This window comes from Fringilla coelebs (assembly GCF_963513975.1).
Source record: "Fringilla coelebs genome assembly, chromosome: 6".
NCBI classification, from domain to species: domain Eukaryota; kingdom Metazoa; phylum Chordata; class Aves; order Passeriformes; family Fringillidae; genus Fringilla; species Fringilla coelebs.
In genome coordinates this window covers 15040105-15184283 of record NC_140034.1, presented here as the reverse complement: position 1 = coordinate 15184283, position 144179 = coordinate 15040105, and the positions used below count along the sequence as shown (strand labels likewise).

At 40.0% G+C, this 144179-nt stretch overlaps 1 protein-coding gene across 1 annotated transcript; it reads right to left on the bottom strand.

Annotated features, from left to right (window-relative positions):
• Nucleotides 1-80206: 80206 nt before the first annotated feature.
• On the bottom strand, nucleotides 80207-142402 carry DICER1 (dicer 1, ribonuclease III). The gene is made up of 29 exons (XM_084208430.1): nucleotides 142324-142402; nucleotides 125923-125988; nucleotides 124910-125010; nucleotides 117276-117468; nucleotides 116216-116378; nucleotides 115680-115810; nucleotides 114639-114773; nucleotides 113718-113878; nucleotides 112308-112476; nucleotides 109742-110214; nucleotides 105910-106042; nucleotides 104809-105051; nucleotides 104556-104710; nucleotides 103116-103248; nucleotides 102590-102665; nucleotides 101339-101478; nucleotides 98735-98914; nucleotides 97688-97901; nucleotides 97452-97605; nucleotides 96476-96658; nucleotides 96059-96164; nucleotides 95786-95961; nucleotides 94725-95508; nucleotides 93174-93329; nucleotides 89122-90004; nucleotides 86819-87087; nucleotides 84097-84259; nucleotides 83926-84001; nucleotides 80207-83628 (listed from the first exon to the last, which is right to left on the bottom strand). Exons 4-29 carry the CDS (start codon nucleotides 117417-117419, stop codon nucleotides 83463-83465), a joined length of 5766 nt encoding a protein of 1921 aa, XP_084064556.1. The 5' UTR covers nucleotides 117420-117468; nucleotides 124910-125010; nucleotides 125923-125988; nucleotides 142324-142402; the 3' UTR covers nucleotides 80207-83462.
• Nucleotides 142403-144179: the final 1777 nt, after the last annotated feature.

Sequence of the window (144179 nt, the reverse complement as noted above, 5' to 3'; positions counted from 1 at the left end):
GTTTCCTTTGCAAACTCTGCAAAGGAAAACGGATACGGGAATGTCACCATGCTGTGGGAGGCCTTCTAACACTGGAAACTGAAAACCAAGATTAGAAGGTTAGGTTTGGATTTTTTTTCCTAAAATATATGCTGTAGCTCAGCTAGCGTTGTTACTGGTCTTGGAAAGGCAGTCAAGCAGTCACAGCACATTATCACAGTGGTCTCCTTTGGCTAGGGAAATCTCTGAAGACAAGCAAAACACAAACAATGTGCCAGAGGCTTATTTTGTTTAAAACCCAACAATTTCAATACACATATCCCATAATTAATTTGACTTATAGCTTAGAGCACCTCCTTGTCCTGCTGTCAGTCTACCCTAGGGCCAGGGGCAGACACACTGGCGTGCCCAGCATCCCATTCCAGTCCAGCACACCTTCCCATCTTGACAGAAGAGCTTCCAGCATCAAAGCCTCAGACTGGGGCCATTTAATTGAGCCAACAATTTTATATTGTTCTGAATTCTATGACTGTTGTTTAACCTGCAGACTGAGAAATTCACCATAAGAGTCAGAGCAAGATTTAGATTTGCTGTCTGTGAAAAGCTGGTATCCTAAGGAGGCAGAGAAGTCTTTCCAGGTTGTTGGTGTTAATGAGCCTGACATACAACTAAGCACTACTGGCTCTATCCAGCAGAGGGAAGCAGCAAAAAGAGAGCTATATTGGTTGGTTTATCATTTTGACAATCACATAATAGAATAAATAGTTACTGCCTAAAGAAACATATTCATAAAACATAGCTGCAGATGAAGTCCCATCAGGCAGATTTGTTCACTTCTATCCAGTGACTAAGATCATGTAAATTTCATTAGACAGAGATATTTCCTCTGAACCTGTGGAACATTTTAATATAACCTCACATCACTGCAAGGAACAAATAATCCCTGAAGATGATACTAAACCTACACTTTTTGCCTGCCCCTGTAAAATTGAATGAAAAAGTAACAGTACCACCATTGTGATTCACACATAATTGAGTGTGCCAACTAATAATCTTTAATATCCACTGCTGACAGGATGGAATTAACTGCATTTTTCCCTGTCCAACTTTCATTTTTTTCCTCGTGGTGTAAGCTAGTATCTAATCCCATCCTTATATCATTTTGGCTATATTAACTCAATTGAGGAGAAAGTACTTAGCCTAAAGCACGTTAGGGTGAGACCTTGAAATAACAATGTTTACACAAGCTAAAGATGTCTTTTATTGGAGCTCTCCACTGATGCATGCCAACAAAAGCTTTTCATGCACGAAAGAGTCAATACTGAATTATGGCTAAGCCATGTAATAATTATCCTCATTAGACGTAACCAGAGCATGGATAGGATGAATTCAGTTATAAACTCTGCTAATACTCAGGAAGCATATTCTATATGTAATTTAATAATCTTGGAAATAAATACACAAGTCTTTCTGTCTTTTAGCACAAGATCTATTTAATGCACAGAGGCAATTCACTTCACAGTGAGAAGGCCAATTTTTTCATTATTGATTTTTTACTTAATCTGGGGGAAGTTTTTGAATATGGTATTTAGGTGAGTGTAGCAGGGCTTCCTGAGAGCAAGGGAGCTGGGACACACTGGCCACCACCCCTCGGGTGTATCACCTGGTGGGAAGATGGGCATGGCTGGGAACTTCTATCCTGAGCAGGGAGTGCAGACCCAGATCTGCATTGTTGGCATTGTCTCTGCCTTCTACTGAGGCATGTGGGAGATTCCCCATGGAATGATGCCTTGGGTGCACTGAAGTTTCATCTTTTCTGTCCCCAGCTCATAATTCCCCGTTCTTCTTGACTTACCCCTGAAAATTTTTGGAGATCCTTTGACTGCTTTTATTAAGGCGGTTTCAGCACAAATTTCTAACATTCAGATTCTGGCTAGAGGCTGCCAAACCACTTCTCGGTCAATTTCTGCCCACGCTCTTGACTACACAGGGGTAAGGGACTACTCCTCCCATCCCAGTCCCAGACCAGTTGCTCTCCCTTGCTTCCCCCAGCTCTACCATTCCCTGTCAGCATGTTTTTCAATTGACACTCATATTGAGGGAAGATGATGGTAGAGTGCCTTTTTATTTACCTGTACTACAATAACTCAACAAGGCGAGCAGAAACAGGACAGAGGGATGGTGATTCTCTGTCCTGTTTTTGCTTTCAGCACCCTCATATTGGTAACCACCTCATTGTGTTACTCACCCTGTGAAACCCCCTGATTACACTTTGGGAAGTGTGGCTGCTCTTTTCCCTGAGACTTTCCTCCCCCAGGACTGGAAACCTGGCTTGGCTGCCTGAACAGAGCATCAAACCCAAGGACAGGCTGGAGTCCCAGAATCAACTGGGGCTCTGACTCTTCCTGAACAATTTTCTTGCAACGTCTCTGACTTTGCTGTTTCTTCTGTTACGGGGGATAAGATTACTTTCCTATCACTGAATTAACCAGCTGTGTCTGAAAGCATGAAAACATCACGTTTTCCTCTTCAACATTTAAACCTGATGCCATTCTGTGAACCAAACTATCCAGAAAATTAGCTTTTGGAGGCTGAGAAACTTTGACAGGAGGCTCCTTCAGTGCTGCTTTGATGAGTCCTCAGGAGAGTCCAGCAGACCAAGGGGGGAGAGCAGCAAATTATGTCAGCTCTCATGCAAACCTCACCTCATCTGTCCCAGCACTGTGAGTGCTGAACACAGCAACAGGCATGCCAGTGAGAGGTCCATGGCAAAGGATACTGGGTGGGGAGACTTTCTGTACATAGTTATTTCTAAATAAAGGGGCCAAAAAAAGGCAGCAGCCTGTGTAGCTCACGAGGAGCTACAGAATTCATCTGATGGATGGCACAGTCCATGGGTGAGAACCTGCTGTTTTTGTAAGTCAGGCTCCCACATTTGAGGCAGTGGCAAAAATCCCATAATCCCAAAATGATGAAATTCTGCTCCTTTCTAGTGATGCAACACCGACATAACTATCAAAGCTGGTGACAGTATACCAATGTGTCATAAATACAACTCTAAGGTTACCTTTACCAAGGTAAAGGAAAGCAGACAGGATGTGAAACAGATTAGGTTAACTGATTTATTTTTCCAGAGATTATTTACTTTCTTTTGGAGAATTGCAGAATTATTCAAAGAAGACTGATTTTTTTAACTATTGACATGGCTTACAGTGATAAAGTAATCACCATTTCTCAGAATATTAGGAAAAAGGTCTACGGTCCGTGGAAAAGTCATATTCAAAACAACTGGTGTAAGAATGTGTTTGTGCAGAATGAACATTTTTAAGCAATGAGGCCAGAACACTAAATTAAATATCCCATATTTTAAGTTTTCATTGCAAAATATTTTGCAGTTACATTCAAAGTTATTAACCTCCATGCTATTAAATTAAGCTGCTGCCAACATTATTATTCAAGTAAAATTACTTTGATTGCTATCAGCTATAATCAAATATAGGAAAAGCTTGGAATGCTGATATGTTCCACAGTAGTATGTTCTGAAACAGTCATTAGAAAAGAAAGCTCTGACATGATATATCTATTTAAAATTATGTTTCACAGTAGCAGATAAATTGCATAATGAATTCTTGGGTTTCTGCAGCCTATGTGTTTAAGCTCAAGTTATTATTTTATTTCCATTTGTCTTTTTGAACCGTTTAATGTTGTAAGTAAGCCTCAGCTCAATATACTGAATTATTTACGAGCCCATGGAGTGCGGACGCCTGACACAGCAGTTCTGGAGAAATCCCTCCCTGCCCTTGGCAGGACATGCAGGCCAAAGCAGAGAGGGCAGGGCTGCAGCACCCGGACCAGCCCAGTCCATCCGAGTCCTGCCCGGGCACAGGTGAGTCTGCTCCAGCCCAGGGCTGGGTGCATTCCTGCCAGGAGGAGCCAGTGGAAGGCAGGGGGTGCAGAGCAGAGCAGAGCAGAGCAGAGCTGCACAGCCTGAAGGGAAGAATCCGTGTGTGAGCAGAGCCCTGGGGGCTGCTCAGTCACCACGCAGTCAGGCTTAGACTAAAAGCACACACAGACCTCGGGCTGAGCCTGAGGTTTGTCCCACTTGTGGCTTACATAGAAACCGAGAGAACACGGGCTGAGACCATAAACACAGCTGGATACCAAGGGCTGCTCCTTCCCTGGCAGGAGCACCACAGCACGGTTTTCCCCTAGCCCCAGGACTTTTGCCTCCCCTCCTCACAGGGACACTTCCCCCAGGATCCCTGAGGGAAGAGAGCAAGGGCCAGGACAAGCTGAGCGAGGGCAGCAGCCGCTGGGGATGTTCCAGGGCATTCCGCACTCACCCTGCAAGGGAAAGCACAGGGCTGGGTCACTTCCCAGCTCTGCAAAGCCACACTACTGAAGCAGCAGGGGAGACCAAAAAAAAGCCTTCATAAAACAAATCCTGCAGGATTTCCTCACAGTAATCCTCGACCCGGAGTGAGGTACCTGCATGGCTTCAGTCACCTGCTGTTTTGAGGGGCGTAACTGCTGGAAGAACAGAAGGGCAGACTTAGTTATTTCCCCCACATATTCTGGAGAAACAAAGGGTTGCCTCCACATACCTTGTCTCAGTTGAAAGTGGAAGATAAAATTCTCCCCATGGCTCATGCTTTGTCTTTGAATTTCAGAAAGAAGCAGAATTAACTGCTTCTTGCACATGGATTACACTACAGACAGCTTTTTGCCCCTGCAAATCTTACTGTGAAACCACTGCAGTGACAGCTGGGATTTTCAGAGGGGTTGCATGAGACAGTGCTTCTAAATGCCTTGGAAAATCTCAGTCTAAACATAAATGGCAATGAATTAATTTGGTGTGGAAAAAAAAGTCCTCTACAAGATATGCTTGTGCCAATTATGCTCTATAATCTCACCTCCGGAGGTAAAATAGCTTTTCTTTCCCAGACTGTACTCAATGTATGCCATAAAAATTTCATCAGATAGTGGAAATTCAATGTACTATGAGACAACATATATGCCAGAGGGAGCCAGATTAAGTCTCAGAATAATTCAACAATAGGTGTTAGAAATAGAACTAGAATTAAAAACTGCAGGTATTTCTAATAGTTATTGCTGTTTTTTCAGTGTAACCAAGAATGTTGAAAGAACAAGTGTTATTTTATATGTGTTAAGGGAAGTGACAGATAAAATGTTACTTCTAAATTAATTTTATCAGTTGACCCTATTCAAAATTATAAAGAGTTGAAACACGAAGTTGCATTTTAAGGATCCAGCAGGTCTTGGACACAAGGAGCAGCAGGAGCAGCTGGAGCCTCCTTGCCAGCGGTGCTGTGGGAGGGGTGGACTCCTGCCCCAGGCACCCCGGGCATCCTGGCAGCCCCTGACAGCAGGGTGAACGAGCTGCAGCCACACACAGCCCTGCTCACCCAGCTGGACCCAGCTGATCATCCCACAGCGCCCCACAGCCAGCCCTGCTGCTGGAAAGAACGGGCAGAGATGGGGAAGCGGTATTGGCAGTATCTTCTGTGCACTACTTCCTATTAAAAGATTTTCTTAGCATTTTGAAAAGGCAGCTTATATCTGATCTCATCACATGAAGGACAAAACATGCCACTTTCAGTTATGTCACTGCATGCCAGGTAGGAAAGCACAGACATTAACAGAGCCACAGCCAAGCATCGAGTGCATCTGCATTCTTTGTCTGCAGCCCAGGCTTTTCCTGCCTCGAAGTGACAGGATCAGGGAAGAATTTTCTGTGACTAATTAGGTTTTAACTTGCCAGAGAGAGCATGGACATTGGCAGTCTATGGTATAATAGTGAAGCAAAGTTTGAACTAGATTGAACTTAATTTCCTTTTCACTGAAAGGAAAGAAAGATTAATGAAATATCCCCAAATCCATCCTGTTAGCTTTTATTAAATCAGCAAATGAAATTTAACCTCCAATTCTGTTATAAAATCTTTTCCTGTAGATTAAGTTTCTGCAAACATAAATGAAATAGACATACTCTACCCTGCAACATTTTAGATATGAAAATTACATTACTTCAATCAACATCAATGTTACTTTAGGCAAATGCCGTATTAAGAAACAATTATTTCTTGTGTTTCTTTTCACAATGTTACCTGGATTTTACGAAATGCCAGAACTTTGCTAGCCCTTTCTGAAAACCACTTGCTGATATTCCAACATGTCCTTGTTCTTTCGGCCGATAGGGCAGAGTTAACTCTTCAGGAATACAGTGCTCTCTTTTATCAATGTTATACTTTTTGTCTGAGGGACTCTAAGCCATGCTCCTCTTCCATCTCCTTTATTGCTTCTGGGCTCTAGTCATTGCATCAACACTCTGCCTTACCACTCTTCTCCTGAACATCTCCCTGGAGCTGAGAGATGACATCAGGAAAACCCAGAAAACCCAGCACCCTTCACCTCAGCAGATGGTGACAGCACTCAGTATTCTTTTTGGAGAGTCAGTGAAGTGTGGTCTCTAAACTTGCTTCTGATGATAACCTTGAAGGACCAGAGGAGGTGACATTGGTCTGAAGCATCCATAACTGCATGGCAAGGTCTATACCTTGACGTTATTTACCTGCAAATGTTAAAACAAATGAGTTGGGAAGTGGGGCTCTGCTATTTCTCACTGGTGAGCAAGGCGGAGCTGTAAAAATGAGTGTGATGAGCGTGTGCTGATGGGGACTGCCCCTGTCCTGCTGCCTGCACACCTCATCTGCTGGGGGGTCAGGCGAGAGGCTCTGAGGGCTCTGGTGTGCTGCTGCAGAGGGCAGAGCCGTGCAGAGCCTTGCCTCTGAGAATGGGGTCCTGTCCTACCCCCAGGTGAGTGTTCCCACCATGCCAAACGAGCCCAGCCAGCTCCAAGGCCTTGGAAAGCACAGGGCTCTGCAGGGGGAGAAGTGTTGCTGCCATGGAAGTTAAAACATTAACACTGTTTACGTCAAACCACCAGCGCTTGGTACTGCACAAGACAATGTGAAACTCTATAAAATATTTGCAATGATTGCCAAGAAAGCAGAGGCTGCCAATACTCCAGAGCACATCCTCTGGAACTGATTACTTCTAATCCTTTAGAAAATGTATAAATAAAATGATGCCAAGAGGGATGGACAAGCCAGGGCACCTACTCATGTTTCTAACGTACTGCTTTCCCTCCACCCCTTTCCCTTCTGTGTACAAAATGCTCTCCTTTTTTAGTAACCTAAGTTGACAATCATCAAAAGAAATCAAACCGTATGTAAACGAACATTCTGAAGCATGTCACAGTATGTCAGAAACTATAGAAATCTACTAGAAGTCTGCAAAACTAGTATTTAAATCTTTTAGTAATGCTTTAGTAGAATGATTATTTAACTTACTAGCAAGAATGCATTTAACAGGAACACCAGAGGCGTTTACCCTTAGTATTAGCTGCTCAATCACACAGCCTAATCCCAGAGGCCTAATCTGCGTGTTAGTGGGAACACAGCAATTATCTACATTCATTAGAAATTAGAAAGGGGGAAGGTGGAGAGAAAATCTCAATGGGTAGATAATTAGTTTCACATACTCTCATTGTTTGCACGCAGCCAAATCCATATTGCCATTGAAGTCAAAGGAGCTTTTACTAGCCCGTCCTGCCTTTTCTTGCTGTCCAGACCACCAGCTATGATCATCAGAACTGCTTGTCTTAGGCAAGGAGACACAAGCTTGTTCTAGCCTTAAATATATTAGAATGGTCTTTCTTTCTCATAAGTGTCTAGTAAGCTAGAGTAAGTACATTTCAATAGCCTGCTTGTTGGTAGCTGCAGCTGGTGCCTGCTTTGGGTTCTTTATTTTGTGCTTAACACAATACTGCTTTAGAACAGATGGATTTAGCAAGGCTTGCTAAGATACTAAAAAAGAGTAGGGTGTTCCTAAAGCAGCTGGACACAAATTGAGTAAACATATAATGGAAGACCGGTTCTTTCATTCTCAATTCCCTAATAAAGATGTAATGATTTATCATATAGCTGGAGAACTGACATTCCTCTCAGTCAAAAGGTAGTGTTACGCCTCACTATGAGTCATTTATGGCTGATCCCAGGCAGGGGGAGAGAACAGGCTACTCTTGCAGCCTGATTTCTGCAAGCTCATTATAATTACAGCTGTCCTCAAGCTGAAGAATTCAGACACATTTCATGTCCTCAAAGTTTTACTGTAGCTCTTTGTAGCAGCAGATCAGTGTTCATTCTCAGTCAGTGCAGCAATAAGATGTTCTGTGGCATTCTGTACACTTATAATCCTATTTTACTAATGACAGAAATTGATGAAATCAGTTTTATTGAGGGTCTTTGGACTTTTCCAGTCACTCCAAGTGACCAAGAAACTGTGCAAGCTCCATCTACAAATACCTATTCTAAGTTCAGGTCAGAGATTGCTATTTAGAGATGTTCTGTCTTCATTAATTCACCACAGATATAAATCTTAGGTGATTTCTAGTATGAAAAGCATGGCAAATGCTTGCAATTATCTTTGCTTTGAGAACATACATTGAAATAAATCTTACTTGTAGGTTAATTGACAAAATCTGTATATAAGCAGCAAAAATGCTGCTTGAGCACAACTGATCCTGAGTCTGAGCCCTAAAATAGGTAAAATTACCTCCTTATGAGATTCACCTTCTCTGCTCAGTGAACTTTGAAGGCCTCTACTACACAAGGCAAAGGACAAGTGCTGTGATGAGAGGAGGTTAGAACCAAGCAGGTGTGATGGATCTAAACAAAACCATGTTCACAAAGTGTTTAATGCTGGCTGCATTGTGACTGCAGAAATGGAGGTATCTGCAGAGACCTGGAAGTGTCTCTGAAGTCATCAAGTGACTTTTGAGGAAAGGGCTCCAACTTCTCAGTCCATCTGCAAAGGGCTCTCAATTGTGGCAAAGACCATTTACTTCAATTTTACTGTAAGAGAAAGAAGGGAGAGATGGAGGAAACAAAAGGTTGAGGAATGTTGCTGTGCTGCACAGAAGCTGAAGGATCACTTCCCTGGGTACTGCACTGCCCAGCAGGGCCCTCTGCTGTGTGAAACCTTGGTAGACATCTCATCTCTTGTGCTTGGTGACAAAAAAATGTAAAATAGGAAGGAACAGAACAAACTCTAAACTTGAGTTCATTTTCAGAAGGAGATCAGGGAGATTTTCTAAAAATGCATGTAGGATCACAAGATAATTTGGTTTGGAAGAGACCTCAGGAAGTCATCTAATCCAGTCTCCTAGTAACATCCCTACACAGACATGTATCTCCTTTCACAGAGAGAAACTCCCTGTAATAGGGAGGCAAACCATTAAAAGAACACCCAAGAATTACCTTTTCCTGGCATGACGTTTCTACAATTAAAATAGACAGTAAGAGGCCATTCTGTGATGACAAAGAGGCGCAAAAAAATCAAAGTCGAGGACTGAAACAAAAATTTATTGGGGTGAATGGTTTGTAACTGAGCAATTAATTAATGAAGAAAAATCTGACTGATGTAATTTCAGAAGACTTTTAGTAGTAAGCTACTGGAAACAAAGCCACCAAGTAGGAAGACAAACTCCTTCCAAGGAGCTCAAAAGCAGATACCATCTGCATGGCAGAAAACAGAAATTGAATATGCTTCCTGGAAAAAATGTGAAGAGCTCAGTGAGAGCTCCTTTCCAAAATGTGTGTTGTTCTTCCTCACTTTCTGGGTGGTGGCGGTTCTGCTTTCTCATGTATCAACTCAGCCTCAGACAGAAACTCATTATTATGTAAAATACAACATGCAAACTCAGAATCTAAAACCCTATAATCTTAAAATCCAGCATATGGAAAATGTAAATGGGCGGTGCGGTGTGAGAAACTGTTTTCATCTACTTCTGCCAGCAGTTGATGCCCAGAAGAAAAAAAAGAAAGCTTTGTTTATGTGCCACCAAAACAATTTCAATAGAGCCATTATGTGTCCCAAGCCAGGCCACCGATTGTTTTATTCAGCAGCCTTTCAAATCACAACTTCAACAGTGTGAGGAAATGAATTGAAATAATATTTTTAAAATAGTTTTGTTCTCTCTATGGACATGGACACAAACCCACAGGCACCCGTCTTGGTCTACTGCCACCTTGTAGCAAAAGCTTTTTCACTGAGTGAGGTGGGGGTGAGGTGGGAGTGAGTCCTGGTTCCTTCTCCTGGTGTCTCCTGGTTCCATCTCCTGGCAGTGCCTCAGCCTTAGGCAAAGGCAACAAGAGAGGGGATGAGAATTTCCTAAAACCACGAATCTGAGCAGGGCATGGGGGTCACCAGTGAAAGACTTTGGTCACAGCTGAGATGGCCAGGGAGAGCTCCTGGGGCAGTGCAGGTGGTCCTGCTACGTGGGACCCAGAGCCACGGGGCACAGAATGACAGCAGCATGCAGTGGGATTTGGAGGAGCCTGTGCAACCAGGGACTGGCACCTCAGGTAGAAGGAAGGAATTTTGCAGGACAACTGGAGAGAAGAACTTGGTGGAGATATCAAAGGGCCTCAGAGTTAAGGTAAGAGAGCCCTCTCTTTATGAGGAACCTCTATCTGCCTTAAACAGTAACATTATGAGACAGCTATTGTTTCAAGAGGCTTTAAAATGCAGCTGCTCAACATATCTAACAAATTCTGCTGTAAGCATACAAAGTAGTATACTTCAGCCAATATCCTCCCACTAAGAGCCTGGAGTCTAGCAGTAAAGGCACTGGTGCAAAAACCAGCTAAAAATATCTATAAAATTACAAATGCGGGAGCCTCCAGGCTTCCACTGTTACAAGACACACAGCATTACAGGACACAGACCAGGATTACAAGTATCATTGCTGTAGATATGACAACATTTGATAATCAATCTCATTTCGTGTTTAAAGATCTCTCATAGGTTTTTAATTAAACTTTAGAGGATCCAAATGATAGGTTTTGCTGTTGAACAGTATATGCTTACCATGAGATTAATTCTGGTTGATTGATGTGCACTCAAGCCAGCTCAGAAATATGCTGCTTACAAGGCATGCAAAATCTGCTTGTACTGTAGCATACCTCAGCCACAATTAGCTGTCATGAATTTCTTTTCATGGAAGGGCTACCTTCTTTATTAATCTTTACTTTACGGTGCCAGGTGAACTGGTTTGGCAATTATTATATTTCACTCAAACCTTTGTCCATATTTAGATTTTAACAAATTTTGAAATTAGCCTAAGAAAATGAGACTTGGCCAGTCATACTGTTTCTGTGTTTATTTGTCTGTTTGCATGTCCCTGCCTTGAAGATTTTGATCCCCTTTGCACTTGACAGAGGTTAGAGATCTCTAAAACACTACTTTTCTGTGTTTCGTGTAAGCAGGCAACCTGAAGAATACAAACTCTAGTATTTTGCTTGGTGCAAAAAAAGTTGCCTTATTAGATACCAGAAAATCTACCTATGAAAGATAATTTAAACATCCTCAGTAACAAGAGATATTTCATAGGAATATAGGGTATTTCAGGCAGGCAGTGCCCCCAGAAGGGGTTTTTTACAATACCCCAGGCAAAGTCATGAAGGCAGAACGCATTGCCCAGGGCTGTGCCCAGACAAGTCTGGAGAACCTCCGAGGATGAAGGCTCCACAGACCCTCTGTGTCTGTGCCCAGCTTGCTGGCCACCATCCCTACAGGACCTTTCCCACAGAGCTGCTCTGCCAGGCAGTGCCAGCCTGGATCTCTGCCTTATCTCTGCCTTTGACTGAAATGCCAGGAACCTCATGAAACACGAGCCACTGGCCACCCTGCTGCTGGTGTCAGAGCCTGGCCATGCGGGATGGTCCAGCTGTGCTCTGCTGCAGCTGGAGCCTGGTGGCTTCCCAGCACACCCAGACCAAGGCAGGACATCTGCTCCCAGACAGAATGCTAACGAGCCTGGCTCTCATCTCTGTGGTCAGAGCCACAGCATGGGACCATTTTAATGTCTCCTTACTTTAAACATATTTTGAAGGCAAAATTTTGCCTTCACTGCTTGGCAGAGGCTGGGAAATGGACTGACACAGGCTCAGCTCTTGCCAGCCTGCGTTTGCAGGACGGGACACACACTAAGATGATTTTCACCATGAGCAGCATGTATTGCCCAGAGATGCAGGCCAGGAGAGGAAAGAAACAGGTTCCAGATTCAGAGTAAACCACAGGAAAATATCCTTTGTAAACGTGCAGGCACTTACTTCAGTGCCAAAAGTTAACCCAAGTTCAGGCAGCAAGCAGATAAAAGAGAAAAATTCACAGTGACCTTATGAGAAAATTTCTGTCTCATGAGATCCCTGATCCAAATATCACTGGTAGATGAGATTTTGTTCTCCAAATATTTTTGCCTTGTTTGTGTACATGTTATCCCTCCTAGACATCTGAGGTTGGCTGGCACACAGATGGGATACTAAGCAGGGTAGATGCCTGTGATTGGCCTGACAGTGTGATTGTGCCCAAACTGAACCAACACACAGCAATCACTCAGACAGGGCACCTTGAATTGCCCCTGCCACTGAGGAGCCTTTTCATGTCCCCCCATGCCACCCACCTTCTCTCCATCTCCCAGGAGCTATGGCCATGCAGGCAGCCTCCCAGACCTTGTCCCACGATCAAACAGCCCAGCACAAGATCCAACCCCAATCCATGTAGCTGGGGTTAAGCTTCATTCCCATTTAGGCAGTAGTTTAGGCCATAAAGTCCCAGAAGCTACACAGTTTCAATGGAACCAGAAGCCTGGGTGTTCAGTGGGCTAGTTCTCACTCTCTCAATGATTTCTATAAATACATGCAGCAATGACTTGCTGAAAAACCAGACTATTTGACATTGTTTTGAAGTTCAAGCTGTCTTCGAGGCCCTTACCTTCAATTCACATGTTGTAAGCCTTTTGAGTCTGGTATTAATAATAAATATTATTCCATGCATCCTTATTTTTTGCTTAATTTAATTACAGAAAATGTAATAGCCTTATGAAAACAATAGATGAGTTTTCAAACCTAATTAACATGATACAAGTGCACAGGTCACTAAAACAGTTGTTTTATCTGGAAGCCTTCCATGCAAACAGATAAAAACAAAACTACATTTAATTCAGCAACTTCACTGTAAAGTTAAATCAAAGATGACTGCTTCTTGCCTAGGGGTGCAGCCTTCCTGGTAATAAATGCCTTCCTCTTGTTATTATTTTAGAAAAAGAGAAAGAGATATGAGAACCCTATCACAGAGTTTAAAGTAAGTCCAAGTCAGCCATGACCAAGGCTTAGCTGTTAGAGCAGCCCTCTATCACCAAGGAGAAAATCAACCCAGATGTATCATATTATTTTATTATTCTAACAGCAAATTTTATGTTTAAGGTAAACCCATCCATTTCTCCCCCTCCTCCACCTTGGTATAACTTCTATGCCACTCCTCAACCCCCCAGTCTGATTCTACAATTTACTTGGGTCTATAAGTTAGCAAGAGCTGTGCATCCAATGAGAAAATAAAATATAACCCTAAGATTTTACTCTCATTTTACATTTTCTTGAATATTGTTTTGCCCTGAAGAAAAAACCCCAAATTTTGACAACGGCTGAAGATCCATTTGTAATTCAGGACTGGAGACCTGCATTCAACAAGTAGTTTATTGCTCCCAGTCAAAGAGAATTGATTCCCTCATTTCTTGGAAAAGGGAAAAAAATTGCTCTGGTATCCAGGATGTCACATATCTGCCTACCCACAGGCATTTTTGTCTGTCCATCTGCCAAGGAGAAGCAGTTGCCCACTGGCAAGCAGACAGTGCAGTTTGACAGACATCAAGGCTGATTCATCCCAGGACTAAAGCAGGCCAGTATTTTGTCTGTGGCACTGGAAGGTGCCTTGCACAGTGATCCTGCTCCTGCACAGATGATAAATCCACATCTGGATTCATGCCCATGCTGCCCACCCTGTCCTGGGAGAGCTGAGGGGGACACCCTGAGCCCCAGAGGGGATTCTCTGGGGTTTCCAAGTGTTGTGTCAGAACAGAGGGCCAAGAGCAAGGCTGGAGGAGAAACTGAGCAAAGCCAACAGCAGGAGCCTTGCCTTCCCCTGGTGCGGTTTGGCCGACCCGGCTTGATGATCATGGGAATGTGCAGCTCCACCCTCTCCTCCAGGAGCTTCAGAAGAGGTCAGAGGGGTATGTGAAGATGTAAAATCCCACATATGTCCATATTCTCCATGTCTCCATAGCCCTCATATTCCAGCAACTTTCTCTGTGCAACAGTCCTTCAGCAGATTTTTAGAAACAGGCTCACAGCTTTGTGAGCATAAAGCCAGTGCCACAACACAAAGGCTGTATCCCTCCTTAAACTAAAAGCATCACATTTTTATTTACAGAGGGGTTTCAAATTTTATCCTTTTTTTCTGCTTTGTTCAAACTCTTAAAACATTGAAACATGCTACCCATCAAAACCATTACCTCTGAAATCATCTCATTTTAAAAAACCCTGTTTATTTCTGTACCTCAAAGTCAGGACCTTCATTATTTTTAAAATTCTATGAAACATCTACACCTAATTAATAATTAAATGACCTTGTGATAAGACTCAATAGGCACAAGAACAGGTTCTGGATGAGTACAGAATTGCACAGTGAAACCAAGTACTTTGGGTTTCCCCAGGGAAAGGCTGGTCATGTGGCCAGCAGCTGTGACAAAGCAGGATCCCTATATGATGTGAAATATAGTAATAATTACCTTTTCCTGTGCTCCCCAATAAAATAACAAATAAATTAAAACTTAGAAGAAACATAAAGTTAGTGTTTATTTGCAAAGATTTAAAAAAAGTGAAGATTCAGGAAAAAGAAAAGAATTTGAAGAATGAATGAAAAAAAAATACTTCAAATAGACAAAAAAGCTTTTGTACGATCATTCTTCCCCAGATGCGCAGAGCAGCCTGCAGTTTAGAATTACTAGGAACAATTAAAATGAAACAATAACAAATGTGCAGTCCAAAGGCTAGTCAATCCCCTTTCCTCCCCTCCTCCATTGCTCTCAGCCTGCAGCCAACCCAAAGACCACAAAGAGGCTTGTGCCCTGCAGGCAGGTAAAGTTTTGAAGCATGGGAGAGAAGCCACCCCAGGTTCACACCAAAATTCATCTCAGTGCAGGTTTCCCAAAACAAGCCCAGCAGGGGTTTTGTGGTCAGCATCAACACTGCTAAAGGCAGGTATTGCTTTCATTTGCCCTCCCCAGATGCACCCTTCTTGAGCCTAGAGAAAAAGACAAAAAGCAGCAACCTATCCCTGTCACACACAGGAGAAAGGGTAGACCCATTGAATAATTAGAAGCAATTAGGAGTAGTTATCAGCACCAGGAGACTCCTCTGGAACAAGGAAAGAAAGATGTGACAAGAGCCACCAGCTGGAAGAGGAGACAGAACAAGTGATGACAGGACCTAAAATGGTTTGCAGTTGCTTCTGGGCTGCTGCAGCTACTCTTTGTTATATTTAAAGAGCCAATGGCCAGAACAGCCTTTTGGAAAAATATTTCTCCAGGGTGCTCCTGTGCTAGAGAGGCTGCTGCTCATCAGGGAAAGGAGGCCTTGGGAATCCATTTTAAACGAAAGCCCTGCTGCTATGGAATGATATATCCACCAATGAGCCCCAGCAGATTTATCTTGTCAATTCTTTTTCCTCTAAGCAGCACAGTTTGAAGAAACAGCTCCTAAATTTTGGGTACACAGAGCTACAGGGATTGTCCTGTCATACATCACCAGCAGCATTTTCCCAGCCCCATCCTGTGCCAGTCCTGAGGTGTTTGTAACTTTCCCTCTGTACAACTGTTTGTACTTTTCTGTGGTACTCTCTGGCAAGATCTTGATTTCCACTGAGCATCCCAGAGCCACATGGCAGCTCTGGAAGCACACAGCTTTTATCTCTGGAGTCTCTCAATCAGCTCCCACTGGGGTCAGTAGGGCAGGTGCTATCATATGGACACAGAGCAGGACCTCACAGTCTTGCATGGGGCAGTTTGCTCCTTCATCAGGACAAAAAATGTGTGAGATGAAAGCACGTGTTCCTCTGCCTATGTCACAGCCTCATTTCTACTGGGCATGTGTGAAACTGAAATATCAACACAACAGGGCCACAGCTTTTCTTCTCTTGTACCACTTCAGTTAGAGTATGTCCCAAGGCAGCTTGGGTTTGGCAGTTTCCTCTTCTCTCCACTCATTTTTCTATTTCTTCTCCTAATCAAAATCTCTGAGGCTGGAACAGCAGGAAGGAGTGAGAACTGTGGCAGTTTCAAATCTCAGCTAGTGATGAGGAGGAAAAGTGTAGGGTGAATGCTGTTTGCTCTAATCCATGCCTGCCCAACACCCATAAAAGTTCAAGAATTCAAGCTGTGACCTGTTCTGCTGAGATTTTAAGCTGGGGTGGCATGCTGAAGCGGCATGAAGGGCTTGAATTTGACAGCAAAGAAACTTTAGGAGCATTTCTTATGAAGGTTGTGCTCAAGATGGCAGAAACCTCATTCTTTTGGCCGCCTTCCCAAGAGGAACTGGCTAAATTAAGGCCCCTTTCAGTTGTGGATATAACCCTGAACCAAAACCACAGGGATCTGATTCAAAATCTGTCTGCCTGAAATTGAGGCAGCTGTAATTCAAAGCTGGAATTCCAAGACTTTCAAAAGGAAGGTTTGGGCTTGCAAAGGAAAACCTAAATTTGTCAAACCCAAACAAACACACCTCAGCAGTGAGCTCTGAGCCCATCCTCTGCCTGCATTCCTCAGGCCCCTCTGAAAACACAGACCAGTCCTGTTATCCAAGTGCTTGCTTGCATGGAGACAAGAAGGTTGGAAAGAATTGACTGTGGGTGTCATTTTCCTTTCCAGAGACCAGCAGTGCCCAGGCAGCGGTGACAGGTGGAGGATGCACTGCAGAGCAGCAGGGATGCCCCTCAGCTTGCTCAGGCACTGGCAGTGAGCATCCTCTGCTCAGAGAGCTTCATGGGGAGCTCAGCTGCTGAAATTCTCCCTGAAGCCCACAGGCTGTACCACAGACAAGGAGTATTCTCACTCTCCTGAACTCTATCAATTAACAGTGAGTTTGACCTGGAGTTCTCAGTCTTGTTCATCAAGCATAGCTGGACAGAAGAGAAGAAAAATTAAAAAAACCCAAAAAACCACCAAAAAACCCCTTGCTGCAGCTTTGTTAAAAATGTACTTTGGAAGCAGTTTAGGAAAGGGCATGTGGCTGCCCTTACAGCCCCCTAGGGATGCTGCACTTGTGGGAAGTGCAATGATGTTGGATGAAGTCTGCATAGCTCTAAATCTGCTGCAAACACCCTGCTGGGTCACAGCCAGGTGAGATCCAGGGCTGAGGTACAGAGCTGGAGGCCACATCTCTATATCCGTGCAGGAGGGCATGAAGTCCTCTTTTTTTAATCTCAAACTGATGGCCCTGACATGGAATGCACTGCACCCTTTTTTCCTTAAACCAAAGTACTTGCACTCCAGAAGGCTGAAAATATATCTCAGTTGTAAGTCTTCAGTTTGCCCTGTGGGGACCATTACTAACTGCAGTTAGGGACAGACCTGCCCCAAACCTGCTGTGTGTATTTCAAACACACCCCAGGCTCTCTTTCCAGAGCTGCAGATGCAAGCAGGGTGAGAATATGGGTTCAGCCTCTATTTCAACTTGGACTCGTTCCCCGTATTTCCACTTGAATCTATTTCTAATTTTAACTACATCCATTATAACATTTAGGGTTTGCTTTGCCTTTTTTAAAACAGTGAGGCTCTCAGCTCCACAGACAGCCTTTGACACGTCTGAGTGAATGTGAAAGCACACCAAGGTATTTATGTCTCTGCAGACAAGGGTGAAAAGGCCAAATGCAGCTGCTGAAACTCTCACCCGATGTGAGGGGAGTGGTGATTCGGTGACAAAGTGACTTTAACACAGGACCTGCAGTCCAACAGCCTGTTGCAATTCTCTTTAGCCTGTCATTCTGCCAAAGTCTGATCACAGAAGAGCACCCAGGTCAGCAGCAGCTCCTCAAAAAAATCACAGAAACTGAGTGGCCAACATGCAGCATCATTAAATAAAGAAGTGTTTCCAATAAAGAAGCATAAGGGAACATCCCTTCTGGGGATTGTATTATGATAGTTCCCCCTCCCCAAATTCCCTAGGGCTGCAAGACTGCACCAATAATGATTGTCTGACTATGAAACCTGTGTCTTGAGTTCAGTCTAATTAGAAATCTGAGGCAGGAAATTATTTTAAATGTTTTCTTTTTTAAATGCAAGTACGTGCACTAAACATATCCAACACACACAGGAAACTACAAAGAACTTTATATTCTTCCTATTGTCCTGTGAAAAGTGTTACAGAGACTTTGCTAGGATACTTCCCAGCAATTTATAAAACAAATGAAAATATTTGTAAAAAGAAACCCCAGTCCTGAATAAGAAATATGATCCATTATTATAGAGCTCAGCAAATGCAGTACATATATACAGTAAATATAAGGTGAATTTACCCATGTACTGTCCAATAACCATTCAATATGGTCTGATTGATCTCCTAACTTTTTTCATATCTCTAATCTTCTAGGACCATGTCTTTAGGGCAGGGGCCACCTCTGCTCTGAATTTTTTCAGCACCTTGCAGTTCCTGTTCAATCCTAAGCACTGCAGTATTGCTATTGCACAATTTTGAACTACAATATTATTATTGAGTAATATAAACACAGATACTTATTTAGTCTGAAGAACATATATTAGTACCATCTGGCCTGAAAAACTGTGACTCTACTACAACTAAAATACATTTATTTGGTCAAATGTAAAAGCACTGATGCCAGCAAAATTCTGAAACTGGCTTCAATTTCCTTTCCTTTTACTTTTACAACACTGACCTCTCCCTTCAGCCACCAGCTTCAAGTTCTGGCCCAAAACTTAACCTGCTTTTCCTCTCTAGTTCCCGGGGCTTCACCTGTCACACAAGATAGTAAATGTTGTGTCAGAAAACAAGCTTTCTTTCCCAGTTTAAAATACACAAGACAAACTGAGAAACATCCTTGGCTGAGGTCTCGAGCACTTCCACACTTTGGATATTCAGTCTTGTGTCTTCAGATGTGATTTCTTGACACCAGGTGGTAACTGTGGGTACTTGCATACATACAGACTGTGTGCTACTTCCCTTAAAGGCTGCAGCATTTTTTCTAGGTGTTCTGGGCACCTCTGTTTGTATGTGACATGCTACACACTCAGCCTAAGTCAAGGCATTACCTGTCATACACACCAAGCTAGGACATCTAGAACTTACAATTCGTCTTAGAAAAAAAAAGGTATAGATTAGATTTTTATAAGGAAATTATAGGAACAGAGTCGGCAGCTTTAATGGGATCTTCATATCTGTCACACCTATTGAGGAATGAGTCATAAATGTCACATTTCCTTGTTTTGCTAGAGGACATTATGAGGCCATGGGAAGTGATCCAGGACTTGTCTGCATGAAGCAGAGGATTAAATCATATCTCAGTTAAAAGTTTTACTCTAAATACGTGGTGTGAAAAGCGCTGAGAACAAATAGTGGTCCAGAAGTTTTGCTGATGGTGATCCAGAAGTTTTGCAAAGAATCTGGGCTAAAGTCCACCTCATGAAAAGAGCAACCACACCTTAAGCTGGAGCTGTAGCGTCTGCAGGGACTGGAGCCACCTTGTGCTCAACACCACAGAGCTGAGGGCTGGCAGCTTCTGCAGTTAGATAATCAGGAATAGTGGGAAGCTGAGCCATGGGAGTGCATTCAGCACCACATCCATACATCAGAAATGACCATGTGGTCAACAGGACCGTGACATGGTACGCCTTCATTTGTGGAATGTATGTGTGCATCTGAACCAGGAGTTCCTGAGCCACTCCAAGAGGCTGTATATGCACTGAAGCTTCGGGTTTTTCTGTTCCAGAGAGGAGAACTGTCTTGGGTACAAAAATCTCATTCCTAGGGTAGGAAAAAACCACCTTTTTTAAAGGGAGTTTCACCTTGAAGATCCTGAAACAAAAGGATTGCCATTCCTGAAGAGGAATTAGAGAGCTTCCACAGCAGCTTTGACACCACTCACTGCATCTGCACCTACTGCTAAAACAGGAGGTTGGAGGAGATGAGAAACCAACTGAATCTGAATTAAAATGAGCATTATAAAAAGTTCCCAAACTGATTCTTGGAGTTAGGATGTGATCTTATTTACATGGTTTTTAACAAGGATAAGCTCCAGAGGCTGCCTAGAGGATAACAATGTTACAGGATCTAAACTGCTGTAATTGGGACCAAATCTGAATTCCTGAAATTACTCCAGCTTCATACCAGAGAAACTAAGCAAATAATCTAGGCCTCCCTATCCCCATCTCCTAGGGAGATGGGAAGGTAATGCTGTGCCTGAAAAATCCAGTGTATTGAATAATCCAGGAGGTGGTCAATTAACTACATTTACACCTTTGTTTCTTAATTTATCGCTTCTATTCTCACAGTCTGTTTGTATTCTGACCCCTTCTGTCTCTGAAATTATAGATAAATATTAACACTTTTTTAAACAACAGGAATATTCTATCTAAAAAGCTGGAAAAATTGTAATTTCTTAACCTGTGGGAAGCATTTTTGCCGTAATGTCGAAATACTTCAAAACGTATCAGTTCCAAATGGCTTCACTTGTACTGTCAGTTTTTCCTGTTGGACACATGAAGTCTTGGGGAACACATGAGCAGTTGTGGTACTGTAGTATATCCTAGCCTAAAGGAAATATTTTTGGACTGAAATTTAATGTGTTGTTTAAGGTCTACCAAAGACAGCAATGGTCAGTCCATTGAGGATTTACATTGGGAAGGCAGGGAAAGGAAGGCATTGGCACAGAGCCAACGTGGCCATGTGGCATTTCTGCACATCAGCAGGTACCCACTGCTGATGCCTGGGGGTTTGCTTGGCCTCAGGGCCTCTCAAGGCTGCTGTGGATGGATGCTGTGTGCAGGCAGGTGGGTGGTGAAGGGAGGTGCCAAACCTGGGCTGTGGGGTGCAGAGCCACAGAGCTTCCCCGCTGCTGCCTGGCCAGAATTCCCTAGACCACTCATCTGCTGCAGAGCTTCCCTTCAGAAGATGAATAATTACAAATCATGGGAAGGTTTCCTCATAAAGGAAAGGAAATAAATCCATCAACCTCTATTCTGTCTGGTTTAGAAGAGTCTCATGGCACTTGTTAAAGTTTGTGGCTGAAATGGGACTGTAGGTAGGTTTTGATTTAATCTTGGCTCTGCTGAAGTAGATGGCAAAAAACTCACTGAACTTGAGGAGGGGAAAGATTAATACATTAAACCCCTTGTCCCTTAGCAGTTCTGCTTTGCAGAAGACAAATATCAGCACTTGCCTGACTCACAGGCAAGCAAATTCCTGTTGACTGCAGTTCATTTTCTAGAGTGGGTATAAGGACTTGCTGCTCTGCCATGTGCCTCCAAGCTCCTCCTTAAAATCTACCATGAACTCTGCTGTGCCAAGCTTTTGAAGGCCTTAGAGCAGAAAGTGAAAAAGAAATAATTCACACTGGTCCTAACTTCCCATTAGAACAGTTTTCCTCCTCTGTATCCCTGTGAAGGCAGCCTAGGTATCCCAGCAGGCATCTCAAAGCTCCTGTACTGGTAAAACCAACCTTTGCAGCCTCCCTTGCTTCGTCCCCACTTTACAGGGCAAATATACTTGTGCCAGTCATGTTTTTCATCAGCAATGGGGGAGTAGCCAACACTGTCTGCTCCCCATTTTGTGCTCTATGACCACAGATGCCAAGTCACTCAATTTCTCTTTTCACAGTAATAGACTCCTTTTTGAAGAATATTAGAAGTACCTGCTGGATAAGCTGTTTTGTAAGCAGGTCATCGAATTCTGTAATATTCCATGCATCAGTTGGTATCTTTAACCCAAGGATTTTCAGACTTTGGCACCACAAGCACTAACTTATTTTTTCAGACTTTCTTTCATGATATTTGGAAAAGTCTTTTTATAAGACTTGCCTTGAATGTATTGTCTTAATTCTCTATTTGGGTAAAGTCCCAGTGGATAGTATTTTCCAGTACCTACTAAAGCATACAGAAGGGGCCAAAATGACTTTTAATTCAATAAGCTCAAAAAACCCTGCATAGATTGTACTGAAGAACAAAATTCTATAAACTGAGTCTTTATTTTCTTTGTATTCAGAAAAAGAAATATTTTTTTTCAATATTAAAAAGTCCTGGGTTGATCAAATTGTTGCGTATTTCTTTCTGGATAAGTGGTAGTGAGTAGAGATCTCTGACAGTTCTATATTAAATGCAGGTGGCTCTGTGAATGCTATTCCTGTCTGATACACTACATTAACCATAACCTGCAATTTCTTCCAAAAGAACTGGAATCAATTAAATTGTTTAATAAAACCTTACTTACCTGGATAAACTCATTTCTAGTTTGCATTAGGTTCCCCTAATGCATCTTACTAGATTAGTATTTGTAACATAAAAAGTTAGAAGTGTTTACTTAGAAAACCAAACACCGAGTATAATCCTGATAATTGCCCAAGATTTTCCTTTTTAAGATGGACTTTTCTTTCATACCTTTTCTTGCTATATTCTGAATTGATCAATTAATTTATCACAAATTGATAACTTCCCACTTCACAGCTAAATTCAAGGCTCAAACACAAATCTTTCTGCAAAATTTACATTTCAATGCACCTCCATCAAGTCCGCCTATAAACATGGATTTGGGCATTAAAGACATCAAGAGATTTGGGCATGGACGTACCTGGATGGAATTTTTCTTGTTGCTGTTGTTCAGTTTAAAGCAAACCCACACAGTGGGAAATAAAATGCATCATCACAGATCTATACCTTATCAAGACCACCTCTTATTGAAAGCAAGGATTTTAACACAGAAGTAATGCAAAGCAGCCACATTTTATCAGGAGTACAAACAAAAATATTATTTCACTTGGTGCATGCTGAATAAAATAAAGTTTAAAATTTTGCTATTCCAAAATTTATTTTAAATGCCAGAATAATGACTGGGAGAAGATAGCCGCTTTATTTTGTTTTCATGGTTAAAGCAAGCCATAAAATTCTTTGTAACTGAGTGTTGTTGAAGCAAAAATTGTAGCCCCATGATTCCAAGTGTAGCATCATTTATATCTATAAGCAGATTAAATTTTAAAAGTTCTCTCAATACCACTGACCAGAGGAACAATGTCATTGTTAGAAAACACACGCACCGGTTACCTTATAATCAAATTTTCACTGCCCTTTCTGACAGGTTTTTAAGTTACTTAAGGGATCTATTTATATGTGGAAGCATCAACATCATGCAGTAAATCCAACCACAACTCAGTCACATATTTTATTAAGTTTAAGTTCAGTGAAAGTGCAGAGTAAACTAGGGCCCTATGTCTCTCAGTTACATCTGATTTGCGGTTGCTATAAAAAGGCCCACATGCCGCTCTTTCAGATGTGTTTTGGATTGAAAATAGGATTAATGTGCTAAAGTGTGATTAGAATGGTTAAACACGATTAATTGGAACAGACTTGTATTGCCAAGGGAGCTCCGCTGTTACTGGCCAGCCTCCAGTTTACCAAGTGAACAAAGCAGGCCAACTGTCCAAGTTTTTCCATGTCTTTGCTTATGTGCCTTTTCCTTTGCATTTTCTCATAGCCAGCTTGTCTCAGAGCAGATTAAATACAGCTGAGAATGTTGGTCTAGGTCTGCAGAGAGGATCCTCGGGGAATAAGCAGGAACCTCAGGCCCAGACTTGGCTTTTCCAGTGCTGGTTGAAAACTGCCATGCACCTAGGGCAAGGGTCCAGGTGGATCGACTAGGGAGTGGGAGTAATTTGGGGTTTTTAAAATGATCTATTAAACCCCTGAACTTTAATCAAGCTGCTACCATACTGACAGCTGTGATTTACTCACACATGGCTGCGAGGGGTAAAAGGGGCAAGGACTGCTGAGCTCAGGCACTTGTCCCCAGCTTCAGAGCACATGCGTGGGCCACACGTGCATGTCCCCCCCCAAATTAGCAGGCTGGTGTGCCTTTGTCATGGGCACATTCATATATATCTGTGCCATAGAAAATCTATTTCACTTTTTTAGTAGATACTTGGCTGGACGTTCAGAAAATGCTGCCCCTCTCCACTTACTGCCCTCCCCTCCCCCCTTGCCTTTTCCAAGCACAGATTAAGGATTTAAAGCTTAGGTAATCAAAGCTTTAAACTGATCCTGCCTGGAGAAGTCAAAATGGTTTAGTATATTGTTCTAAAAACAGAAATACCTCAGTGGTTTATTGCATGAAGATATTAAACTTTGCACAAATTAAACTCAGGAGTGCAGACATTTTGAGCTAAATTCCTGGCTATAAGCAACTAAAACCTTCACAGCAATTAAAACCATGTTTGATTTTTTTTTAATAACTCCAGGCACAATTCAAATCACAAAGGGATTGCCTTCCTCAATAACGAAATCATTGTACAGCCTGTGGAGTAATGGCATTCTATCTGGGAATGGGCTTGGAAAACACAGATGCATTCACGAGCTCCGAGACAGCGTGCACGTATGTGTACAACTGTCTTTTAATATTTAGTATCCTTCTTTAAAAACTATCTAACCACTAGGAACAGGAGAGTAACCATATATTTATCCTCTGGGATTTGAGATCCTGAAGCAATTATTAGAGAAAAGAAATGGAAGATAAATTCAGGGATATTTCTTGCTGCACTCTAGTTCATTTACGTGACTGTACATAAATTTCCATCTCTCTGAACAATGCAAACAGAGAGGCAAACAGCATGTGCTATCTTTGCTCATAATTTACAAACTTGCCTTGGAGTCAGTTCACTGTCACTTCCCCCTTGGGGGCTCAACAACAACCTCTTCCCTTGCTTCCTTCTGGCTTTCCCTTCTCTGCCTTCCTAGCTCCCATTCTCTCTGCCTCATACACAATACTCCATTGCATTGGGTGGATGGCACTGCTTAGGTGCAGAATAGATGTCCTTCCATTTTTTATTTGAAAGCGTGGTAGCACATAAAATCAGACCTTAGTTTCTGTTCGAAGGCACCTCAAAGATTATGCTATGGGGTCTTTACCAAGTTTATCAAGGCCCCATCCAGCCTGGCCTTGAACACTGCCAGGGATGGAGCATCCACAGCTTCTCTGGCCACCCTCTTCCAGTGCCTCACCACCCACATAGTGAGGAATTCCTAATAGCTAATCTAAACCTAGCCTCTTCCAAGGTACATCACAGTATGCCAGGAAAAAGGGAGACTCTTGACAAGCCTCTTCACAAGCTTTTTATCTTCCCTTCACGGAAACATGGCAACTCCCTCTGGTGCTGGGCAGTACACACTGGTGGCAGCAAATCCCTGGCAGAGGTTTGATTTTAAGCTGCTGTAAGCTGGAGTCCTAAGGTTTTCTTGCATAATTAGATGATCAGCACTTTTAAAAATTAACTGCTGCTGCAGAAGAGCTAATTACTGTTAACAACAGCAATTGTAGAAGTCTGACCCATTATAAGCTTGGTAGCTATCCAGGTGGTCCTGCTAGCCTGTCATCTCAATGCTGCAATGAGTGACCCATCCCAATAAAGATACTCTCAGTTTCCTTTTGTAGATTCTTGGGAGTTATTAAAGCCTTCCTGGCAGTCTGGGATTACACCTTTCACTGAGCAGAGTTCAAGGTGTGCCTCTGCAGCTTATCAAGCGTGCTGCACACACAGGTACTCTCCCACCTGCCCTCCCTCTTTGAACATGAATCTGGCCAAACTTGTCAGCCCCAAACCCAGAGCACAGAGCTGAGCATCCACCAGGAGAAGAACACGTCCAGTATCAAAGGCCAATCCACCCTGTCAAGAATGCCAGTTGAAAGGAAGATTCCAAAGCCCTTTGGACTGCGTGGACAGTCCTTTGGGGTAGTCCAGTTTGTCACTGAAGCAATGAAGTCATCATCCAGGCTCTTTGGAAACCTCTCATAAGGGCTTGCTTCAATCGAAACACAGTTCTCAATGCTGCTCTCTTTTGTGGCTGCAGAAGCTGTTTCTCCCTCCAGTACATGGATGTGGGTGAGATGTGGCTCAGCAAGAATAAGAGCAGCCTGTGGTTCACGAGTTCTGCCAATTCAAGTGGTGGCAAATAAAGGCTTCTACTCCATACCTGGCCAAGCTATCTACCCAAGTTATGGTACCCATGAAAAGATGGGAATATCAAACAGCCTTCCTGTTCGTTCAGAAGCCTGAATGTTCACATCCTAGTATACAAACAAAAATATCAACATCTATTTCAGTTATATTACTGTGCTGGTCTGGGAACTGTCTCAGAACTCCCATCAGGTGTGGCTGCTCTGGCTGACAAAGGCACCGTTCCACTGACTCCCTCAGCCACCACACCTGACATGACAGTGTGTGAGCACTGAGAGGGCATGGAGTCTTTCAGGACTTCCCTGGGAGTGAAGACTCAGCATAGGTGATGTCACATAGAGAACCTCTGGTGATCTGAGTTATACAGCTGTGTGGAAGCCCCATCTTGGTTAAGAGCAAATGTTTCAGTAACATCTCCCAGACAGCTATTGTACTTTCAGCTCATCAGAACACAAAATGAAAGGTCAGTGTTTATATCTTTGATGTGGTACAAACTGGAAAAACCCATTACGTTTTAAACTACTGTGGCACCAAGCAGAAAAGGTTTTAGGAAGAGAAATTCCACTGTCAGATGGGTCTTATAGTTCCTCACCACAGAATGTTTGGAGGTGACGAAGTCAACAGATCATAACAGTATCTGCAGCAGTTCCAAAGGTCCAGGCAGACCCATGTCCTGTCTTTAGCACCAACTAGTTACATTTTTCATAACCAAAACATTTGCAAAGACACTTTTTAATTGGAACTGGATTTTTGCATTCCTTGTGTAGGACACTAAGAAAGCACAAGGTACAACCTGCCCTCTGTGTTTTGGAAGCTGCTGGCGCTAAGAAGCAGAAAGCTGCTGCTGTGGGTCCCAGGGTGCCCAGTGTGAGCCATGTGATCATCCACACATTCTGTGTCTTAATCATGCATTTGGAGACCTTGTCTTAGGGGAGGTTTCCATTTTTGCTTTTTTGTCAGATATGATCAGTGTTTAGTGCATGTGCAGACACATGTGACACCGCCTCCATATTTGTGTAGCAAACCATAACTCTCTGAGAGAAGGCTGTTCATTTGTGTACTTAGGGATTCTGTAAGCCTTGCTTTAGTTATCCAGCCTCATCTATCTATCATCTCCTCACCAAACATGAGACGTGTCAGCAGAGAACCTGAAGCTGAACTGGAAGTGTTCCTACAAGAGAATGGAGCAGAGACATGCAGATGGATGGGACAGAGATACAGGAATGTAGGTGGAAGGAGAACTGGGACCCAGCCTATTTATAGCACCAAGTTCAGGCAATTCAGAAGTTACAGCCTGAATAGGACACCTGGGTCTTTGCATGGCCATTGATTTTTTGGTGACCTATGGAAGTCACTTAGCTTTTTTTAGCCTTATATCCATAAAGCTGGGATTACCAGTGTGACCTTGCACAGCACAGTGACAATAATTGCCCAGAAGATATAAATGAATGATGGTAGCAGCTATTGTGCAAGTAGAATGGATATATCACGTTTCTTTTCCTACTAACACTTCCCAAAATAATACATTGACATTTATAATTCACTTTCTTGAGTTTTTCTCTTGCATAATGTGTAGCATTATAAAATCTTTACAGGCTGAGTACCATTACATGCATATTTACAGACGGTGAAGAAAAGAGAGCTGGAACAAAATCATGAAGGACTGGATGCAATAAGGAGCTGAATGCTCCAACACTGTTCAAGGAAAGCAAAAGCCCTGGTCACACTGAAACCAGTGAGTCCTTCTTTTGACTTCAATAACATGCTGAAGTGTTTTGTCAGAAGGGGGCCAAGAGCCCTCAGCACCTAACAGGGCACTGCACTCCCTGTGTTCCTGAAGTCTTGCAGTAAGCAGCAGCAAAGTGATCATATTGTGGGAATATCTCCTCTGGCTTCTTGAATAGGACAATTGAGAAATTAAAGCTAAGAATGAGAGTCTGTCCCGGGTTTTACACAAAGCTCTGTGCACTCCAGAGAAGAATTTGGAGAGCTTAGCTACTGCTGGCTCAATACATATTCAGAGCAAAATTCTTTTCTGCATGCACTTGGTTTGCATGAATGCCAGGCTTGTGTATGCAAGGGAGGTCTATGCACAACTGAAAAGAGGAGCCAAAGTAAAAATTATCCCTAATTTCATACAGCTCAGCAAGGGGGAAAGAGCAGCTCTACACAGACAGGTGTATATGTCTTTCTTTAGATTCAAAATCTGCTATAGGACACTGGGGTCTGGGTATGGTCTCTGTGGTTAACTGTAGTGAGCCCTTTCAACTTGAGAGTGATCCTTGTCCCTTTCAACAACACAGAAGGAATAGGTTGCCCACTCTATCTGTTAAAACAGAGGGAGGAAAATAATCAGTCATCAGTTATTTGATTTTTCTGTGTAGTCCTGCTAAATGCTCCCACTTTTGGCTAAACCATACCCTTTGGGGGAGTAAAGGACTATCATGACCCATGTGGAAAACATGCAGAGCAGGAGAGCAACATTTGGAGACAAGGAGAGCTGACCCTGGGACCAGCAGTCCCAGACAGCCCCACTCAGGCATCCTCTCCTCCAGGGCTCCCCAGAGCAGTCAGGTCCTTGAACAGGGCCTGAGTGTGACATGCAGGCATTCAGCAGCTTTTCATACATCTTTATCTCTTCTGTTGTAAGATTCAGTGCACTACACAGATTTATGGGAATTCTTTCCATGTTCACAACTTATAAGTATTAATAACCCGTCCAAGTTGGAAAATAATACACCATTCCTAACTCTATTAAGTACAGAAAATCTGGCTTCAGTTAAAATAAGATCCCCTTTAGCAATGCCCAATATCCAATAAATATTATATATAAAAAAAGCCAGGCTGCATCTTATCTGACGTAGGGTAACAGCAATGTTTCTGCCTGAGGCACTGCAAACTTCAGGCTTAAGAAGTCAAAATGACAGGGTACAGATGATCATTTGAAAGTTATAAATTTTAACCTAAAGAGTTACCTTTAAGTCTTTTATTTTTTATCTAATAATGACTACAGACAGGCAAATTCAGCAGGCACACAAATCTACAAAGAGATATTAAAGTTGTAGATAAATTTCAAAAACTGTTTTGTTAATACTTGGGGCACTGCACTGACCTGCAAGGGAAAATGGCACTAACATTTCTGTCACTGCTATATAAAAGGGGCTCTGAGTTTTCCAAACAAGAAGTTCCATCCAGTTAGTGATGGTTTGAAAACTACTTGCCTTCCAAGTTAAGTCTAAATTCTTTGTTCATTACTCTGACAAAACTCCTGTTGCTGTTAGTAAAGGTCTTTCATTCAGTTGAGTTTTCTACTTTCAGGTTAAGGTTTTCTGAGATCCTTAAATGACAGATTTACACATTTTCAGTAGATATTTGGTACTTGAATACCCAGGTCTGGACCTTACTGGTACATAAAAACTACATTAGTGTGTTACAGTATCTCAGTATCTTTTGGGGTTAAATATGCCAAGAGATGTCCTCAGAGTTATTCAGCGAGTCTTTAAGCTGGAAATGCTTCAGACTAGCACAGCCCAACTAGAGCTACGACTTTCACCCTGCTTTAAACTAGCAGAAGTGACTTGCAGAAAAGTCACTGCCTTAGCAGAGAATGCCTTAGCAGAAGTCACTTGCAGTCACTGCCAAATCTGTGCTATTGAAGGCTGTTGGAGAATGCAAATTCCTCTAAATATTTACTAAGAACAGCCTGTCTCTGGCCTCAGAAGTTCAATTAACCTGATAGTTAATTAAAAGTTAAAATCAAATATTGTCTCAGGTACTCCTCAGGTGCCCTTCACCGAATCCTGCGACTGTTGCCACATTTCAGCCTTTCCTCTTACCTTTGCTCAGGGAACCTGCAGTGCCAGCCCCAAGGACCCTGCTGGGGCAGTGGTCCAGGAGCTGTGTCACAGGCCAGGTACAGAATCCATCAGTAGCTATGATTACAATTTGCTCCATTTCTGGCATCCTCAAGAATTCACAGCATTCATTTGTTCATTCGTTCATTCATTCATTCATTCATTCATTCATTCAACCACTTTCTTGCTTTACTTTGTGTATTAGTCTTTAGGCTAGATGCCATTTTGAAAAGTTAGGACCAAAATGACCCAAAATTTGCTTTTATTTGAGAGTGTAGATGAAACTTTTTAAAAAAGGAAGCAAGCTAGTGATGCTATTCATGGCAGCTCACGGACCCTTCTGCACCTATGGATGTTGAATTCAGAGCATTATTTGATTACATTTTTGTTACTCACATTGCAGCACTGGCTGTCTCAGTACTGCTTATTTTAAAGAGATTTTTTTCTGATCAGAGAAAGTCAGAAGACTATCTATTCAGCAAACTTATCATCTTTGTCTGAGGGAGCAGTCTAGCAAGCTTAGGATGGCTGAAAATTAAAGTCAATTGAGAAATGGAAAGGTTTCACATGCATACCAGAAAGGAAACTCATTTTCAGAATGAGATCTGGACAGTTATCTCACTGTGAACATGACCTCATGAATCTGGCAGCTCCCACCCTTCAGCGGACTTTGAACTCTTTGGTGGATCAGTGGCCTAATCTTTGACTTTCTTTTCTTTGTAAGAATGAGGGGGAACCCTCAATAAATTCGCAGGATTTTGCAAGAAATTGTCTAATCACTCATTCATCAGACTTCTAAAGAGCTTAAAATTGCTGGGGTTTTTTCTCCAGTTAATGTCTGTTCTTTACCTATTTTGTTTCTGATTCTTTTTCTCTTGGCAATTTTTTGTTTGTTTTGATTTTGTTTTGGGGCTTTTTTAAAATTTTGGTTTGGTTTTTGTTCCTTTTTTTTGGTCTCTTTCCTGTGAATTGAGTGAAGAATTTTTAGGGTCCCTGTGAATTCAAAAAGAATGGCACTTTGACCCCAGAGACCCCATCTTGGCCAGATTTCACTGCAGCTGAAGCCCCCAGGGCCAACATTTTTAGTTGAATGATGTCCCTTTGAAGGATCAGTCCTGTCACTGGCTTCAGCAGTGACAGATCAGCACAAGCTACAGCAGGGAAGTTGTCCCCAGAGGCACTGCCCACATTGCTGCCCCAGTGGTGCTGGGCTTTCAGATTAATGAGGAGCAAGTGCAGGACACCCTGGCAGGGCTTCAGGCACACCTCAGCTTTCCCATAGGAAATCTGGCAAAGGGAAAAGCCTCATGGAGCTATCTTTCCACCTTTGCACCACATAAGCAGCAGCCTAGAAAAACTGGTATCTTCCCATATGACAAGCAGCAGCATTCCAGTGAGCACCCTAAAATTTTGGTGGGTATTTCCTCTCACAGGTGTGCCACTTGGGAAAAGAAGAAAAGCCTCTTGCAGCAGCTTTTGGGTGATGTTGGGACACAACTGCCCCTCCTGCACGCCCCACAGCCAGCTCTGCTGCACCACGGGGGTCACTGTCACATTTCAGGGCTGCTGGGCAGCAAGGACAGAGCTCCTGACACCCCAGCCACCAAGGGTCATCATTCTAACCAAGGGGGCAGGAGATCTGAGGGGAACATGTTTCCACTGTAAATTGGATGTTCAAGAGTGTCTTGGGAAAGAGCCTGACATCAAGTTACAGGCAGGGCCAGGGCAAGGGGGGGTTAAATGCAGCCTGTTTTCCTCTTAGTGTTTGAGGACAGAAACAAAGGGCTAAATGGGAGTCTGTCAGGGTGGAGAAAGCTCTTCTTTTTATTTCCCATAATGGCTTTCATCTGTGAAAGAGGTTTGGCCAAATTCATTACTTTCTGAGCAGCAGCAGTCATAGTTAAGGAAAAGATATTGTGAAAACTGTAAAAATTGAAAAATACATTTTTTCATTAAATTACATTTTTTCATTCTGAACTAATAGCTTGTTTGGGTCTCAATAAAATTGACATAAATCTGTAAAAGACATGAAAAACTGTAAGAACAGGAGTTTGCTTTGATCAATAAATCTTCTGACATTTGTATTTCATATCCCAGACCGTTCCAGCAGGTTTTGAAAGTCATTAAAGGCTCCTTTCACAAAAAGGGTTTGGATTGTCATTTCCTTCAAGCAGATTCCTTTCACAACCAAATGAATTTTTAAAAAGGTCTTTAATTGTGACAGTTATTGTTGTTGTGGAGGCTGGATGTGTTTTCTGTTAAAAATGGCAGGAAAGCATGTTATAGTTTTCAGTTTGGACGCAGGGTCTGAGCTACTCTGTTTGTATCTGCAGAGTATCTTAGGAGTAGGTCAGAGCTGGGTCAGCCCAGTGACTGCCTGGAGCCAAGGCTGGTGTGGGGCTGGCAGCAGAGAGATGTTCTGGCACAACCCACGCCTCAAGCTCCATGCTTGGCACAGGGAAATCCCAGCTCCAGCCCCAGGCTGACCACAAGGCCCAGGGTCCCTTCTGCAGGAGCTCAAACAGCACCTGCTCCCAGAAATGTCCCTTCTGTAAACAACATGAGTTAAAGGTGGCTCCCTTCATCCTTGCCCAGTCCTGGTTTTCCCCTGGGGAGGAAAGCAGTAGCTTTCACATTAATTTTGGGACTCAGACTAGTAGTACTTAACTCACATACTAGTTCCATTGAAGTGAGCTGAAATTGTTCACTTGTGCAGAGATCAAATCTCTTGAGAAGTTGCAGAAAAAATAAAGTCTCGCTCTTAATAAATACTGGAAACATCCAGACTCCTTAAGCGCAGCCATTTTTAGTAATTAATTTGCTATAGATGTAGCTAGCTGATTTAAAGAGTCAGATTTATTCTGATTGAAGCATTTACTTCTATGTCAGCAGAAGGAAAATTTACTGCCTCAGGAAAACATAAATGTCAAATGTGTGCTTGAATATACGGAGTACGGCAGATAGAAAGAAGACGATGTTTTCACAGGTCATGTGCTTAAAGGTCAGCAGGGTTAAAGAGTACTTTTTGTGTTGTTTTAAAGCTGCCATACATGAAGAAGGAGCTGTGCAGCTGAAGGGAAAATGGCAAGAAGGAATGTGCTCTAATGTCCACGGGAAGAGCACCAGGCACGTGCACACAAACAATAGCTGAATTGGCCTCCAGACTCATAAAGGAGACTTTATATAAAATTGTTCTGGTGCCAGAACTACTGCTTTTTTGTCCCAATGCACATTGGCACTTCTGCTTTTTCTGACTACAGTAACCATAGGTACTCTAGACTTGCAATGTCTAACATCACTATACTTGTGAGGAAAATAGCTACATCTCAATCAACTCTTATCCAGGGAGAATTCCTGTCCCCAGAAGACGAAGCCAGCAATATTCCACCTGCACAAGTGCAGTGGGGATATGGGAGAGAAAATACTGAAATAAGTTGAAACCAACCTCTTGCAGCCAGAAATTCCTGTTGGAGCCATGGGGGCAGTCCTGGAGCCCAGCTGTAGGTGCTGAGTGCCACCCTGGACCCCGAGGGTGCCCAGGACACCAGCACAAGACCAGCAGCAGGGACAGAGGGCTCCTGCAAGAGACTCGTGTCCTTATGGAGTGGTGTCTGGAAGCCACCTGTATTTAGGCACCTGAATGTCTCCCTAAATAACTCTAAGAATGGGAATTTTTAAAGCAGAGATTAGTACAGAGCCTAGGAAATTCAGGCAATTATAGACAAAAACATTAACGGGGCAGTGAATTCCTGGATTTTGTCTGTTCTGGAGACCAGATCTCACTTTCCCACCACAAGTGCTGCCAGGGACTGAAATCCAGCTCTGTGTTCTCTGTGACTTCAGGTCTTATCCTGCCTAGGCTGCTGCTGCTGGCTGTGGTCAGTTCTGAGGCCTCTCACCCAGCACCCCAAAGAGGTGCTTCAGGATGGGGCCATCAGCCTGTATTTACATTGCCTGGTAATGCCATCAAACGTTCTGCTTCCAGTCATTAGCAATCCATCCCTCCTGCCTTTCCTCTCCCTGAGGAAGTGCTCACAGAACCTGTCTCATGGATTTCTGCTTTTTCATTATTGTTGTAGTCTCCCCAGTTTGTCTTGCCCTTCCATGAAACAACAAACCACAGATATGGTTTCAGCCTAACAGCCTGTTTGCAAGAAACTAACCATCCAGGAGCAGGAGCACATCCTTCCCACATGCTTCAAAAACTCACTTAACATGATTCATTGCTTTATTCTTTGCTTGAAGCATGTTTCACTTACATTAATAATATTTTACCTTTCACTTATAAACTCAAACACAAAAGTGGCTGCCGTTCTCCAAATAATCATTTACATTAAATATTACAAGACTATCACTTTCCAAAGGTCAAATTCTCTTCTTTCCCTTAATTAGGATTCAAGATTTTCAACAATAAGCTGTTGAAGCAGCTCTTTTGTGTTCATTAATTCACATCTCTGCTTTTTCACTTTGCAGAGGGGAAAAAGGAAATGGCTTTAAGTGGGATAAGTATGCTTTTTTCTAAACAAAATAAGAAAAGGAAGTTCCAAATATGGAGGAAACAGAAGTGACCTGATTCAGTAAGAATTTACACACAGAGTCCTTGGTTTTTGAAGAGTTTATCAGTCAGTCCTTCACACTGAAGTGGTATCAGCATCTGATGTGCTGTGTCTCATGTGCCTGAATATGTCAGTCAGAGTTTCTTTTTAATACATTTCCAGTCAAGAAATGGCACACCTAAAATGGCAAAAGCAGTATCTTGACTTCTACGCACTTTTTAATGTTCTGGCAAGAGCAGATTTCATTTTGTGACTGATTAAAATAAAGTGTAATTTTTCATTATGGAACTATACCCTAACTTTTTAGATAATACCTGAAAGGAAGTAAATCTGGAGTGAAAAAGGTGTGTTAAATCAGCCAACCTGACTGAGAGGACAAAGATAAACAGATTGAGCAGTGTGATTTCCTGTAACATGAGTTTGCTACATCTAAATATAAAAAAAAAAAAAAATCTCATGTAACAGGAATCATACCTTTTGTGTCCCACAAGAACCTTTCCAAGGGGCCGGAGAAAAACCTTATAAATGTGCTCTTGCAAAAATTGTCTGTTTAAAAATTAAAACTCAATAATGGGGAAAAGAACAAACAGTCCCCACAAAATTCAATATCTTACCATTAATACATTTTCTTTATGAAATTCCTATTTTTCTGATTTCATGTGTATATATGTCTCTAGAATCACCTCGAAGCTGCCTGTGCTACAAATAAAAGGAGCTTTCGTGCTTTGGTTACGTAGCTGGACTGCAGGTTCTGGCTGAGAGGGGTGGGTGCAGCTTCCCAGGCTGTGCTGGGGGGCTGAGGGCCCTCTCAAGGTGCAGAAGGCTGCTCAGGCAGTGTCCTGGCATTTTGGCTCCCCACTGCCACTTCCAGCCCCACATTCCGAGGTTTCCAGTCCTGCTGAAGAGATGACTCAGCTGCCTGTGGAGCTCTATCAAATCCATGTCATTTTACAGCCTAATGTAAACCAGCTCTGTCTTCAATTTCCTTCGTATACCAGCCAAAAATGGTGCCAGTTATGATTCAAGTGAGAGTTCTGAGTCACTGTCTCATTAATTTCTAGATACAGGTTTTAGGTGCTTTAAGACTTTCCTCAAAATCCAATTCCCCCAGATTCCCAGTCACTTTAATGTGCCTCCTTTGAAGTCCTTCCAGTTTTTCTAGATATTTTTGGTAGTAGGGTGCCCAGCACTGAACGTAATTTTGCTTCCCTATATATTTTCTAAATCCTAGCTCTTAAAGCATTAGGGGTTTATGTGTGTGCATATATTGCATTATATATTATAGTATATAATATAATATATAATGTGAAGAATTTGCCTTCATATCAGTGATACCAATTTTATTGGGAGAGAAATATTAGCAGGATTTGGAGTCACCAGCTGTTTTTTCTTTAGGGTTATTTCTTTTTTTATTGGTGTCCCAGTGAATGACTAAAATGTAAACCAAGTTAAGACTTAACAAAACACCAGGATGATTCATACAAGCATAAAATTATACTGGTCCAAATTTTACTGAACTCTCTCCAGAATGCTTTGAGTTTACTGGACAGATTTCAGGTTGCCATCACAAAAGTGCAAAATCAGACTGAACATTCTCAGATATCAAAGCTGCCAGTGCCATTTCTCCAATCGAGAAAAATGCCAGGCTTGGACAGGGAAGAAACAACAGCAATGGTCACAGTAACCTCAGTTTGCAAATCTGAGCAAATCTTTACTCCAGGTCAGTGGTATTAATGATGGACCCTCACCTGATTTCAGTGGGAATTAGCCCTTATATTCCCAGACAAGTGTTTGTATGTGCAGATATCCTCCAAACTGTGCTGGCTAACATGCATTGACTCAGCAGATGTGAGTGCCTCTGTAGGAAAGCTGTGCCAACACATGTGAGACAGGCGGTGGGAAGGCTTAAGCAAAGCTATTTCAGAGAGCTGAAGAAACACAGAAAAGTTTTACACGAGATATGAACTTCAATTCTGAATACCACAGACTCCTTGATGATTCTGGGCAACCTGCTCAGTCTGTCCCTGGATTCTCCATCGAAATGGAATTCTTCCTCACATTTTCCTAAGAGGAGAGCCATAGGACCCCCCAGTGACTGGTTACCTACTGTGACTTTCTTGACTGTTGTAGTTAGAGTAATTGATCTCGGTGTCTTTGTTTCTGTGATAATTTGTCAGCTTACCTTTTTTCCTTGTTTGGACACAAAACTTTCCAGGAAGTGGATGGCTTTTCTACCGAGTGAGACAACAGCAAAGACCCCTCACTTGTAGCTCACTTCCAACTAGAAGACGGAGGATCCCCAACACCACGAAGAAAACATCAGTGAAAGCATTTTGAGCGTGGAAAGGTGCCTGGAAAGCAGGCACTGGCCCTGAGCTCCCTTCACAGGCAGTCAGAACAGGCCTCCTGTCCTCACACCAAGTGAGCACGCTGCTGCTGGCCTGGAGCTGGCATCAGCTGTGCTTTGGGGGTACCAGGCAGTGAATGGTGAATCAAAACCATTCACACAGCACAGACCTGCAGAAGTTTGTGCTGCCCAACATACCCAGAGTAAGAACAGCTTGCTATAAACTTGTTATATGAACCTGGAAAAGGACTTAAGAAACTTAACAATGTGTTTTAAGATAGTAGGATTTCATTTTCCAATTAGCTGGAAAAAAATTCTCTGCTGTCCCACACCTTGTGAAATAGCCTGCCTTAAAAGCTCACGCTAATTTTGCACTGGTGTAAATAACAGCAGAGAGTAATAAAAATAAAAAATAATAATAACAACAAAAAAAAATCACTCTTTTCCAGGCTGAAACAGACAAAACTCCATCCTTCCATTAAACAGCCATGACTGTTAGAATGCATTCAAATAACCTCCCCAGCCCAGTAAAGGGCTGCATGGAGCAAGTACTGCTGCTCAGACTGAAAGTCTTTGTCTCTACTAGAGATAACAGATGCTGCTGATAACACCCAGAAGATCAATCGGTGCTGAGCTAGCTGTATTTTTTGAATACAGGATTTGAAGGTTTTAAGCAATTACATCTTAAAAATCCAACTTTCCTTTGTAAGCTACACAGTTACATACTATTGCAACCCACTCTGAAACTATTAAGCTGAAGGCAAGAAATAGGAAAACATGAGGACTTTTGAATAGTGAGAATTTGCACAGGGAATCAAAGAGGTTTCAAGTTCACTTAGTGCAGATGTTTCAATAATTGAGACACACTAGAAAAATGCATTAATGCACAAATCAGTCTTTCCTACAGTTATCTGAACCATAAAAAAATGTCCATGGCCAGGATATAATTCCCTATTAAATCCTATAGGATACTTTAAAAAAATAACATAGGGTCTTTTTTCCTATTAAACTCTTCAGGACTTTTTCAGTAGGGGAGTCCACAGGGAGCACAAACAAACCTAAAATCTGTTGACCAATTCACCCCATAACCCCTTTTCATACACTTGCCCACAGATACTAAGGATCTGAATTTTAATGAGGCCAGCTAAGTGCAGCTGGTGACCTGAAAGATTTATTACTCCCATTTAAACCAGTAAGACTTCCTTTGGAACAGGCTCGAGCTCCCTTTACTGTACGTGCCCAGCCATCCATCCAGCCCAAGCACAGACTCCTGCTTGCAAAGGCAGGAACTTGCACCTACAGATTTGCTGCTGATGCAAAACACACAGCAGCCTGACAGAGGGAGAACATAGAGCCCCACAGGCTTTTGACTTCTCAAAACTCTAATGGTTGAAGCACTCAAAGGAAAGAAAATGTCTAGGGCAGATCTGAGGCACCCTGACAAAAACTTTTTTCTGATCTTTCTAAGCATGACGTAATCATCTACTTTTAGTGTCCAACACACATAAATAGAACTGGCATGTTCTTCTCATGCTACTAAAATGCAGCTTCCTAAATTCAGCAGGGACCAGCTGTAGGCTGCTGTAACATCCTTCAGGAAAGTTGTCTTTGATGGAAGTCTAAACCCCCAGGAGTGACTCCTACCTGCAGGTTGCACATCTGTTTGCTCCCCTCAGGCACACAGCCTCCTGCCGTTATGCTAAATTTAAACAAAGATCTCCCAACCTCAGATCCAGAGGTCAATTAAGATTATCAGGTGCTGGTTCCCAAACATACCTGCTTGTCCCGGAACGCTTCCCTAAAAGAACAGCAAACACTAGTTTTTTTTTCCTTTCCATCCAGACTTGCCTTGATTGCCGTGATGGACTAAAATAATTACACAAACAAGAAGGAAATTGTGTATCTCTTTATCTCAGCCCAGCAGGAGGCAGATGGATAAGTATGAATAACAAATTACCTTGCAGTGGTTTCCACTAATCAGCCTCAGGGCCGGGCTGGTTTAGCGTGGAACCATTCTTAGCCTTTTTTGACAGTGCTGGTTCAGGCGTTGGGCAGAGGACTCTACCCCCTAATTAAGAACCTGAAACAAATTGAAAACAGCTGTGAATAATTAGACAATTTAAGTGCTGTTAAGAAGGAATAATTTTTGTAGCCATCGTAATAAATCTTATGCTGTCTGAACCCATACATTTTATGCGAATTTTTTTCTGCTGGTGGGTTAGTGCATTACTCATAAAAGAAACAGTATCCCTTTTGTTTTGATTGGGCCTGCTTAATAACAAAAGAGCATATCACTATAAGTGGAAGTGTGATGACAAAGAGAATAGCCTTTACTTTCCTTAATTTTCAATCGTTGTGGTTCAGATCCTGTGTCAGATTCCTGGCATATGAGTTCGGGGAAAAAAAAAGAATTCTGGATTTGCACTGCAAATAATACCTGAACCCAAGATACTTGACATTTTTTAGATTTCCCTGGAAAAATACTTGTCAGAAAAATACTTAAAAATTCAGCAACTGGCCTATCAGTTTTATGCAGCAGATAAGGTCTCAAAGTATTAGCTAAGACTAGGGAAAACTATTTTTCTCTGAAATTTTCCACCTTCTTTTTCAATCTTTTGACTTGTCTGTAATTCGGTTAAGGTGTTTCACAAAAAGTAATTTACATCATGCACTGCCAAACTATTCAGGGCCTGATTCAGCAACCCATAACTGGCTTAATTATAAATTAGTGCTTATTTTATATAAATAAATTTATATTTAATTTTATGTTGTGTATAGCTTTTCTGAAGGCAATCTGCTCACTCACTTAATGGCAACACAATTCTTAAGTCTTTGTAGGATCCAGGCTTTGCTTGAATAATGGAATTACTTGTAAACAGGATATGGGAGGAACTTGATTATTTAGAAGCACGCTTTGGCTTTATTGCTATCTTAGAACAGCATACATTCCTCTGTCATTTTGGTGGACTTACATAATGCAATTCCAATCTGAACACAGATTCTGAGCACCCAGTTTTCTGAGGATTCATGAGGTGCTGTTTTGTTTTTCTTACATTTTCAGAGAAAAGAAAACAGAGCTCACTGTGCCAGCCATGTGTTCACAGTTTTCCAAACCAGCCAGCAGAAATGACGCGGCGAGGAAATTCCTGGCGCAAGTACTCGGTTCTGCTCTCTGATGGCCCAGACTTCAGTGCAAAGAAAGGAAAAGGGCATTGTGCAAAGCCTCAGAAAATGAACCTTATGAAGGTGGTGGGAGTGGGAGTAAGAGCTGAGATCCATCTTCTCCCCAGCTCACAGGGTGGCAGGCAGCTCTGCCCTTGCTGCACACCTTCCTGCACCAGGTCCCAGGACAGCGATGCAGCCCAGCCTCTGCCTGCATGTGAGATCTGTGGCAATGGCTCTGTACCTGAAGCTCTCCCCATCCTTGACACTATTTATCCAAGACCCTGGGGGCATTTCTTCAACTCTGAATTACCATTTTTATGGCTTATGCCCAAAGTAGTATGACTTCATCAGGATGTTGCTGTGGGATGACTCCTTACTGAGATTTCCATGACCCTACTTCTGTCCTTACATTAGCATTTGGATATTCTGCATGTGGAAACAGTGGCCCCACAGGGTTTGAGTGTGTTTGAGGAGCTGAAATTTAAATGTCAGATGTTGTATCATCTGTCTATATTTCTGAACTATTAATCTGCATTTTAAAATCTGCATTTTTGGAAGTTGTTTTGAAAAATCCAGGATGCCACCAAAAGCAGGGCAACTGTGCTGAACCAGGCCAAATATTTCCATCACTGAAGTTATTTACAACTTTCAAATTCCTTTAGGGGAAAAAAAAAAAAAAAGAGAAATAATGATTTAAATTCCAATAATACTTTAAAAACAGCAGCACTATAAATACACTAACCTTAATTTTCCACCCTTCATTTTTAATTCACCTACTTGCAAGTGCATGTATTAATTTTTTTCAAGAACAAAGGTTGAATGTCTTCCCCAGAAAAGAGATTCAGTACTGATGAGGATGGGATTAATAGATTAAATATCAGCAGAGACACGCCTACCTATTCATAGGTGCTTCTCCTCTTTCCTCCCTGACTGCTGCTCTCTTTGGAGACCTAGTGACTAACAAAGATCCCCAGTGGTTTCCTAATTTTGGCCTAGGATGCAGCAGGAGTTTACAGTAGCCAAAAGAAGAATTTGATGTTTCAACAACACAGCTTTTGGCAATGCTGAGTTCAGGAAGCATTTGGGCCATGCTCTCAGGCACATGGTGGGATTCTTGGGATGTCCTGTCCAGGACCAGGAGTTGGACTTGATGATCCTGACAGGTCCCTTCCAACTTGTCATATTCTATGATTCTGTGATAATCAGTTTAGGCAGGAGTCATCAGTCACATCCGTGCTTGGGGCTTGCTGTTAACCCCAGGGATGACTTCTGGATGGGTCAGTGCAAGTCTTTGGGGGCAAACAGCCAGATACAGAGGGAAACAGATGCAAATTAAAACCAGCTCCTTTGGTTCCTGTTGGGCCTTGATGGAGTTGTGGTAGGGCAGGAGTGGTTTTGGTCACCAAAGGAAATGCCTGTGTCTCTCCCACCAGCAGCACCTCTTGCCCTCAGCTTCTCATTCCATAAAATGCAGCTAATAGTTCCTTACCCTGTACATGGCTGCAAGCTTAATCGACTGAGGTTTATAAGGTGCTTTAGGAGCCTTGACTGCAAGTTGCTGCAGACTTGCTAACTACATTATTTCAAAATAAAATAAACACATTTTATACAATCAAAAGGAAAAGGGGAAAAAAAAAATTCACCACCCCCTTCTCCCCTCCAAGTCAGCTTCTCCGAATTTCTCCAGCATAAGTTACACTGCACTCCTTGCTCACGGTTTCACAAATAGACATAGCTGGTTGGCCAAGAGATTTTTTTACCCTGGTGTTTATAATTCCAATTGGTGTAAAATTTCCTGATGGTTAACACATCCCATTACAGACACTTTTGAATGAATGACTCATTCCCAAATAATTGACTAGCTTTGTAATTTGGGAAGTAAAAATCACATTTATGAGTCCCTGGGGGGAAGGCCTATAATGTTGTGCATAAAAAGTAGATAAATCATAAAACCTGATTTTTTTTTCATTTGTAAAAGCTTCCATTAGCCTTTGTGTGCACATTAAAGCAATGCCCTCTAAATATGTGCAGCTGCTTTAAATCACTGGTGCACTTTAAAATCAAGTCTTTTTATATCGTGATGTTAAAATTACATGTTGGTTACTGTAATTCTGTCTTGTTTTTTGTGGGACATCCTTGGATCAGATCTGCTTCTGGGAAAACCTCTCCCTTTGCACTAAGTTTTGTAATCCCTGTAAGGAGAAGCCTAAGCCTTTTGCAGCCAGTGGACATGGTGTTTATCAGGTAAACAAGGAAGACAAACAGAAAGGACCAGTCAGTGCCAGTGCAAATAGGGCCCCATCCTCACTTAGCAGATGCATGAATTTTAGGCTGAGGTTTCAAATAAATGCGCTCTGTGATTCTAATGGGATTTGACAAGGGTATTTGATGGCTGCAAGGCAGATCTATTATTATCTACAGAATATCTAGTTACAAATGTAACCCCCCAAAGGTGGTACCGAAACTACACAAAATTTAAACTCCTGAAAGAAATGGCCATGCCACTTGCCTTGCCTCTGCAGTCTGAAAGTCCCATGCACCTTTATGCTAGCAAGGCCTTTTCCCACATTCTCAGAGTACTGTAAATTAGTTTAGTATGCTTGAAAGAACCTGTAATTGTAACTGCTCTTGTTGACACATCAGCTTGATGCCACACAGAGCACGACTGGGACCATATCCTTTGGTTTTGCAGCTACAGTGCATTTCAAGTGCTTGACAGGTCCAGCGCTAAGATGTTCTGAATTAGATTTGAATTACAACCGCTAAATGCCCTTGTCAAAGCTTGTTATGCCTGAAACTAGCCATATACATTTAGCTGACTATTCCTATGGAAGATATACTGCTTAAACAAAGACATACTCCAAAGTTTCATACAGAATTGTCAAAATATAATTGAGTTAAAAAAACAACTAAAGCATAAGAAGAGCAATCTTTACTGCCTTTTCCCCTCTTTTCCTTCTTTGAAATAAATCCAAAGGACAATTTAGTGGAATCTCGGTAAAAAATAAAAAGAGTATTTGCAGTTTCCGCAGAGACATTGAAATTTATATAAACAGCAGATTCATCCATACATTGATCCTAGTGTCAGGAAAGGCCAGAGCAGAACTTTAGGATCTTACCCTGCAAAAAGCATTTCACATCACGTTGCTGGCATTGGAGACTTTCTGGGGCTTCAGGAAGAAAATGAACTAAAGTTAGCAGATCGATGAGAATCAGGATCAAGCCTTGAATTCTGGAGGACTCCAAATTCATGCTTCATCAAATAAGGGAAGCACAGTATTTATACATCCGGACATGTGTGTGGAAGCATATACCTCAATGCCCATATGCAGTATGTAATGCACGTGTGCAATGTTTATACAATTTAATAGAAACTTCCTTCTAGCTTGCTGATGCATTTGGGATCACATCCTGGTTCTACAAGACCATAATCATACCTTCCCAGGCTAGAAAATAGCCACCAAAGAGCACAAAGCTGATTTTGACAGTGTTTGGAAGTCAGCTGGGGCCACGGAGATGTCAGTAGCTCACAGGGGGTTGCTGCTGTTACCCTGGGCTGCTCCAGGGGCTGTGTGCTGCTGGAGTCCCTGCTGGGGCTGACCCGGCTGCAGGAGACTGCCCTGGCTGGGAGCCCTGCAGTGGGCAAAGACATGGACTAAAGCTGAAGGCTGAGAGAAAAGAGGGAGGGCTTCCTGCAGCCTGGCTGACTGTCTCAAACCCTTTCTGAGCACAGGGAGCAGGGCACATTTGCCCAACCTAAACCACAAAGGCTCAGGCAGCACAGAAGAGGAGGAGTAGGCTATTGCAGCTGCTGAAGACAAGAGAACCACGTGCTTGCATGTGTATGTGAGTTAACATCATCAGCTCCTCTTCCAAATTCTCCTGCATGAATGAAACAAAACATCTTGGGAAAATATCTGTTGCTTCATCATAGATTTCCTTGTCGAATTTGAAAATCACTTCTGGAAGTTTTCTAGACTGGAGGGCAGGTCCGCTGTGGTGTGCTCCCAGGTTTGCCTTTGCTGACCTGGCTGCAGACACAGCCCCTGGTGCCCTCACTTGCTGCTTCTCCCTTCCTTGCAATGGGGTCTGTGAGCACACAGCCTTGCAGAAGGGCTTTGCTGGCATTCCCCAGCAGGGAGCCAGCACAGGCAGAGGCATGTGTTCTGAAGGATCCCACGCCCTTCCAGCCACAGTGGATGCAGATGCAGACTCAACACCAGTCCTTTTTGTCCACAATAAGGATAAGGGTCCTTGCTGTGTGTGCCTTGGCCTGCAGGTTGTAGCTCCCCTGGGGAAGAGGCTGTCCATCCCTGGGAAGGGAAGGAAACCCCCAGCACAACGGAGTGCCATTTCACCCAGGGCCTCTAGAAGGTACTGTAAGACAAACAGAGAATAATCCTGCTTCTTGGATAAGGGCTAGACAAAGACCAGGACACTGCTCAGGGCTGTGTTCCCATCTCTGGTGGAGCAGTGGTGCAAACAGATTGGGAACACACAACCAAGATTCCTCCCATCTGAAGCTGCCCTAAGCATTACCTCAAAAGATGAATTCTCCAGCAGCAGCAGCAGCAGCTACACAAAGGTTTCTAACCCCATTCCAAGAGCAAAATGTGGCTTGAACTGGTCAAAACCTGCTGACAGCCTTAAGCAGCATGAGAAACCTGTTTCATGATGGCAGTTGGTTATTTTAAAACTGAGCTGAAAGATTAATGGTGAGATTTTCAAAAAATGTAGGCTCTCAATGACAGGAACTGACAATTTGCTCATGCAATTTCCCATCGCTGTGTGTGCAGTAGGGAGGAACGGGTGGGCAAAATGACACACAGCCATTCTGTGCCTACACTTTTTCTGGAAATCCTAGCCCTGAAAAGGCAATAAGCAAATAAGAAAAGCATTTACATGAAAGGCAGAAAGACTAAGGCTGAGAAATACATTGATATTCTTTGTTAATTTTTTTATTCAATTAAAAGGCACATGCTGATTATTTTTAGCAGTGTCCCCCTGATACAATTCAGATGTAAATCACATTTCTGTAGTCAGCTGCTGCTGTTTAAGCAGAAATATTTTGACACTATAATTATAGGGTTGAAACTATGCTTTACATTAGTGTATAAAACACTCATTAAATTAAAATTCCTCCATGAAATCATGAAAATAAACAGTCTGTCTGAACTAGCATCAACAAATTCACAGGATGCTTCTGCGTTTTCTCAGGGCTGGCCTTCAAGTGACTGTGTTACAAGGCCCTTATTTAACCGTGAAGTGTTAAAGGTTCACATTCTTTTGAAGGTCCCATTCTGCTTATTTTTAAAATTATTGCTTTAATTGTTTTTACAACTTGTAAGATTTTAAAGCTATTAAGCCTCAAAGTTGTGGGAAAAATTAAAATTGTGATTATTACAACTTGCATAAGTCTGTGAGATGCCTGTGGCACTGCATTTTTTTCCAAGGTGGATTAAATAAAAGGCGTCCGTGGCACCACATGTGGCATGTCACATTGGTCTATTATGGCTGAGAAGCAGGATGCATAATGTATACACAGCACCCTGAGGGATGGAAGAGAAGCCAAAAACTTGGGATGGTAATGTGTTAGGGGATCCTCCTTGTCCTCTCATTTGCTCCCCACCATCTCCTTGCCTTTCATTTCCCTCCCATCCATCATGAACCTGATAGTCCTGAAGACAGCAGGTCCAATTGTCTGTGCCTCGAAGCAGGCAGAAGTTTCTGACAGGAGGTGCCAGGACAGGAGCATCCCAGTGAGGTTCATGCACACTGCAGGAATGGGAATGAGGGAAACAGTGCCTTAGCCCTGCCCTTCCAACATGGGGATTCATCTGCTAGGTCTGTTTTCATGTGCTCTGCTCTCCAAGGATAAGAAGTCAAAAAGAGAGGTCACTGACCATGGGAAGAGACGGTCTCCTCTGGCCTGATGGTCTCACTAGAGGGACCCACTGATGGGCAATTGCATCAGTCCAGGTTCCTCCACCACCCACCACGGGCAAAGCTTCCTGGGTGGGACCACGGTCAAGACCCCCGAGCCTCACAGGCGTTCCCTGAGGATGCTGGAAAGCCTGCATATGCTGACACACTAATCCCCATAAGCCCTGAGTGGGTTTTGTTTGTTTTCTCTTCATCTGCACAGTGTCACTGGGCTCCTCAGCACAGTGAGCGAGCTGTGGCTGTGCTGGGCTCGGGAGTGAAGGCACGGGATCCTCAAGATGCAGATGATGTAATCACAGCGGTCTGAGACATTTTTGCTACATCTATATTCCACCGAAATCCACAATTATGGTTGACTTTTCTTTGATTGAAGATATTCCAGAAAGATGGACTGCAATGGTAATTGCACCATTTTATCTTAAGATATGAATCTGAGACTGATCCCTCTGGTCGTTGGAAATTACAGTCAACATGTTATTTTCTCCATTTGTGCATGAAACGTATATGCAACAGTGGTTGCTGCAATGTATATTTAGCCTTAACTTGTCAGAGCCATCAGCTTGAAAATATTCAAACCCTTCAACCATTTTATTAGTAATCAGGATTATGCACAAGAAAGTCTGCTTCAGAGTGTAAGTTTTAGTACACATTGTAATTCAATAGTAAAGATTTTTTTTAATGTTATAGTTGTTTTCTTTCAGCTGCTGCATGGATGATTGTTTTTTCTGTCCAGTATTACTAGCATTATGGTTAGCCCTCCTCTACCGCAGGATGACGTTTTCCAAACTGGATAGGAATAACCTTCTTTTCAGACCCTAGATATTACAGCCCGGTGAATTAAATTAAAGAAAGTCAAGCATTTTACCACTGGGAAGCATTAATATATTATTCTTCACATTATCATGATACTTGTGGGGTATGTTCGGTGTGATTTTGAGAAATCCCACTAATAATAGCAGATGTTACCCTTTTACTTTTGTTCCAGATGATTGCACCAATTACATTTAGTTCTCAAATTAGATAACTAAAAAATTTAATTTTTTTTACTTAATATGTTCATTCAGATGAATTATTGGAACTCTTGGTCTTAGATTTTCAGGTTCTAAACAGAATCTCATGATGATTCCTTTGGATTTTTAAATACTTAATGCAGTTTCGTTGTTGAATGAGGAAAGAAAGCCCAGAAAGAAGCCCAGAAAAACATTTCTTGGCTAATGCAGGCTTCTTCAGAAGAAGGACAAAGAATTTATAAAATCTAATTTTTTATTTCTAGAAAAAAGAAAAACGGGTCAAAAATATTTCTAGTAAGTTATTAAAAATATCCAACATTAAGTTTCTCAAACACATTTTTTTACTGCCTCTATTTGGAATACAACAGGATATGTGTTAATGAACCCTTCTACATAGTTGTAGTTTGGTTTCTGTTGATATTTTCTAGTGTCTGCTCACCACTCTTTTTTCTTAAAATCATCACTGTTAGCAAAGTTCCTCTCTACAACAGTCACAGAAGACAAACAGCTGAAGTGAACTCAGGACTTGTTCTAAGAAAAATATTTTTCTAAAAATTCTTTGCTGGGACTATCTCTCTCTTATGAAAGACATTACATACATAAAGTTAGTGAGAAGTAAATGATGACACATTGGTGTGAGGGTGAGTGCAAACTCTGAGGGCAGAGTGACTTAAAACAGTACCTAGTGATGGCAGCATAAACAGACATTAGTAAACACTTGCCACGACCAATGCCAAAATAAATCAGATTACTCTGCAGTATATATGTTTAAAGAAATAGTCATTTTGATTAATTTAGGGCACTTAAGATATTAGCCTTACATTTCAGAGCTGTGTGACTGCCACTGATGTCAGAGAATTTAACTGCCTGGCCCTACCTCTTTGGGCACAGCTTTTGGAGTATTTTTGAGTAACTCCACAAACACAACTCCATAATCTTCATTTTCCAATGGCTATTCTACCTTCCCATTTATCCTCTGTGACCTGAGCAGCTCTAGGGATACTCAGGAAACACAGAGCTACTTCTGATTGAAGATCTGTCATGAGAACTCAATATCCATACATGAGAACTAAATGTCCAGCCCTGCATCTTTCAAGAAAGGCAGTTTGACGCCCATTTTGCATTCAGTTTCATCTGCCTCTTGCTGCTTCCTCTCCCTCAGGAACAACTCCATTTCTCCTACCCTATGGTAGGCTGGTCCACTTGTGGCCCCTTACTTTAACAGTGATGATGGAAACATCTGAATTCCTCTGTGCCCAAGGTCAACAGCTGACAAAACCACGACTACAGACTTCACCTTCTTGCCCATACCTACCCCAGCTGTGGAAATTCAGGAGCTTGTGACTTCCTCACCTTTCCCATGCTAGGAAACACCAATATAGTCTAGACCATTGGGAAATATTGGCTCTTCCCCTACCTCCTACACATCCTTCCACATTTTCTTACATTCCCCAGGAAGAAGCTTGCTCTCCTCTACCTTTTCACATGCAGGGGTTGAAAGAGTAAACTAGGGACTAGATCCCTGTCCTTTAACACCCCAAATGATGACTGCTGCTGTGGGCTGGCTCAGGCATCTGGGTCAGACCATCAGCTGGCTCTGCTGGCAGCCAGCTCAAGGAACACACAGCTGAAGTAGACAGAATGAGGAATTATCACCAATGACCTGCTCATCCTCTCAGTAAGGCAGATTTCTGTAGGGATTAGCATTTTACTCTTTTTTAAAGTTGGAGAAGCTGCAGCCTAAGTCCTCCAGGGGTACAGCCATCATCCCAGCTGGAAGGCCTTGGTGGGAGGTGGAAGTGGAGGTGACAGACAGACAATCTTTGGAAAATGTGAACAAATCACACCACACACTCCCCACCACGGTGACAAAGACTGTTAACTGAGAACCAGATCATTGGTAGCAGATTTCAATTCAATGTCACATTTTTCCTGAAAACTGGAGAGGTGCCTCAGGCTCCTCTACATCAGAGACCCAGGAAATATTTAGGAGACAAAGAGAGGGACCAGCCCCATTTTAGGGCCCAGGATTTCTCCAGAGTGGCTTGGAGGCCAATTTCCATACCAGACCTCTGCCTGAGCAAAGTGCAAGGGTCTCCTGCAACATCAGTGGAGAGCAAAGCTTGAGCCAGAGACGCAGTGTTGTACTGCTTCTCCTCCCTCTTGGCAGCCAGCTGTGAGCCAGGAATAAACAACTCAGGCCTTGGAAACCTACCCTTAGCTCCACTGTGTCCCCAGGGGTTTGGAGGGCGCTGGCTGCAGGGAAGGTGCTAGACAGTAACTCCTGAGCAGGAGGGATGAAACCTCCAGGGCAGCACCCACAAAAGGGCACCTGGCTGCCCTGCTACCAGCAGGCTTTTGGCAACTGGGTGTTAATGGCCATCTTCACCTCAGCTGACTGTCCAACGATGAGGTTAGAGCATTAACACTCGGACTGACACAGAAAAAATTAGATGGAAACATTGCTTGGCCTTGCTGGCTGCTAGAACTCCTTCTCTCCACCACCTCCCTCAGCCTCTCACTCACATGTCCCCAGGCACACTTGCAGCCTCTGATTGCTTTATTGGTTCCAGGGGAAGAACTTTACTTGTTCTTTGCACAGATCTCTCTGCCTTCCCCTACCTCTCTCTTTCTTCCCATCCTCAATTCCTGAATATGTTAGTAGCACTAAATAAGCAGCACATCAAATGGTTTTGAAGCTTCCTCTGGCAAAACCATAAAATCTGCACTGGTAAAATATATATATATTTCTGTCCCAGATTCCCAATCTGTTTCCTTTAAATCCAATAAAATTTATATCATAGGGCTTAAGGGCAGAGAGCTTCATACAATTGAAACTGATTCAGTAAATGCAAAACATAAAAATAAAGTATTGGCATTCGGTATTCCTATGTTTCAATACTGCTTTGATATTTCACTATGAAACTTAAACTGGGCTGGGGTTTTATGCATTCTTTTCCCCCCTCTTTTGTTCCCCCACTTTTTCCTTTGAATTTCATCTCTTTAATCACTGGACCATGGATCAGAAATTCTCACAACTTGTTTGTGGATGGCCAGAGTCTAAAGCAACAGCTTGTTTAGGAGTTATTTCACCATCTGTTCTTGCTTTTTCCATTAGATGGCTGGTTTTACACAGAGATTCATTTTATCGTTCTCTCTGTAGTGCATCATCTTGTTTCATTCACATGCACAATTGCTCACTTATCTTCTGTTTGTGCACAGTACCTATTTGTACAGGGAGTGCACATACTTCAACAGGCAATATTCTCCACTGACTTTCACCAGGACCACATGTAACTCATGGGAGCCAAGGCTGGGATTTCCTAAAATTGTATAATAGATCCAAAGTTCTGGTGGCTGAAAGGGGCTGTTATGATTATCTAGTCTGACTTTTGATATAACAAAGGCCATAGAACAACAAAGACCGAGAAGCAATTCCTGAGCCAAACAAAAACCCTTTGGCTAAGCTGGAAAATGTTAACAGAGATCTCCAGTTTGGGTAATCCACTACAGCTTTGGAGAAGTTGTTCCAGCAGTCAGAGGTAGCTGGCCTCTTTTTGTGAAGAAAACCTCACTGCCTTCTAAAGTTTCCCTTTGCAGACACTGATTTGTATTCCCTTTGCACTGATAAAATCAAGACCTATCTGATACCCAAAATTTTCTCCCCATAATGGATTCTGGGTGTGCTGGTGGCCCCCAGAGGAGAGAGCAGTCACCCAGGCTATCCTTCTGAGCAGCAATGAGCTGTTGGAGTTGTTCCTCTTTCATCTGCAACCATGCCCAGTTTCTGTCTGACAAAATAAATAGGTTGCATTGGTTTCAATTTTTGCTGTAAAGCAGGTTTTGAAGACCTTATCAGCTCGTACATTTCTAAGCATTTCTCGGTCATAATCCTGCAACAGACCTACAAGAAATGGTGCCACAAAATACTCTCAGTCCTGAGCTGAGGAAGCTTTTTCAGCATCAAGGTGAACCACCTGATTCCTGTCTGGATCACAGCAAGGCATGAGCTCTGCTGTCTGAAAGCAAGGACGGATGACCATGTGCATAGGTCACACACTTCTGATCACTTCACCTGCATAGGAAAATGCTGATTAGACTCCACATGACACATGAAGTCGATCCCACCCCAGCAGAGAAAGTTGGAATAACTAACTTTTTGAATTTCTTCCCAGCCCTGTTTCCCATGTGTCTAAAATACATTTAATTCACAAGGCTGTGTAATTAATGTTTATTTTCCTACCATCTCCTACATTCAATGAGTTAAACATCTCCCTAAAGCTTCCCCAGGCAATTTCAAACAGCCAGTTTAAATACTTATATAGATATACTAGAAAAATTTTTTCTTTCCTCCAAAACCTGGGATTCTATAAAAATATGATAATTTCTTGACATCTTCTCCTTTCACCATTTAATGTGATATAGTGACACCATTTCCATAAGTAAAACTACCATAAGCTGAGGGGATGACAACTCACAGCCTGAGAGTGAGAGACTGGAGCCTTGCACTGCTGGGAGGGTGAATGGAGCAGGAGCAGGGCAGGGTCAGCCAGTACTTGCCCCAGCCCTGGGCAAAACAAGGGATTTGACATTAAAACCTGAATGGTTTTAGCTTTAGAAAAACTATTTTTGATACAGCTGTTTATCTGTTATTTGGTAAAATTTTCCACCCAAAAAGTGGTATTTGTCAATCAGCTTTTTTCAGAACATCTAATCTTTAGCTTCTCAAGAAGGTCTTTGTAAGGGGAAGATTTGTGTTGTTCACTGAGGAAAGCAAAAAAAAAATCAGGAAACTTTATCATTTCTTTTTGTTGATAATCAGTTTACATTCCTGATTTATTTAATCTTATGAACTATTCTTGAAGTTACCAAGAACAGCACCTGGACTATGATTTCCTCTCCTGAGGAGGATGTGTGTCACCTTTCTTGTCATACTTGGTGGCTCATGGAATTTTTCAGGGTTTTATCTGATGTACAGTTATTTTCAGAAATTCATTTTTTCATGTACACGGAGACATTTTGCAATGGGGGCCTGAAAGAGACAGAATTCAACTGGAGTATCACAAATTCTGAAGGATCCTTTTAATGGCCAGACAGCTGACCTCTGATTATTGGGAAGGAGCCCTGGATAATTCATCCTGTTCTGTGGGGTGACTGCCATTTAAAGTCATATCATGTCTTTTGCTAGTGCAAATTGCTTAACACATCCAACTCTTTGAAGACAGCAAGAAATCAGTTTGACAAGCATTCATTATTCTGCAATCACGTATTAAAGAGAGTAACATTTGCAAAAGTACCACAACTATTAAGGGAGAAGAACTTATATGAGGTATAACCTTACTGTGCAGCGGGTAACAGAAGAATTAATAGGAAAAACCTAAGTGGAAACACTTGACAAAATAAATTAAAGCACAGCTCTCCTCTGAAAAGTGACTGGAAATGGCATCCTAGGGTCCCTTGTTTATTATGTGTTACCAAGTCCAGATCAGATTTGCTCAGTGTACAAATAAGGGTGAAATTCTAGCTGGGCTGAATTCAACTAGAGCTTTGCAGATTACTTCAATCGGGGCAGGATTTCATCCTAGGAAACTTTTTTTTTCCTTTTTGAGCAGTCTGTGGAGACTTGACTTGGAAGATCACAAGACTGGTTGAAACGTGAAACAGAAAAATCCTGAAAAATTTTAAAATTGTTTCCATTTTGTAGGGATGAAAACAGGCCAGTGTTTCATTTTTGAATTTTATAGCTGGTGATTTTGCATATGGTGTTTTTTATCAATCTTCTTATCAAGGATATCACTGACAGGTTTATTGACATTCTTTTCTGCCAGAAACACAGAATTTGGAAAAATGAAAAATCTAAATGATCATGTTGGCATTGATCTTGATACACTTATCAGTAAAAACACCACCAAAAAAAAAAAGTAGCCAAACCATGATGTGCAAAAGTCCACTTTTTTCTAATGATCATTGTCTTGAGAAAAAGTGAGCTTTTGGAAGAGAGGAGGAGAGAACAGCATTCCCAAAGCAGGGACTCAGGGGTTGTGTGTGTGGATGGGTGGCCCAGTGGTTTGTGTGTGTGGATTGGTTTTGGGGGTGCCTCAGGTGATTTCTCAACCTGCAGCCCACGAAGGCTGGTGGCTGCTTGCCCTGAGGGCATTAAGACATTGTAGGAGAAGGACAGCCCACTGTGCTTCCCTCCTCTCTGGCACTGATGGAGCTGTGGCTCGGCTGGGGAAGGAAGTTTGTTTTGCATTTCCCATGCTGTACTCTTGCTGTGCTTAAAAAGAGGCTCCAGACTCCAGAGCTGTCAATCTGGCACTTTTCACTAGCACTTAAAAACAATTTCAAAATCTATTAAAAAAATGAGATCCCAAACCTGCTGTATGTGAACAGACAACAGCAAGAGCCATATCAAGGGCTTTGATTGCAGGCAAGGCTGGCTGGAAAGAGCTGGTGCTGTGCGGATATTGCATTTTATTCTTGATAGCACAGGACCTCGCTGGGCTTCTGTCATGTTTAAGCTGTCTGTTTCCATCAGGGAAAGGTCTTACAAGCACAAAACACATGGTCAGCCTTTCAGCCCTGTTTCAAATTTCTGCAACACAATAAATCCGTTTGTTTTTATTTCTTCTTTCTGTAAACATTTCTCCATCTAACATAGTAACTGCTGTTTATACAGTGCAGTAAAAGCACAGGTCAGAGCACAATAAGATTATAGTCTTACTTCAATATGTCCAATCCACAATAAAATAAAACCTTACAAAATATCCAGAGGAACAGTTTGGGGTTCTCTTCATATTAATGTATGTCGTATGGGAGGGTTGTATTGGGGCATAATATTTTCCACAGCTGTCAGGACTTATTTAAAAGGCAATATCCTTTTTCTGGGATTTTATTTAGGTTCTGTTTATACCATGTGTAGGATTGTTAATCCCATGATGTATGACTCAGTGGTGTATGATTACTTGAAGGTAATATGTACAAAATGAGCTAAATATTTTGGGGTAGATCCTTGGGATTAAACGCACTGGGCTCACAAGAGAGGGGCAGTATGATAAGGAGGGGACAGAAAGGTAACTGCAATCTGTTTTCGTGTCGTGTGCTTGGCCCACAGGCAAACAACATCAGTCCTGCTCAAGTGCATTCCCCATTCTCCGTGGCCCCTGTGCTCCCTTCCACAGGGAGGCTCAGATGCTTTGAAGGTCTTGAATCCTTTTCCACAGCTCTCTGTGCTCTACCCCTCTGGGAAGGAAGGTGCATTTATCCCCCTGCCCTGCCTCTGTTCCATTCACTGGGGCATGCCTGAAGAGGCAGAAATCCTAAAGGTCAGCTACCTCAGCTTTCATGGGTGAGTTAACCATGCAGGTTGATACAGCATTCTGGGGGCTATTTGACAAGAAATACAAAACATTTGGTGTGTCTTCAGGTTTAGAGAACATGAAAGGTGGGTTCATTTCGTGGGCAGCATGAATGTTCTGAGATGTGTTTCCCACCAGCTGGGAGTTCTTGGAGATGGAAAACAGAGGCATAACTAAATCCACTGAGCTAAACTTGTCCCAAGTGTAACTTCTTCAGCCTTACACCAGGAATGTGTTTGGCCCTGTGACTCCACAGGTACTTATTTTTGCCATTTAGTCACATTCTTTCCAAATGGATGGAAATGAAAGGACACACTAAAAGGCCATAAAGGAGCTGTACTATTAGGTTGCTAATTTTCTCTGTGTGTTTGGTAACCAGTTTGTTTGGTTAGAGAATTTGCAGAGACATCAACTTCAGAACTACCAAACCCTGGGTACCCCTGGAAAAAGATTAAGTATGAAGAAATATAGACTTGTTGAGGTACCAGTAAGCACCAGAGCCTCATAAGTATTTAAGTGCCTGGAAAGGAGGACAGACCCAAGGGGATTGTTTTACAGTGCCCACATGCCTGACTCCCCCAGGTCATGCAGGGGTGGTTGAGATGGGAAGGAAGAGCTCAGACATCTGAGTAAAATGCCCAGCCAAGATGATTTGCTGAGATCCAGGTAAGTGTTTTTGCCACTTTGTTGCATAATATAGTCAGCTTTTGAAGGGTATAAAGCAATACAAATCTCTTGAAAGAAACAGGAGCTGAAAGAACTTAGTTGCTGGGTGCATCACCAGGAGATATCGATGTGAAACCTTGAAATCTCTGAGACCTTGGCTCATCCCAGCCCTGCAGTTACCTTGAATGATGCTTTTGAGCTCTGGGCACCCCGCTAATCTTACACAGCTGCATAAAACCATCAGGAACAACCTGCCCTGCTGTGCAGTGTTCAAGGTCTCCTACAAAAGGACACTGAGAGAGGGGCCCCACCAATGCAAGGCTGCTCGGGAGGCTGGGAGGAGGCTCCAGCCCCAGCCACGGGCAGGCAGGCAAGGAAAAGAGGCAACAGCAAAGCAGGAGGAGAGGAGGTGACATGGGACAGTCACTTAAAAATAATCCATGTGTTTCATTTGCTTAAAAATGAAGGGCAGCTGCTCTCCTGCTTTTCAACCCTGAATAATGAGTTTGCTTCCAGTTTCAAAGTTTTCTGTGTCACCATGACATCTAGAAATTTACATTTCTTCATTCAGAAGTTAAGGAATATTGATTGTTCAGGCTTTCTTTTTTTTTTTTTCCCTACCAACACAGTGGGGCATTATGCAATATACTGGATATCATCATATTGGGTAGCTTTTGACATTGTGTCTCCATTAACAGACAGCCACAGTTAGAAAAAAAATTGAGAGGTCTTATGTACCCTTCATAATCTGACAGACCTATTCCATGTACCATTTCCATGGGCCAAATCCTGAAGATTTTTATTAGCTATGGATAAGATTCTTGTTTATTTTTCAGTGCAGATAAAAGACCTTGTTTCAGAGCAGGACCTTCTGCTGGATGCTGTACAAGGCTTCCTTTTAGTTTAGGGAAAAGAACATTTACACAGTGTTTTCCAGGCAAACACTGCCTTGCTTTGCCCATGCTCAGAGCAGACTGAATGCAATGGGGTTGTGTTAGCACAGTGTGCTATCTGTCCTGATCTACATTTCAAATAATTAATAGGGATGCAGCAACCATAAATTCTGGTCAGGGCAGGCCATAGCAGAGAAGGTTTGTGTTTGTACAGTGAGATGTTAAACCACTTCAGAAAATGAACAGAGCAGGTCAGATACAGGCAAGCTCTACAAGTGGCTTGCAGAAGCTGTTAATTTAAGTAGGTGAAAGATGCAGGATTTTCTGCTGCAATTGAATATTTTTTACACACAAAAGAGGCTGAAGACCTTCTGAAGTCGTAAATGTGTCTGGTGAAAACAGTGGAAATTGATGGAAGTTTCGTTTAGCCTTCCTGGTAACCCTGTTTGATGATGAAGGCAAGGCCAGAGTAGTACCTGCTGTAGCTGACTCTTGTGGTCAGCTCTTTGGAGTTCCACCACCACCAAAAACACATGGTTTCTACAAAAACCCCAACACTTTCCCATGCCCTGTGTTCCCTTCCCACTCTACTCTGGAGCTGACTGCTCCCTGAAGAGGGCCTTTCCTGGAGAGCTGACATTTGGAAGCTGACCCTGTGACCATGTTTTAGGCCCAGTCAGAAGATGCAGTCTCCAATTTTCTGCGTTGTGCAGCACAGAAAGAAAATTAAGCTTCTGTGTTGGCATTCTTGAGACAAAGAGGTTCTATGGTGGGCCTGGTACCCAAGGGCAGGGACTTTCCTCTAATTCTCATTACTTGTGACAAGCTCTGGTTGCATGTAAATAACTCCTGCACACAATAATGCTATTATCCAGTAGTGTCTTTTTCTTGCCTTTCAATATCATTGCCAAGTTTATTTACATGGCCCCTTGCTCTTCAGTTAACACCCTTCCAGACACACTATTTTCTTGCTCTATAATTATCTAGCCATTGTAAGGCTGAATTGGCAGACACTATATTGTAATTCTGGCACTTTTAGCCTAATTGGGGATAACGACGTCAAGAGAAGATGGTCAGTGGCTAATGAGCACTTTTTTACCCTGAAAAATAATAGTTAGCTGCTGCTTCAATCATTTTTTTGACAGCTCAACATTTTTATATTTTTTGAATATGTATTTCTACAAGGAGAAAGCTATTACCAATATACCATGCAAGCATGTCCTGTCCATAAATCTATATTTTTTTTTATTATGGTACAGCTTCACAACTCTAAAGAGTGTGGGTGACTTTCTGCATTAATTTCAGTGGGCACGTCTAGCAAGGACTACAGCCTCTCCACCTGGTGAAGCAGAACCAAGAACTGCTAGACAGCCTGTGGGTCACTAAAGGGGCCATGGAACAGCTTAATGGACAAATCAGAGAAATCACTGACTTTTTCTGGGCTCAGGAGAAACATGAGATAGCAGCAATGTGAAAATCTGGAACTGCTGTCCCTGGGATTCAAGACGTTTCTCTACATTTTGCAAAGTATTTCATCTCACTCATGAGATATGGGCCTTGGAAGCCAGACAAGTCTTGTGAGATATTAAATATTCAATGCCTTGTGGTGACAAATGTACCCTGCTGAACAGAGGGTAGCAGGGGCCGTGTTTTGGGGCAGCTTGTTCTGTCATCTCTTTGTGGGGGTTGGTGTGAGCACGGAGCTCAGTGCTGGGACATGCCAGTGCAAACATTCTCCATGACCTATCCAGCATCCCAGCCAACACAGATCCCCATGGGCTTTCAGAAGCGACTTCAGATCCTCCAGAAAACTTCTCATGACACCACAAGGCGCATTGGGATGCAAGAGACCTCCTGCCCCTCCAAAACCTTTCTTCTCACCTCAGGTCAGCTTCAAAATCCCTTGAGTGTGTGGGAACCCAAAGCACTCTCACTGAAACACTCTTCCATTTCACTCTTGTGTTGGTATCTAGTGCAGTACAATAAAATAACTCAAATCTTTCATAGGCCTTTAATCTTAGAGTTTCAACCTACACATTTATACCTCTACTAAATATCTCACTTATTCCATCTCAGAATATCTGCATAATCCATCCATCCAATACACCCTATAGCAAATATTTTGCCCTGTCATCTCCTTGTTAAGAGAGGGTGTCAAATACATGGCCACCTCATTGGACACAGCTAGGGAAATAGTTCAGTCTTCCCAGTGGAGTAATCAGAGAAATCATCCCACCTAGCTGGTCAGCTCTAGCCACACACCTAATCAGCCAGGCTGGAAGCAGGAAACTTGGGATACACATGGACTGAAGGGGAAGGACATGCAGCCCATGCAGTCATACATGGAGAATTCATGTTTTTGACACCTGTGCTCTCAAGGATCCTGCAGTGGGACTCAGTCTGAGAAAAGTGGCTCTGAATACTGGGGAGCTGCTAAAAGGCCTGTGATGGACTCTCCTGGTAACTCCTCCAGGGAAGGCAAACCTGTGAGCTCAGCTGTGGTTATGTGCATTGTGTCCCTGGTTGATGGAATTGCTATCATGCTTTGAGCAGCAGCACTCCAGCTGCAGTCACAAGCAAGGAGTCTTGCCCACCCAAGCAAGAAGAAAGTTATCCACAAAACTTCTTTTTGGCCAGTGTTTGTACAGTGTAGTTCAACAAGCACTGTACTGCATTGTATCCCACCACATGGCTGCTACAAACCCTGGGCAAAAAGGATCTGATAACCCAAAGACTGGAGATTCCTCCTTTCCTCATTTTCTTGAAGTTTCTTTTTGCCCTACTTAGATTTTTGCTGCATGTCAAAAACCCCCAAATTCTGCAAACCAATCATTGTCTGTTGTGACAATACTCTAACTCAATAACAAGTCTGGAATTTAATTAAAGTCTCTTATTTCAGGTCTTCTGTGCAGAGGTTAGTAATCCTTGAACTTTTCATGAACTTTTTCGAAGAGCCAGGCACTTTGGCAGAGGAAGGAATGGAGATGAGTAAACGTGAGAAGTGCATTGGCATCACTGCTCTTGCTGTGTCTTCAGTTCTTGAAAGGGAGACAAGAAAAGGAACTTGACCAATATTGACAGACAACACTCATTTTTGCTGTGTCCCGTGGTGGCAGTGCAGGAATTGTTTCTTGTCTTTTTTATTTAGTACTAGGGTTTTAATGGGCTGTCTTATTTTTCTTCTTCATCTCCACAGGGAAGAATATTTCTTTTCCTTTCCATTTTATTTCCATTTACCTCACCAAAGGAACTCTTCATAGAAAAAGAGGAAACTACAACAGAACTGTTCATCCTAATGTGTTTCTAGCATGGATGCACGTTTATAGATGAGACTTAGCTGTGCTTCTCTTATGTGCTTTAATGAAGTCAAAGTGTAAAGTCCCACCATACCCAATAGAAACCTTTGGCTTGGAAGTGTGACTGGAGGCATCGAGGGAAACAAGGAATTCAGTGGAACAAGGTAGTCAGTGCACTAATTAGTGTCCAACATCTGCATCAGAAGTCTGAAAAATGTGATTTTGAGCCTGCATCTGAAAGGGCATGAACTGTTCTTTCCTCTGTGCTCAGCCACGTGTGCCTGTGCCTCGCTGTGCTCACAGCAGGACTCGAGGAGCTGAAGCCATTGGATGAGGGAACTGATCTGACTGACCCAAGGAAACACCAAGCAAAAGGACAGGAAAATCCAGTACAACCAGTATGTCTCAAGGATGAAGAGGAGGCAACAGCCAGCTGTTAAACTACCCTCAGGTACATGGAAAATAACATTTAAAACATCTGATCTGTGATTATTTATTGCTGTGCATCAGCAGAGTATCCTGTTCACATAGAATAAATTCACTCCAGAATTCTCCTGCCTCAGCTCACCAGAAAAATTGTATGTTTAAGTTCTCAAACTCAAACACAAACATGTTTCTTTGAAGACTGAAGTCTGCCTGGAATTCATAAAAATGTTCTTGTATTATAGGTTTTAATATTTATTTTAACTTTCTGAAGAACCAGAAGAAAAGACTCATTTATCAATGGAGCATTTCATCAGGAGAAAGTTGCTTCTGCAGGGGTGTCTGTCAGCTGCTCTTAGGAGGACAATGGCAGCAGGTTTCCAAAGCTTTGCCTATTTGTACCAGGGGTCTCAGTTAGGTCAGGGTACTTTGCTTGCTGAAACAGGCTGCAATGGGATTTCCAAGATGACACTACAAAAATGCTGTAGCAGAAAGAAAAACTGTCTGACCTGTGAACTGAAATGAGGCTTTTGATACCTGCAGGAGCAAAATAATACATCCTATTCATCAGTGATGTTCAGATGGGCCACAGCGTAAGACACATTTCAGAATCATTGATTAGACATCTGCCAGAGAAGGGCAAGCAAACCTCATAGGAGAAGACATTTTTCAATCAGTAGTGCTCATAACACTGCCCATGGAAGCTGTTCCATTACAAACAGCTCTGTTTCCTCTGCTGAAGGTATAGTGGAAACATCTCATTTTTATTTAGCCGATCAGACAACCATTTCTTTGCAAAGTGGAGTGTGCTATAAAACATGCAGAATGAGGTCTTTAAGAAGTTATACATTTTCTTGGACAGTTTTTAATTTTAGACGTCTGAGTCTTATTACTGTCCAGTCAGAGCTTGCTGGCACTCGGGGAGCGCCAGCTTTCTTAGTGTTTGAAGTGACAACTACATGAACTGTGACATTTTAAAAGCATGATGTCTGCTAGGCATGTCTCAAAAGTTGTATGTGTTTGTTAAGTCCATAAATCTTCATGTCCACTTGTTGCATTACAGTTTTAAATTCAGATTCCAACTTTTGCTTCTTTTTGCCAAAAAAAATGTATATGCCAGTGTTTAATATTTCACTGAAAATTTATTAAAACTGGAGAACTCAAGTAGAGTAAGACTCTCAGACAGAAGGTGTGTTTCTACTGCAGCCTGGAGGTGTGACTGTGACATGAGCAGGCAGCAGGAGTAGCTCTCATCTGGCTTGCTGGGTACAAATAACGGGGCAGTGATGGCAGCAGAAGGCTGAGGAGCCCATGGAGATCTGTTGTGCACCTTCCTATCATTTCCAGGACCCTGAGGCTGATAGCTTCATGCTGGGTTGGAGAGTTTTCATGAGCTGTAATCCTCTTTGGGTTTCAACACGTGGACAGACAAAAGCAAAAGTAGACTACACTAGAACTTCTAATATACCATATTAGTACTTTGAACTTCACTGTGCAGTGACCACACACTGGAATAGAATATCCAGAGAGGCTGTGGAGTCTCCCTCACTGGAGGTATTCAAGAACTGTCTGGACACATTCTGTGATTCTGTGCCTCTTGCTGAGCCCATCTGATTAGAGGTGCTTCAGCTCCTCTTTGGAAGAGGAGGGTAAGGGAGCAGCAGATGCTCTGAATTGTCTCAGGACCTGCTGGGTGACAAGCTGTGAGGGGGCAGGAAGAAGAAGGTACAAGCAATGCCCATGGGGCCATAATAACTTGTGTGTAGACTGTTCACTCTACTCCATCCTATGGGACTGGGCCAAGCACCGCAGAACAACCAAGAGGAGGCACCTTCTTACCCAGAAAGTGAGACAACATAGGATGACACTGCTACAGCATGAGGTGATGGCCAAAATATAAAAAGGATTCAAGAAGGAATAAAAAATTTTAAAAGGGTATATTAATCCCTGTGGTGGGGACATTACCTGAAGCTACACTAGGAATCCACAAGGTATGAAGCCCCATGATTAGATGGTTTACCAGGAAGGATAACTCTTCCCTAACTCTGTTGCCTATGTTCTTTCCTCAGACACCTACAGAGAGCTGCAAAGGTCCTTCCTGGCAGGGCAGCCTTCCCATCTGATCTATTCTGACATTTGTATGTATTTCCCCCCCAAACAGACTGGCTTCCTCCATACCTATGTTTTCATTTCTAGTGAACAACTTGCCAGTGAGACAAAGTGACAATGAACCATTCGTATAATGGCAATCTACAAGAGTGACAGATCTGGGACACAATAAGATATTGTTTTTTACATTGTTTGAACAAGCAGTTATTTTCCAGAGCACGGAAAGAACCAGGGTGAGTGCTGCTCTAATAGCTCTAGAGTGTATTTAGCTAATAGCTCTAGTGTATATTTAATAGGAAATGTGCTTGACAGAGCGGATCAGACCAGTGGTCTACTGTCTTCATCAGTAGTTATTCCTAGAGAGTTCACAGGAATGTGAGAGACATCCCACAACAGACCACTAGAAAATCATCTATTCATAAGAAAACCATCTCCTTAACTCACTTTGTTTAATGATGTCCTCCCTGCTTTGAAGGCTGATACCTTTTCCACTTTCAACCTCTTATTATTCATATAAATCCCTAACCCTGCAGAGCGGTTGGCCTCAGTAATACTTCCTGGCAGAAAGTTCCACAGGTTAATTATGTGCTAATTATTTCCCATGCTCCCTTTAAAATACCTGCATCCAAGTCAAAGAAAATGCTCACTCCCTTTGGTTTCAGTGGACTCAGGGGCTCTCGGCCTTGGCAGCTGGGGGTGGCACTGACAAGGTGGTAAGGAATCCAGCTATACATGCAGTTTACATTAAATGGAGCGTACTCCAGCTGCCCTCATTTTTGATAGAGATCTGAGCGCTGCAGAGATTTAAGGTTCCCCACAGTGATCCATCACGGCTCTAGACACAAACAGAGCTGCATTCTGGGATGTGCAGCTCCCCGTGGAGCATTTTTCCACTCCAACAAAGAAGTCATTGTGCGTGTGTTTGTGCGCATGCGGCGTGGACGGGGAGCAGGGAGCGAGCCACAGCACACTGACTGCTACCTGCACAAGTGTAAAGTAAATTGCTTCTGTCCCATGCTCAAGGTAAATTGTCAAAGGCTTGCTTGTGTCTGACATGAGGATGCTGATCTGGTGCTTTGATTCGTGCCTCCGTGCAGGTCCAGTTCCACACCACACCTATTCTGACCCACTGTCAACCTGAAAGAAATGGCTCAGCTCTCCCTCACCTGTCCACTGCCAACCATTTCCAATGAGTTCCTTGTGCTGGGACCACAGGACCACTCCTACACTGACACATCAGCTCACTGAGTAAGCCAAGCACCAGGGCAGCAGCTGGTCCTGGTGGCACTGCCATGCTGGTGTGATGGGGGACACACGCTGGGAGCACATGGCCAGAGGTCTCAGAGGAGCTCACAGCAAGGGGATTGGTGTCAGCTCCTGAAACTTTTATGCAGTAGGTGAGATGAGGAACATGATCCAGCTTAAAGATTATATGACCTTAAAACAGAAAAATACCTTAAGACAGGCCGTGATGAGAACAGTTCCCTTGCCCAGCTCAGTGTGCAGGGGCAGGAACACAGTGCTGGGAGGGCAGGAAAGCAAGGCTGGATGTCAGTGTACACAGTGATTAGATTACAGGGATTGAAAAATGATAATCTCTTTCACCTTTTAGTCCTTTCATTTGGGAAACTCTAAACATGCTACTGGCACAGCCAGCAGCCTTGGGTTTGCACAGCATGTTGTGCACAGATGCTGGCCCGTTAGTGAGGCTGAGGGCTCCCAGCACAGGCTGCACTGATCCCATGTGCCCTCCACAGCACAGGGGCAGGATGTGAACGGGAACATGAGATCCAGCAGGAGTCCAGATAAGGGGAGCCTTGCAAAGAAAAGGAAAACAAGCAGCACAAGAGAGTTTAGGGACATGAAATCAGAAGAGAACGAGGTGAGCAAGAAGCAGATTTGCTTTCCAGGGTACTCAAGCTTTATCACAAGAGCTCTGAAACATCATATGTTCGCTTGTTCTCGCTCTCTGGGGACAGTAGCTGCTCAGACGTGGTGGGAGGTGACATCTGATAGCCTGGAACCTCTCACCCAGGTCTGAGAGACTAGACCAACACAATGGCCCTGCTAGACAGGATGGGCACTTTTTTGCAGACCAGAACACCAAAGCTATTATAACTGTGCTTAATGTCACCAGAGTTTCAGTCTTATCTTAATGGATAGGCTGGCCCTATTTTTAGAATCAGTCAAGAATCTAAGATCTGCTCAAAAACCAGTTTCCTCCAGCACCCAGGTTACATTGCTCTGACTTTGAGGAAGGAGAATACACCCAGAGACCGAAATTTCAAAATAGAAACGCAGGAACAGGGATATTTTAGGATATAATTTTCACAGGTCATGGAGGGCTTGATGGATGTGTCTGATGTGTGTCAGAACTGCTGGCTCCTGATCCAGTAGCCATTTCCTTCCATTTTTCCAGATGCAGAATATTTTTTTCCATAGTCTTAGTGACACATTAAGGATGGCAGTAAAGGGACAAGGACCATTGGCTCTGCACCTATTGGAGCTTTCCTAGGGAATGGTGCAATGACAAATTTACCCATTCCAGCCTTAAAGACAAAGTCTGAAAACCTGGCCTTCATTCTTTCCCTCTGTAAATGTTGGGTTTTCCTAGCCAGCCAAAAATCATAGCACCTAAATACTTGGGAGAGAGCAGTCATCAAGAACAATATAAGCACTTTTGCTACACCTTGGCATTAGCAGTGACTGCACTGTTTTCTTTAGAAGCTTCCGAGTGGCAGGAAAGTGGATATAAAAAAAGAAGAAATAGTCAGAAATTGTACAATATTCAAACAGACTGTAATAATGTTAAATACCATTTTAAAGCCCCTAAACTACTTTAAAAACAACAAAAAAGGGACTGATTTACAATCTGCTTCACAGCTGAAGGGTGGAGTCCAGTAGGAATATTTGCCTTTGGATATGCTATTAAAATAACAAACGTATATTAATCCAGTCTTGAACCTAACTGCCAACATTTTGAGTGTATCCGTCTGTTAACAGTACAGCAGAACAGTCAAAACAGACTTTATTTTAAAAAGGAATAAAAAGATGAAGGCACAACTAAGACAGAAGTCAGTTATTCATTATAATAATTTTTGCAGCAGTGCTTCACTTCAGAAGCTGGAGAGCTGGTGGTTTCCTTTGCTTTGTTGTCAGATGTTTGACACGCAAGTCTAGATGAACAAGTCATGTACACACCCACTTACAGTGTGTAGGCATAAATGAGTATATATACAGACATAAATGAACTAAAGATTGAACTAGTAAAATTTTTTACTTGGGGAAGAGGCATGAGGTATAGACACAAGTCCCAATGCACAGAGGAAATCATATTTTGATCGTGGTTCATGGGCACCGTAATAGAATTAGGTCACCAATCATGTACCCCCTTGTGACCAGCTTATCACAATGTCAACAGCTCATGGGCATGAAGGAAGAGAGCAACCTCCTTCCAAGCCATTGAGCAGAGCCAGCGTGCTTGGATTGAAGTGTTACATGGTGGGGCACAATCATGAGTGGCAAGCAAAAGGGAGAAGAGCTGCCTAACACCAGCAGCTCCCACATTGCACTGCCCTGTAGGAGGAGATGAACTGCCAGAGCAAAGTGACTTAGCAGCATCTCTGCAAAACTCAGCTGATCAGCTCATGGTGCTAACAGCCTTGCTCAAAATTGCCAACAGATTGCAATTATTCACACCACACAGAACACTGGGAGTGAGCCGAGATGTCTCTTATGGAAACCATTACAGAGCAAACCACTGGGCCCTATCTTGTCTGCAAAAACGAACAGAGCTTGACTAGTCAGCAGAGGTTCCCCTTTTAACATGAGCAAAGAATGTGGCCCCCCGGATTCAAGCCCTCAAAACATGCCAAAACTGTCACCTTTAAGGTCTAAGTGATCAAGATTTGCTCTTTACCTCCCTAACAATTCTTTCACCAAGTCCCTAAATACACTAGAACAAAATAAATTGAAATATTCCAACCCATATTTAAACAAAAATTTAATAATAAAAAAGACAGACTTACAGCAAGCGAACAGGTTGTGCTTGATTCTTGGTACCAAACTCCTCCTCGGTGAGAAGTTTGATTTTTGTCTGTTTCTCAGACAGTTGCAGACAACGTGGCGGAGACACAGGCCTGCCCCAGCACCAGTACCTGGCAGATGACACAAGGCACATGACTGGAGGAAAACACCTTTCTGTATGTGCTGGGATCTTGAAGAACCAGGCTGCTTAATGCCCTCACCATTGCCAGTAGTTTGTGACTAAATAATGGCATCCAAAGATGTCAGTAATATCTTTTCACTGTGGGGATTGCTCTAAAAATATGTGAAGATACCTCCCCTTCACCACATAACTTCAAACATAAAAAGCATAAGCCTAAGGGCATAAGCACAGGCAATTCTAAAATAAAACAATTTTTTATAACAAACATCTCCCCTGCACACCTGTCCCAAAAAATGCTTGTTGGGCATCCCTCATTGTTCATGGCAGAATAGGAACATTTTGGGTTGAAGACAAGTGCTGTCACCATTCTCTTGTTTTGCTTCCCTGTACAGAAAAGCAGCCCTCCTCCTCCTCAGCACCATTCTCCTGTTAGTTTTCTTCTGGCACATACCTGTTAAATTCAGAATGACAATGACACCCCAGCTATCTGGGTCAGTCAGCTCCAAAATGACAGCTCTCACTTTAATGACAAAAATTTGTAATTATGTGGTAATTATCTGTGACTTGGGCTTCTGGGTACCATCCTTAAGTAAAGCAAAAGAAAATGCTGGTGAGCTCGTGAGCACACTGAAGCCAATGGGTCTGATGGATGGATGGGCTGAGGCCAACGCTGTGAGGTTCAAGGCCAATTGCTGCATTTGGCCACAACAACCCCAGGCAGTGCCACAGCCTGGGGCAGGATGGCTGGAAGGCTGCCCAGCAAAAAAGGACCTGGGGGTGCTGGTGACAGCAGCTGAACATGAGCCAGCAGTGCCCAGGTGGCCAAGAAGGCCAATGGCACCTGGCCTGTGTCAGCAATGGTGTGGCCAGCAGGAGCAGGGCAGGGATTGTCCCCCTGTACTCAGCACTGGTGAGGCCACACCTCAAATCCTGTGCTCAGCTGTGGGCTCCTCACCACAAGAAAGACACTGAGGGGCTGGAGCACTGAGGGCAACAGAGCTGGGGAAGGGTCCAGAACACAAGGGCTGTGAGGAGCAGCTGAGGGACAGGGGGTGTTTAGCCTGGAGGAAAGGCATCTCAGAAAGGACCCTGCTACTTTCTACAACCACATGAAAAGAGCTTCTAGCTAGGTGGGGACTGGGGCCTTTTCCCAGACAACAGGGAGAGGACAAGAGGACATATTCTCAAACTGTAGGAGGTTTAGATATCAGGAAGAAATTGTTCTCAGAAAGAGCTGTGTATTCAACTGTCGAGTAAGAGGTGGAATCACCATCCCTGGAGGTGTTCAAGAAATGACTGGACATGGCACTTAGTGCTGTGGTCTAGTTGACAGGGAGGTGATCAGTCCAAGATTGAACTTCATGATCTTGGAGGTCTTTAGTGAGACCTAAATCCTTTTGTGATTCTGTGACTTTCACCTTTAGTATCAAAGGATCAGGATTTCAATCCATATTCTAGCTCAGTCTATAAACTGGGCTGGGCAAATTATCTAACAAACCATTTAACAATTTATTGCTTTTGAGAGAATTACTTATTTTCCCCTGCCTTGGTTTTCTCCTCTGATAGAACACTCAGAGCTTTATAAACCATAAATACCAAGTTTTGAAAGCACTTAGAGATCTTGAGATCACAGCACTCTACAGGTGCATGGTGTATTTATTCTTAACCCTTCAGGCCAGCAGTCCTCAGCCTGGGAGCTGCAAAGCCATAGCTTACAGAGTTGGGTTGCAAGTTCATTGGAAGTACAATGGCTCAGAACTGTGAATTAGAAATTCACAATTCAATTAGAAACTGTGACATGAACCTAGAAGTGGTATTGGGAATGAGGTCATGAACTGGTGGTGAAATCAGAAGAAATATCCATCACTTTTGCTAGTTCAGAAGAGCTTAAAATAGCAGGCTTTGTGCTGATAAATATGTTTCCACTCAAGGCTTCCATGCAAAGTCCCACAGATGTGTTTTTCTCTTGAGCTCTCCCTCAAGAACAACAACAGAAAGTTCTGCCTATGCCAGTGATCTACTCAATTAGATTTTACTTCAATATGTGTTAAGAGATTGGAACAAGATTTTAAACAAATGTTTACCCCCGAAAAGAGCCTTAACAGACTCAAACCTGTATTTCCCATGTGTATACATCATCCAGATAATAATAATAAAAAGTCTCTGGGACATACTGTGAATATCAGTTTGGCTACCAGCTTTACTGCATGGAAAACTTCCCAGCAGGTGGTTGTAATCCTCCTAGAGAGGAACAGGGCTGGATCAGCAGCGCCTTGGGGTGTTAGGTGCCCGTCTCTTATTGGATTTACACTGTGATAATCTAAGCCCAAAACCATTGCTTCTTGGGTTACTTCATTAAAGAGCTGACATTTTGGTCCATGAAGCAATGTCTAATCTAAGCACTTGGTTTGCATTTGGTTTATCAATGGCAAAAAACTGTTGTCTTCAGCTTTTACAAAGCTTACTGGTTTTTCCTGGGCATTGGACTCTCTCTTTGTCCTAAAAGTATAAATCATTTTCCAGGAACATTATGTCCTGGAAAACATTTTTCATAGGGCAATAATAAATAAATAAATAAATCCCCCTCCAAAGGGTTTCATTTGTGACATATAATTTATGCCCACATAAGATTCATTCCTTAAAACAAATACTGAAACCTCAGAGAAAGCCCTTGTTCAGGTCTGCACAGGGAAAAAGCGCCGTGTAAATGGGAGCGGTGGTTCAGCGCAGCCTGAGCCCCGCCGGTACCCTCCGAGAGCAGAGCAGCAGAGCAGCAGAGCAGGGTTTTTACTGGCCTCTGTTGTGTCTGTTGAACTGTTGCTCCGTCTTTAGTGAAATCTCAAGCAACAGGAATCCTCTATTAAAACCACCTGCGCGGCTTTGTCAGCCGAGCCCCGCGCTGTCAAATGACTTAGCTCCTTAAGCCAATACAAGTCATTAAGAAGAAGGTGAATTAGAGATTTAGACGTTGCCGATAGTAACTATCTCTGATCAATTGATATCTTCCTCTGATAAAGCGGCGCTCCCCGGCCGCCCCCTCCTCTGCCTCATCGCGCAGAGCCCGACCCCTGGATCTAATTACGGCTGAGGAACACCAGGCCCTCGTCAGCGCTGAAAGGCCATCAGTAGGCCTATCCATTAATAACTCTCCTGTGCGCTGTACATTGTAATTGTCAGACTGCAATTTACAGTAATCCTCCAATGCAAAAACTTAAATAGCTGCAGCTGATTTGAAATTCATACAACCAGTTGAAAGAGAGAAAAACAAGATGCACGGGTTAAAAGGCCAAATTGTGCAAGTGTGTGCGCTGAGTGACAGACATTTTAGTACTAGCCTGGGACCATATTTTAAAAGGTCACTGAAAACTTTTGGCTTGGGCCCTCTGACAAACAATGAACTTTCCATATATTTATTTGCCATCTCTTTGTTTTTACAGCAAGCAGAATAAATGAGTTAAATGACGTTGTGCGGGTCTGCACATTGTCAGCACAGGTTATAAGTCATTATTAAACTCCATCAAATCAGACCAAACCCGGTCTAGGCAATGAGACTAAAAGTTATTTGCATTCCTTCTGTCATAAAAAATCATATCCCCTTACCCAAGACTTTCGTTTCTTTATTAAATGCAGCCACAAGAGTATTTCAGGTCTGGCAATGTGAGCTCAGGAAAACCTACTCTGTATAACTCAGTGTAACAGCTTAGAACCGATTCCACTAAAATGTCCCAGTTGAGTGTATCTGGGCACTCAATCAAGACACACATATTACTTTTAAATAAGATTAGCCTTTATATTTTGCTGCTTAAGTTAAAACTTTTCATGTCATTCTCTCATTTTATGTAAACTCCAACATAATTCTGTTTTAGAGAATACTTCAAACAAATTAAAATCCTCAACTTGAATGTGTCTAGCAAAACTCACCTAATGGCATAGCAAGCTGTTTGGTGACACTAAAACACTTTTAAATAAGATGAATTTTCCCTGCGTTGCCCTGGCTTTGTAATTACTGCTGCTGAGCAGCAGACGCCTTTGGTTACAATGGCAAAAGCAGCGGCTTGTGCTCTGAAACTTATTTGACAAATAACTTACAAGTGACCTGCAACATCTGTTTAAAAAATCGTCCTTTCGTATCTGCCTCAAGTCGAGTTCAGCATCAATTATGAAATGCAAACATATCATCTGGGGCCAAGGGCAGCTTTTACACATCCACAAGGCGCGGTGCGGGGAGGGGGCGGGCTGCAGGCGCCTTCCTTCACCGTTCGGGGGGAGAAAACCTGTAAGTGAGACTCCATCCCAGCTACCAGCATCATGCCACTGGGATCCAGGGACACCCAGCCATGGGCCTGACTGCTGTGGTGCTCGGCTCCTGGGAGCTCAGGAGGGCATGAGCCATGGTGGGATGGGGCTTGGAGAGCTGGGCGCTGATGACCAGGACTTTCAGCCACCCTGGACATCAGCTGGAGCAGAAGGAGCACAGAACCCCCGCACCCAGCCATGAGCTCTGCCCATCTGGAGGGTGCCAGCAGTGGCCATGGTGGTGTGGAAGTCACATCAACCCCTCTGGAGCTGAAACGCCTACTTAGCAAGCAAAGGATTCCACACTCCAAAGAACACCAGCAAAATCCATTCATGAAACTAATGGCAGCCTGGGTTACACTCACAAAATCCTACAGTGATGGGGATGATGCTCTTCAGTCTCTAAAACTCTCCTCAACCCTAACTCTATATAGTCTAATACTGTGCTGCTTGGCATAACATCAGCTCAGGCTGAGATTTAGCTCTTGGTACAAAAGCAAAGGGAAGAGTGACATAGAGCACTTCTCTCTTCTTCAGAGATTGGAAAAATTTTTCAAGTTCTTATAAGTCTTTTTATGTGGAAGTCAGTAAAAAAAAATAATTCTGACTGTATATAATCCTGAGTTACATTATTTTGGATCTGATTTAAAAGCTATACTACAAGGTTTGATTCAAGTAACATGTGCAGTACAGATATCCCTTCACATCAATAAATATAGTTTAACTATTGAATATAAACTTTTAGAGAACTATTTCATTATTGCAATCAAAATAGTCTGCTTCTAACTTATGTGAAAGCACATGTAAAATACAGGTTGAACAACACTGAAAATATTGATTTCTTCAGCTTTAAAAGATATTTGCTTGTAAGAGATCAAAGGCAGATCTAAAAGTTTACTTGTACAGGTCTCTTTTTCTCTCTGCTGCTTTTTTCATTTACCTTCTTATACATGAACTTTTAATCAGCAGCCAAGCTGAACCATCAAGTGATAACATTTCTGCAGCTAATTGTAGCATATTGGTGTCTAGTAAGGCATATTATTAAACTGTCCTATAACTCACGTTTTGTGTGAAAAACTGGGACCTGAAAAACACCTGCCCAAACAATTCATAAACACACAGCACAGCAAATACCTATGGTAATTCACTGGATTTACAACCGTCATATTATATTAAACATACAGTATCAAAATTTATCACCTATTACACAGATTCCTGTTTTAATAATATCTTGTTCTTGTACAATTGCACCTTCTCTCCCACAGGGTCCCAAAGCACTTTAAAATCATGCATTCAGGAATTGCTTCATTCGCTGTGGAAATACAGCTGCCTCTGGGGTGGAGCGGGGTTAGGGGAGCAGAGGAATTGTGCACATTGTGCTCAGTCATTAGAAACTCTGACAGAGAGAGATGATGGCTGGGGATGGGGAGCACAGAAAATTATACCCAAGTCTCAGGAGCATCGTGTAAAAGGCATGATCACAGTTGCAGGGGAGGGAGGTGCACAGGCAGCTGTGGCAGAGCTCAGCACAATTTGGGGCATTCTTGCCCTAGCCATCACTGGTAAGCAATCCTACCATCAGTGTAGGGCCAGCCTTCAGCTCCAGCCCTTGGGCAGTGGGTCATGGGCAGGGATGAGCTCCCCGTGGTGCAGCTCTGGCCGGTGAGGGGGTTGAGCTGAAAGTTTGAAGGCTCTGTCTCCAGTATCACCAGCTGCAGTGCCCAGATCCCCCAGAGATAACTCCAGCTGTGTTTCTAGGAAACCACAGGAAAATGGGAGCCTACTGATAGATATCTCTGTGGTGGGCAACTGGATGAAATTGTACAAAAATAATGCAATATTAGAACAGATCAGGAAATGCATGGATGTTTGTTAGGCTGTTTACCCAGTTAGAAGTTGCCTGTCAAAGACTGCTGCTACCCACACCACTGAAAAATGTTTGTGCTCCTCAGCTGGCTCCAACTGCAGCTTCATTTCCTTCATACGTACCATAATTGCCAAAGTAGTCTCGTGTGCCTTCATGTCAGCCCCAAATCTCTCCAGCTCACACTCATCTAGGACCTTCTCTAACCCTCTTTGATCAAGGCAAGGAATCAACTTCTGAATTGTTAGATTTAGCTTTACAAGGAAATCAAGTGAGAAGCTTAAAACTGGCTTAAAACTGAAAATCATTACCCACAGATTTACTCCTGCCTACTAGATTACTCTGGTTCTGCCTGTTTCCACCACTGCCCAACTCTTCCCCACAATGCTCACCCCTTTCTGGGGGTGTTATTTATCTGCTGGGTTGCCCAGGTCTGTTCCCTTTCCTCCATATATTTGAAGTGTATCTGAATCTTGGCATTTCTTCCAGCATATTTTCAGTCTGCGCCTTTCTCTATTTGTTGATACATTTCAGGTGTTTATGCAGGTCCCCCATCACTCCTTGCCTCAGTCATTGCAGTTTCTGGGATTTCCTGACACACATCAACACACCATATCCTATAGAAAAAGCAGCTGCTGTATATCTAGCATAGACTATGTACTCACATCTAGTTTAGTTCCTACAGCCTAGGTGCCAAAAGGCTCTGCTGTGATTTACTCAGCTGCTGCATTAAGTAACCCTTCACCTTAGCTAACCTGCCAATAAACCAACATCACTTTACAAGAAACCTTCCACAGAGGTTGCTGTATGGTTATTTTACACTAAATTCAACAGCTTGCAATTAAATGTTGAGTAAAATAAAGATTTCCCTCTCAATGTGCATGCACAAGGATGTGTGTTTGATTCAGCCCTGCAAGGTGGATGGGGAAGGTCTCACTTGCCTTTCCCTGCCTTGCTGGACCTGCTGAGAAGAGGGGAATTCTTTGGGAATTCAGCCCTCTGTGGCAGACAGTATATTCAGTGCTCCGTGCAGGAACCCTCCTGGCTGACAGATTCCACAGAAGGAGCAACTTTTTAAAGCCCAACAAAGGCGTTTGGTCCAGCAAAAAATGGTTACTAAATCTTCCACAGATCCCTTCCCATCTCCACCACGAGCAATTTCAACACCATTGTTGAGGCAGGGTCCCAGGAAGGTTTGCCCTTGTTCTGTGTGAGGTTTTTGCTGGCACAGCCCTGCACAGCAGCCAGTTGGCCAGACAGGGAGTACAGCTGCCTGTGCCATGCTTGTTTGTATAATGAGCTCTCTTTTGCCTAGAGCACATGTTCTATGTAAAGCTGGGAAAAAGGTGGTGAGTGTTGCTGGCAGGGACATAATGCCCTGCTATTCCAGCTAGAATCACCCTGAAAGCAATAATTTCTTAACGTGAAATTGGTGCTGCAAAATAGCATAAATTGGTATAGTTGTGTGAGAATAGGGCAGATCCTGGAACAGGCAGAGAAGCTGGGGATGCCTAGTCCCTGGAAGTGTTGAAGGCCAGCCTGGATGGGGCTTGGAGCACACTGGGCTGGTGGAAGGTGTCCCTGACCATTGTGGGGCAGGGTGAAACTACACTTTAAGATCCCTTTCATTCCAAGCTATGACTCTCTAATCTTAACCATCAAGCTCCTGAGGCTCTGCTGAATTCAGGGAGGGTTCCATTCAGAGACTTCAGACAGGTCTTGTCTAAAGTCAGGTGGTGACTGGAGATTGAATACACAAAAGTAAAAACTGATCTAAGTGGCTGCAGAACATGGAAGCAGATGTCTATGCTTAACAAGAAGTGTTTGCTGCTTTTTTTCTAATGATGGTAGAGACAGGCAACACACACAAATAGCTCTGCTCTTCTCTTGATGTTGCTGTATAGATGAGAAGCTAAGTTAAAAGCCTTACCCTAAAAGTGATGCGAAAGTGGCACTCAAGTACTTCTGTGATAACTGCTTTTTTTTAAAGGAATATACAATTGAGGACTGGACTGGTGATTCTGCAGTCCCCTCATGGAACTCAGTGCCACAGTTAGGCAAGTCTGCAACTCAGCACCAGTTTATTACAAATGCTGGCACAGCTGCAGCAGTTCATCTCCCCTGCTTCAGGGCAAGTGGCTGTAAAGAGAGGATTATCCTCACCTTGGCAAGAGATGAGAGTGATTCTGGAGTAACAGGTGATTCCCTGGCCATGCTGCACTCTGATGAAATCTTCTTTTCTCTTTGTTCCATCACTTTCTCCGGAAGAACATTTCCAGCTTCAGGCTACTGTGCGAGACCCATGTCACCAGCTGAGTGCCATCCCGAGGTTAGGGAGGAAGGGACGTCTTCCTCATCCAACTCACCTCATTTTGAGAGGGTGATCTCAGGGAAACCAAGTGATGCCCTGCAGCTCCACTGACAGCACAGAAATGGGTGGGAGTTAGCCCCAGGGCTGTCTGCAGAGGGCATGCCTGAATCATCATAGAATTATTGAGTTGTTTAGGCTAAAAAAGATCTCTAAGGTCATCAAGTCCAACCATTAACTTAGCACCACTGTGCTCACCACAAAACCATGTCCCCACGTGCCACACCCACACGCCTTTTGAACACTTCCAGGGATGTGATTCTACCAGTTCCCTGAGCAACCTGTTCCAGTGCCTGACCACTCTTTCAGTAAAGAAATTTTTCCTAATATCCAACAATCTGCACAGCTCAAGGCCGCATCCTCCAGTTCTGTCTCTTGCTACTTGGGAGAAGAGACTGGGTTATCTCAGAGGCAGGCAGCTAGTGAACGTGCCATATTTTATTGAAAAGCTTGCAAAAATAGAAGCAGAACAGCAGAGGTGCCTTTGCACATCCCTGTGTTTCTCACCTTTTGCTTGACATCTGGAATTTACACTTATCATGTCTGAAGGACTTCTGTGTTAAATTCAAATGCACACAAGTTACAGACCCCAAGTGGATGTCTTCCCAGTGACTTCAGTGAGAGCCAGACAGGAACTCAGAACTACAGGAAATTTTCAAGCTAACAGAAGAAAATTACTTCAATTTAAAAGCTAGCATGAGACTTCCAATAAAATACACATAAAAAGTAATGTTAAAAATATAGTATAAGCCAGGTAAGTGGAGATGGTTAAGCAGCAAAGTAAATGATACTGTTTCCATAAAACTGGGAAGGTTCTTGGTTATTTTACTCACCTAAATGAAATTATTGTTCACATTCTACAATAAGGAAAGACCTAATCACTGCTATGAGGAAAATAAAACGTGCTTACATGCCAGTACTGCCTGTGTCCACTGACATGGAGATTTCCTCTAAGGAACAGATCCTGCACCTGGACTCTGGCAGCAGTGCTAAGGGAAGCCCATACATACACCAAACCCGCTCCTCTTGTGTTTCTGGATTTGGAGTTATGATTAGCTTTGTTACTGCCTCTTTTCAGACAAGCATTGTCCAAAACTTACTCCCCTCAGTTTTCAAACTCCTTTTTTTGGTATGATTTCACTTGAGTAAAACCAGCTAACCAAATACATCTTATTTCAACTGATGCAATTATGAAACACTTTTTCTCTTGTATCAAGGAGATGAGAAACCAGTACCTGTAGACTCTTCCACAGATAGACAGGTGTGTTCTCTCCAACTCCTACGAGGTGAGCACTGAGGATTGCCAGTAGGACAAAGAGCAGAGCTTTAAACTAGCATTGAAGGGGAAAAGGGGCAAAACCAGGCTCATCAGTGATAAGTGATGGGATGATTTGCCTGAACATGAGGAAAGGAGCACTAATGGGATCTCTCAATGTGCTTCACCAGGCATTGGCTAAGCTGCCCCACACCTGAAATGTTTCTACAGTAATGCACACACCATGAGGAGCAAATGAGGAGCTGAAGGCTTTGGCCTAGTCCCAGAGATTTGACATCACTGGCATGAGTGAAAAGCGGTGGGATGAGTCCTGTGACTGGACTGCCCTGTTGGAGGCAGGGTTGGAGGGTTCCAGGCTCTTCAGGAGGGACAGGCAGGGCAGAAGAGTCAGGCAGTGTACTGTAGGTAAGAGAAGGGATAGTGGAGTGTATGGAGATCACAGCTGGCAATGGCACAGTTGAGAGCCTCTGGGTAAGAATCAAGAAGCAAACAAATGATGTGGATGTCATCGTGGGAGTCTCTAATGTACCTCCCAGCTAGGAAGACGGCAATGACAAATTATTCTCTGAGGAACAAAGTGTCATTTTCAAGTCAACTTCCTTTGTCCTTATGGGAACTTCAACTTGCCAGGAATCAACTGGGAGCATCACACAGCTGGTACAATCCAGGCCAGAAGATTGCTAAAAAACCTGGATGACTTTGTGAAACAGGTCCTAAGTGAGCAAACTCAGAAAGGCACCCTAATTGATTTACTGCTTGTCAGCAGAGAGAATCTTGTAAGCCAAGTGGAGATTGGTGACCATAAAGTCATCAGTTTGAAATCTCTGGTGACACAAAGAAAAGTGCCAGCAAAACCTCAACTCTAGACTTCAGGATGCTCACGTTACTAGTAAGGAAAATCTCCTGGGACAATGTCTTTGCAGGTGCTGGGGTCCATCAGTGCTGGTCATTCTTTAAACATCACCTCCTCATGGCACAAGAACACACAATTCCCAAATGTTGGAAGTCAAACAGGGAAGGCAGAAGGCCAGCTTGCCTGAACAGTAATCTCTTGGAAATAAGGCAAAAAAATGAAGGTGCATACCCAGTGGAAGCAAGGTCAGCTGACATAGAGGAACACAGAGATGCTGCTTGCCACTGGAGGGAGAGAATCCCTGTAGCCAAAGCTCAACTGGAGTTGAAGCTAACAGAAATATGGGGGACAAAGTTTTTTCAAATATATTCATGACAATAGGCAGTGTAGAAACAACATCAGCCCATTCCAGGAGGAGGATGGTCACCTCACAAACATGGACAGGGAAAAGGCAGAGGTGTTTAATGCATTCTTTACCTCTGTCTTCAGCACCTGTGATGGACTAAGGGGGTCTCAGGTACCCTGAGCTGGAGGACAATGGCTGAGAATGATCAAACCCCAGTCAACTCTGAATTTGTGAGGGATGTGCTGCTTCAGCTGGATCCCTATAAATCTATGGGGCCTGATGGGATTCATCTAAGAATCCTCAAAGAGCTGGCTGATGTCATCACAAAACCTCTCTGATCATTTTTGAGCACTCTTGGGAATCCAGAGAGGTCCCAGCTGACTGGAGCCTGGTGTATGTTGTCTTCATTTTCAAGGAGGACCCTGTCAGTCTCACTCCAGTGCCTGGTTAAGTTATGGAGATTATTCAGGGAGGTATTGAAAAACTCCTGAAATGGCACACAGTCACTCACTGGTCACAGCCAGCACAGCTCCATGAAGGAGAAGTCCTGCTTATCAAACCTGATGTGCTTATCAAACATGACAGTGTAACCCACATAATTGATATAGGAAAGCCAGTAGATGCAATCTTTTTGGATTTCAGTAAAGCTTTTAATACTCTCTCTCAAAAGAGTTCTTCTGGACAAAATGTCCAGCACACAGCTGGATAAACACATCATGGGACGGGTGAGCAACTGGCCCACATGTCAGATACAAAGGGCTAACATCAGACTGGGGACCTGTCACTAGCTGGGTTCCACAGGGCTCCATCCTTGGCCCTGCTCTTCAAATTCATAAATGTCTTGGATGCAGACTGGAAAGGATACTAAAGTTTCTCTGCAAACAAGTTTGCAGACAAAAAATGCCCTTGAAGCAGAACCTCTACTGATCTTACACCTTGACTTTCTGGAGAACTCCATCTGCTCTACAGGGCTACTCAGCAAGGGATGCACCACTTTCTCGCAGACCCCAGCTGAGAAGGCCATTCCTCACCTCATTTTGCCACAATTAACAGGATATAATGGCATCCTCAACCAATTTTTATTATTATTTTCAGGCCAATTTTCCTGCAGAAAATTTGGGGGAAGTTTTCTGATTTGACTCACTTGCTACAACTGGGGAGGAGGGGGCTGTGTTGTCATCCTTACTAGCCCACACACTGGAGCCTGAAGGGCCTGGCCCTTAAAGGCACCTTTTCCAAATCCCAGAAAAAGCTATCACCATGCCTACCAGAAGCCTAGCAGGCTTTTCTCAATAACTTAAAATGTGGAGTAAAAGATGCTCACTGCAGATGCCAAACAAGTGACTGCTACATTGTGAAGTTTTCAGAAAGGAAGACGCCTGATCTTTGTCTGGCAGGTCTGACTTGTCTCCATAAAAGATACATGACACTGCTGTGCCAGTCAAATCATTCTACAAACACACTGCCAATATTCAGGATAAGCAAAATACTAACAGAAACCAACAGAAAAATAATGAAATTGATGTTGCTAATGCTGAGACTATTTAGCTCATATTAACATACTGCTCTTAAAACATGTGCCAGTCACGCAAACCTGTGTTCCAGAACCCTTGTGCTCTGGGGCCTCCCAGCTCCAGCAGACATTTTGCAGGTATAATGGTCAACACAGAGATCAAATCGTACCACATACACCATCATTTTTAACCTGAGTGTCCCTTAAGAGTCTTCACATAGCTCTGAAGACAGTTCATTCATCAGAGGGAGGAGACAAGCAGACTTGTCTTTAAACAAGGTGAAGAAATACTGTTTTTACAAATGTTTTCACTTTTTTTTAAATTTAGACTGAACAGCAATTTTTTGTAAACTCTAGAAGATTTATGGAGATATTAACAGGAATTTAAAAAAAAGGCAAAACGACAATACAAGGTGAACAGACCATAACTTTATTGGAGATATACTCAGCTACAATTATTACAAAAAACTATTAAAGGTAATTGTGATCCATAAGGTGCAGATTGCAAACTTCTGCAGCATGATTACAGTATGAATGAATTACATTTTATGTCCCTTAAAGACAGCTGCAGCATGTGATGGTAAATATTTTATTGTCCATCAAATTATATTTGTTATTCTTTCTACTTGATTTTAACCATCTTTTCAGTCACACTATTTACAATAAAAATGCCTGCAATTTCCAATTATTGTTCACAAACATTTTTCTCGCTAACTTGCTGCTGCAGTAAATTCTGAGTGCATCTACAAAGCAATTAAAGTAGTCTGTGGTTGCCATTCAAATAAAAGAGGGAAAACCCCAAAGATTTTATTGGATGAAATTTATTTTTAAGAATTGTAGTTAGCTTTGATAGAAGTTAATTTTAACTGCTAGTGGAGTATACTACAATGACCTCTAGATATTTGCTAACATAATTCATATTGAGTTACAGCTGATATTTAGATTACATTTGATGGTCATGAACTGTAGTGTATAAAGTTTAAAATCTAATATGAAAGTAAAGAAATTAACGTCTTGAATATTAGAGCAATTTAAAAAGGATCAATGTCAGTAATTAAGTACCGAAAATCAAAATGCTTCTTGCTTCATTCATATAAAAAATACAGAGATTTCCATGAGAATGTGTTCATGGGGAACCCCATCCCAAACAAACCCAGAATACTGTCAGAGTCAAGTGCAGTATCACGGCAGACCACAATGCTATTTGTCATTTTTGGACTGCATGTGCTGCTGTGACTGGGATACAAAGAGTTCATGTACAGATAAATGCATAGAATATGTAGCATATGTTATGTCATATGCAGTAACATAAACCCCCCACATTTTCCAGTTGATGGTTCTGTATCTGCTCACAAGGAGGAAAAATGAAACTGTGATACATACATACAAGCACAAGATCATCAGATATGTAAATTAATGCAGTTCCATGGACTAAAATGATACAACATCAATTTGCACCAGCTGAGGATCCAGCACCTCATCCCTGGGCCACCACCATATTCCTCCCCAGAATAAAAAACTGGTTCTTGTTCAAGTCCTGCACTTGGCAGTTACAACATACTACTGTGTAATGAGACTTAAAAATAGTAGGCTTTTTTTTTGTATGGACTTTAGCAGCATCAAGCTGAACAAACACTTCAGAAGTCACTACTGAATACTGAATATTCAGACTGGACAGATTTAGTTGAGGTTGACCAAATTACTAGGGGCTGTCTTCTCCCAAAAATTACATTATATGTGTAAAATGTTGGTTTGCTCAGAGATAATTACTGGAGTGTCAGTCAGAGGTCATTCTAATTTTAATTACTTCACATAACAGTAAAATGATGCAGTAGAAAAATAATAGCTTTAAAATACAATCAAGAGTTGTTGCACATCTTTGTTGTATTTTTTCCACGTACAGTAAAAATGCCACAGACGTTACAAATGACCTATTTAAGTTGTGCAAGTAAGTGACACATTGCAGGCATTAAAAACTATCTTTTTCAAAGTCATTAAATCAGAACAGCAGCAAGGCCAAACCACATTTTTCCTCTGTTAAGCATTTTTTCCTTGAAATGAGGTAAAGCATGGTACCAAGTGCAATGCTTATTTGTGCTACATGAACAGAACAGCGCAAAAAAAAAAGCCATAAAAATAAAAACGCAGCATAGTTAGGAGGACTGTTTAAAGTACAGTATAACAGGACTTAGATAAAAAACCCCAAGGTTCATGCCAATTAACCCCCACACCATTTATGATGAGCCTGTGTGGCTGCTTTTGAAGATGGGCTGCAACAGTCCGCTTACACTTGTGCTTATAGCATGTCAAGTGATTTCTACCCCAACCTTCAAATGATCAGATTTAGGTCTTTAATAGCATACACTGTCCAGTATCAAAATCATATCAACTGTAGGGTAAAACACACAGATGTGGAACATGGAAACTACTATGGATTTTCTGCCTCAAAGGATAAAAAGTATTTCAATGAGGTCACACGGGAAAAAATCACGGCATTTAAAACGCATTTAAAAATGCATCAGCAGCAGCAACTACTTTATAGTCAGCCACTACACATTTCAGATGTCCAATTCATACGCTTTATCTAGTAACAAAGTGATCATTAAACTGTTCTGAAACACAGAGTAGGTTCAGCTGATTTTGTCTGCACCCAAACACTCCACAACCACTTCACTGCTAAGAATTACCTGAAACCCCTGAGAATCTATAACCTTGTAACAATCAGTAAGAATTTTAGGCATTCAAAGAATAACTGAAATTTTAGCTTTTCATAATGCAACGAAAACTACTTAAGACTTTCTAGATGGTCTGATTTAATCTGCTGATTGATGTCTGGCCAGAAACACAGAATTGTTGACATGAGTAATCATGTATTTTCACTAAGAAAATTCAGTCCTACTACAAAGGGCAAGCTACAGCTTAAATCAGTGACCTTTTTTAAACAGCTAATGCAAAGCAATTTACATTTGAGAATTTGGACTGCATGTTTTTATTGTTCCATATCACCATATCATCTACTTGCTGTTCTTATACCTCCTTTTATGACTGAAGTACCTAATACTAGACTTTTTTATAAGCTAGTATTTTAATTCTTGGTTTGACTCCTATAACAAGCAGCTTTCAAATACAACAGTCCTTTCCACAAACTGAAAAGTGACTGAGATAGCAAATATATGAACTTTTGAAAACTGTATTTCAGAAAAGCTTAATGTCTGCCCCTTGTCACTAAGGCATATACTTTATTTTTTTGTTAAGAAAGCAAGAGCTGACAGTTTTTGTTTTGTTTTAGTGTGCATTTGTGAGGAAAGGAATAGGGTTTAAAAGCAGGAAATACAGTATTTGTTTGTAATTTAGTTCATAAGACACAGCATCAAGTTCAAACTATTGTGCTGGAAAACATTAAAACACCTTGCTCTGCTTTCTCAAACTTCAAGCATAATTAACAGGGCAAAATTGCAGCAAACCTCTACTGATACTGGTGGGAATACAAGACCCACAGCTTTTTTTAAAAGGTAAATTAAGAGGTATTATAGTTACAGTGCAAAAAATTAAAATTTCAAGCATAATATATAAACATAGCACCAAAACAGAAAAAAACCCAATGCATGCAAAAATAAAAAGGAAAAGAAGAGAAAAAAAGAACTGAGGTATTTAAGTGAAGAGTGCCTACAAAAATCTAATTAAAGAAGTATAGGCAAAGCCTAAAAAATACAAGTATGATTTCCCCCCACGCTCCCAGTAGACCAAAACATCAATGAGCTAGTTTCTCTAAATTAAGGACCTAAATCACAGATGTATCAAAAGTACGGCAGTTATATCTCAAACATCAACTTTCATGTTATTTAACAGCACAGCTTTGGTAGATGAAATATGCATGCAATTCTGAAAAGTACAGTAAGAAATTTATGTGGAAATATCTCTAAGTGTAAAGGTGCTCTGTTTGTTAAATACGTAACCAATTGACTATAAAATCTGCAGCATATCTTAGGTGTGATATGTCTAAGGTTGTTTTGTTAGTGACAGTTTGCACTGTGCAATTATTTGTTGCTGTTTCCAGTATTGGAACTATCTAGCTTGCAGGTTTGTGTAAAATTGGAATTTTAGCCAAAGACCATATTTTGTTTATGGTATTAAAAAAACTGTAGACTAACCACCTCCTCAGAATTGTTAAAAATAACCTAATTACATATATATGAATATAATTTCTATTATAATCCTGTAATAAGTCACAGCTATAGTAATGAGTTGTACTGTAAATATAGAGCTGTATCATTGTAAAATGCATAAGAAAATGAAGGGAATGTAAAACAGTTTGTTCCAAAAAAGATCAGAAATTAAAGATTATTAATGAGGGTTTATTTATTTTTAAGGCAAGAACCTTTTTTTATGCAAGACTGTGTGGCATAAGGAAACCGAAGTTTCACTCAACCAGTATGCCAGCCATTACAATTAAAATCTGTCCCTAACAAATAAGTGCAATAATGATTGGGAATGCCATCTTAATGTAAAAAGATGACATGGAGAGAAAAAAAAAAAAGGAAAATAAAAAGGAGAATACTGGCACACTTAATCTTTCTTATACCCAATCATCCAGTACAGTTTATCAACTGCTTTATGACTGGCACTAGTGCACAGATTGAAGAATTCCAAGATTACTATATATATAAATCTAGCGACTGCATTAGGCATAAGCTCCCTGGCCTTCTAATACTAAGCAAAGCTGTACTGACAAGAAAAGTAAACCAAAAAGACCTGACAACAATTATTCTGAACACTTGCTAAATGTCATCATTAAAGCACTCTCGTGATTAAACAAAGCAGAAGTGAGGAAAGAAGACAAGATTGTGTTTGCGCAAAAAACTATAACTACAATTAGTTCCAAAATTTTATACATGTTACATGTTTTGTTATCTATTCTGTTATCAAACAAACTTTAAATTCTGTCTTCCAATTTGTTCCTCTCAACATCAACTTTAAAAAATTTGCTTTATTTGTATGTTATTTTTTTCCCCATTTCATTTATTTTTAAGAGGAGTCTCAGCTGTTTGGGACCTGAGGTTGATTTGCTTTGAGGCTTCGTAGTGCTCTTCTTGCAGCTGCAGATTTGGCAATCCTGTAGCTTCTGCCAACACCTTTAAACTTTCCCTTTCCTACAACTTCCACTGTCACTCTGACCTTCCCATCATAAGTTCTTTCTGCAGGACTGCAAAAATATACACAAGAATTACTTACTGCCAAGGCAAGGTAATGTTAAATAAGAGACCTACATTCTTTTTTCTACAGAAGTTAAAGCAGCAAAATTAAGAGAAATCATTACATTTCTCAGAAAGGTATGCATGGAAAAAAAAATAAAGAACAGTGCACACAATGATGATTAGGTTAGCTGCTTAGTGCAAAAGAAATTACAAGTACTTTGTGACATTTAAAATTCTCTGCAGTTCATGAAGCACAGCTTAGAAACCCTTTCTGTCAGTGTGTACGGAAGAAAGCATATTCTTACCTAAATTTGGCTGTCTCTGGCTCCATTTCCAGCAGCTCTCGCACTGGGGAACGGGGCACATTAGCAGAAAATTTTTCTATTTGATAAAAAAGCGAAAAGCAAAAATTAGCTTTGTTCTTTTCATAGGAGATGGCACTTTATTAGTAGAAATTTTCTGAAAGCTGGAAATACCTATTAGTGGCCTCATCATTGGATAGTACACTTGCCAAACCATTTCCAAAGACATCCCACTATCCATATAAATGGCACCAGCAAGGGACTCAAATATATCCCCCATGGCCTTTGGTACTTCAATGTCTTCCTCTTTTTCTTCATCTTCTTCAGATCTTCTGAGCTGTTGGCAATTAAAAAAAAGACAAGGGTGGGAGAGGGAGAAAAGGGGAAGGGAAAAGAGAGAAACAATTGCTTCACTTACAGTAAAACAAAGACCTTCAGAAATGTAAGCTCTCCTACATTCTATATCCTGTGATGCTTCCTTTAAGGTTCTAATTGACAACTTTCCACAGCAAAACTGTTGATTTATTCCCCAGTGAAACCAAGCTGCTGGTTATATATTTTTTCAAACATGGAAAAAAAAAATCCCAAACACTGTTGTGTACAGGATACTTTCATACTCTGTGAATTTCTTCTGTGATAATTCTGTAGTATTTCACCATGGGTCTGTTCCTCCCAATTAGACCCAGACTTCCATCAGTTAATACTAGAAAGCTACCTATAACTAAGGAAGAGTTAACACATCATATATCTCCCAAAAAGAGACTTTCAAAATCTCTAAGTCCAGTCTCTGGAAGAAAGTTGCATGTACCTCTCCCTACCTTATTTACCTCTGAAGACAAGCATGACACAAGCACTTGCAAAATAAGACATTAATAACTGAAAACCACCACCATCAGACTGAGCTAAAAGACACATTTAGGTGTTTAATGCAGCAGGCAGTGTTCTCTTCTATGATACTAATTTAAGACAATAATCTATTCTCATTATCAAAAATAAACTTTCAGTGTATGTCTTAAAAGTCTCGAGCTAATCTAATCCTTTACTAAAATACTTTAAACACATGTAATATACATTTAGCTAAGTCCAAACAAAGTAACTTGAAAACAAAAATTTGACCATTATGCTACTCTGCCTGAAAAGAAATAAGTTCCTGTCAATCTTCTCCCCAGCAGCTACACTCTCACTCAGTTTGAGGTTTAAAATCCAATTCAGTTCTCTTAAAAGTGACCATAATACTTCATAAATGTGTTCCACCCAATATTTCTACCTGAAATAAATCAAACAAGTAGTCAGACCTGACGCATACAGCAATACAAAGGGGAATTTTGATGTTAGAAACCAAGTCCAACTGTTTTGAATAGGGCACTTCATACCAAGTGTAAACTGAAGCACTTTTGAATTATACTGAAATAACAGAAGAAGAGAGAAACTAAGAGCTGTAAGGCACGGGACAGATGTTTCATGAGTGAGATTAGAAAAAACTGAAAAGCAGATGACATGGATATACACATGGAAACCAGTTTAGCTGGCATGAACTGCAGAAACAAAGACTCTTACATTTAACGATGAAATAAGAGTTTCAGTAATTCAGTGCCAGACCAAGATAGGGAGCAGGCGTAGGGAGAGTGAAACAAGGATTTTATTTGAAACAGCTATCACACAATTTGGTTGCAACTTTGGTGAAAGTTTCTTTTTGCATACTTGCAAGAACTGAACAAGGCAAAAAACAACACAGTAAGCTCTGAAAAGAAGTTCCTAGCCTTTTCACTCATATTGTGGAGAAAACAAGAGGGATAAGAGTTTAATCTTCTCGTATAAAGTAATTGATATTATCTGAACTTCAGTGGCATATTTCTAATTGAATGTTTAATGAATTTTTCCCTTAAAACATGGTTTTCACTTTGCAACAGAGTGCAAGGGCTATGAACGCATATGTTACTGAAATATTTTGATTCCTAAAGTATTAAATTGTCTATCAGGGAAAAAACCTATTAAATACAAAAAAACCCCATGCTTATTTAGTGCTGGCATGTTGTCAGACAGGATACTTTTTAAAAGACTGGTCAGTTTTTCAGAAGACAAATTATTATGGACTTTACTGGGTAACACTTTTAAAGAAGGATAACGAGTAGTCCCTACCTTCCAGATCCTGATTAGAACTTGACTTACAAGGTCCTTGTTCTCACAGATTTCCTAACCAGCTTATGTAAATGAATTACTTTTACCACATTCTCCCAAAAATAGAAGTTCATTACCATCAGCTTTCCTGCACAGCACAAAATATGACCTGTGTTTCCAGGTATTCAGTGAAACTATTTTTCAAGTGGCCTATTTGAAAGATGCATGCAATGTTTCCCTGGCTAGCAGAATGCCTTTAGGAGCATGTCAGACATCCTTGAGTATAGTGCAGTAACATCTCCTCCAGTAGAAATCATAAGAAAAACAGCAGAAATCTCCTGTCAGTGTACTACATTTAATAATCCCAGCATTGTGCCAAGGTAGCTTTGTTCATGCTGCTGCAGGGATACCCTACCCTGAGTAGGCACTACATGATTTAGCAACTCTTCACCACAATTTCATTTTGTAGTAGGGCTTCCTATCAGCTGGTGAAAGCAGCAAGCTAAATAGGTGCCCCACATTGTTCTAACAACACAAGAGCAAAGCTGAAATCAAGTGCCACAGAAAAACCTAGAGTCAAATGGCTTTCAAATTAATTAACTGCTGTAAATTCTCATTGATTTTATACTTTCTGAAGGCTGTATTTTACTCTGCAGATTTTACTACTGGGAGCCTGCTTGTTTGGCTGCTGTATGCATAAAACATTACAAAAATGTTAAGAAATCCAGTGACACGCTTCAAATCAGATACTGAACATACTTCTTCTACTTCCACTAACCTCAGAATCCATTCCTTGCATTTCATTCTTTTCCATTTGAAACTGCACAAAGTCATCAATAACATGAAACAGTTCAGGAGAGACAGCTTTGAAGTACTTGTGGTAGTCATACTTTACAGCTAATGATGCAAAAATGGTATTATTGACTAGAGCAGATCGTAGGTCAGTAAGAACTCCTGGAGAGTGTTGCCGTGGGTCTTCATAAAGGTGCTTGGTTATGAGGTAGTCCAAAATTGCATCTCCCAGGAATTCTAAGCGCTGGTAACAATCTTAAAGCATTGGAAATAAAAGAATGTACAACACCACAATTAAGTTTAACACACACATTTTTTCCAGGCTTTCTGGATAAGAAGTTTGGTACTGTGCCATGTAAATTCCACAAACTAACCAATGGCAAGAGAAGACAATCTGTTTTTTAAATGAAGTGTCCTTATGTTTAAAGAGATTCCTAATGAAATACTAAGAAAAAAAATCAGAAAAAGCAGAAGCTATATGTAATAATAATGCCAATTTTGAACAAAATTTGGTAGGCTAGAAAAACAGCTGTGTTTATAATCAATTAATCTTTTTACTCAAGATCTTCATGTGCTGAGAAACATCAAAAAGTAAATTTAAGAGATTCTGCCAGCAGGCTGATCTGAACACTGTAAGAGTTGAAAATTAAAAAAAATAAAAACAATTATTATAAAAATCAATGTATTAAGAGCAGGGGAACACAAAAATCTAGTTTTTCGTCTGATTTGACATACATTAAGACACCTTTAACAAAGATCCCTTTTTAGAATATTTCTTTTAAACTGGAAATTAAAATTGTCAAGCCTTTGCTTTTTTGACAGTTGACAGGGGCCATGGGAACAGAGAGCTAAGAACATCTATTTTTAAAACACAAACAAAAAAGCAAAAACCCTCTTGAATGCAAATACAGGTAGGAAGGCTAAGAAAGGAAGAAGACAAATTACTAAAGAAGTTACCATGAGAGTGAACTGACTAGCACTAAGTTGCTTTTATAGCAGCTGAACCTATGACACTGCCAGATCTCAGCTGCTAGCTATGCCTTAAAGAGAAAAAGTTACAGGTAACAGCTATTCACAGCTGTCTCACTTGGTAAACAGAAAGGAAATCAGACGTCTTCCTACGGTTTCAACAATGCAATTTTAACTGGACACTATGCCTCAAGGTTTCTGGTAGTGTGTATTTTTGTATTATGTATGTCTAAACATAAAGAAATAATTTACTTTCAATACATTTTGTGAAATATTTTTAAAAAGTAAATACATATGTGGGTAATATCCCCTACAACAAAAAAAAAAAAACCAAAGGAGCACTTCTGTGTTTTGTCAGAATTGTTTCTCGATGTAGTAGCATTTAAAATTACTTATTTATTTAATGAAAGCAGAGCTTTCTCACTCTTTGGAATAAGGGTCCAATTCACTATTGGAAAAATTCAGACTGCTGACAGCGAAGAAATTTGCCAATCACTACAAATAGGGTTGGAATTTTACCATGGTTTGCTTTTGATTGCCTATTATTGTAGGAAAATGCATGCAGGTTTCAGAATGAACAAATATTACATCAATTAGTATAAGCAAGAGCAATTAAAGATCACAGAAATACAAATTTCTACTGCTGTAAAATCTTTTATGAGATCATGTACAGAAACATTAAACATTAATCTGAAACTGATTTAGTCTGATTTAGTCAATTACTTCAAACTTTGACTTTAAATATTTACTCAGCAAAATGCCTGGACTTATATTAAGACTTTGAATTCACAGCTTCAAAGTGAAGTGTCCACATTCTGCACTCCTACAGATTAATCAGCTAATAAAAGCTGTAGTCTACAGTTCATCTTCAGAAGCACAGACAAAGTATAACATTCTTGGGATTCAATTACAGAACAAATTTGCTAAATATATTTGGAAAATATTACTGCTATTTCCTGAAATACATGGCAATTTTCCAGAGTTCTACAAGAACTTTTTTCCATTAAATGAGGATCTAATGTCAGTCATACACAGCTAGTGATAGAGCATTTATCACTGATGCTGTTCCTCAACACTTGATGAGGCCTCAGTAAATATACTTTATCTGCACCAAGTCAAAATATGAATAATCACTGAGATACAAATTGAACAAGCATTATCCTTCTAAACAGCAAAATACTATTTTTAAGACACTGTATTCCAAGACTATTGTAACATGTGATGTCTAAAAAAAAATCCATACATGAGAACACAAGATACTACTTCTCTTGCTTTTGCAATATGGAGAAAAAACTACAGAGGTTTTTGAAAAGAACTTACCAGTAATGGTATTATAATGGTAAGAGGCATGAGTAAATGCCTGAAGAAGATAAGCCTTGTTCTTAAAACTGTAATTTATTTTCTTCTCAAAGTTTTCAAAACCAGAAATAAGGTGATTCAGGGTTTTTTCAGCATCTGGGTGATCAAACATACACCTTGGTGGAATCTTCAAACAGCCATACTCCAGGTCTTTACACAGAGAAGGCTCTGAATTAACTACAGAAGCAGCAACAGAATTTGGTGAAAGATTTTTCTGCTCACTGTTACAGTTCTCTCTGGTAGCACATAGAGTGCCTTCCCAATCAGTCTTTTTAATTACAGGGAGCACCTTCAGCCCCAATGAACACAGGAAAAGCTGAGCAGCTCTTTCACCACAGCTGGTCAGGTAGCAGCCCAACAGGGCTTCCACACAGTCTGCAATGCTCTTGTCAGCAATACACTGCTCTGTATGCAAGTCATAGGAGATCGACTGCTTTCCTGCATCAACACCACAGTTTTCTTCTGATGGGTTCCAGAAGCCCACTACAAAATCATCCTCTTCAACAGCCTTGCTAGGATCCAGATAGCACATAGCATCCCAAGAGCTATAGTCAAAATCATCAAAATCTGATGAACACTGAACATTACCCATGGATGACTTTTTGGGTGCTTTCCATTCATAGTTTGAATCAGTGGTTGAAAAGTGTGAGAGTGAAATTTTCTTCACAAAAGCCCCTGATCCCATTAACATATTATCAATGAATTTGATATGCTCCTGATCATACTCCAGAAAATCATCTTCAAAGTCTGTTTCTTCCTTGGGCAACCTCCACATTAGGTCTTCATTCTCTTCATCATCATTATAATCATCAAGTTTACCATTAGCCAACATGTTTTCCTTTGTCTATGAAAGAACACAAAAAAAACGGTGATGAATAGGGAAACTAGACACTTTTACTGCAGAAAGATAAGAAAAGCAGGATTTGAGAAGTATCTCCTAATAATAACACTGCTTTTTTTAACGTTCCTAAGTACATTGTCTGATCAGATGCACAATACAACCTCAACTTCCACAAGGACTGGAATAATTGTCCTGGAATACAAACTCTTTGTTGTAGGTTACTAACCTACAACAGCGTGTGTTCTACACACAGCACATGCTGCATTTTGTAAGAACCTGTGGTTGTACTTGAATGTGAAGAACAAACAATGACTTTTATATCCACTAAACATTACACACTTGCACACTAAAGTGAACAACAGAAAATTCTAAATTAACAAATTTTAGGAAGCATAAGAAAGTTCCGGATACATCCTTCTCTCAAGCTGCTAAGGCTATTACAAATGTTGAATCAACACATTTTTGAAGATTTCTTTTCAACATCTTTCTACACAGAAAATGAATTCAGTGGGGTTTTCTTCAGTTTTTTGGGTTTTTTTACAGGTCCTAACTAATAAAAGAGAAGGCAAAAATTGTCGTCAATTTTCTAATACTTACATATACATCCATGTCTTTTCCCTCCTCATAATGAACAAATTTGTATGGATTCATGTAAATTAAAACCTGAACACAAATATTCCCAAACTATACAATTCTTTATAATTCTTCACAATTTGTCATGGCCCACATCCAGGAAAGCACTTAAACCTGCTTAGCTAAATGCACTGGTAGGCTTCCTAACATCAAAAGGACTATTAACAGGCTCAACACAGCAACACTGATGTCAGCAGGAATTCTGCCACTGAATTTGATAGGAGCAAGATCAGATTCAAAGCACTTTCCTGGACTGGGTCCTAAAAGCCAACAACATTTTCAATCAAGTGAAACAGCCTCTATCTGCCTGAACCTATGCATGTCATATTGCAGGACTCAGTCACTAATCTTGCAAATCTGTGAACCAGATGCTACCACGGGGAATGCTTCCCTTTGGGAAAATGCACACCCATCCAGAGGTGTGGATGGGTGGCAGCCATAATGGGCACTGGGCAGCACTTAAAACTACCTAAGGATCAAACAGATCACAGTGCTCTGCATCGGGATGGACCAGGCTTAGTCAGGTTTAGTAATCACAGGAGAGGAAAAAAAAGTGGCTATAGAAGTTCTTAGTTTAGACATTCTGCTGAAGGAATTCCTGCTGCTGTAATTCCCTATCTCACACACACACAGCAGGGACTTCTGTAACTTAAATTGCTCAGAAAGAGATATCAAAATTGGATTTGAGATAGTTATTTTAGATACTTGTAGTAATATAAAACTTAAAATAAGATTAATTGAACCAGTCTCAACAAGGACAAGTGCTGCTTTTTTCTTGTTAAACACCACCCGTCACATTTACTATTGAAATAAAAAAAGTCTTTGAATGAGACATGTCTATATGGATGCTCCAAAACAGATTTTGGCATCTGTTTTTACAAAGATGGAACAAATTATAAATTATAAATTTTTACTGTGGTTTCATTCACAAGTTTCTTAAAATGAAATTGTAAGTAGCAGGACAGCTACATGAACTATCCTAACATTGTCTGTACATTACTCCTTGTACATTAGGAAAAAATTCTAAGGGATAAAGATGAGCAGTGGCTAAAGGAAACAGAAAGCAATTCTAACCATTAATTCTTTTGTCATTAGCATTTAAAAAAAACCAACTATGAACCCAGAAGAATGATTTTTTTCTTAAATAATACCTGACTAATTTTCAGGAAGTCATTGCCAATTAAAAGGTGATGCAAAATACACGTTAAGTGCTTTTTCAATGCTCTTTTGGAAATCAGCCATTTAATAAAATTAATGAAAAAAGATTCTTCTCTTTAATAAAGCTTGATAAATACCAAAATTTGACTACTATGTTTTAGAAATAATTTGTCATACTGAGATCTCTAGTTTCAGTTATAGACCATCAGCCCATGGATGGAGAATTAAATTTACATCTAGGAAAGCAAAATATCTACTTGGCAAAAACCCCCCGCCCCCACTATTTAGTTGCATCACTGTCTGCATGTTTGTGTGAAACCATATGTTTTATTTACAAATAAACAGTGACTATCACAGAGGAAGCAGCCACTGAAACTTGTGGAAAACTGAAACCTTCTAAAACCAACAATTAGCTCCAGTCACAACCATAGTATCTCACTTGCCAGAAAGGTACAGCAGGAGGTCTCTCTGAAACGAAATCTTGGCACAGTACAGAACCACAATAATCAGGTTGTTTTATTCTGCAATAAACATTTATTTGCACAGTACATCTACCTAACAGTACTCTCATGTGCCCTCTGGTGGTTCTATAGCCTGAGTGTGGTCTTCAGAACTGGGAAAATGAAAGATGTCCTTTCACCTCCCTCCCCTGAATTCCAAACCAGTCTGAAACACTTAAAGGTCATGTTACTGACTACTGTGATCACTGGTATATCTGAACATGTCCTACTACTCCTAGAACATCAGAAAATAGTGTGAACCTTTCCTCATTAGGATTTCTCATTGTGAAGAGCTTGATAATACACTGAGGATGTCAGGCAGTGAGAGAGCCTATTTGACCTGAGAAGCAGATCTCAGTCATACCCATGGTGTAGCCACCAGCCATCAATACTGAACATTATCTCCAGCCAGCTCTACTCTTCCATCTGCCTCAGCACTGTGAAAAACACCAACTCTTTTTCATATATTCTATAATGGTGAACTCATTATTAAAGAGCAGACAATGTTCGGCCTGAATATATTACAGCTAAAGCAGTGATGATAATACCACTTAAAATTTCCAACAGAAACTTCTGAAAAACTCCTGGGAGCAGGCTAAATATCAGCAGAAAAGCTTTTCTTCTCTGCTTCTCCATTAATATCTACAATCAATACTGGATGATGTGTAATAAATTTCCTTACTTTCCTTACTCAGGTTCTGGTTAGAATCAATTTTCCTCTCATTTTCTTACAGAGAAGTTTTAGAAAGAAAAGAAATACAGAGATTTGTCTTCCCTTTGCTGAAAACAGCCAAGTAACTGGGGGTGGTGGGATCAGGTAGGGGCGAAAGAATACAGACACACAAAAGATTACTTGTCAACATAGTTAAATAAATTCTTACCATTTCATCTTTCTCCCACTTGTCAGTGTTGCTCTTGTCCTGATTTACTATGTAACCAGGAGGAAGCCAATTGACTGGGGGATCAAAAATCGACACCACCATGCGACTTGGCAGTCCTTTCTTTTTTCCGAGGCGATACAAGTTGCAGTTGCTGACCTTTAAGAAGAACATTCTGATAAACCTTTGGACATACATTTACATAAATAGGCTAAAAGGCAAAAGGAGCAAAAAAGTGTTACAAGTCAAGCTGGATCATATATTGTTGTGCATTTTCTCCAACTCTCAAAAGGGAGTTCAGTTTTCGTAATACAGTAGAACCAACCCAAAGCAAGATACACGTCTTCCTTTTCTTTTTCCTGAGGCCAAGCATATTAGGTGTGACTGTGTCAGTTTAAAAAAATTTAATGTATTACATTCTCCTCACAAAACAAACTGATTGCTACTTTTAAAATAATAGTAAATAGAACCTGTTCAAGTGTAATTTATTACAGTATTAAATAATCATCATTCAGACTACATTTGGAATGAAAAATTCTTATTTATAGGTAGGTTGACCTAAACCTTGGCAATAGAAAGTGTTAAAACAGTTCCATATAACACTTATTGAGTCATAATCCAGATGTTATTTTGATAGCCTCTAAAATGATTATAAGTATTTTAAAGGGAAGGGAAAAAAAGCATTCTCATATACAAATATATTTCCTTTTCTTTTTTAACTATCAACCACTGATCTTTTTTTCTCTTTTTAAATGCACTTTGCATGTTTTAAAGTCTTGAAATTTGAACTTGAATATTCAGTCACTTCTTTTATATAAACAGTGCAACTTATTTAGCCCTCCTTATTTTCCAAGATTAAGCTATACAATAATTTCATTTTCAGAGTGATGCATTTTATTAGAGGTCAACAGTCAATGCCTTGGCATTTAATTGAAATTATCACATTCATTTGGAAGAAAAAACAAAACAAACAAAAGTTTTCACGGTGGATTTTTCTGGCAGCAGCAGAACTAAAGACTCTGCTCCCTACTGTTTACATTTACCCTAAAATACTTCCACTAGTTTTATTGAGCAGTTCTGTAAGATTTCTTTGTGGTTTCATTTTTAAGTAAGACACTAAAAATTTCAAGGCAATCTCTTCTTGAGGAAACACAGGAAAGTTCAAGTAAAGATGCAAACTAAGGCTCTATGTTGTTAATTCAATCCTTCATTCAAGCATTGCTGTTAAAGAGCTTCTACTCAACACAGCTCTAGAAGTTCAGCGCACCAAATGTTCTCACTAACCCAGAACTTTTAGTTTCATTCAATCCGTAATCAGCTGGTTCAGATTTCAAACTGAGCTGCAGAAAACAGTTTCAATCAATCCCAGTTATGGCAACATTAAGCCCACAAATCTGAGTTTCTATTTCTAATATGCATGATACTCAATGTATAATGAGCAAAGCTGTGGAATTAAATCAACCTGCTCCCCTTCAACCTTCCAGCAAAAATTTCATTTATATGGCTTGTAAAAGCATGCCTTTTACACAGTATGAATGGATTGTTTCTACTCACTTTTTTGCTTCTCATGTATGACAGCCGTCCCTCGTGAGCATCAGGGTAAGTGCAAAACAAGTACGTAGTGATGGCATGCTTTAAAAATGAATCACCAAGCATCTCCAGCCGCTCCAGGTTAAACCCATCACTAGCATTTGAAAGAGTCAAAGCTTGAAGAATGAGACCAGGATTAGGACCGAGAGTTTTTGAGGAGTACCCACTGCAAGGGCTCTTTTCAGAATCTGCTCTGTCTTTTGAAAGATTAATAGCTTTTGAAGTACTGGTGGTCACTGCCATTATGGGGCATCCATCTGAGGTAGATCTGTTAGCATTTCCATCAAGGTATTTATTACTCGGTAGAGTACATTCATTGCTGGGCTTGGGCTGGTTCTCACTGTTGTATAAATTCTGAATGGGATATGAGGTAGTTGGTTGTACAGGTATGTCCTGCCTGCAGTAATTCAGCTGACTTCCTTGGCAAAAGTCTCTGTTAACTAAATCACAATTGCCATTGGCAAGATTTTTATTATAAGAAACACCATTAATTGCTGCAAGTTCTACCGAGACATCAATTTGGAGTTTACTGGGTGACTCATTGAGCAATGTTCTGTAACTCACAGACATTTGGTCATGGTTTTCTGCAGAAGAGGTTCTATTAGCACCTTGATGTGCAGCATTTTCAGGGACTACAATTGTGCTGTGCTTACAGTAATTTTCATTCTCTACTACAGAGGAGTTAGGAAGAGAGATGAAGGACTTGCTGTCAATAGACTTTTTCCATCCAAAGTCCAGGTTAGGATATCTGTAAAGATAAACCAGAGGTTTGTTAACAAAAACATTAGCAGAAGACAAGAAGACTATGTGCACATACATGTTTAAAAAGAGCCATGGCCTTTTGAAAAGAAAAGTAACTAAAACATGTAACTTCACTTCTCACTATCAAATATTTTTAAACTGTGTTTCACTCAGAAGTGCCATGAGTTAAACAAGAGTTACCAGTTTCATAATCCATGTAATAGTTGTTTCCACCTTGTAAGTCAGACATCCTATTGAAAAATACCTACTGAGAAAATACATGCCTGAAATCTGCAGGAAGTGATTTAACCCCTACACCAGCATCAGTGGCTGTTTGAGCTCTTAGTTCCTCTGCTGTCAAAAGGCAGTGCAGGCGGTAAAGGATGCTGGGGAGGCAAACTGCTTTTCTCCACAATGATGCTGGAATAGGATGTATAGCACAGAGCTCAGGAACCAGTATCTGGGAGAGGAGGGGGAAAAAAAAGAATATTCCTTGTAAAGGTAGCCATCAGATAACTATTAAGAGAGTCCACTTGAATTAGATGCTTCTATTTTACCTGTTTATTCTGCAAACTTTCCCATTTTGCTTTCCTCTTCTCAGCACTGCTTAGTGGAAGTGCTTTTCCCTTCTGATTCAAATGGCGAGGAGTCAAAAGATTAAGTCTAAAAACCATGTGAAAATACTGTGGTGTAAGTACATAATTAATGACTAGAACTTACTAGCCCTAAACCTTCTTAAGTTTCTTAGTATTCAACTTCAAAGTGCTGCGAAGTGACATCACCATTACCTCTGGGGAAAAACAGATTCAATTCATGGTTTTTGTTACACAAGTTAAGTATCTCTCAAGAAAAAAAAAAATCAGCAATTATTTTGGAAGAAACAAATCCTCAGCTTTATCCCATATTTTAAAGAAAAAAAAAGGCATTTTACTGTCAAACTACAAATATGAGACACAAAATAAGACTGTCTTTACCTTGAAGATGTGTGGTCCACATCCAGCAGTGGCTGGTTAAGATTGGTAAGATCAAGATTATACTTTGTTTTATAATATTCAGCAAAAGTTTCATATTCAGGGGAAGGGAATTTACTGAGTGGAGTAAGATCAGTGTATACATCAGCTACGTAGAATCGATGAGGCTGATCAAAGTTTCGGTATCTAAAAAAATAATATTTTGGCATTACAGTAAAGCTTTTGTTAAGTTCTTCATGTTCTAACATGGTCAGGAAATTAACAGCTGAACAATGCACTTGAGATTTTTGGTTAATGAGGGTTCTTTTTGGTGTAAAAAGCATTTATCTAGCTAACTCAAATGCTAAATGAGAAATGCGCTTTAAGACAAAGATGAGTAAAGTCAATCTATAATCTGTGAAATTCCCTCTACAAGATAAACATTTAAATTAAATGGAGGATTTAGGTCTTCAATATATAATACAAAATCAAGCTCTTGACAATGCTGAAAATGATAATTTCTTAATTCAGAACACCTAACAATTAAGTTTGATAATTTGCCTTTTTAGCATCTGGTCTCCAGTGTGATATTCTGCATCAGTAGAAACTGAGTTCCTCTGCATACAAAGACTGTACTACCTCATGTCTAATCTGGCATTTTAACAAAGTCATCCTCTAAATAAAGGTAAAATACAAAACCTCAAATACATAACAAGGTAAATTCATTAGCCTTTCAAGGACGGTGGAGTTCCTGCAGTACAGGCAGAACATTAAAATTAAAGCCAGGCTGTGGCAACATCTTTTTTGTGGATATCCTACTAATAGAAGATTAACTGCTGATTTTAAAAATCTTTAAATTATTTGAAACGCTACCACATACCTTCAGACTAACAGCATACAGTTCTTAAAAAGCAATTCTGCTGCAGATACTAACATGCCCTCATTACAAGTGTTTGTATAAATACAACAGGTGCACACCTACACTATGTAGAGTACTCACCGTGGAATGATAACTGCATCCTGGTAATCTTCTAACTTGAAAATAAAAGGCATTTCTTTTGTATATTGTGTACTGGGAATGCCTGTACGTGCCTCAGATTTTTCGATGTCTTCCATAAACTTAAAGTCAATGTCCAAAGTGCTGGAGTCATCAACTTAAAAAGGAAAATGCATTAACTCAGTTTTCTAGGCTGAAGTTTTCTGACAAGCTGTAAATTACAAAATTTTTGTTCTTACCAACATTTAGAGGTAGAACACAATAGGCTGAATCAGCTTCTGTAGGTTTGAACTCTAGTGCAGGTTTCTCAAGACGAAGAATATGTGAAAAAATGTACTGGTGGAGTCGTGTTATCAGCTCAAGCATTTGCAGAGACAGAGTAAAACCAGATTTCTTAAGCTCAATGGATATTGTAACCTCTCCAGAGCGAGTATACACAGGAAAGTGAGGAATCTAAACAAGAACAAAATTGAAAGAAATCACAAAAGAGAATCCAAAGTGGGATTCCTTTACAGAGTACTGTCTGTTCAGTGCACATTCTGAGGTAATGCTTGACTGAGCCTAGAGCAAATCGGAACAAACAGGATCAGAATTCTGAACTGTGATGACCCTTCAATTACAGATGAGACTCTGAATGTTAAAGAATGTCTGATTTGGCTTTTTAATAGTTCTCCTTGTGTTTTACAGTTCTTCTCTTTATAAAAGCTAAGTAGAAAAGGACGTATTTTCTATTATTAAATAAGAAATGCGAGAACCAGCAATATTCCCATAACATCTTCTTACGTGGACAGCGGAAAATACAATTTGAAAAAATCTTCCTCAGCTGAGTCTCACCAACAGAAAACACCTATTAAAATTTTTTTGAAGCAAGAGGTGCAAATTTCAATTAACATGGCCCACTTTTTATGCTGCTGCAGACTAGGAATGCTGAGAGAATTTGTTACCTTAGCTTTTGTATAGATAAGGTAGTGCAGTGCAGGCCACCTCCATAGCTGGTATGTCTACTCCTATCATACCTCATACAAAAAAGGAGGGACATCTTGAATTTTCCAATGTAAAATACTAAATTTCTAAACCAAAAGTTCAGCAAAAATAGATGGTTCCATCCCTAAAGACAGAAAAAGAAGTGGTGATGTGACTGAATAGTGTTGCTTATTTTCTGGAGCTTACTTGATACAAGCATAATTTATGGTCATTTCCAACTCTTCGCTCTGTTGGGTGGGAAGTAAGTGGAAAATAACAGGTTGCAAGGCATGCAGAATAAGGAAATGAAATAGATTCCTTACTTGAGGTATAGGTTTGGCTGTCAATATGCCAAAACATCTTGTAGTATCCTCAGGAGGATATAGCTTTCGTCTCCTGAAGTTGAGCTCATCAGGTAGAGGAGTTGTTAACACCATTCCTATTACATACAAGTAACAGGGCTGATCAGGTTTGGGATAACTATCCCTCAAACACTCTGGAATCTGAAAAAAATTAAAAGAATAAAAACATTAACATGACAAAATCAGCAAAATCCACCTAGTTATTAGTCTCTGAATAAGTCCTCTTAAGTTTATTTGGAAACACATAGCTAAAAATAAGGAACAACAAAAAAAAAATATTCTGGGCTCAAGCAGTGTTTTCTTTCTTAAGCAAAAATGTTTGGCCAGAAGCCTGGCATAGCAGCCATGAGATTTCCTTTGTCCTCAGTAGATGAGCTGGGTTTTCATAAGAAGACTTACTAACAACCTGTCCTACTGGTCCCCACGAAGTTCTTGTAACTTTTCTAGTAGATACTGGAGCTCAAATGTCTGCCCCCAAAGTTGAAGATGCCTCTTCACATGGAATTATTCCCTCCAATAAAGGTATATTGGTGGTGGGTGTTTTTGGACACACTCAGCCTCAAAAGATTGCCAAGGTAAGGTGCTGGCTGCTTGTGCCCCCGACGCTCTGTGCTGGTCCCACTGCTGTGGCTCTGCTCCCTCACTGGCAAGCCTGGGAACTCTGGGAGGGACTTCACTGGAGAGAGACACATCACACTCTGCAAGCCAGCACCATGGGAGTGGTAGCCCCTTTCCTGTGCTACCCGTAATTATTCTGGGCATTTTCCTAGTTTGCTATTTTCTCTCTTTCCTTCCTCTTTTATAAAATATAAAGTTGTATTATTGCTTTGGATCACACCATTTAACCTTGTTTGTATTTTAACCTTCCTTTCTACAGTAGTGGATGGAGGCAAAACATGCCTCTCCTCACTTGAAACAAGCTTTGATGCAAATGTCTGCATTTAACCACTAACACTAGAGCACATTTTATGTCCAAGATCTTTGGAACTTAACAGTAGAACAGGAAAAAAAAAGGTAAAAAGGAAAGTGTGCATACTCAGGAAAAAAAAAAGCTTGACAAGCTTGACTGAACTTACCGCTTCATTAACACAGATTTTTTTCCAGCAGAATTATTTAAAAGTATCAAAAATGTTTTGATACACTTGGGACAAACACACAAACAAAATTCAATATACTGCTCCTTTGCCCAGGCACTACACTACAGGAGTTCTCTCATTACAATTCTAGCTGCAGATGTGAATACCTGCAACAGCCACAAGCACTTTTAATTCTGCTGCTCATATTTGTCATAGACGTTAAGAAACCATGCTTTATGTTTGGTAGAAGTTCATTACTTTGCAGGTCTCAAAATGATCCTCCAGTTTATCTAAAACTAAATTGCAATACATGTAGTCCTGGATTTTAAAGTTACACTGCAGTAAAACCATGGCCTTGGCTTAATGGAAAATTACTCATAAATTTAATAACTACATTAAACCCAAGAGGATCTTGCAGACCTTAACCATTTGCCAAAGCTTCTTTTCCAGATGTGAGAAGCTGGGACAAAGGCAAGGGAAAGTATTCTTAGGTTCCCTATTAAAAAAGAAATAACTGAGAAAGAATGATGCATCACTTGACAAATCAACTCCTCTGAATGAGATACCATAATAGTGCATTTTATGAATCACCCCTATTCCAACATCACTAGCGAGGCAAAAGGACAGAGAAAAGCATTTGTAACAAGAAATACTGTGCAAAAATGCAAACTGTGCATCTTTGTAAAATGCAAAGATTATCAGATTCTATATGAGATACCTGTCCTATTCAAAGGACCTTAGAGCCTGTAACAACTGCAGAGAAAAAAAGAAGGTTCCAGAGGAGTTGCAAAATACTCTTGCAAAGCTTCTTTCCTCCATTTTCTCTTAAAGTATATCCAATTCCCCCACAAATACCATTTAAGAAGTTTTACAAGCTGGTGTGGTTGAAACCTGTTTTAACAGACTGTGAATACATTACTTAACACAGAGATGTACTTTCTTGTGCGACCTTTTCAACAGATCAAATATAATATTAAGTATAAAATTTAAAATTAATTTAATACAGGTACACTTATTTGATATTCTAAGATTTAAACCAGGAATTATGAAATTTTGTGTTCAACCAGTAAGCTTGTCAAACTAAACCAGCCATCCAAAAAAAAACCCCAAACATATTTCTGTATTTTGCCCGAGGCACATCTTTAGCGTTCAATTATTTGTCCTGAAAGCCAGTAATAAGGTAAAGATTTTACAGATTATTAATGCAGGACTATTTTTTTCACAGTTATTTTCATACTAGGCAAATGAGTGTCTGCCAACAAAACCTACAGAAAGTGAATGTTCTTTGAGCTTATAGGTATGCTTCCAAAGCATGTGGTACCATAAACTCAGGTAGCACTGCAGGCTTCCACAGAATTAGAACACCAAAGTAAATAGTAAATACAAGACTTCTAAAAATTTCTGATTAGCTAAGATTAGGAGTTGGCAATTCTGTCTTATTAGTACATAAAGTATTAGAGAGATCTGGACAGCGGTAAGTGATACTAACAGCTTTAGGATAGCACTGTCTTCGTTTTGTAGAGCCTGGCCTTCCTGGAACACTGGTTTCTTCTTCATCATGTAAATCGAGTTCCTCCTCATATTTAACCGTTTCTTTACCAACTGGCATCAAATGATCATCCAGTTCACCTGAATATTATGAAAGAGTACAAAGAAATAGCATTATAAACAAGGAAATCTTGGTTCCTTCAGATACTACACACTAATGAGACTGCTTGTGAAAATACCTCACATGTAAGGTTTTAAATTAATACATGGACTGCTGTAAGGGTCCAAAAGTGCAACTTTGGGAAAAGAGTGATAAAGACTGAATTTTGGGAAAAAAATGCTTATTTGTAGTAAAAAAAAAACCTCTTATATTTCATTTAAAAATTGAATTCTGTAACAAAAGTATCCAAGAATTCCTTTTGCACAAAAGCGATCTTTGAAACACTTACTGTAAAATCACTCATATGGAGTTATACACAGGAAGAGGGAAAATTTATATTGCTCTATCATTCTAAAAAGTAAATTACTGCTATTGAATGTGCACTTCCATCACTGGGTTGAGCCACCATCAGGTTGCCATTCTTGGATGTATTTGTTGGTATGAATTCAATGTTCAAAAGGTTTAACTCAGGAAAAAAAAATACAAACCCCAAACCCATAATTCCTTTTTCCTTAAAAAATACATAAATACTTCTGTACTTCATAAAAAAAAAGTAACACAGAATTATCTTTAAAATGTTCCACAATGAAGAACATGCTCCATCATCCTTACTAGAAAAAAGAGCTGAAGTAGTCCTGCAATGTCCTGTTTTCAGACCATGACTTAGGATACAGTAGAGAAAGCAATAAATTCAGGGTTGTGTGTTTTATATTTTGTCACTATTCACTTTAAAAACCATGTTCTTTTGGCTGTAGGATGTAGTTCCTGACCTATAATCAGTATCTTCTAGAGAACAAGACACTTTTCCCCTATTAAGTATATTCAATGCTGAGATCTTTGTCTCTTGTACTAACGTTGCTTTTGCTGTTTAATATGAAATTTGTTAAATAACCTGATTTCCCTGGAAAATTTAACTTACAAGGTGTAAGCTAAATTAGTAAGTAAATGACCACATCAAAACAAGGCAAGTGAAAGAAAGCTGCCGCAGATGGCTACAGGAGAAGGGCATGTACACATACAACATCCATATCATATGCAACTTCTCAACTAGAAAATATACTTTAGCAAAGAGGTTGTTCTTCCAGTTCTTACCAATTTTGTGCAGTTTTTCACAGCAAATAAGAGCGACAACTCTCTCAGCCAGTCTTGCACAACTCATTGGAGGGCCCTATAAACATTTAAATACTTTGTAAAAACTTTGGTTTACTAGCAAGTTACTTATATATGTTTAGTTTAGCACAAACATTTGAGGCAAGCAAGATATTTTTAAAAAACACATTGATGGCAGTTTTATCAAGATATTCAGGCTTGTTTTTCCAGAGAAACCAAAATTACAAGAACTCAAGTATACTATTGATCAAAACCAATAAAGGACAAGTGCATGAAACAACAGTGCACGGGGGAGAATATCTAAATATTTTTGCCTTTGGCATGAACAGTAACTGTTGATGGAAAATGAATTATAACAAAAACAGACAGCAATCTAAAAACAGACAGTACTATACAGAAAAAACTAGCTTTCATTACCAACAGTGAAACTAAATCTAGAAATGGCACAGACCATTCTTAGCCCAATATATTTACGCATTTCCATGATTTTCCTTGCCCAAATACCTACAACAATTGAAGCTCGAAGAGGCGAGTTGATTGGCAGGTAGAGAGTAGAGTAAAAGGTATGGTCAGGTAGTTCCCAGGTCTTACACTTGGGAGCCAGGTGTGTAAATGGATCACTTGGTAATCTAGCGCAGTACCTGAGCAGACAAAACATTTTACACATCATCAAAACCTGCAAATAAAAACCTAAACACATTTCAGGGGAACCTTACCTTACTGGTATGAATGCTAGAGAAAATGATTTCAGACATACTGAGCACTGTAAAGGTACACTACTGACTCATTTTCAACTAACTTCTGAGCAGAACACCTCCAAGTCCTTTATTACAAACCTGGTCTCCAGAATGGTCACTCCAGCTTGTAATGATGCACAAGGCTGTTTCCTGCCAGGTCCCAGGGTTCCCATTACGTCTCCTGAGTTTACTGCTGTCTTACTCCTCCTACTTATCATGGTTCCCCCCTGCCCCCCACCTTCCTCCCTTGTACCAACTTCCTTCTCTCCTAGCTTGGTATTAAAATGCCAATGTCCTGATGTTAAACTGTGCTGGACCTCTTAACACTCCAATGCCACATATACCCAGCTGCCAGACAGCCTTTGAACCATTTGCCGTCTGCCATTCATGCTTTGGATCCGACTGCTTTGAGAGGCTTTATTTACCAGGTAGTCCGTCAAAACAGGCTGCATCTCAAGAATTTGGCAACTAAGGCAGTACTTCGGCAATTGCATCACAAGCAATTCACTGCTTTTCACAGTCAACCAGCTCATGACACAGGAGATAAAAAGCCCTCAGTAAAACTTGGATGGTTTCTGCCAACCCCCTTTTCTTTATGGGCCTAAACACTGTTGCCATGAGGACTTGGTCCATAGCTTTCCATATGACTATAGTTAAACTGATTGGTCCACAACTCCCTGGATCTTCTTCCTTGTCTTTTTTGTCTTGCTATCACTGAGAACCCTCCTCTAACTACCATCCCCTTACAGAGTTGATATTTGAGTAGCTCCCATCCTGTCTGGTGGACTTTAGTTACTGTGGTTTTGTTTGTAAAGATGACAACAGACTGCTAACACAAATGTGAATATTAGAACTGAAGATTTAACTATTGTTTTAACAGTTTGTTTATTTATTGTTAAAACTAGCTTGACAAGAGCAAAAATGCAAATTTAGTACACATTTTGAAGCTGAATGTTTTCAGAGAAGCTTTTATTTAAACAGGAATCAACATCACTGCATTTACTATCAGAGCTAGAATCTCTGGTAGGATAAAGAAAGCAAATAATCCCTTCAAACCTCTGTGACCACTTTCTTTAGGAGAGTAGATTTTGTCAAGGTGCCTAAGAGGAAATGTGTATAATGTGTATGATGCCCCATGCGTCCATGTTGCTAGACCGATTAAGAAACCTTTTATTGAATGATATGAAGTAAGAAGTGAATATACCTCTTACCTATTTATGTGTCCAATAGCAGTGTTAATAGTAACCCTTGGACTGTTCTCATCTGGCCTCAATACATAGGGTGGAAAGACATCATCATCATCAACAATGGGTTCAGTTTCAGTTTCATTGGCATCAACAGATTTGGAGCACTTGTTTCGGAGGATCTAAACATTTCAAGAAAAGAACATGATGAGAGATTTTTCCCTGAAAAAGTACTAAGATATACTTAAAAAACCCCAAGCCCATTCCTTTGACCTCATACCTTCTCAATTGCTTTGTATGTCTTAAGATCTTCTTCAAAACTTTTGATTTTGTCTGTATCTGCTAACATAATGTAATTGGAAATTGGTGCTCTAGCTCTTCCTTTTGACTGCACATAGGAACGGTACTCTGTGGGCAAATCAAAACGCACCACCAAGTTGCATTTTGGTATGTCAACACCCTCTTCTACAATACTAGTAGCAATAAGTAGGTTGGTCTCATGTGCTCGAAATTTTCTAAGAACCTGCAAAAGTAATGAGGACAAATTTTACAGATTAATTTTACAAGATCTGTTTCCATCATGAAATTGTGTCCAGACACAGAAAACAAAACATGTCCAGACATGGAAATACAAAACTATTACAAAGAATCTTTTAAGAAATAGAACAAGACTATTTATCAGAACCAGCAGACTTCTAAGAACAAAATCAGGTATGTGGAATCACACGTGTCTAAGAAGCTACTATAACCCCTAGCCAGTGTGGTATTAATGAAAAAACAAATTATGCTTTCAGGACACCATCTTTTCCCAAACATTCCTGACGCTGAAGCATCCTCAGGGGGTAGAACTCATTCTGGAGCTGGCACTTCTGATATTTATACTATATATGAAACAATACTAAGGAAAAGTGTGGTGTCTGGAGCACAACCCAGCCAGGAAGAGCTTTAAATGACATAAAATCAAGCTTTTTTTAACATTTTAATGTTCAATAATTAACCAAATTGAGATTTAGAAAAGATAATTCTTAAAATCAGCTGAACTACTAAAAATGTCAGTAAGCCTGACATTCTTTATATTCTAAACATATTATATTACCACTAACATAATGCAGAAAAATTAGATAATGATCTGACTAGATGCAAACATGAATTTGCATCAAGTTTTAATTTCTGTTTGTGTAATGTGACATAGCAATGTCTCCAAACATACCTCTATTGTTTTACAAACAACATCTGTATCTCCAGTAAGTAATATTTGTTTAAAAAAAAGCTATAAACTTCCAGTGACTGTGCCCCAGACTCTGCCTGTTGATTTGTTTTCAGAGGCACACACACACACACAAAACGGGTACTGCCAGTTTAATTTTTTTCTTGAAGTTACCTCTTCCTGTTTTCTAAATTCTACTTCCATCTGCTTGTTACGAGGCTGGTTCTTGCCAATGCCATGTCCAGTTATAAAATTGCTACTGATGTAAGCCAGTTCTGGGTCTTGCTTGCCAGCTTCTTTTATCAACCTAAAAATATTACACGTGTTTTTAGAAGTTACACAACCTACAAAATGGAGGAAAATCTATTATTTGTAAGATCTCTATTAAAAAAAAAAGTGGAAGCATGACAATTAAGTCATGTTAACACATAAATTGACTGTAGTCTCCTTGAAAACCCCTGTAAGGTTACCACAAGACAGACTGCATACAGAAACACAAGGAGTGCTCATGCATTTTGTGCTTCACACACACTTCAGACCTATCATGCTAAAACTAGATATTTTTAAACCAATCTGTTACTCTAAGGCTCTCTGGTATTAAAGCACTCCACTCAAAATTACTTTGTTAATTCTTTTCTGTAGGCTCCAGCTGATTTAAGAAGAAAGACCTGTATCTGCTTCTTAAACAAAAGTACGTTTCTTCAGTATAAAATGTTAACTTCTAGGTTAAAATGTAAGATTATAATTCTACTTTATATTAGAATATACATTCTGTTAAAGTATACTGGTGACAAAATGTTGACCTGTTTTTCTCAAGAGTGATGCTCAGCCTACATGGTGAGATGCTCACTACCTGTGAAATTAACCCAAACAAAGGATGTAATACAATTCTTTAAAAGGAATAATTGACAGGGATGTGAGGAACTTTCACGCTCTCACTTTATTTCCACTCAGTTTATTCTTTATGTTACAGAAACAGAAAAGGCTGGCTTCTGCAATGTTCTGATTTCACACATAAGGCAGAGAAGATTGCTCACCTAAATAATGCATGAAATCTAAAAATGAGGCATTTATGGATTTAAAACCACAATTACAGTGTGCAATCAAAGTAAGTATGCTGAAGCATCATTAGTTGATCAGTTTTGAGGATGAACAGAATTTGGAATTACTCAACTGCAACAGGCTGAAGCATCATTAGTTGATCAGTTTTGAGGATGAACAGAATTTGGAATTACTCAACTGCAACAGGCTTTTTAACAGGAGAGCTAATAAAAACCAAGGGATTATATACAACAAATAATCCCTTGCATGTGTCACTATAGCCATCCCACTACTACTCTGCTCAAAGCACATCCATCATGTCCGCTACCAGGCAGTCCCCACAGCCAAAGAACAGCCTGTCTCTCTACACTGCCAGCAGTAACTCGAACCTTTCCCCAAAAAATCTCTGGCACTTTTGCCTCACACAGAAGTAGATGGATGCTGTGCCAGTCCCCAGCTATAAGCCTACCATCTGCCCAGCAAGCTGCTGCCAAACCAGAGGGAAAAAGCGAAGTTCTCCCTGCTCTTTCTACCCTTGGGAAAATCTTGAAGTCCGGCCCCCTTTCCTAGTCCCTATTTTAAACAAAATTTATGGAAACATAAAACACCTCGAGGGCTTTTCTCTTTTGCAATCTATTAAAACTGGAATGAGCAGAGAGACAGGCAAGAGGACAGAAAGCAGGCATACAACTCGCCATCCTTAGGGAAGCAGACTAGAAGGACTCTCTTGCGCTGAAGCGCAAATGTGGTTTGTTAGTTCAAGGCCAAATGCAGTTACATTTCTGTATGCAGTCCAGGCTCTTGAGACAGACATTCTAAGAAAGTATGGGTTAATAACTGGACAGAAATATTTTATTTCTTTTCTGACATGGCATTTCTGTGAGGTCATACAAACTGAGTACCTACTAAACATCTCAAACATTCTTTTTTTAGTTAACTTGTATAGAAATGGACAATAAAAAGCATTTGAATAAATACTTCATTGCAAATCTTCACCAAATTCCTGAGAAACATATAGAACTCCAAACTTGTAACTAAAAAGCTAATTTGTGGTAGGTAACAGGTGGTGTTTATCAAAGAAATAACTTCTGCTTTTCAAACTTCTGCTTTCAAACCCTTCTCTTAAGGGAGCTAAGAGGCACTTACAATGCAAATGGAAGGAAACTGGGCTTTAGAAAATGTCTTCTATTCTGAAAAGAAGCTTATAGGCACCAGAACTGAACTGTATACACCAACTTAAAGACTGAGCGAGCCACTCCACCAACTAAGTGTAATAATACAGAAAGTACAACTCATGCCATGAATTTTGCCCTTCTTTAGTCAGATTTCATAAAATGGTATTCTAAATAACTGTGTTTTAAGAAAAATTATACTTCTGTTTGAACTCAGTTCCATTACTGGAAGTAGCTGTGACACATTAATTCAAACGCTCATGACTTTCTCATTCAGTAGAGAGTCTTTCCCCTATATATAGCCTAGGTACAGCTATCATCAGCAGAGACCCTTGAAATCAAATGCACTCTGCTGATGAAGGCCTACAGTGAGCTTCTCCACCAAAGGCTTCTAACCTGATGGTCAATACAATATCAGGTGTTCTGAAATCAGGTGCTACATGAGGTAAAGGAGCATTTTGAGAGTCTGGCAGCTAGCTTTCAGAAGGGGATAAAAAGTTACATATAGTTTTATATTTTGCCACCAATAACCTTTACTAAAGGTGCCTAAAGCTCAAAGATGGCAGAATTTGATCACCTATTTAATCTAGACTGTGTATTCTGTCAGGTTCAACAGCAGTTAGGATATTGTGTAGTGTATAAATCACAGAATATAAGAATAAATGCACAGTGGAAAACCAATGTGATTTAAATAACATTCATAACTGAACAGAGAAGAAAAAAGTTTTCAGAATTCTGTTCATTCCCTGTAGGGTAATGAAATACTCATTTAAGCTCAGCAAATGACTGTTAATGTCATTTCTCCAGGACCTATCAACAGAATATGTTCATTATGCTGAACAGCTTGGTTTGCCTCATACTGCAGATTTATGTGAACATATTTAAAATGCAAGAAAGGAAAAGAGAAAAGATAAAAGTTGACAAAAGTTGATATAGACAAGTCCGCAGATCAAAAAATATGTTATGCACTTATTAACTCAAGCAAAAATGTACCAACAGAGGGGTCAGATTTAGAGGTATCCAGAATGTAATGAACAGCTGGCACAGGACATTTGCTACAATGTCAGACAAACCCATCCAAAATCAAAATCAGAATAGGTGAATCAATCATGTCATTCACAGTTTGTGGCAAATGGCTTTTAACAATTATGTGTTATACATAACTATCATGAATCATATTCAAAATAGGAACTGATAAGGAACTACAATACTGCCAGTTGGCAAATACTCTCACATTCATATTTTTCTTGGTGGAGACTTTAAGAAAGCACTCAGTGTTTGACTAAATAAGTGCTCTATAAACATCAACTGCGAAAGTAGTACTGGTAAATCTTGCGAGATATTTGTGCAATGGTAAATTTGATTTTCTCTAGACTTGGATCATATAATACTGTGATTTAGAGTAGGGTAATGGTGAGATTTCCAGAAGTATTGAACTCAGTAGGCTATAGAAGTTTCCAACATCCATTGAAAATATAAATCTAAAGACTAATTACAACAAATCAATATATGCTTATTTTACAGGTTTAGTACAGTATTTAACATTTGCCTTCTAAAGGAATTAAATTAAAAATTCAGGTCTGAAACAAGTCCTTGAGTACAACTTTCAAAGACATACGCTCTTCTCGTATGCTTTAGAAATACTCTGTATGATCTCCTAAACCAACCTTATGAATAGAGTTCTGAAAATACAAGGTAATCCCCTACATATTCATGATATTAACATCCTGGCAGCTAAGTCTGCCTTTTTTCTTCAGAATATATTTTTTTTTTTGTTAAATAAAAAGCTTTACCTATTTAGAACAACTGCTGTGTATCTTCTTTCCACAAAAATAATTCCACATAAAATATTAGTAAAGGGAGATGGGAAATTAGTCTCTGGCTTCTCTTTCTCCTCAATTTCTTCATCCTCATCATCATCTTCAGAATCACTCCAAGATACGTAATTATCCTGATTCCTATTGTTATACCATTCAACACTTTCAAACTGCTGCCGTTCATATGGTTTGTATTTGCGCAAGATTTCAAGCAGCTTTATTACTTTTGGGGTCACAAATTTCAGGTCAAGTGAGGCAGGCGAGAAGTGCTCTTCACAGAGTGCATGTATTTTCCTTAGGAAAGTGTCTGTAAACAATAAAAATTTCCTGTGCAGCTCCTCTTGTTCATGTTTGATATACTTCTGCAGCTCTCTCACCATCATCCCAGCTACCTTATCTGCACACCACGGTCCCAGAACAACCAACACAGCTCGACAGTCTGACAATATCTACAACAAATGAATTCAAGTATCAGTTCAAAGAGTACATTCATTAACTATTCATTTAAGACTAGGGGCTTTTTTCTCTTACAGCACAGTCTTTGTAAGGATTATGGCAATTTTTGTACTTAAAAAAAAAGCAGAAGTCTGCTTTTCTTATTTAGATGATCTTGGGAAACTTGATGTTTCTAATGGAGCAAGTTCCCCCCCACCCACCCCCTTAAATTATTACCAATCAACTTCAAACTGTACATATCTGAATCTCCAAAAAACCCCAAACTTTATCAAATTTTTGTCATTTTATAGAACTGCCAATTTGAAATTTATACTAAAAAGAATACTTTTTGAAGCAGCTAGATAAAGCAAAAATTCTTATGTTTACTACATAACACAGAACAAATAGAATAAACAGTTTACTGGGCATTTTTACTTTATTTACTACTGACAGCTGGCAGGGTTTCAGAAGTATATAACCAGAAAGTTGCATGGTGGCCTTAAGGTAGCCTTAGGAATTCTGTCCTAGGAAAAACAGAACACAGTCCGTGTGGGTGGAATAGTAAAAAAGAGAAAACTATATCCTATTCATAGAAAACAGAATAGGCAGTAGAGTACCATCATAATCTTATCTTATGAGAAGTTGTTTCCTCCAGAAGAGTGAAGTTGTCAGGCAATAAACTAGAAATTCAAAAATGGGGTACACTGATAACACTATTAAAAGAACTTATCGTTTGGATGCCCTATATTGTACCAGAAGAACTACAATGGTCCCATAACAGGATGCTGGTTTTCAGCTGCAGCTTTAATTTCTCTGACTTCTTCCCTTTTGTGAGGAAAAAAAGAACAGACTATCATCCTCTTGATGCTATCCTAACTCTGTGGAGTTTATTAGTTCTAAGACTTAAGGGCAAAACTATCTAGACTAGTTGTAACTGCAATACTGAGGCTTGATACTCTATATTGCCAAGACATAAAGCACCTCAGTCTGAAACTTGTTTCTTTTCTTAATATGGGTGCCTCCATCTTCTTGGAGGGCCGCTGTTTAAAACAAGCATAGAGGGTTACAAGCTTTAGATACAGAGCAGTTAATCCACTCTTCTGGACCCTGCAAGTCATGAAGATTGCCTCCAGCCAGCATTCCATATGTATTTTAGCCTATTATAGTTTAGCACAAAAGTAACCAGGACTTCCAATTCCCATGCACTATTAGTGATAGGCTGCCTTATGTACCATCTTTCCCTCTGGCACAAATAATATTTTATAGACAGCATCAGAGTCCTCAGTTTCTGAGAATGCTAATGGAAACTGGAGAATTCTGGGCTGAAGAAAAGAAATACATTCTCCAAATTTCTCATGGACTATTACAAGAATAGCCACAGTAGTGACTCACTACTGACTTCTTGTTCAAAGACTTACATCCCTACACAGTTGTAATGCAGCAGGCAATTCCAAACCAGAAAGGCCAAGCAGGGTTAAAAAAGGTACCTGGACCCCCTGTGTGAGAGGTCCCTGCTAAACACTTCACACCTTCTGAACCATCCTCTGCCAAAGGTCAGGACAACACAGGGGCAAACACAAAGAAAGTCAAGCAAGACTTGAGATTCAAATTCCGTTCCAGCAAGGTGTGACACTAGTAGAACATTGTTCTAAGATAAATTACAGACACTGTACATCTCTGGCTGGAATTTTTGCCTAAATTCTTCCTTTACCAACTTTTAATACAATTGGGAACAGTCCAAATTCTTCCTGAAGCATTATTTCCACTTCTGTACTGTATTATTCAAAGGTCATAGGAGATTGTGAAAATGTCAAATTCTTGACTTCAGAAATAAGGACCTAGAACATCAGGGTGCAGAATTGTTTTAGTGCTTTAAACAAATCTGAATCTCAATCTAAATGGAATTCTAATCAATGCCTGACATTGAAGCTCCACTCATTTATGGAAACAGCTGCATGTTAATGAACACAAAAAATCAGAAGTCTTTTTGCTTCAGATAATCAAGGATGGCTAGCTAAGGAGGCTTCAGTTATGTAATATACATGGCAAAGATAAACAGTAGTAAGATTTCTATTCCCAGGTTTCTCACATTTCTTGATATCCTTACCTGCTTAGAAATTAAGGTAGAATCTCTTTCTTTTGAATGTACAGATATGTTGCAGTCATTCAGAAAAGCAAGCGCTTCATCCAATTCCTTTAATAATCTTCCATACAAGCCACTTTTGTCAGTATATGGTCCACAGTCTACAACAATCTCACATGGCTGAGAAGTATATCTTAATGAGGGCAAAGATGAAGTTAAACACAGCTTCTGAAAGTCAGAGCTATTTCAGCTCTTAAGGTTATATAGCAAACACAACAGCAACATGACATGTATTCAAGAATATTTCTTTCCCCACCATGAATCAATAATTATTAAAAATTATACCATTAAACACTTCAGAAAAACCTCCATCTCCCGAAATACTGAACTACTTAATTCTAGATACTGTTTTAATACACTCCTAAAAAGAAGGCTAATATTGCTATCCTCATTTCAACTGGAAAATTTAAGCAAATTCTAATTACTTCATCAGCATCTTCACTTGTTTTTCGATAGTGCATTCTCTTGCTATACAAAAGAAAACCAATCTTCATAATGTAAATTTATGTATCTAAATACATTTACACAAGAAAAGTAATTATTATTCTTGAATGGCAGCAGGGAATTCTTAAAAGGAAATGGTTCAGACAAGTCCAAAAAAATGCATTTGAAACATTTATGCATGGACAAAACACCTGTTCCATAACTTTTACCCTTTAACTTCATGTGAAACTCAACAATACAGTACAGGTGGTAGAAGAAAACATGCTACATAGCAATCACTTCACCCTACTTTCCCCTACAACAAATCAATACATTATCACCACCTTTAGTTTAAACAAACTCACAGGATTCTAGATTCTCTAACTCACTTGCTCTGTTAGTTAAGTATTTATTACCTCCTCTCATCTCCCTCTATCTTCCATTAGCCTTTAAAACCCAGGCTATGAATTTGGGGGAAAATAAAAAAAAACCAAAGGCTCTTGCATTTAAGAGCAAATTGCATTGTGGATGTTGCCACATTTTCCTAAATAGTGACATTATGGCATACACTGGACATGAAACAGTTACACTCCACACAAAAGAGTGCATTTTAAAAGTTCAGAAGTATTGCGTGAAATATCAGGTTTTAGCTTGGCGGTGTGTTGAGGGGTTTTTTTGGTTGTTTTGGGTTGGTTTTTTTTGTTAGAGCATCTGTTTTGCTGTATTTTTTGATTTGTTTTTTAACAACAGAAAATCTCTCCCTACCAAGGCCAATCAGCCTTTATACTCAAAAGCCATTCAACATTCTATCTCCATCCTAAATGGAATATCAGCATCATACACACACAAACTTTTCTAGAATTTAGAAGACTAAATATGGCTACTGGTTTACTCCTCTATCCAAAATGAAAATGCAGGCATCCATTTACCAAAAATCATTATAAAACACACCTGTCCAAGACCACCAAATCAGTTGCAGTTTCAGCATTGCTCTTCAAAATTTTCTCCAGTTTCTGGATCTTTTCCTCTAACTCAGCAGGATCACATTTACCATTTAAAATGGAAGCTGTTAATCCCAAAATTCGAGGACATGATGGATAATCCTCACAGATCTGTGAAATCAAATCAAACTAAATTATTTACAAAAGGTATCCTCCTAAATTACCTGCAAATTTACGATGCTTAGGCTGGAAACTTTTATTTCAATAGCAGTTTTGCAAAAGGAACCAAACATTGACTTAATATTTTCTATTCTACTGACTGGAAGTTAAACAGCCATCACATTTAAAGGTAAGTAATTACAACATGGAAAAATGGAAACAGTTAGCATTAAACAGAATACTCTTGTCACACCTACAATACATAACAGAATACTTCCACAACATATGAAAAGGCACGTATGCTTGAAAAGAGATTTGGAAAGATACTTATTATGCAGGTATCTCTCACTTATAAGCCAAAAATTACATGGCGCCAATAATATTCTGGAAAGATCCCCAGTAACACCTTTAAAGATCAGCATTTTTAAAAATAATAAAAACTGATTAGCATATCCCATTCCTTAACTCAAATATTTGATTAATGAACTTTTAAAATTCCCCTAATACAGTAAATTTAGCTTCTCTGTAAAGACAGATGTGTCTTTAATCCCCACTGTAAAATACAGTAAATACATTATTCTTCTACCACATAGTATCACTGAAGTCTTAACTCAATATAGTAATTTCACAGCCCCAGGAACATGCTAACATTGGTTCCACTAATATCTTTTTTGGCAGCAAAAGTTGCCTTAAATGGTTTCCAATTCTCCAGCTCTCCCACTCACTTTTCTTCCTCAACCAAGTATATTAAACATTCATGCAATAAATGCACCTTCATAATCTCACGGTATGGATGATCCTGGATTGCAAGATGGCACTCATCAAACACCAGAAGATTAATATTTGACAGGGATAAATACTCATTTCTCAAAACACTCAAAGCAACATGACATGTCATAACCAGAACCTAGATTGAAAGGAAAAAAAAATGTCAGTACAAGAAAAGCAGAAGCTATCAGAGGTCAAGGTGAAGAAGGAAAAGTTTTCTGCAGGTCTTGCGAGATAGCATTGGCAAATACCAATCCCTATTGATATACCTACACCAGGTAAGGACAAATGAGACTAAAACATTCTCTACTGGAGAAAGCCATCTCTCTGAATGGGGGTGTATTTATATATATGTCTGTATATCTCCAGGCACATGCAGTGTTAAAAAATGAATACAACAGACAATCTCAACAGCAACCAGACCCCACAGAACAAGTATCATTAAATAATCCTAATAAATTAAGTTAGTGTCCTTATATTTGTCCCATCATCATGTGTCTAGCCAGAAAGATAGTTCTTCAAAAGCTCTTAACTATTTGCAGCTGTAATATAAACAGGACATTATCAGAATTCTTTTTATATAAAAGCTTATTTCTTGTATACAAACACATAAAAATTGAATTTGTTGATAAAATTATATAGTTTTTACAGTCACTCTGAACTTCACTAAGCATAGTAACACTTTCTTCTGAGTTCCTCAGACATATTCCATAAAGCATTACTAATCATCTCAAAGTAAACCCCAAAACCCTAACATTTAATAAAATTTTAATAGCATTTAAAGTACAGTATGCACACTCAAAATTTCTTCTACAATCAACATAATGAACAAGTCAGGAAGATTGAAAACAAAGGACTTAGAGGATGGCTTTTTAAAAATAACCTGAAAACACCTATATATATTTGCCTCAAAATTAACATACAAATATTACCAATATGCTGGATTTCTTTTTAAAAAAGACTGAATGCATAATTGGAAGAAATCACTTTTGATCCAACCTAACTCTCTGTATGCTTTTCTTATAGTTTTTACTTAATACATTACCTGATGCTTAGAGAATTCCTGACTCCATCTCTCTTTTGTCCATGATTCAATTATCTCCAAACTCGAATACTCCCCCACTTTAAGGTCTGAATGTGTCCTGACAGCTGACACTTGTTGAGCAACTTGATTCGCTTAAGGAAAAAAACAAATCTCATTTACATAAAGGTCTTCTCATACTTCACTTTATAAGATGTGTGTAATATAACCTGGCATGACTGTAATATAACAGTTCATAATGTGTTCTTTAGCTTAAACCATGTGTACATGGCAACTGCCTCTATGAAGAACCACATCAAGGAAACAGATTGCTTACTAAATTGCACTTCCATTTCTTAACTTGAAGCTAGAAAACAGAACATGTTATATACATAAACAGATTACATTAAACAGAAGATGAAACAAAAGATGAAAGGTATCACATCCTTGCTTTTAAAGGTTTTACACTAAAGTTTCTCCCAACTTTGCTTTCAAAGAACTTCTGTTACAGAATATTACATGGAAGTATTAGCAATGTGGTTAGGAACATTTCCTCTTACCCGAGTTGACCAAGAACACAGTTCTTTTTCCATTTTTGTTGAAATCTCCCCTGATCTGATAGGACAGCTCTTTAGTGAGTAGTACTGCAATAAAAGTCTTCCCTGAGCCAGTGTTTAAGCAGACTATTGTATTATGATCCAAAGCTGCTTCAAGCAGTTCAACCTAGGTTAAAAAAATAAGAATGCCCTTACTTGCAGTAATGCAGTGAAAAAGCTGACAAAAAGTAACAAAAGTGATATATATACTATAGACAAGTACAAGTCAATAGTATCACTTGAAATCTTTCAGGTGCCATGTAATTAACATGTCTCTTTCATAACAATGTGTTCTCACAATCCTTCAAAAATATTAACACATTATATATAGCCCAGCTTTTAAATCCAAAACCCTTCAGTACCACAATCTGCTCTCAGGTAGCTTTCTGGATGTATCTTTTTAACAGATGATTCTGCTGCTATATACATGGTGTGAAGAAAGAAACTACAGTTTTTAAATCCAATTGCATGCATCAATTCAGCCCAACAGGCAAGTAGACCAGCTGAAGGTGATCCAAGTTTCTCAGTGATGCTATTAAAATGCTTCTGGGCACCTCTGCAAAGAGAACTGGTATTCTAGAACTCGGTTTTCCTTAAAGTGACAAATCAGAGTACCCTGATGGGGTCTTTGACTTTAGAGGGCTGCTTTGACCAGGATGTGAACCAAAAATCCAAATTAGTATACCATGTGGAAGACAAAGTGAGAGTTGGAAGGAGACATGATGTATGCATGCAATTGAGAGGCACAGTTTATCTGTCCCCAGCAGCATTCTGCAGAGTGGCAGGAGAACACTCAGCTTAAAAGCTGTTCTGCTTGTTAGAGCAAACTGAGGAGAGGGAAGGGGGGAATATAACAAATGCCAAACAAAGCCAAACTAAAGAATTAGCTCCCAACAGGTGGAGCTGAGACATGTCCTGACAGTATGCATTATGGCACATTCTCCACCTGCTCTTGTTCTTTTCCCATTAATTAATGGAATTAATTGTACTTTTTTTGAAACTGTATTAGTACTATCACTAGTACCTGATATTTTCTTGGCGTGTAAATGTTATCATGAATTGCTTCTTGTTGCCATGGTAGTCCAAAAAATGGACCCATTGGGGAGGAAGCAGGGGTCATGAGCTGCAGTCCCGCCATGCTGAGGGATTGCAAAGCAGGGCTTTTCATTCATTCATCCAGTGTTTCTTTCATTGCATTTTTGTTCCAGCACAGCCTACTATGAGAAGAAAATGAAACAGTATTAGATATATTTGCAATCTCAAACAATAAGAGAAAATTTTTATTAAGAAAAGGACATTACTTGATTTTACTTAGAGAAGTGTTTCTTCTTATACTATTTTCAGCAGAAAATGTTAATTTTAAATTTACAGGCACTTCTCCACTTGAAGATGTGTGCTTATCAAAGTACCCCAGAAATTCAAAAGGAGCTGTACTTTACAGGACAATGCTCATTACAGGCATTTGGATTTACACACTTAACATTTTAATAAGAAGTTCCATTTATGGTCTGAAAGAATTCCATTTTAAATTTAAGCTTTAAAAAGTAAAGCTGTCTTAGCTTTATTTCAGGAAAGAAAAACACTCAAATTTACAGCACAGGCACAAGTATCAGATTTTCCATTTTTCTTTCCAACCAAAAAGGCCTTTGACAAATTAAAGCTTTAAATACACAGGAATTTTATTCTAATTGCTAGGAAAAGAACAGAAATTACACAAGAATGTCAGTACTTTCAAATCATCCGATTCTGATTAGATTATCTTTTTAAGAACTGGCAGAAGCATTATAGATAATTGCTGATGACTCTGGTAAGGACTAATAGAGAATGGAATCCTTACCAGGTTAACCACCAACTTCCATAAAGACACTGTCATTCATAAATAAATAAAGCATTCAGAACTTCATGACAATTGAGCACTGCAGAACACTTTCCTACTGAGGCTATGAAGTCCTCATCATTGCATCATTGGGTCGTGTGTGTGTGTGTGTGTGTGTGTGTGTGTGTGTGTGTGTGTGTGTGTGTTAAAAACATTTGCTATTTGTCAGGAATGATCAAGGTTACAACGAACAAGACAAAACAAAAAAAATTGCCAACTAAAACAAACAAACAAACCCCACAACATAAAAACCTTTAGCCTGGGAAAGTGATTATGGCCTGATGATAGAGAAAAATATTGCTGAAGTATACAGAAACATACTATGTGAAATCTATGAAATTTTGAATACTCCCTCCTCAAACTGGATACATACCCTATTAAAAAAATCAATACCTTCAAAAGTTAGTTTTCCTCAAAATTCCTGCAAGCTCTACATTAATTTTAACATCAATATGGGTTGAGAAATGCATAAAAGTCATGATGCATTAACATTTAATAATTCATTTAAAAGGCATGAGGAAAAGTTAATTATCGTTTTATTGCATTGAAATGTTCTTGCTTTTCTATACAATAGGAAAGTTGCTAAAGCTTTGCAGATGTGCAGCAAGGAATAAAAATAAATAAGAGAAGTATAATATGCTATCTAAGAGAGAACCAGTTATGATTATAAGAAATAACTGAAGAGAGAGAGTAAAACAGGAAGCAGTACAATTAAATAAAAAACAGGGCACTGACTAGATTTCCAGAGGTCCCTTCCAACCCTAGTTATTATGTAATTCTGTAATTAAGAGAAGTATTCATAACACTGTTGTTCTGTTATATATTAATATTTTTAAATTAAATATTATAATGTGGACCATGTCTAGACACAGATATTAAACTAGTATTAAATAATTATAGGAAGCTCTAAAAAAAGAGATTAAACCAATGATCTCACTTTCCATCTCAGGTAAATATTGTAAAATAAAGAGAAGGCAATACATTGAACTACATGATCATTCCTCCTGCAGTCAGAAGTAATTTCACTTTAGAGTAAGTGGTCAGATATAGCTTTGTCTCAATTTGTTTAAGAGGCAGGGGAAGGACAGTGTGGTTAAGCTGAAATAACATTATACATATAGCTCCATTGTAAAAACATATTTCTCTTTTGTAGACAAACATTCAGTAGTAAATGCTACTTAGTGATCAAGGAGATATCTAACTTCTTGCATTTAGGATCAGCAATAAACATACTTCTCCCTCCATCAAAAATGTTCCCCTTTAATATACAATGTGTGTTGATACCGCTGGATTATTGTCTGATATTTTTGATATTTTGGTGTCACTAAAACCATCATAGTGAGAAGATTCCAGAAAAAAAAAGTCTTAAAATCCTAAAAAACTCAAAAGGAACAAATACGCATTTCCACAGGACATAGCAAAGAATATGCCTGACATTTTATGTTTTTTCAGTTGCTTTAGGATGATCTCCAAACTCATGGCAACCTTCTCATTTACTTTTCACTCATGTAATGTTAAGTTACCATTTCAGCCCAAGTATTTCATATTACCTAAACAGATAAAATGGATCAATATTGCTTTATTTAGCTGTAAATAAAGAACAACAGTCTACGCAAATCACAAAATCAGTATTACGTCATTATGTCATTATTCATTTCAGTTGTAATATATAAAAAGACTCCTGTAGATTCTTAAATGGTTTCTATACATTTCAAAGAATGCATACAAGCACATGCAGGTTCTAACAATGCAACTATAGTAACAGTTTTATTGAGCGTTCTAATCTGGCACAACTAAAGATACTTTGGGTCATTCCCTCCTTGCAACTAGTGGCTATTCCTCCACTGGGACTCAAAAGCTTTGGGTCAGAGGATACAACTGGCAGGAAAGACACAATCATCATAGAATGGTTTAGGTGTTATACAGCTACATGTAGCAATCTGATCATCCTTGACATTCTGATCTACTGAGCATTTCCACATCAAATGTACTCGATGTTTATCAGTATGTGACGGATGGATTAAATCAATCATGTGCCAAGGACAGTAGCATGACACACAGTCTTCCACAGACACTAGCAGGAAACATCAGAAAACTCTGGGCACTACTAACCTTAGTCAAGCTTTTGTATGAACTGACAGTTTAGGTGCAGGAAAACAGGGAAGAAGGGAGAAAAAGCAGGGAAAGATGTCATCCCCCAACACCCCCTTCTCCAAGCTTATAGATGAAGCTCTCCTTTAATATATCTAGCTTCTCTTTTTGTATTCCACTGAGTGGAAGCATGAGTTGGTAACACAGACAAAAACATCCTTAGAATCATAGAATGGTTTGGGCTGGAACAGACCTTAAAGATCATACAGTTCAAACCTCCTGAAGTGTTTGAAGAACACAAAGGTCTTTTGCATGACTGTAGTATTTAATTGAAACAGTCTCAGTCATGCTTCTCTACTTATACAGAGCAACTGGTGACAAACAACTAATGTTTGCTTTGTTTAAAATGAGACCTCACTGTCATAATAATTGCTAGAATGGACCAGGGAAATAATATCCAAACATCTTCCATAGTAAAAGCTGAAGCTGATTCCTCCATCGTTCTTGTACATAAGCCCGGCCACTTCAGTTATTTATAAATCACTTTAGATGAGCAGCTCCTCCTCTTTGTTTACTGTTCCATCTGTCATGTGTTTATTTTTCAAATGATAAACACAACTTTGGGAACATATAAAATAGCTATATCAGAACACCAGAAGGGAATTAAGGAAAGAAAACCAACCTTATTTTAAAAGGCTGCTAATAAGAAACAAGTACAGGATCCAATATTACAAATAATTCACTTCTTCTGCACCTAGTAACAGTGATACCAGTTTAGCTACCCTGCTATAAGAAGCAAGAGGATTTATACTTACATATGGCCCCAGCTTTATCTGGAAAGGCTATGAAACAACATATACTCTAAAATACAGCTTTGGTTTCTGTGTACCAAAACAGCATTGTGTGCCATTGCAATCATACTTGGGCTGAGCTTGCATGAGACAAAACATATTTGAAAGAACACATGGGGAGAGGGAATTTATGCAAAGTCAGGTAAAAAGAAAAGGTTATCCTCCCAAATCTCTGTTTCTTTCTGCTATACTAAGGTTTCCTAGTCCTGGCCCTCATTTCTATGATTTGTATTGGAAGTATATAGCATCTGACAAGATCAATGTCAACATTATTATGGGACTAAGCCAGAATAACGCAGTAATTGTATCATTCTAGAGTCTCTATTTCAATAGCAAGGAAAAATATCAAGTTCTTCAATAAAAGAAAAGCAGAACAGGATCATCTAGAAATAAAAAGGGAAAGAACACATCTACTTGAAGAACAGATTTTAAATTGAAAACATTTGAGATGTAAGCACATACGTTCAGAATCTATGGACAGAAGACTGAACATGAGCTAACTGAAACCAGCTAGCAGTGAAGTATTACAAAAAGCCAAACTACTCCTGCTCAGACAGCGCTGGGTAATAAAGATACTTGCTAAGATGTTCCATGTTTGTCCACTGCATTATTTTGAAATCTAACAGAACAAGAAACTGTAAGAACTTGCTGAAGCTGAATTTGGAGTGAGAAACACCTGAAACAAATCATACTTCCTGCGACTCTAGACTAGTTATGGAACCTGGATAAGGCTCAAGCTTATTTGTTCTACTTAAAAAATTGTGAAAGTTCAGTTTCATGGCCACGAATCTTGAGAGTTTTAAGAGTGGAATTCACAACCTAGTGTCCTTATTTTAATGCACATTTATGCGAACAGATAGTGAACTGCAGAGCAAAAACTAACCCTTTATTCCATCATTTAAAGAACTGTTTTTCAGAAAAATATACAATGTTGGAAATGAATTCAACAACATGCAACAGCAATTTTTTCCAGTCTTTAATAAATCTGGAACTGTGGTGTAGGTTTCTCAGTCACACGACTATATCAAATTTGAAGCCATCCCCTGGCACACAAAAGGTTTAATTCAAGGTTTACTGCACTATGGAATACAAGCCAAACCAAGCAGAGGCTTTCACCTGGAATGAGATATCCTGGATCCACTCTTGCTTGGAGGACAGATTAAAACAATAACGGAATGGCACTGAGGTACACAGAGAAGAGAGCAGTGTCCTGGGGATGCAACTTTCAAGTTTTTACCACCATTTGTGAGCACAGTTTGTGCTGTATTCACAAGTTAATGAAAACTATAATCATCTCCAATTAACAACAAAAATTTCTTAATGCCATTTTTAGTGTATATAATTTGCTTTCTATACCAATTTGTAAATTTGTACCTAATATAATCCTTGTGATACAGACATTATTTCTGATGCTTTAGGATTTCATCTTTGTCCTGGAATGTCTAATTTATCCTCTAACAACACTCTCAGCATCAGCCAAAACAAGTTAGCCTCAAGAGGTAAAAATAATCCACTTATTCTAAAGAAAATAAACCACAATTTATAAAAAAATATTAATAGAAGCTTGCTGCTTGAATATTCTCTTACATGAACACTTGAAGAATCTGAATGCAGTTTCTTTATAGCACTTTCTATGTTCAAGTGCTACTTGAAATATTAACTTGCTGAATGATCTAACACAGAATTCTTACTTGGGTAAAGGAGTAACAAATAAAAAGAAAAAAAAAGTTAAATATTGCAAATATAAAATACAGAGTAGAAAATGAATGTAAATGTTAATATACAAAATGTAAAACATCACTGAGAATGTTCCATAACAACTTACATTGTAACCATTCACAGGCAAGAACTGGTTCTGCATCAATTTAGGTGAACTTGCAATATTTCTATGTTGTCTGGTTTCTAAGCTTTCTTTTAAAAGAAGTGTACTTTTTAAAAGGATTTGACTTTTTCAGTGACAGTCCAGAAGAGCACACTACTTCCAGAAAAAGAAGCATGTTTTGTTAATATTACTCCTGCAACTTAAGCTCTCTTGAGAGAACTTAAAAATCCCAAACCAAAAAAAAAAGTCCACAACTCAAACATAAAACAACTGTCAATATTAATCAGTAAGATGAATCAGGAATCTCTTTTATATTGTGCTCTCTTTAACACAGAACATATCTTATGAGACATTCTTTCTGTCTCATCCTTCAAAGATCTTTATCCCATGCATTGCCTAACAGCAATTTTTACATTTGGTCTTACAATATTCTTAAATAAAAAAAAAAAGAATGTGTTTCAGATGTGTTCCTTTCCAAGAAGGGAATGCATAGACACTTACAAAGCTCAAATATAATTAATCCTTTAAGGACCATCTTCCCTGGTTTTCCTAGCACAATCAGAAATATGCTTTGTGTATATTCATTTTGTCTACAAGAATTCTATTTTTTCTATTCTTCTGATATATAACCAGTCACACATTGGTCTTTAATAGTCTACCAAGACATACCAGCACAACAACAGCTGCTTTCTGTTATCCAGGAAAAGTTTCATTACAGAGCTTATTAAAACAAAAGTTAAATTGAGGCTCTACATTTGGATGAGCTGATTCTGAAACACTTTTACAAGCAGTACAACAGTTAACAGGTGAAATTCCTGGCAGACACCTCCTAAATGTCTGCCTGTAGGAGAGAAATGGAGTACAACATGACACTTTGCAGACTCAGAAAACCCCTTAAGTCCTTCATGAAGTGTTCAGTATGACCAAACCTGGACTTGGGGCAAAAGCCTAATAAACACTTTGTGTTGCATTCAGTCCACCTCAACCAACAGAGCCAGCAAGTCATCATTCACATAGAAGTTGAGCTGCTGCACACTGAACAGTCAAATGGCAAAAGGATTATGCCAATATTTATCAGCATAACACACACAGGCTGCAGGGCATTTACAAGTAAAGCAATACAATGTTAAAACAAAAATCAGTTTTGTAGCTCATCTCTTGTGATACTAGTGCATGAGGCATTCAGAATGAACATTCAGAAAGGGGATACTTCTGCTTTAAAGAATACAGATCTGCAGCCAGATTCTGGAACAGACTTTCTTTTTTAAAAATTATGTCTACAAGGCCAGTGCAACAATCCTAACTATGCAGTTGCTTAATCAGCAGTGTAGAACTGGAGCTATGCAGACTCCATTCACCTCCATAACACACATGACAAAAGATAAAACATGAAGTATATGGATCTAAGATGCAAGGCAAGGTGAGCACAGCAGAACTAAATACATTTCTGTCTTCCCTATGTTATCAAAACACATTTTTCTGCTACGTAGTTTTAATCAGATAGCCTCTTTCCTTATTTTTGCTGAACTCATATTTCAAAATGAAGCATACTATTGAAACTAAGACCTTAATTTACCTGTCATTTCTTTTCCTTACCATCTAGTTTGTATCTCCTATCTGGAACAACATATGAATTCAATTCTAATTCTAACCCCTTGTGCCAACTCCTTTATTTTAAAGCTGATCATATTTCATCAATACAACCACATCTGAATATAAGATCCACAAGAAAATCACACACACATCCTTATAAAAAACTGAAGAGATTTCTAATCACATTCAGCTTCATAAGAAGTATCAGGGGAAGAGTTTAATGATAAACATTTAAACTTCTATGAATAAAATGAAGTCGCTACTTTCATTTTTCTTTCCAAAGAAATGAAGTCAATTTCTATAAACTCACATATGGAAGTTACCTTACTCTATGGTTCTGAAGCATCTTTAAATACAAAACAAGAGAACACAGTGCAGGGATACATCAAAACTTGCTTCTCCCGTACCACAAAGCACAGTCTTACCGTTTTAATTTCCGCAGTCTCTGTGTTTATGCTTCCTGAATTGCATTTTGACATCATGATATCAGCTTGTAGAATAATCACATAATTTGTAAGCCTTGACTCTTAAAAAAAACAAGAACAAAAACCTATGAACTATAAAAATTATTTGAAAAGGGAACTACAATAGCAAGATTAATTGTGGTTAATTCAGTTGCTTAAAAACATTTATATGTGTTGAGCCTACAACACAACTTGCTGACAGAAACAAACCATTTAGGTTCACTCTGAACATGAATTATTTTAGATTACTATCAGAACCTAAAATTTAAAAGATAATTTAGTTCAAATGTGCACATACTTCCCCAGTCCTATTTCCAGGCTACTTTCATTAATTACTAGCTCATGTGGGAAATACATGAGTAGAGTGATAAAATTTTGCTATGTTTGTATCATTACACTGCTTTTTCCATTCACATGTATTTTCACTTGGAGTTAAGACATTAAAAAAAATCAGAGTTCAAACTTCTTTAAACTACTTCAATTTAAAACTGGAAGAAATGCAGTCAACTCATGAAAAAGCAGCACCCATTTCTCTTGACGTACACCAGTCTTTTCAGTAAAAGAAGAAATACTGTGCACTTAAGATGGTGATTTAACCATAAAAGTAGAATTCAGAAAGATACAAATTCATGACAGAACATTTCTAGATATATTAGCCAAACACTGGTATTATATATTTATACTGAACATATTATTTATACACACACATACGTAAAACTACAACTTAAAGCAAAAATACCATATTTCAGCAGATCTAGAGTGTTCTTAAAACTATAAAATAAATTGCACAATACACATACCTAAAAGTGTGAGTCTTGCCAGACCTAAAAAGAGATTGTGAAGTCCAATTTTTTAAAATCAATACTGAAAACTTAAACACAAAATGGATCTTGATGAAAATTTCTCCTCCAATCAATTCCATAAAGTTAACAAAGAGGACACTCGCAAGATTAGTTCAGTATGTTCATTTTTACCTCAAATGCTGATGCTGAGCTTTTCCAGAGTCTCCAATCCTGTAATTTTGTTTCACCCTAGGTAACCTAAAAGGTAACATAAAGAGAGAGCATTTTACCATGAACTGCCATTAAAATCAACTGTGCCATGTGGTAGTCTGCTTTGTTGCATTTTAGTATTTAGCTCTGTAGCAAGAGCACATGGTCCTTCAAAATCTAATTATCATATGCCCCTTTTTGGCTAGGGATACAGTCAGTGTCTGAAAGATCAGTTTTAAGTGCTCAGGAGATATCTACATGTTTTGTTTTATCTGCTGAAGTAATTGCTAGCTAAAGCCAATTAGATTCACACTTTTCTCCCCTGTGCTCCATGCATGTTTCACCTAACACAATAGGGAAATCCAGAAGAAAATTATTATCCAACACATTTAAGACAGACATCTGAAAGAATGTATGTTTTTCCAGAAAACAAAGTAAACAGTTATTATTTTATTTTACAAGAATACAAAAGGAATGATGCGCAGAAAATCTGATGGATACCGCATTCATGTACAAAATAGACTGACAGAAAATGAATTCCCTGGGCTACATTTAAAATTTCTGTTTCGAGCATACCTAAATATATCCTTTATTTTCAGCACAAAATACAGCAAATTGCTTCTAAGATGTAGTAAGTAGAACTTAGATTTATTACAGCATGTTCGTGTTATGTCTAGGTTATTCATTTATTCACTGCCTCTAAACATGAACCAGTCTATTCCATTGAACCAGAAAATAACCTAACAACAGAAAACTGCCACATTCACGTTAAAAATATAGAAATATACTCCACTCTCTATATATTTGCAAGAAAAGCTGAAGGGAACAATGGAGCATTTGAACACCCCACAAAAAGCAAACACGAAGAGAAAGAAAGGTTCAACCCCTGTTAGTAAAGCCACTGCGCCATGTGTGGCTTAACAGGGCAAATTTACTGCCAAATCGCAGATGGCAAACACAAAGCACAGAGACCAGTAGGTAAGATCTGAGAACCAAAAATGTACATAAATCTAATTCTCCACCAGCACAACCGCTTCCTTGGGTACGCGGAAGCCAGCAGACCTGGGCTTGAATCAATCGGTCGGCGGGCAGAAGTTACAGTAGGCGTTTGAATGCCAACCTAAAACCAGACAGGCCACATTCCTGAGATGCAGTCAAGGTCTAGCACAAAACAGCAGCGTCTATCACATTACCATCTCAATGGCGCTGCTGCACCCACCCAGACAAAGCCGGGTGCGATCCTTCCCCGGCGGGCCACGGGCACCTGCCCCTGGCGTCAGCGGCACCGCCGGGGCTGCCCGGCGCTGAACAGCCCCCGTGCTGCAGCCACAGCCGCCAAAATACTTTATTACCATATTTAAAAAATATATATATTTTTATATATATATATATATATATACACATACATACATATATATATACACACATATGTATATCACACACACATATATCTATATGTGTGTGTTCAATTTTGCTCTATACTTTCTGAGGATCTTGTTAAAAAACACAAAAAGGAAAAATTAGCGACATTTTAGAAATGTAATTTTTAGGAATGTCTTCTATGAAACAGCAAGGCTACACCTTTTTTAAAATGTCACCTTTTATTTTAAGAGCTCACCATTCATGTATTTTAGCAACAGGTAGAAGGAAAGAGTTCTGAGATAAGCAAACACTCCTCCGAAACACACCACAAACACAATAAATGCTCAAAGCATTAACATAAAATAAAATCAGTTCTTATAAAGACATCAAGAGAAGCATCCAAGAAGTGACACAGCAGGCACTTCTGCAAATCTCCAGCGCTCTAGAAATCTGCAAGCAACCACAAGCTACTTCTGCAAATCTCAGCCAAGATGTTCAAGTATATTGCCTATTTGCTACTGAAACGCTACTAATGCAAAAACCAAGTATCCAAATATTTCAGAGAATACAGAATATATCAACAGGTTTTATTTTTATTTTGTGGGTTTGAAATTCAGTCCTTGAAAATAATCACATTCATGGGATACCCAACTTGCTATTAAAAAAAGGATGGTCAAAAAAAGGATAACTGAAGTTTACAGTGTAACACTTGCTGTCACACTATAAGCAACAGGCTGAATCTGAAAGACCCTCCACATTCTTGCTCTTCAATATCGTTGACAATTTGAAATTAAACAACTAGCACCTAGAGCGATTAAGTCATTATGCAGACTGTTAACAACTTAAAGTTATTTTATATTTGTCTATGCAATTGGACTGTTAAAATCACATGATTTATTTAGTGAATAATTCTTAGGCAAATACAACTGAATTCCAACAGGAACAAAGTCCTGCACGATCTTTAGGGGGTAAGGTAAAAACTGCACTTATTATTGGGAAGAAAAAAATACATCTGGGCTAGCATCCTGCCTCTGTAATCACAGCTGGTTGCTGAGGGCAGGAGGGAAGGGGTGACTACAGAACAGGACTTATCCTTTTCTTCTTTTTGCTATTCCAGCAACTTAATATTTCAACTATTTTTCTTTGGTTTATTATGGTACAAACAATAAAGTTACATCAGAAACCATAGTACAAACTCCCTACTGCCTCAGATTAATTTGAAAGCAAAATATTCTTTCACATCCAAAGACCTAAGCTTTCATGGAAGTCAGGAAAAAAATTATACTTAGGACACACATCTCTCTAAATATAAAAAAATCTGAACTACACAAACACTCTGAAACACATTTATTAGTTTTAACAGCAACTAGAATTAAATTATGCCACATATTTGAGGGGTTGTTGCTGCATAGGAAAATTGCAGCTCAATATGTAGATTCTAATTTATGGGTAACTATAATATCAGTTTCACAAGTAGGGATAACTGACCATATCTGTGAATTTATCTATCATTTGGTCATTTATTTGGGTACCAAATTATTTACTTGTGATGATTTAGTTAATTTAAAGGTTATGTTCAAGCTTTTCAGGCACTTATGTCTTTCTACAGGAAGGCAATTAAGCAGACATTAGAGCAGGGATTTCTCTCTTCCCCAATTTGGGGGCAAGCTGTGAGGCAAGTACAGTTCCAAAGCATTAATTATTCTTGCTTTGGATAAGTAAAAGCAGCAGCTGCCCTCTGAACATAACCCCATGTGGAGACTTCAATCCCATTATTTGCATAAACATAAACCCTTTCTCTGCGTGGGGCTGAAAGTCAAGCTCCTCAAAACAGGGGTATTCAACAGTTCACTGTTACCACTGTGCCACAACATCCAAAATTATCAAGTTCCCTACATTACAAAAGGCTTTCTCTCAAGTCCTTAACTGTATGATGCAAGGCCAGCAGACATTTGGATTGTAAATCAAGCTCTAAAACTTCTAAAAGTCTACCAATTCTAAAATGAGAGTTCACATTTACTGCAGTCAGCCATATCAATTTATGTACTACCAAAGAACCAGTGTTCAAATTCTAGCCCTAGTTTCAATAAAAACACCAACAAAACAAAGCAGTATTTATCATCAATGGTGAATCAAACCAACTCTTCCTAGTGCAAGAATGCATACTATATGTTGGGTAGCACATTTTATGCTTTGTTGTTTTCAATTTCATCCTAAAAAAGAACAACTCACCAATCACACTACTTGGCTTCACATGGCCTTTTTTCTGAAGTGAACTTGTAGGCACACTACTGAAATTTTCTTTAATGTGAAGCTGGGATGAAGTCAGTATTAAATTAATAAAAAATATGTAGTACAAAGAAACTTTTTTCCTCCAAATTTAGAAGACATTCAAAGCTCCTCAGCTGTTGCAGAATTCACCAGAGAGAAAAAATCCCTCAAGAACCAAAAAACATACTTGATTATTTTATTGAAGGAAGATATGTGAATAACTTCCAAGACACTTCCATAGTCCCATTGGGTTTTCTTTTCTCAGGTTTTTTTTTTTGTTGTTTGCTTGTTGTTGGGTTTGTCTTTGTTTTTCTTTTAGAATACATAGGAATACGTAAAGGTGAAGATGCTACCCAGGTTGAGTAAACACCCCTGGAGGCATTTAACAAAATGCACAGATGTGGCACTTAGGGACATGCTTTTGGGACAGTCTTACGTTGAGAGCTGGATTTTAGGGGTCTTTTCCCTAAATCATATGGAATTCCACAATTCTGTGAAAATGCTCTGTGGCAAAGCAACAGTGTTGCAAGGGCTCTCACACAAGATATGAGCAGAATAAATGTGCATCATGTAAGATGATGTGACTTAATTCCAAAGTGGAGAAGATATAGTTATTTCCCTCTATGTAAATACATGTGCTTAGACTAGAACATGAGCATTCCTTCACATTCTTTACAGTTAAATTAAGACTTCAGCAGCTCTTATCAATTAACAACTTTTACCTTTTAATGTAATCTTTATTTCTCAATATTGTCCAATAAAGCAAACATCTGCACACTGTTCAAAAGTGGGTTCAAAAGTGGTGAGAAGCCATAAATATTACATTTTACCAGTATAATGCTTCAAGCCTCATGTAGCAATTTCATATCACAGGTTATCTGTAGCACTGTTGACCTTCCAAAACAAATTACACAATACTGAAACTGAATCAAAAATATTCAACAATTTACTTGGCAAAAAGGTAGGGACAGAAGAGCTGAAATCCTTATTTAAAGTGGTAAAAAATACCTACAAGATAAGACATGTTTGTTCTGTGTATTGTCAGTCCTGAGCTATTGGTAGGAAAAACTGGAATGATTTGTGCAGACTTGAGGACTTCCTCTTGTGCTAAGTAACTCCAAAGGTTTTTATCTTCAGTTAAAGTTTCTTTTTTAATAGATGCCTTAAATCAAATTCTTAGGTTTAGGAGTAAACATGCAATCCCAAGTGAATTTGAAAAAGAAAAATATTTAAGATCCACAAAATGCAACATGGACGGCTTCCTTTCCCCAATATATGGGATCATAGGCATCTAAATATTGACTGAGAAGCTTTATATTTTCTTTCCTTCTTTGAAAGCTTTTCATATTATGATCAACCATGAAAGCTGGAACAAGGTCAAACATACTTCACTGCTAAGAGAGGAGGTGGTTTAACCAGCTCATAAAGGTCCCTTAGCTCTAATCCTGCTGCAACTGAGCGCCACTAAACCTTGCAGTGCAGAGATCCCAATCAGAAAACAGACCCATTCCTGAATCATCCATCAACCTTGCACAGTAGCAGAACAAATTCAAGATGAAGAAGAATAAACTGAGAAAATAGGTGTCCTTGAGAGTTCTCTGAATGCATATTGATAGGTATCTTTCCCTTATGCCAAATGTAGATTACAGTTCATTGCATTAATCCAATTTTCAACATTAGGTCTGCTCATAACATATAGTGATGCATACTCTTAACCATGTGAGTTAAAAAAAAATATATGTAAGTTGTTCCTCCTTGTTGAATGCTAACAAAAGCTTTAAAACCTGAAATAAGCTGCTTTGCTACAACAATCATTAAAAAAAAAAAAAAAGACCAGGAGGCATGAAGGTGGAGGTAACTTTTTACCTTTCATTTTCCAGAATGGAGTGAGAGCTACTCCTGCATATATACAAAAGCATTCCCAGATATTCAAATGACAGGACTGTTCCAGACATTCAAGCAGCTGTAAATACTGGATATAGTATTTACTGAATACTCATTTAATGATTATGGAGGCAATTTAGAAGGAAAGAGAAGTTAAATTGTTGTTAATTCCATTTTTTAAATTATTATCTAAAACTACTCAGGCCTGAGAAAAAAATGTTTTAAAGGAGTTAAATCCCTGTAAATGGTGCAACTGAAGGTTTCTGACACTATTTTGGGTTCTGGAAACAATATAACTAAGTTAATATAGTACCAAACCTGTTAACTAACTCTGCTGCTAAGCACAACTCAGAAAGAATATATTCCTAAACTCGTTTCAATTCCAGTCCCTGTTTGTATTATTGACACAATATTACATTAAAAAAAACACACATATGTACACGACCCTAGTTCACAGCCACTAGTTGAAGAGAGTTCCTTTCTTCTGTAATATTAACTGTAATTCAGTCAGTTGTGAGCTGAATTTTCAGAGCAGAACACAAACATACAAGTTTGAGTAGAGACTCCTGTGTAAAAATAACAGCGCAGATTTTGCTGTATTCAAGATTACTGGCTCCACAAATCCTGGTTATCAAAAAATAGAAAATACAAAGTGAAAGAAAGAATTCCTTCCTGTTCTTACCACATTAGCTGTAGTTTGCATTGATGTTGCCAAACCACCAATTATTATGCCTGGTATCATCTAATTAACAGAAGTACAGTAGCTTGATTGCAGAAACATTAAGTAGCTAACATCAAGCAACTACGAGCAAAACCTCTGAGGTGTTTTCTTAATTCAATAATTCTCAATTTTCAGAAAAAAATGTAGCCAAATTCTGTGAGGCTGACTAGCAGCTGCATTGGCAGAGCCTGGACTACCTCCCCTTTCTGCTGCTGCTGCTCAGCTTCTACTTTGGATATATTAAGACCTACTAGAAGAACACAGTAACAGCCTGGCAGGTACATTCCTGGTGACTGACAAGGAAGGACAGAAGAATGAGATACACAGTAGAACACATCTCCTCCATTCTGAATGGGGGAAACAAAATTCAAATTCACAGAGAATCTCTCACACTTTGTATCACTCCTCCAGTCTGAGCAGCTCTGCACATGCATCCATCCTTTCACTTAATGATGAGTACTGCATTAAGAGTACTTTCTTACCCTCATTTATTCTCACAGTACCCTGCAGATGACCAATTGCAGCAGGTCAGACTATGTTTCTCCAGAGGTCAATCAAACCCAGACTCTCTGAAGACATCCATAAGCAGCACAGAAGTGAAGGGCAGATGTAATGAACAACACACAGTCAGACTGGCTGGATCAGAAGAAGCACTGGGAGCATGCAAGCGACTAAGAACTCGACCTAGTTATGAAGGAATTAAAGGAAAGGTGCAAGTTTCTAGAAGTAAACAAAGACAGACATGAATGCAATCAAAGATTTGGAAAAGCAGAGATACTATAGATTAAAAAAAAAACCAAAAAAACCCAAAAAAACCCCCAAAAACCTTACTAGAAGTCTTTATACACCAAATAATTTCTTTTATCGACAAGGAATAATCAGGCATTTTAAAGTTAATTACACCACCATTAACGTGCCAATACAGCAAGTGCAATTAAAGCAGAGGCATTAACATCCCCAATTTTGATGTATACTTGTAAACATCCCAGATTTATACTAGGAAAACTTGAATCTAGTACAAAACTACCTATTAGTTGAGAACTTACATTGTTTTTATAGTTTTCCTTAGAAACAACTCCATCCATATTGATATAATTTAGGCTGATTCACAACACAGGCATCTGACTAATTAGAAGAATAGCATCGCAGCCATCAACATTGCAGTAATCACACCATTATCCTTACTAATTGTTATACTGAATTATCTAGAACAACTTTACCCCTGCATACTATGGAGTATTTGGAAAGAATTTATAACTCAATTAATGCAAACATATATTACATTTATAATAATAAAAGTTGAAATTATTCAGAATAAATATTTAAACACAAGTGACTTTCAATTTCATTGACTAATCATTTGCTTTCATCAGCTAATGAGCAGCTTATTTGAGTAGGCATACATAGATGCATTAAGATGCCTAAAGAGGCAGATAATTGATGACTTCCATAATGACTTAAGCAGATTACATGCCTAACTTTCAATGGAGATTTCTCTCCTCTTCCTCAGCACTGCTTTCTCAACCCTGAACAGGAAGCCTCTTCTTTTTAAGTAATGATTTTAAGAAATTATGTTTCTCATAATTTCCTAATTTACAATTCAAGGTACTTCAATTACATACTAAGACTGGTGAAAAAAACCCCACCAAACCACTAAAGCAAAAAAAAAAAAAAAAAAAAAAAAAAACCAAACTGAAACCCAACATCTAGGCCTCTAAGATTTGTAAAAGGAAAGTATTTTTTTAAAAAAATTTAAAGGTATGTGATTTTTTAAGTTAAAAATTATTAAGTCTGACCTTGTTGCAGAGACAAGACCTCAAGACTTTAGGGAACTGAGACTAATCAACTAAAGCAATGAAGTACATTGAAAAGGAAGAGTGCCTTAAATCCTTATGAGCAAGCTGTCACTGAGAAGAGTGACCTTTTTACTCCTCTTTTAGTAGGATTAAGCACGTGGCATGTGCACAGGTTTTACATCCCATCATTTTACCAGATCAGTACTTCACTTTAGCTTTCTCAAATATACTTCTAAAAATCTGTAGCTGGTTGTTTTAGGAAAAATTTGACTGTACAATCAGAGAAGAAATAAATTCCTGATGTAAACAAAGCACAGGAAGGACTCTTTTCATTTTATCACTTTTTTTCATTTTCACTCAGCAGCAAGGCAAAACACTGCATAATAAAGGTTTCCTGGTCACAGCTTACCATGCATTTAGTACAAGCACTGTTACACCCCCAAAGCATCACTCTCACCCTCTCTTCCATCTACCTGCTGCCTCCACAACTGTTTCCAAGTCACCTGTGACCACAGCTGAGTCAGACCATAACAGAATGAAAAATATCACAGAGAATAAATTGTTTCTTAGATGAATTAGTCTTGTTGAGTGCTCCATCTTGATTACTGCACTGATTATAGTTACTTTTATTAAAAAGTTGTTCATATCTCAGAATAGTACATGCTAAAGAAGTGTTGTTATACAATTTTTTTCTTTAATTTTCATAGCATAATTTTCCCCTTTGTTCCCATCCTAGATTTACCACAGCTGATTTTCATACACAAACCCACAAAACTACTGTCATAACACATTTGTTTATAACAGCAGCTATTAACAGTAAGTGAGAAAGTATAAAGTCAAGAAAAACATGGTACAATTATTTCAATTAATTGGTGAGAAGCAGTAGTTTGAGATTAGTTTTCATGAGACTGTAGATCCAATCTGATGACAACCTAGTGCTCAATGAAGGAACCCCACTGTCACTGCTCCTTCCCTTCTCTAACAGCTTTGACACTTGTCTGACTTTCTGGGAGAAAAATAGCTCAGGACAATATAACCAAGTGGTATTTTTTTTTCCTTGACCTAGACAAGTTTTCTACTGGTTCAGTAAGCTGAATTGAGTAGCTGATATGGATCAGAGGAGTATTAGAGCTGCCATGAGGAGGAGGTTGTCATCCACTTTGACAGCCACTTGAATGCCTTCATTACAGAAAACAAGGAAATTGGATCCAACAGGTTTTTGACTGCGCAATTTAAAATCAGACACCAGCTTCTCTTCTCTATTGCCAGCTGCTGCTGAACTGTGTTACACTAAGATCAATAAAAATTCCAAACCCAAAACTTCTTCCTGTGTACTCCAAATTATTTAAATGGTGCCAGAGGAAACACCTACAGGCAGCAGACTGCAGTAAGTGGATGAAGCGGTAAAGATTTTAACAACTCCTAATCGCTGGCAATGTATACATTAGTAGCACTAGTGGTATATTACTCCAAATGCCTGCCAGAAATCAGCACCTGCTTCATCATTATGCCAGTCACTACATGCCCTAAAATCGTCCAATAATTCCTTGCAGATCCTCATCAGCTGAGATAACAACGGGTCAGTAGACAGTTTTAACAAATCATGAATTTTGTCACTAACAACTCATCCTGTATTCAGTTTAGACAACACATAGTCATTAGAAGACCATTTTCCAGATAACTTACTATTAATTAATGCAGGTTTAACTTCTAAACTTCAACATAGCAAAGCATTAACTATGCAAGGATTACAACAGGGAAAATTGCTCATCTCCTGGAAGTTGATCATACGTCTTTCAAAGACCCACAGAGCTCATAAATGTCTTTGGCGTTCTTCCAATCCTTTTCTCAATTAAATACTTGAAGATAAAAATGCATTACTTTCCTAAAACCTACATACTTTCTCCTCCAGAGCTTTATCATCCATCATGCCTCAAACGCATTGCTTCCAAATTGCCTAGTAGGTGGTACAGCCACACTTCTGTAGTGGAAGATTTAATTAACTCAGAGCCTTTGTGACTGATTGCACAGTAAACAAATCAACTTATCTATTCACTATATAAACCTACGGATACACTGGGTATACATTCCTGGAAATACCTAGATATGTTTTTATTTTTTGATTTATAATCTTTGAAAGTATACAGACGGTTTCTTGTTGCCCTATCACTTACAGCTTGATATCTTACTTTAGTGTCAGTGAAATCCTGTGGATAATACTGATGAGAGTTCAATATTCTTCAGAAACAACGAAGAAAGGAAAACCTTTCCTCACATGTTTTTACAAGTTGTAAAAAATTGTGAGGCAGTCCATGAGACCTTGCTGGTGGTAACTGTAGAAATAATGAAAAAGATACAAAGATAATCCCATGGCTCTGAGTAACAAGCTTCAGTCACTTCCCCCTTAGTCTCTGCCATACATGCTGAGTCTGTTCATTAAACTGGTAGAAAGCATTCATATTCCAATTTTCCTCTTACTTGGTTTAACACAAACAGGAAAGTACAGGCAGGAAGAAGAACAAATGACAAAAACACATACATAATTTTGAGGACTCATAAAACACACAGCAGAAACAGAGGTTTAAATGTGTACTTGTTTGGGGTATTTTTGTTTTAAGAAGCAGTATATTTTTATGCTCATTATCTATCTCCAATAGTAATTTAGTTTCTACAGTCTTGGAGGTCATTGAGATAGCACTATGTTAGACAGCAAGAACCATGAAAAATTATCTTCAGTAGCTGGGGGCAAAGGGAGAAGCATAGATTTTTTTCCTCCAAAACAAATTTTAACAGAGGTCATAGCCCTTCTTAACAACTTTATGTAGCAAGTTGACAATATGGGCATTTAACTTTAGTTGAAAGATGGCAAAGGTTGTGAGTCACTAAAGAAAATTGACCAGACTTTTGCTTATATTGTAAGCACTTTCATTTTATGTCTTCTTCCAAAAACAAAAGCCTAGTAGCCATTGACCGTGAAAATACAGCAAAGCACAAGTTTGCCTGCTCAAAAATACACAGCTTCAGTGAGGAATTAAAGTCTTGCTTAAGATTGATCCCAGACACTAATATCCTGAATAAAGAAGGTATACTACCAAATAATATTATTCATTCATAAAACCCCAGTTAATAACACAGATTAAATACATTCAAATGTTTTAAGGCAGGCAGAATATAAATATCCAAAAAATATCTTTTATTTATGCACTTGAAAGTTAAACTCAAAAGAGGAGGTGAAAATAAAAAAACCTGAATTAACTTGCCAAAATTTAGTGAGAGAAATTACATCTTCGATGGTTTGAGTGCTGTTTAGAAATCAGATCGCCTTTAAAAGTTTTTACTACAAACTACAAGGCAACTTCACCTTAGATAGCTAAGCCTTTTTCATTCCTTTCTGCTTGAAGAAAAAAATATAGAACAGAAATATCATAAAAGGCTAGTAACAGCTCAAAGAAAGCTGTAAGGAACTTGGTCTAGATCAGAAACAAAGCAGACTTTGCAAACCAAAGAGAAACATGAATTGCGAAGGTAGCCAGCCCAGAGATGCTTGCATAGCCAAATCACCTCAGTGGAATCATACAAATTAGCTTTAGAAAGCAAAATGTATTTACCTCACTTCCTAAGGAAAGGAGATTTATGCAATCAATAAGTGGGAAGGTCTAAAACTCCAGTTTTCAAAAATAAAATTCCTAAATACTTATATTTAAGACCATATATTCTTTATGCTTAAGACCATATACTCTTATATTCTTTACTGCTACCCAGCTACTTACTAGCATCTCAGCTGAGGAAAAGGCTGCTACATGGCTTGACAAATTATCAAGAATCAGAATCCAAAAGAGAAGACAGGCACCAGAAATCAGGTTTTAATAACTAACAATAAGGGGTTGGTTCAAATAAGCATTTGGGGTCGGGGTTTTCTTATGTTTGTGTGTGCATTTGCACAAATGAAAAAACACTAGGATACTGATATTTAAAACAAACACAAAAATCCCAAGGCCAGCTAAAACAGTCCCAAACTGACCACCTCTGTTTCCAGCAACCAATCCTTCAAGTCAGAAGCTACCCTGCTGCTTCTCAGATCTCTCACGTTCATTCAATGAACCCAAAGGAATTAATCCTTTATGAAGAATACCAGAATATTTAAAACATGGGCAGAAACTGATCCTGCTAGCTTACATCACAGAAGTACTAAGTGACTGACATAAAGAGAAGAAAACACAGCAAACCAAGATTTTCTACTACCATTAGCAAAGATCAAGAGAGAATTCTTTTGATTTTCTGTCTTGGTAAGAAGGTACTCACTAGTAACACCCATGCCAACCAAAACACAGATCACAAACTGGCAAGTGTATTGCACTTCAAGGAACGACCACAACAAGCAGTACTGAAGTCTCTTGGATCCAGGAGTATTTATAACAGGAGAAACTGGAAAATATTGCCCTTTCTTCTCTTTCCCATCAGAGAACAGCCTTTCAACACCTCCAGCTGTGCAATAATGCAAGTAAATTCCTTGACACGAGTTTCAGTTCTCTGCTTCTTGACTGTATGATTTTGAAGAAAACAAGTATGATGGAAAACTGATTTAACTAATGCAGTCTGCAATACAGAGCAGAAATGACAAGGGAATTCCAAATATACTGCTCAACACGCAAACTTGAAAAAATTATGTTACTAGACAAGAATGCAAGAACCAAGAGTTTACCTAATATAATAACATGGCACACATTAAAGTAGGCACTACTTTGTTCTCCAGATTAAGTATTTTAGAATGTTTATTTTAGTAACAGTCCTAAAGCCACCATACCCTCAGTCAATATAGTTTAAACACCAAAACTTGAAATGTCAACAAAGACTGTAACTTCAGCTAAAAAGTTAACTTTTAGTTTTTACTATATATCAAGTTTCTTCTCTTCTGGTTTATCACAATACATATAGTACTCACAAAATGCTAAAGGATGAAAAAATAGATGTCAGGAGGGTGTAAAGAAAAATCATGCTTTCTGATCTACTCCAACTATTCTTAGCCTTCAGGATACAGCATTCTAAAAGCACATTCCAAACATTTTATAGAAGCTCCTGTTCTACACAATGCTATAATGATACTTTATTTTTTGTAAAAGTAGCACTTCCTAAAAATATCTATATAAATGAAACCAAACTTCTGCTATCAGTCTGAAGAATTTACTTGAACACATGAAGGTGATGGGATACAGATGGCCCAGTGGTTGGTTACAGTCAGGCACTGGGACATAGGAGCCACCTTGCTGTTCTGCCAACAATCTACCAGGCTCAGCATACTCCCTAGTTTGTATTACCTACATGAGAGGGAAAAAGGTCAGAGAGAACTATGGAACAACAGAACAACCCATCTCAGAATGTTCTGAAATTCTACCTGCTGCCTGATAGTGACGCCTTTTCACTGGCCCTACAATAATGACCCAAACACAGGTGATTAAAAGTGCTTACCTTTACAAGGGTCCTTAAGGTGCTGGATGAAAAGCACTGAAGATGCACACATAACATAAAGCAGAGACAATTTTTATATGTTTAGAAATAAGCATAACCTACAAGAATCCCCAATTAAGAGACAGAGGTGATGAGGCAATTCCCCCTGGTTCTACCCTTTTCTGAAACTCCCCCTAGGATAATAACTAAACTTTGTTCATGAAAATGTGTCTTGAGAAGTCATTTTGACCACAGTTCCCAGAGGACATGACCTTGGACACTCAGGGCTTGGTGTCGCTGGGGAATTTCTTTTGTCTTTCTGTCCAGTGGAGTAGGTGAAATGCTAGCTACAAATACAATAATAGGCTACAGAGCTAAAAATACGTATGTAAAGAATATAGAGAATATATAAAAGTAAAAAAGGCAAAATTCCCTTTGGTATCAATAGATTAACCTATGCCCCAAAATAAAAAAACCTGTCTGCAGTCTTTGCACATAATGTAATGCTCATTGACCCTAAAGCCCTAGAATCCTTTTCAAAATATTCCTGAATTCTTGCTCTCACTTACATTCTAGAGCTTCTCTAAAGAGAAGCTCAAATTATTTCAGCTCTTTTTATCCATTTTGCTAAATAACTCCTTGCTTTTTTAAGAATGCATGTGTTTTCATTTGGTTTTGCCAGTAATTTGCATTCACTACAGATAAACGCACATTTAGTCAGTTCATACTGAAAGCCAGCACAGGTCAAGCAGATACACTCAGACTCTGAGCACCTGTGCTGAAGCAAATCCATACACTTTGCTGAAAAAGTGGCAAAGTACTTTGCACATTTTTGAGGTGGGAAATGAGAAACATCTATTGTGTACAAAAAACCATGACAATACATCTGTTTTTAAACTACAGTTTTTAAGTTTTTTCCATTTGTATGCTACAGATGAACAATGTATTTTTAAAAAGAAAGAAAGAAAAAAGTATAACTTCTAGAAAAACAGTAGTATAATATAACAGACAAAACAGCCTGGTTGGCTTCCCCCTACCAGTAACTAGTGGAGGACATGTATGGAGCTGTGTAATTGCAGGGCAGGAGAAGTACCTTCCATGGACCAGCCACCTTGGTGTTTGCCAAGACTGAATAGATACTCTGCTTTTTAGAGCCTTGGATGAATTTCGCTACAAATTAATTGTTTCAACTGTCTGGTAAACTTCTGGCATTCCAAATAGACTGATGTACCACATTGGTCAGTTACACACAACATAAAGGAGTATCACATTTGTGTTCAGTCTGTAGGATACAGAAATCCTTCAAAAACAGGAGAAACAAGCAAACAATCAACACTTCCTTCTTTCTACTTTCTTCATGACTCCCTTTGTGATGTTTGTTATCCCTTCACTGGTATGTTCCTTCCTCATGTGAAAAGCCCTAGTCAATTTTCCATCTATACTTCTCTTAGCCTAATACAACCTTTCTAAAGTAGAAGGGAGATAAAGAGAAAATACCAAATACCCAAACTGAATTTAATATTAAACATATGGACTGAGGACAGGTTTAAACAATCACATACTGATGTCACTGCCTTCTCAATTAATTGCTAATTCTCATATTAATTGCTTTGTGGCTGCCAAGTACTGACCTGCCACTTTGACAGAACTGAATTATCAGGATGCTTTGAAGAACAGCAGCAGCTAATTCAGGGTCAACACTTCTGAATAAATATATACAGATTTTTAACCCTACCAATTAATAAAATAACAACCCAATTATTAAACATGTAAAAAAAGCACCTTCCAGCTGAAAACTGCTAGTAGCATCTTCAAAGCTCATGGACCACAGTGTGGAGACAATAAGAAAGACTCTCTTAAGAGAGGAACTTGGGAAAATAGTTATGAAATGAATTTCAGTTAGTGTCTGTATGAACTTGCTAAAACAAGCACCACCCCCACCTACAGAACATGCACGTGCAGTCAGCATTTCAGCAGAGCATCCAGAGTGGCTTATTTAAAGAAAACACATAACACACAGTAAAACAGGGCAAACTGTGTGTCTGCAAAGTTAACTTTGTTTGTTTAGGGAAAGAAAAGATAAACCAATCTTCCAACCTATACACTTTCACCACTTGAGCCAACCCCCTAACTTGAAGACCAAAATCTTAACATCAAAAATACTCAAAGCTGATCTGAACTACCAAACATCCTCTGGACTGTTAGCAGTTAACCGAGATTCACTATTCACTTTGAGAGCCACTTTTATTGAACACAAATTTCTGATTAGGCATAATGCACCCAAAAATTACCTTTTTTTTTTTTTTTTTTGTCAGATATGAGTATCACCCCCTATTTTCTACTCATGCGGGCTACATCTGTATTACCTAAGACAGCAACAAAGTCCTGTGCAAATATATATGTCTTTTAACTTTTCAACGCACATTCACACAGCAGAACGTCTGCCTTTAATCACGCTGCCTTAATTTACCCTGGGAAAGGATGGAAAGGAAGCAAAAAAAAGAGCCAAGACATTCTTATGCCGCCTTTAACACCAGCACTGCTGAGTTTAAACTCCTTCACTACCCGCCACTGCTTTCCCCGGACCCGGCGGGAGGGCCCCGGAGTCCCCGGGGGGCGCCGCTCACAGACAAAGCCGAGCGGGGCCGCAGCGCAGCGCGGCCGGGCCGTGCGGGCCCCGCCGCCGTCGGGGGAGCTGCCCAGGCCGACCGCGGGGCACGGGCGCCGGTGCGGGCGGCCGCTGGGGCGGAGGCGGGGCAGGACTGCCCGGGCCCCCGGAGAGAGGGACGGGTTGCCGCCATCCCATCCCGCTGCTGGCGGCGCCGGGGCCGCGGGAGCTGCGGCCAGCGGGAGCGACACACCCGCGCTCGGCCGCCATGCAGCTCCCGGCGCGCCATCTCCTACCTGCTCGGACCGGACCCAGCCCGGCGCTTCTCCCTACTACAGGCCGCGTCTCATTGTGCTCCCGCCGCCGCCATTTCCCCGCCGCCGCCGCCTCAGTCCCCGCAGCTGTCAGGTCCCTCCATTCACCTGGGCCCGGGACGGCCTCCCCCTCCCTCCCTTGCCCCTGCGCTACGGCCGGCGCTACGCAAACGGAGCGCCGCCCCCGCCCCTCCCGCCCGTACCAACGGGGGCCGCCCAGCGCCCGCGGCGCAACCCCGCTCCGAGAATTCCGCCCTGCGCAGTCCGCACGCTCCGCATCCCCCCACGCTATGAGAGGAAGCAGGCGATTGGCGGCCGCAGCCGGGTAAAAGGTGAAAGGTTCGCCAGGCGGCCAATGGGATGGCGGGATACAGCGACTGCCGGAGAGCCTCGGGCGCTCACGTGCGTGCGCGCTCCCTCCCCTCCCCTCCCTCCCCCGCCGGAGCGGAGCGGGCGCTCGGCCGTGCCCGCGGCGGGCGGGTCTCGCGCGCTGGGGCGGGGGGCGCGCGGAGGCGCTGAGGCGAGGGCGGCGCCCGCCATCTTGGGAGGGAGGCCGAGGCCTGGGCCTTCGCTCCTTGTGCCACTGAGGGTCATGGAGTGCCGGATCTGGGGGAATGGAGTTGTTCTACCGCACGGCAAGACCTAGGGGAAAAAGGTGATCCCTTTTGGCAGTGCGGATAGAGAGCAGCGCTGAGCTGCTCTCCGTCAAAAATCCTACCTTTCCACACGCTGGTGGCCATTTCCATAAGAAGTCACCTCCCTGCCACAGGCGAAGTGCTACTTTTCCACTGAGGAGCCTTCAGTCCTTGCTGGTGCAGGGCCCAGAAGGTGGAAGAAGAAAGGACAGCTGGCGGTAGTTGGGTTGTGTGGGCTCCCAGGGCAGCATCTCCTTCTGTCACTGCATGAGGCAGATTGTTGCCTGGCTGGAGCACTGGTCTCACTCCAGTACTTTGGCAACACTCCATTGATCTAGGAGATGTTACTACTAAATATTTTTAGAAGTGCCCTGAAATATCTGAAATTAAACAGCTGGTGTATGGTAAGGTTTTGCCACCACCAAAACCCTTCAGGCAGAGGTGAATGAATTACATTTGTGTTAAGCCAGGGGACCAAGTGAGAGTCTCCTGTGATCTCATGTGCTTGCACAAGGACTGGATGGTGATCGAGCTTAATGCCTGATAAAAAAGATGACCATAAATGCAATGCCACTTCTGGCCAGCCACTGCCCTTGTAAATTGTGCAGAAGGCAATGTGTTTTCAATGGAAGATCTGTCACTGGATCTCCAGCTGCTTCCTTCCATCTGCTCTCTACCAGGGACTTGCCATTGTAACACAACCATTGTAACACAACAGTGCCTGCAAAATCAGTATGAAAAGATAAAGTGACTGGAGCACTCCTGAAGTTCATTTAGAACAACCTGAGTAAAATTACTTCAGATTCAAAGTGATCTAGAGGCCCGGGGTATTATGAAATGAAGTATTTTCTTGGCACAAACCTCTGCTGCTGTTTAGAGAACAACTTCTGTAATGCCTGCCATTATTTAATGTTACAGTATTGGGTATTTTTATAAGATTGAAAGGGCATCCTTCTGTTTTTTTATGGATGGAAGAATAATTATATCCCATGACAAAGCTGAGGAAGAAGAGCAGCTGTTCAGTCTTATCCAGTGGGAACTATCAGAGCATATGGGTCTATTTTTCCAATTTTAGCTGAAGTACTAAAGGAAATTGGCATTCTTGATTCCTTCTAACATGAAATAGAGCAGAAAGAAACCTTCCTTAGTACAGGCCGTGGTTAAATAATGAAGTTTATCCATTTCAAGTAGGTTCAAAGAGAA

Coding starts and splice junctions, on each gene's coding strand:
- DICER1 (XM_084208430.1), bottom strand. CDS start 117,419: ATGAAAAGCCCTGCTTTGCAATCCCTCAGCATGGCGGGACTGCAGCTC. Junction 105,052..105,909: donor AATTTAGAAAACAGGAAGAG/GTAACTTCAAGA, acceptor TTACTTTTGCAG/GTTCTTAGAAAATTTCGAGC. Junction 103,249..104,555: donor GCTATTGGACACATAAATAG/GTAAGAGGTATA, acceptor TTGTCTGCTCAG/GTACTGCGCTAGATTACCAA.